Genomic DNA, 102,247 nt, shown 5'->3' with positions numbered 1-102,247 from the left:
ATCAATCCAGTTCTAAGCAATTGGCAACTGCGGAGGCCACGAATAGAAACTCCACGGAAGGTTCGACTTATCGCTCGATAAGGAGAAATTGTTTACCTCAAGTTCTGTGGCAACAGGTGAATGGGGCGATCAGCTGATGGATCGGGATATATCTGTATCTATACCTCGGCATCCGCCACGCAAACTTCGGTTTTGATAAGGTATATATCGTATGTGTATTTATTAATTCCGATTTAAACATTCCGACGTCATTTGCTTTGTACTTGTATACATTTTAACTATATATATACATATATGTGTATATATATATATTTATTCATATTCATATTCAATTTGCGTGGGCGTATATATATACACAGACGTATATATACACACGTATATATGTGGTATTTGTAATTGAGATAAAGTGGAGCCGAGGTGTCGTCCACCTCCTTTTTGGCCGCGGAAAGGTACATTTACAAAGAGTATAATTAGGGTATAAAGATAATCCACAACATTTATACTCGGTGTAGAGAGAGAGATCACACAGTGGGGGAAATAGTTATGCGTACGCGTTGACTGCGCCTTGTAAATATATTTATATAAAAATAAGATACAATTAAATGAAGCTGGAACTTGGTTTGGCTTGGCAGCGTATATAGATACATATAATAGACACACAAGATCCGACGATATGCCGCCATACCATATACATATATGGTACTTTAGGGGTACTTGACTTATTGTTGACTTGATTGTTACACACAATTGGATATTTTTCGCTGGTACTGAGTTTAGTTGTCTTTGCTTTAATCTAGTAGAAGGTTTGGTTTACTTGGGAACGAAACGTAATTTAATATTTGTCGCATGTGTTTTTTGGTTGATGTGCGATTGCTAATACAGTCCCTTTAATATTGTTAGGCTTTTTTTTTTTGCAAATTTCTGGTCATTGTCTTACTTGAAATACTTGAAAATTTGATAATGTACCTCAAGTTCTAGAGCGTTGAAGACGTTTAACCTCTCAGTCCAACGTTTTCTAATACTTGATATTGAAATTTTTAAATAATGAAGTAAAAGTTTTTTTTTTTTTAAATCAATTTAGAATTACTTGTTTTTTTTTTTATTAAATTTAGTATTACTTGTTTATCTGAAATATCAGCTAAACGCACTTGTTATGTGTATATTGATAATCTAATTCGCATTTTGATATAACGTGTTAATTACATTGCACTTTCCTGATTTTCTCTACATAATAACACATATATGTTTTCCGTGTATGTATACTACTGCACTGAAAACAAATTGTTCGAGTGCACAATGTAACTAACTGATGTCTAAACAGTTGTATAAGGTTTTAGATTTCATATAAGTTGTCATTCTTTTGATCAGAGTCTTATGCATTTGCTGCCCCTGTTTTCTGGTTTCCTTCATTTGGGGATATGCGTGAAGAGTTTGGGAAGAACTTACTAGACATAAGGTTAGGTTACCATTAGGATTACAGTTACAGGTTCAGTGGTTTCTGGTCGCAGGCGACCAGAAGAGGGATAGCGTGTTCGAAATTAGGTTTGATTGATAAAGCGACTATATGTTTACCATATGACGCACGAGAAACGGCATAAATTTACATTTACATATATAATATTATATATTTTTGTGTAGTTTGTATATGATTTAAGTTTGGGAAATAAAAGAACGCATAAAAGTACATGCAAACGCATATGCATATGATTAAGCAATTAGATAGTAGTTGTATAGTATTCCTCCAATTTTTTTGCTGTATATACGAGTTAATTTTTTTGATTTCATTCACAATTATGATTTACACCACCCCCGAAAAGGATATATAAACATTATATATCTTCTACGCATTTTGTTTTGTTACCCGATGGCAGAAAATAAATAATAAAAACGAGAAGGCAGGCGAAAAGTATATAGAAAGTACCCAAGCGCGTAACGTTGCTATATAAATATTATGATTAACTAAAAACAATTTTTTGTTAGAGATTAGGTAGTTATTTTTTAAAAATTGTATTTTCTATTATACATGTATACATCTATATATATTTTATTTGTATTATGATTTTTTTTCAACAACAAGTAAATGTGGATTTTCTATAATGCTGACAACACAATAAAAAAGAAACAACAAATATTAAGAATAAATTGTACAAGTATAAACCAGAAACAAGCTCTGTTTTTATTTTCGCTTTTGTTCCCAGTGTCAACACGGTTTATCAACTATGTATGTATATCTAATTCCCCAGCAATGATAATGGATAATGATCTATGTACAGAATGGCTTCGTGAACGTTGAAGCTTATAGCTTGGCCTGTGGACCCGTGCCAGAGATCTTGTAAACGAACTCGTGGGCCACATCGTAGTAAGGATTGCAGCTCTGGCGCACTCTCTTCAGCCACGCCCTGATTTTGGGGTACTTGATCCTGACATCGTAGTCGGCCATACCTGGATTGAATGAGTTAAATGTGATTTTAACAACTGGGAAATACTTGAACTATCCCAAAACTGAAAGTTAACTAACGTGTCTGTTCAATTTCACAGGCTGCAAAGATGTCTGCCACGGTGAGGTGGGATCCTGTGAGGAAGTCCTTGCCCTCCAGCCAGACCTCTTCCACCACGTCGAGGTTGCGCTCCATGTGCATGCGGAACGTCTCGATTTTGGCCTCGGTGGGAGTGCGTCCGGTCAGAAGCGGCTCCAGCCACACGGTGCGAAAGTACATGGCGCAGGTGAGCCGCAGGGACATGTGCTGCCACTCGAGGAACTCGTCCACGCGGCTCTGGTCAACGAAGTACTTTGGGTACAGGTGCTCCGGTATCTTGCCCTTGGCGCTCAGATAGCGCAGGATGGCCACACTCTCCGCCAGCTTGTAGCCATTGTCGTGGATGCAGGGCACGCGCTGGAAGCGGTTAATCTCCTTCTTGAAGTCTTCGGTCAAGTGCTCGCCTAGGGGGCAAAGACCGTGGTCAATTGATTAGATTGCAACAAATAATGGCGGTGGCGGTGGCGAGTGCGTCCATTGAATGTTAAAAAAGTTACGCACCTATTCAAATAGTATATAAAATTCAATTGATAATCCTTTCGCAAAGTACTACAATTTTGGAAAGTGAGCAAAACGATAATGTATTGATCTTTGTATTTTGTTTGAGATACTTGAGGTATTGGCATACCTCCTCACCATATGGACACACTTTGACCCGCACCCCGAATACCCTTACCATTGCGCAGGGCCACCACGCAGTCTTCGAAGGGCATGTTGCTTAGCCGGAAGATAATGAACAACGCCCTCGAGGGCTGTGACATCAGGTCATAGTAGTAGCGAATGGGAGCGGACATCCTCAGGTTCGTTGGCTGTCTGGAGGGAACTGCAAAGAGGAGGTGGTTACAGTTGGTTACAGCGGTTGGGGGCTTCATAAACAAATGGGCGCCGGTCCAAAGATCACCGAAGAATCTCCACTGGAAGCCGCGGAGCAGCACTCCATACCCCTGAACTCACCACAAACACGGTCTGTGGGCAACTGGATGCCGCTATGCCACTGAGCTCCGACTTGGATCGGAATCGGAATCGGAATCAGCTTGCTGGGCAACAAGTTGTACGTAGGGAAATGTGGGGAGAGCGAGCTTTACGTAGTGAATTTTATCAAAGAAAAGCTCTGCGCTCAGTAGTGATGCGCGTTTATGGGAAAATCACGTAACGACCGTATTTACAATTTAAAAAAAAATTTTCTAAATAAATAAAAAAATTAATAAATACATAATTCAATCCAATAATATGTGTTTAAATAAAAGTGTTCTAGATCACTTTTTGGGCACAGTTAGTACACTCGATACATTCATAATTTACATTTAATAATTTATTCTTCTAAAAATTTCATTTTCTTCCACCGAAACTAAACTTCTCCACAGATGGCATAGTAAATGAATAAATAACTTACTTTACAACTTCGTCTATAATTTGTAGTATAATATAAAACATTATTATATTTAAAAATAATAAATGAAATTAGAAACTTGAATCAGTACTTCTACTAAACTTGAGTCTTATATTTCTACTTTGAAAACATTTTTTTAAACTAACCTTTGCGATTTTGTACCTCATCAAAGGCCAACTGCAGCTGATCCTCGTCATTGCTGAGTCCCAGTAAACTGGCCAAAAACGACACCGACATGGCGGGATCCGAACTCCTCCGAATCGAGCCAGTGAATGAACTGGATGCAGCTGCTCTAACTTACTATATATACCTCGGTTGTGGATGATCTCCAATCTGAGAGAAAATGCGAATGCTACTGCGACTGCGAGTCAAATAAACAGAAATGAAAGAAAATAGGCGCAAGGTAATATTAACTCTTGAGATAAGGCGGATTTCCCTCTTTGCCACACTGGCTACACTGCAAATTTAAATGAATATTTGTGGGTAGTTTATTAACAAATATTCAGTAGGAGTTATCCTCTGAAAATGTTGCGAACGGTATATGAAAATATATGAAAAATGGACAAGTCAGTACATAAAGACGCATATGATTTCAGCGGAAAAGAGGGAACTCCATAATGCAATAATTAGCTTATCAAAATCCCGAGCTGGCAATGAGTTCCATTTGTTTTTCCAGTGCAGCTGCGTTTCATTCATCCCCCTGCCAATGTGCAAAGTAATAAATAATCAATCCAGTTCTAAGCAATTGGCAACTGCGGAGGCCACGAATAGAAACTCCACGGAAGGTTCGACTTATCGCTCGATAAGGAGAAATTGTTTACCTCAAGTTCTGTGGCAACAGGTGAATGGGGCGATCAGCTGATGGATCGGGATATATCTGTATCTATACCTCGGCATCCGCCACGCAAACTTCGGTTTTGATAAGGTATATATCGTATGTGTATTTATTAATTCCGATTTAAACATTCCGACGTCATTTGCTTTGTACTTGTATACATTTTAACTATATATATACATATATGTGTATATATATATATTTATTCATATTCATATTCAATTTGCGTGGGCGTATATATATACACAGACGTATATATACACACGTATATATGTGGTATTTGTAATTGAGATAAAGTGGAGCCGAGGTGTCGTCCACCTCCTTTTTGGCCGCGGAAAGGTACATTTACAAAGAGTATAATTAGGGTATAAAGATAATCCACAACATTTATACTCGGTGTAGAGAGAGAGATCACACAGTGGGGGAAATAGTTATGCGTACGCGTTGACTGCGCCTTGTAAATATATTTATATAAAAATAAGATACAATTAAATGAAGCTGGAACTTGGTTTGGCTTGGCAGCGTATATAGATACATATAATAGACACACAAGATCCGACGATATGCCGCCATACCATATACATATATGGTACTTTAGGGGTACTTGACTTATTGTTGACTTGATTGTTACACACAATTGGATATTTTTCGCTGGTACTGAGTTTAGTTGTCTTTGCTTTAATCTAGTAGAAGGTTTGGTTTACTTGGGAACGAAACGTAATTTAATATTTGTCGCATGTGTTTTTTGGTTGATGTGCGATTGCTAATACAGTCCCTTTAATATTGTTAGGCTTTTTTTTTTTGCAAATTTCTGGTCATTGTCTTACTTGAAATACTTGAAAATTTGATAATGTACCTCAAGTTCTAGAGCGTTGAAGACGTTTAACCTCTCAGTCCAACGTTTTCTAATACTTGATATTGAAATTTTTAAATAATGAAGTAAAAGTTTTTTTTTTTTTAAATCAATTTAGAATTACTTGTTTTTTTTTTTATTAAATTTAGTATTACTTGTTTATCTGAAATATCAGCTAAACGCACTTGTTATGTGTATATTGATAATCTAATTCGCATTTTGATATAACGTGTTAATTACATTGCACTTTCCTGATTTTCTCTACATAATAACACATATATGTTTTCCGTGTATGTATACTACTGCACTGAAAACAAATTGTTCGAGTGCACAATGTAACTAACTGATGTCTAAACAGTTGTATAAGGTTTTAGATTTCATATAAGTTGTCATTCTTTTGATCAGAGTCTTATGCATTTGCTGCCCCTGTTTTCTGGTTTCCTTCATTTGGGGATATGCGTGAAGAGTTTGGGAAGAACTTACTAGACATAAGGTTAGGTTACCATTAGGATTACAGTTACAGGTTCAGTGGTTTCTGGTCGCATACAAATCTAGCTTGAATACTTTATAGCGAAGACATCGATCGACACATTCTTATTGTTTGTTTGTTAATCCGCGTTTTCGCATTGTTATCTTAGTGGGTTTCAGTGTATATTGGCAAACGAAATTTGACTGAACTACGATCTATATTCTGGAATAACGCTCTATATAACTTTATAGCTGGATTCTGCCCATCCGTTCCTCTACTTGTTCTCGATGATCATCTGCAGCTGGAGAACCAAACTCCGGGCCAATTGGAGCACCGACTGGGCATTGTGGCGTTCGGCCATTTCTGAAACCAAAATAAGCATATAGATGTTGGTAGAATTTTACTTATTAGATGGTGTATGGTGTGCATCTCACCATTGAAAAACTTAATGACGTCGGTGAAGTCCATGCTGTTCGAGAGGATGATGTCGCGATAGGTCTCCAGCAGGGCCAAAGCCAGGAAGAGGACGAAGTGGCCGGAGGCGATGTGCTTGGCCGCCCAGATCACCTCCCAGGTGGCGAAGACGTCGTCGTAGACGAGCTCCCTCTTGAAGTCGAGCAGGAACCACCTGTAGCAGAAGTAGAAGTGCGTGTAGTCGCCGTTCGAGTCCATCAGGTCGTACATCTCCGAGTCGAGGATCTGGATGAGGGACCTATGAGAAGTGGGGGATTAGTCCGACTGACTGGACATCTGACTGACCCATCTGACAGCACCCATCTTGGCCATAAGCACTCACCTCATGTTGGCAAAGTGCATGTCCATGGCCCCGCCGCTGGGAAAGTTCTCGATCATGCGCTCCATGAGCTTGCAGAAGCAGCTGTAGCTGAGCGACTCGTCGTCGAAGATGACCAGGAGGGGAGCCACCAGGTCGCACATGCCCTGCATGTAGCCCACGTCCAGGTGCTCCCACACGTACGTGGAGATCACATTGCGCAGCTTGTCCAGGTTCTCGTTGGCGAAGTACCAGTAGTTCCTGTCGCACCGCTGCACGTCCTTCTCGATCCGATGCAGATTCAGCCCGAACTGCTCCAGGAGTTCGCTCTGCAGGATATACGAGCCAAAGGATTACCATGGGAAATAGAACAAAGTCTCAGATGTGAATAAATATGTATTAGGACCCTAATTTGATTCCAATTACGTCAATATAACGTTAAGACGATGTAAAGTATATTTTCATGGGTGCCAAAGAATCGTAAATGAGTATAAGCCAAGTTAACCAAGGTACTCACACTGTAGACACCTCCATTGGAGCTGGCTGGTGAAGCGCAAGCGGACTTGGGCTGCTGAAGGGCATCCATGTTGACGCCTGCTCCGCCGGATTCTGCAGCCTGCTCCTCAAGAGGTGACATCTGGTCGCCCTCTGCCGTCTTCGGACTGCGCTCCCAGTTGCTAATGTCCACGGAGGCCTTTGTGATGATGACAGCAGCGGCAGCCGGCTGTTGTGGCTTCACTGCCTCTTCATCGTCCGGCAGCTGGAGGTCGTCGGCACTCAAGTACTCAGGACTGAGGACACTGCGCGTGTCGCTGGTCGGGCGTTGATGCACATCGCCGGGTCCCACTGTCTCGTATGAGGAGGCTGTGGATGCGGAGCAGCTGGGCTCCGGATTGAGCTGATCCTCCAGCTTCCGGTACTCCACCTGGTCCTCAGACTCCGGATTCTTTGGATCCTGCTGCTGCTTGGCATTGTTGTCCTCCTCATCCGGTTCGTCCAGTTCATTGAAACTCTCGCCCTCGTCCACGTGCCCCGAATCCGTGCTGGTCTTCATGGCCCTCGGAATGGGCTTCACGCTCAGGTGATTGCCACTCACTGCACACTCCGCCTGCTGATGCTGATGCTGCTGCTGCTGCTGTTGCTCATCGAACTCCAGATCGCCGGGATCGGAAATGTCCGAGATGTCCTCGAACACCTCGTTCTCTAGTTCGCCACCGGCTTCGAGGTCGGCTGCCCGCACGGTCCTCTCGTTTCCAGAGTTGCTGCCGGAACTCAGCTTGGCCACCGCCCGCGCTGTCTTCTCCTTCTCTCTCTGCTGCACAATGGCGTCCACCGCCAGCCACTCGCTCATCGTGGTCTCATAGTAGTGCTTGCAGGTCTCGTCCTGCTTCTTGCGATCCTCCGTTGTGGAGCCGAAGGCGTAGTGGCCCAAGAGGTACGGCCACACCTCCTGCCGCAGCTCCGGCTGGACGCCACCGAAGTAGACCAGGCGAAAGAACTCGTTCGCATTCTCCAGCACGCCGTCCACATTCAGCAGCTGCCAGCGCTCCTTCGTCAAGCCCTCCTCATCGGCTTTCACTGAAAGAAAAGGGAGATTTACAATATGTGAAAAATCATTGAGTCTTGCAAACTCACTCTCCGGCGTAATCCTGCCGTGCACCAGACCGGACAAGTGGGTGCGGACCGTGGAGAGGTGGCGACAGTAGGCCAGCCAGCCGTAGAAGGCCCTGGAGATGATCTGCCGGCGCATCGTGGAGCACACCATCTCAATGCTGGTGCTCTGCGCCTGGAGCAGCTGTTGCTGCTGCTGCTGCTGGAGGAGCAGCGGCGACTCCAGCGGGAACTGGTCGATGGAGAGGCTCTTGTTGGAGCAGTCGCTGCTGCCGGTGGTGGAGCAGCTGCTCAGCTGCGCCCGCCGCGGAGTGCTGCGCACAAAGTCCAGGATGGAGTGGGTGGCAGCTGGAGAAGCAGAAACATGGGATTAATTCATTCACTTAAACTCAGAATGGGTTTAGTAATGAAGAACAACTACAGGTTCTGTATTCTTGGCTGTAGCACTCACCGAACTCCTCGTGGCGGCTCTTGCTGACGATGCGGAAGACGTAGTCGATGGGCGTCTCGTCCACGGACTCCATGACCGAAGGCAGAATGCGGCGTCGCATGCTCCTGGGCCAAAGGAACATCTTGCCGATGCCCCGCTGCGACCACAGTGGCGGATCCAGCTGGCCATGTGGCAGGAGACCCGTCTCCAGGCAGCTGAGAAACTGCTGCATGTGCCCGCCCTCGGGGAAGTGGATGGGTGGTCGTTGGACGCCGTCCTGGCCCACAAGGATGACGGTGCCGCCGCTGTCCTCGCCGCGACTCTGGTGACAGTGGACGTAGACGATCTCGTCCACGTTAATGTTCAGGGCGTAGGCCCAGAAGGTGTCCTTGTCGATGTCGTCCGCCTCCTCCGCCTCGGTGTAGCCGTTCATCAGCTGGTTGGGCGTCCACTTGATGGTCAGCGTCTGGATGTGCTGGTGCAGGCTGAGGTATCCCGGCATGGGCTCGGCCACATCCTTGGGCAGCACCTGCACATTGTTCTTGCCGTAGAGCAGCGTGGCCTTCGCGTTCTGATGCAGCGACTCCACATAGTCCTTGGCCACACTGGCCGAGGCAATCGACTTGAAGGATCCAGTGCCCGCCTCGTCGGAGCTCGTGTTCAGGCTCCGCTTGAAGTTGATGATCGCCGGACGGGAACACGTCGACGAGGAGCGGCGACACGAGCTGATCCGGTGACGTTGCACCTGTTTTTTAATGGAGGGAGACAATTGTTTACTTAATTAAATTTCAACTAAATTATTACTATTTATAAAATAGTATTAGTAAAACTATTTAGCTATAGCTCGGTGGTACTGGTGTCCAGCTATACACACCAGTTCATCTGCGTGCGGATCGGTCCAATAGTGATCGGCTGTTTTGGCCCGCGTGAATTCCAGGGCGCAAGGACCCACCAGCAAGGAGCTGAGGATGGATCCGTAGTCCGGATCGGACACCAGGGAGTCCCGGTCGTAGAAGCTGCTGGCATTGCTCACCAGATACTCAATGATCTTGGTCAGTCGCTTTTCGTAGAGAGCCAACCGAATCCACAGATACCTATGCGCATGGGAATGAATTTGCATTAGGTCGATTCCAATCTTGTATCATCCGTTAAAGGAACACTCACTTCATGCTGGCCAGGGACATGCTTGAGGTGCTGGCACTGACGCTAATGGAAGCGGAGGCGGAGGACGAGGTGGCCGCCGCATTGGTGCCGCTGGACATCGAGTTGCTGCTGCTCTTCTTGAGCATCGGCGGCCGCTGGAAGCTGTCGCTGCTGCTGGAGGACCGCTTGCTGGGATCGCTGGCCTCGATCTCCTGCACCAGCTTGCTGATATGCTCCGCCTCCGGGCAACTCTTGGCGATCTTGTGCAGCAGCGCCGTCGTCGACGAGGTCTTGAACAGACCCAGTGCCCTCCGCCGGAGGCCCTGACTGAGGCAGGCCTCCACGGCGCCGCACAACGAGGTCACCGAGCTGCTCTCCTCGTGGACGTACTTCTTGGTCACCGCCTCCTCCATCAGCTGCTTCACCTCCTTCTTCACGCTGGCTATCAGCCGCTCCTTATAGTCGGAGCCATCTGGAAATGGATACGGATACAAAACATGTACAAAATGCAATGGAATCATTTGGGTAAAGTTCGGGAAGTAAATTTTGAACAGGGTAAAGAGTACTTAAGTCGCTTAACTATATATGTATGTAGTTCCTTTTATTTAATATATTTTCAGTGTTTGTTATTAAAATAAATAGAATAGAGCATCTATGGCCGAATACAATAATTTAATAGGCTCCATTGTATTTTAAAAATGCATCCAAATGGGGCAGTATCTAAATAGGGCCATATTTTTGTCCTTCGTTATTTGCCAAATCAAATGTTTGGCAATAAATACGTGTCGCAAAAATGTTATCATTTCCACCATAAAAATGTAGATAGCGATAGTCGAACTGATCTGTGATACAATCTTATCTGTATTTATAAAGGTCACCGATGAGTGATAGTCAATCAGGGTAAAGTCATTAAACAGATAGCGGAATGTTATAGTTGTGTAATTAGTTTTGTGTGCACATTTTTTAGGAAACAAAACATAATTTATTCAATACAAATATTTACTGTGCATCAAATAAACTATATTCGGTGTGTAGAAGCCAATTTCCCTGTCGTGGAAATTCGATCGCTGCCCAAGATGAGTAATTTTAATGATTATAAATAATAGTGATGTTTGACAAAGCCCTGCCATTACATTTTGCGGAGTGAGTCCAAGGAAAAGTAAACCCCGTCGGGTCTTAAAATGAAATCACATCGCCAACGCCCAGTAAACATTTACCCCAAGCGCCACATCCTGTATATATGTATGTATATGTGTACATATCCCCCATGTCCTGTTCGTCCTGCATTCTCTGAAACCCAATATGTCCAGCATGTGTTGACTGCCGCCCCTCAAACACTTTTCCAACCAAAATGCTAATGGCATTTGCACTCAAAATGCACGATGGCCTGCGGCCACGTTTAATTTCATTTTCATTAATTGTTTTCCACTCTGAGCGACAGCTAGTAGTATGGTATCCTTGGGCTGGCTGGTAGTGCGAATGCAGATATACGAGTATCCGTATACACTCACAGATCCATTCGGGTGATGGATGATGAATAATGGTCAAAGGACCACTCGCCGCACAATGAGAATACATGCAGATCGGGGGCAAGTACGATGGACAGGCCATAAAACAAGCCAACCGAAAGCCATAAATTCTTAGAAATTATGATCCCCAGATGGAATCGGTGTAATTGGTGCGGTCGAGCCATAGGTATTCAACTCATCGGAATTCTGATCATGGTTTCTGCTAAATTTACTTATTATATGAAAGAAAATGGCACAACTAACAATCTTTCACAGGGAGTTATAAAATGAGGACTTAATTATGTTAATAGTGGCTCATATTACTGAGTAAGTAATTGGTGCTTTAATAGCGATCGATGGAGTAGGGACTTCTAATGTAAAAGTAAACAACGAAGCTTTGGAGAAATGTAATATACTTCTAAGATGCCAACTGGGCGTCGTAAAAAAGCCTCATCAATATTCCATCAAATTGACTTCGGATTGTATATTGGTTTTGGGGTTTCCCGGATGCACTTCCCACTGGCAAGCTGATGGCCGCCGCCCACTGAGCTTGCTTCATTATGCTGGGTGCGGATGACGACGTGGACGTGGATGTGGATGTGGACGTGAATGTGGACTTGTAGGTGGGGCAGTGGGTCTCTGGAGCTGTGAACTGTGTGGCACAGTGCGGCACTGCGGGTCTGTGGCGACAACAAAGTGCTTGCCGTCTGGAACGCCGACCGCGTTGTCGCCATGCCACGTCCTTGATGGGTGGAGATGGGTGGCAGTGGGTGGTAGTGGGTGATGGTGGGACGTTGTGGGGCCCCTTTTTAATTGCTGCTCCTTTGTTGCACCATTTTTATTTTGCATTTGACACTTGTTGTTAGTTTTCCATCTCCCTTCGACCAGCGCCATTGCATGTAATTAGCATTTAAATGTACGCAGCACGGGCCTTGGCAACAAGTTTTAATAACTGCACTTTCCATCAGACGGGAAATGCAAATATGCTGGCGAGAAAGTGGAGAAAGTTTTTCATCCCGCCATTTGCCATTTGCCATTTGCCATTTGCCATTCGCTATTTGCATTTGCCTTTTGCTGATTTCTTTATTTGTTTGCTTGCCTGTCCTCCGTGGACGGATACTCAGATAATTGTACCTTTATGTATATGTGCATGTACATACATTAAGACCCAGCGTCCTATGTAAATTACAAAAAATGTATTCACAACTCCTGAAATTGCTTTAAATTTTTTCCTGCCTCTGATTAAATAAATACTACTTTTAAAATCTTGGACATGATGAAGAATGTTGAAAAACGACATTTTAACAGCGCACAAGTAAGGAAATAAATCGGTTTTTAGGCATGAATTAAGATTTTTAAATATATCACTCATACGTACTGTTGTACATAGTAGAAAAAATGTTTGTTTTAATTTCCAAAATAATCCCTCTGAGTTTCCTCCAAACAAAAAGTGAAAGAAGTATTGGGATTTAAGACTTAGTTTGTAAACTGCCCTAAATTATTTGGCCAACTTGTAAATCACAATGTACCAAATTCGCGTTAGAGTTGGTTAAGAACAGCACTGAAAAGAGCATATGGGTACATTTTTCTCCCAGTGCAATGGTCTCCAGCTCTTTCGACATACCCTTTGGGATCGACCAGCCGGAGCAGCATCAGCCAGAGCAACTGGATGGAAAGGGGCGGGGCTGGTCCTTTGGGCGGCTCCCATGCACAGCGACCTTGACGAGCTTGATGGTCTTGGTCTTGGTCGTGGTCTTGACCAGCGATTATCCCGCCGGGAGAAGCTGTAGGTCAACACGCACACACAGTAATAGGTGCAGGCGAAGCCATAAAGGCAATCTTTAAAGCTCCCGGCGATAGTAAAACTTTTACCGCTTTCATTTCACTAAGCCGAGTTAAAGCCTTAACTGAACATCTCGAATATGTCGTCGATAATTTACATATGTCAGCCGAAATGGAACCTAAGAGAGGGCCACCATTATATTGAAATATTATCGATATATGTATTATATATATTTCAAATATATTATTATATTTGCAACTGGCAAAAGTAAAAAAGCTGGCCAAAAAGTAACCAAGACAAGTTAAAATTGTTAGAAATGAGTAATAACGCCGAAGCTTGAACAGATTACATTTCATAAAATAAAAACACGGCGTATGGGTAATAAATCAATCGGGCCAATGAAAATCAAAATCGACGTGAAAGACAAAACCAATGAAAACGTTTCAAAATTCCTCTTAAAAATTAAAAGGAAACTCTAGAGCAAAAGAATGCAGAAGAAACTTTATCAATTATCCGCAGAACAATCAGAAGCGAAATTTGCCGCACTGAAAATCAATTTCAGTTTCTGCCAGCTTCAGGAAAGATGGGAGATGGGAAAAACCAGGCTCTGGGCGTCCTGGAGGGTCCTTCGTCCTATGATGGTGTCCTCTGCCTGCAATCGTAAATTCATTTTGCCCACCAAATGGCAATTGATGGCTTAAACAGGCTCAATAACCATTTTGGGCCACACACACACACTCAAGGTCGAACCTTAATTAAGGGGAGCGGAAATGGGAGGGAAAATGGTGGAAAAATGGGGGGAAAATGGGGGGAAAATGGAGGAAAAACGGGGGATAATGGCCGCCCGTGTGGTTGGCTATTCCTAGCCAGCAGCGTTTTAAATAAAATGATTCTATTTCCATCGCCCGAAATGTTTCGCTGTTCGCTGGTCCGCATTTTGTTCGCTGGGCTCCTCGATATTTGTTTTGATGTGAACACGGCTATATGGTATTAAACGTATATATGTATATATGTAGGGATATATATGTAGGGATTCTGTTTAATTTCGTCCCTACGACCCTGAACCATTTTGTGTACTTACAAGGAGCTATGGATACTTTAATCGGTTTGAAGGGACAGAGATGTTCAATTTGTGGCTACAAGAGAAGACGAATTCTTTTTCTGTGAAAAATTTACACTTTTGGTCCAGCTTGCACCTTTCAAAATTATTTTGCAAATGAAACGCAGGCCTGAATTCCAATTAAATTGATTCCAACACAAAGTGGCTTTAATGTCTTACTTCTTTGCCCTTCCTGTGACCACTCTCACAACTATTAATTTCCGATTGAATACAAAGGCATTCTTCCGATACTTTATCTGAAATCAAAATCGGGCCGCATGGGTGCAGATATATATGTATGTACATATAATGGCTTGAAGTTTATCAAGCTGACAACTATTTCCATAGAATTAAGATAAAGACTTGAGTTATAAAAAGCAATGACAATGACACGAAGAGAACGTTTTGAATCTATAATAAAATAAAATCCAATCACACGCAGCGCCACAACAGATGTCAATACACTGGAGGAAATTAGTTAGTGTGTAACTCTTATTTCGTTATTATATTGCTGTCTCTGTTATTTAAATGTATTGCGATGCAAAAAATATTCTTATCTGCGAGACAAGCACAGTAATAGGATTTACTTTAAGTAAGAGCACGTTATAAATAGTAATATTTTCAAAAACTGCAAGTAATTGCAGCTGCGGTTTTCTCGCAGTGTACTGCTCATTATTCGACATTCGTTCGGATACACATCTATTGTATCTTTTTGTGCTGCGTGACATTTTTGCCTTCGATTCATTTGGCCTGTTTTTTTGGGGCTCGCCATACTGCAGAGAGCGTGGAAAGACCCGCATAAGCAGATAACTAAATAAATGTGTACACGTATCCGTGGACCTGGGCTTCTGAAGGGGGCAGAAACTACGACATTAATTACAGACTAATGTATCGTACATATTGTACATATTGTGTATGTTGGCCCCAACACGCAAACTGCATTAAGTGTTGCTGTTCGCCTTTGAGTGGGGAAAAACTTTCGCTCGCTTTCTCCCAGGGGTGTCGAATCGAAGTTCAAGGGGGCCCGATACCGTAAAGCCCCCCCCCCCCCCCCCCCCCCCCCAACATAGAACGGCATCGAGGGGAATTAATGCCTGAGTTACCCAAAAACACCTAAATAATAGAGTCCCAAACTTGCAGGAAAATGATTAGCTTCTCGATTAAGAACTCAAGCACCTGCTCAATTAAATGGTTGTATAAACAAAGTTGCTCGTGGAAAGCATCCATTTAAATGCAAGCGGTATTAATACCCCTTGCAGAAAGCTTAAATCATCATCTTTTGTCGCTATTGCCTTAAATGCACGTGTGTTTACTTTCCCGCAAGTCCATAAAAAGTTCATAACGCACGCGTTCGGAAATTCGCGTTTAATATTTATGTATATTCCAGATAATCTTCACGGAGTATTCTATAAAACATAATTCAGAGAATAAAGTTTTTGTTTAGTAAAATGCCATTTGCAAATTTCAATTAAGTGGCATTAAATTTAAACCAAGTTATGCATGTGCATGCACTTTGCATTAAAAGAATTTGATGCAAAAAGTTGAGTTTTAATTCTCTAGAAATTAAACGTTTTTCACATTTAAGCGGAAAGTTTCAACTTCAAACTTTTAATTAATGTTAAGGTGATGGTAAATATGTAAACACTGTAAGAGGGCGTATTCTATTAAAACTTTTATAATGTCATTAATATTTGTGATACATGAAGCTCACAAATTGGCATAAGCTGAAGGTTTGCAAATCTGTGAAAACGAAATATTGCACTTAAATACTCTGTTGAAAATGATATGCATTCTACGTTATCAGAACTAATTTTAACAATAGAAAAGCTAAACAACTGGAAGTTTGTGCCATACTTAAAAGCTTAGAATATGGATAATCCAGGATTAAAGTGAGATAAAATGCCATTTGCGCAATTCAGTTAAATGAAATTAAGCAAAGAAGCTTTTGCATGTTTAACAAACTGATAAAGAAGGCTAAAGCCTTAGTAAAACTCGCTTACATACAAAAGAATCTGTGAAAAATTAAACATTTCAGCCTATTTCCGTTAAGAACCTGAGAACACTTACACTTTTCCATATCAAAGGTGCTGGGAAAATTGCACGAAGGGAGGGAAAGCGAGAAGCCATGAAACCAAAAACTGGGAATCTCTGCAGCACTTTCCCTCCAGAAAATCACAGGCATGGAAAAGCGCACAGCTGAGCCGCGCGACTTTCCGAGGATCTGGAGCTGAAGCTCAAGCTGAAGCTGAAGCTGCTGCAGTTGCTCGCCCACGCCGCTGGCAAATGCAATTTGTTGGTGTTTGCAATTAAAATTATATGCGCTGGGCTTCTACGCTTTACCCTTCAGCCCGCCTACTTGCCACCGCGCAGTCGACCTCTGAACTTTGCGCTAATTCTCCATTTGTTTGCAGCGTTGGGAAAATGGGCGGGCGGGAAAACTTGCAGTTTTCCTTCGCCGTGGGCGTCACAGTCAAGTCCATGCAAAGCAAACATGGCACGGAGTATTTAAGCAGCTTACGCCGCACGAAAGAGCCGCAATCTCGGGGAGCTGGCAGTCACAGTTTGTGCGCCAACTGGCAGCAAAACTCTGGCAAACAAACACTGGCCGGAATACCTAATTAGGCTGAGCAAAGGCAGCTCAACAGTCTCTACTTTCCGTTTCCCATTTTGAATGCATCAAGTGCACGGCCAGCAAAGGTCAGAAGGTCAGGGGGTCAGAGGGCAGTGGTGCATGGTGCATGGTGAATGTTGGATGACATATGACGAATGCGCTGACCTTTAGCAATCCCACAACCCCCGAATATCGGCGCTTGATTGAGCTGATTGGGTGCCCGAATAAGTAGGCAACATTTCTTGGTATTCGAACTGATTTGATTTGTGGACTTCGCACATTAGCGTGCAACAGTTACATTAATGGAAGCAAATGAAAAATAGTAATATTGTAAGTAAAATTAGCCAATTTTGAAAGCCAATAAAATGGAAACGCAAAACCGGCCAGTACGGGTTTTCAAACCTGGGGGATGAATATCACGTAAAATGCAAAGAGCAAATTTTATATTCATTCAGAGCATTTCTTCACCTTTTAGGTCACATTTCTCGGAATCTTTGCTTCTTGGAATCATTTCTGACCAGATTCGTAACTTTGACCACATTTTTTGGGTCCCATCAAGGCAATTTAATAAAGGCTTCTTTTTGTATCTCAGTGATAGTTGGCTTGACAGGATGCTATCTTCGGCAAGCCGAAGCTTATATACCCTGTGCAAAGGTAAAACAAGTTTTGCTATCAATTTTACCCTTTCCTTCTTTCTGCTTTTGAATTACAAATATATGATTTTGTGTACCATTTTATTTGCAATTTATTATCGTGACTTAAGCATATAGGAACATAGCTTACTTAATCGAATCCTATGCTCTAAGTTCTTCTTCAGATTTCTGTTCTGTGTGCAATCCATTCCCATGGCATCTTTTAAACGAATTTTTTAGACGAATCCGCTCCCTTCCATCTGTCCATCCAACTATCGGGTCGAAAAAGAATTGACAAACAATGCGATTTCTTTCCCAAGCGCTTGATTGACATCTGGGAATGCGGCTCTTTGAAGAACTCGGGCTATTCGGTTCGCCCCCTGCTCCGAGAGTCCTTGGAAAAGGAACAACTTTTGGGTCGGCCCCGAAATGGAGCTATCGAAGGACGAGTGGAGCAGACGGGCTGACATGAAATTAATGATGACCAGACAGTGGATTTTTAATTTTGAAGGTGCCCAGCTCTGGCTTCAATAGTAATGGCACCGACAGGACGCAGGGCACAGGATGCAGGCACACGCATGTCAGGATAACGGATAACGACTGGGCCGTTGACAGTAAGCTCACACTTTGATGGCTGTGTCATGAAAGACAGAGGACGTGACGGCAGCAACCACGTCGAAGCTATGGCACCTGACGTACCCAGTACAGGTAATGTTCCAACATCTGTTCATATCTCTCCTCCAGTGAAGGTATATTCCTATATCCTAGACAAATATGTTGCTCAACTCGAGCCATTAACTCCTATATTTCCCCCAAGATTTGTGTCTTTAATTTAAATATTCTTTTACCAGCAGACAGTATGTCCTGTAGTGCCAGCATACCCCTGATACCGCAGAGAGGCATGCCATACTTTGTGGCTAGTACTTCGCACACACGTGTGCCTCACAGACGCATGAGCACTGCCACTCACACACTCACACTCACACACACTGAGGCACACAGGGCCTTCCATTTGACCTCTGTTACTTTTACTGTCAACGGAACGTTAAGTGCACGGCCGTATGTTTGCACTTTGGGGTGGACCTGCCCAATAAGTAGCCTTTTTGAGACCCATGAGTCACAATTATCAATTTGAAATTGTGTGGAGTACAATGAGGAGCTTCTTACTTTGCTAACCATACTAGACACAAGATATGACCACAAGATATTTTGGTACTTATGTACGTTGGTACTAAAAAAAAGTGCCATAGAAAAAATCGATGTCCCATCATTTCCCAACTTACCGATATAACTAAGAACACTGCTGTCCAATGTTTGGGTATATTGATGGCCCAATTATTCTGTAAATTTTCATTGGTAAAAAAGAAAGTTTTCAAATTAAACTATTTCGCAACCTGAACCGACCTGAAGCCTCGTTTATAAATTCTTTTCAAGTTGTTTACCCTTGGGTAAAGTGCTCAAAAATTTCTAACTTTGTTAAATCATTTTTAAGTACATAAATATTCTATTTTCAGAGAACGAGAACACTTTAAATATGTATTTCCGGCACAAAATGTGCAGTTTGTATTTTTCAAATGAAATTTTGCTTTTTTTCCGTTAAACTAACTCGATTTAACTCATGAACTCGACTTTCAGGGCGGCTCACTCTGATGAGCGGCTCAGAGTGACAATGAGCCACAACTCTGCCAAGTGAATCTCTTCGAGGCCGACTTGAGTCCACGGCTTACGGCTCTTGGCTTTTAGCTAATGCCATAATTGAGCAATTGATGACGGCCACATCATCATCAGCATTGCCAGGCGATGGCCACGTCATCGAGGATATGGCGGAGAACCGAGTGGAGTGGGTGGTGTGGGTGGTGCGGGTGGTGCGGGTGGTGCGGTCGGTGTGGGCGTTTGAGGGGCAAGGCCGAACTGCTAAAACATAAACAAACGCCCCCGCCTTGACTACGGCACTTCGCATTGCCGCATTTTGCTGCCACGCCACATCGATGCGGCCAATCGACGTTCATTCATAAAACTTTTACGCCCGTGCTCATCAGTCAGGGTCTCAGTGTGCGAAACCCCCACTGCACTCCATTCCCAAATCACCAGACCTCGTACTCCGGACATTGGACTACGGATTACGGACTACGGACTACGGACTACGGACTACGAACTACGGACGTTAGACATTGGACATTGACCGGAGTGCAGGAGGAGCCACGGGATGTCTGTCTGGCGCAGGACATGCCGATATGAATCGAGCCGAGCAGCAAACACACATGGCGCCCCACAGTGCGCATTAAAATAATACAAACCATCGGGGAATGAGTTAATAAATCGTTTACAATGTTTATCACTTAAAGTGCACCACATGAAAATCCTCAATAGTTTTTTTGAAAGTTAATTTCTTCGATCGAATTTTGAGCAGTCGAGTTTATTTTGTTTTATGAACTAGCAGCCATCAGCAGACCGTTATTGACTTTCTTCAGAACTACTGAATAGCTGCCAATAAAAATGCTGGATTTATTACAGTCATCCAGCCTCAGCAAAGGCCAAATGTCAGGGCCAAACGGCAGTTGAATACAGCTCATTAAATTATAGAATAAAATAAAATTGCAGAAGCAATTAGGAAAAGTGTACCTGTTGTCCTAATCAAATCAAGAGCACTCCGCTCACACGGCACACAGATAAGTGGTGCAAGCAAAGGCGGGCCCGAAACACACTTTTGTGGCCCTGACTGTGCGCCTCCCCAGCTACGGCAATTGCATTGATTGCCAGGGATTAGGATTACCGGAAAATGCAGCACTCGCACAAACACCACCCACCTGAGAAGAGCTGCACAAGTCGTGCACACCTGGATGAATAATACCTGGCTACCTATACATATTTCAATTTGCATGAGGCTTGCATCGCTTTTGCCGCTGCGAGCAGGCGGAGTCACGAAAATCTCGCATTTCTCGAATCCATGAAATATGAATAGCGATGCACGAATGCAGAATTTGCCCGAGTCTGCAGATGTGTGTACAGCACGTGTGCACAGGCACCACCAGGGTGTATCGCTCTATTTGAGGTTAACTACTATACCATTGGTATGGCGGAAAGGGTAGTCATCAATGGCAGAAGGATGGTTCTGGAGCTACTGGAAAACTCTAAGAATGAATGAATACGAACGAACATGAACGCTTTTCATTTACCGTAGTTCTGCACAATTGAAGTCAGAGTTTGCCTTATGAATTCTACGATTAATTGCTGCTTGTTTCGAATTGTAAGCATTTTAATTATATTGTTTATAATATTTTTGTAATGAAACATTCTTTTCCAATCGCGACAGATTTAAATTGCGTCTTGTGCTTGGGCAAAAGCAATGTCCGAAAAATATCTGTCATACGCCACGTTGGCGCTGTTTACAATATTTCGAGCTACCAGGAGCATTTCACTTGTATCTTACCACTTGATAATATTCATTCACAACATGTTGATGTACCCGCCCTTAAACTTGTGTGTTTCGTACAAAACATTTAGGGGACATGTGAGAGTAACACTTTTTGGCGCATTAAAATGCGACTGAAAAATGCTAGAAAATGTGTTATATGGGCTACCCAGGCTCTTGTGGATTTTGGGGATTTTATTTCATTTTTTTTTTTTTGCCGATTCATGTTATTACCTGCATTGACTTGCACCATTTCGCAGCGTAGCTTGTAGTATTGTATCGTATTGTGGGGTTTTGGGCTGCGCGTGGGCGTGTGTTTGGGCTTGCGGAGATTGCCCGAAGCTTTTCGCCGTAATTCCGTTCCTCTTCACGCGCGCGTAAAATGTATTTCGAAAAATTGTATTTGTATTTGTGCTTGTACTTGTTTCTGTATTTGTATTTGTATTTATTTTGCGTATTTTGCGTACGCCGACCGACGCCAGCAGAGCGCAAAGTGTCGCCTATGGCAGCGTGCGATTGCCTCGCTTTCTCCGCTTTCACCGCTTTTCTCGCTTTCCTCGCTTTTCCTCCTGTATTTTCCACGCTTGCGTCCCTTTTCCAACTTGCCCAACTAGTTGCTGTTGTCCTTTATATAAAATTTGGCTGCCGCCGCTGGGGGTGGGGCAAGGAGTTTCGCCTCCCGCTCGCCCATCGGACGACTCCTGGGTGCTCTGACGCACTGACTCACTGACCAACTAAACCCACTTTTGGTAGAAAACCAAAAAAAAAAGTGAAATTGGAACCAGACTCTCGGCAGCAGGTCGTGTGTTTTCCCAGGAAGTGCGCGTCGTGTGCACGCGACCAACTCCGTAGCGAAACTGAAGCGGGAACTGAAACTGAAATCGAAATGAAAGCCGAAAGGGAATGTGGCAACATCGACGGCAGCAGCATGAGGCTGAGCGCGCGCAACATCAGTCAGCAGGACCCTATAAAAAATCCCACATCAACCACACAACTACAAGGTATTAGTTTATTATTGACTGTTATCATTGTTTTTAATCAACTTGCAGTGCAAAATAGAAATAAAATCCAGGCTGGTATAAAATAATTAATACCCTTTTGCGTACCTTACACTAATGATAATAATAACAATCTTTTGATAATGCCAGTTTATTTTCAACTTTTATCTTAGAAGGATAAATAGATCTTATATGACCCATCAAAAATTGTTGACCAAAGTTGCCTCGCCCCCTTTTAACGCCCAAAAACCACCCAAAACTAACATTTGGAAAATGTTTTGATATTTTTCCAGTTTTGTATTGCTCTTGAAAATGTATATTTCCAACGGCTACAAACCGCACAAATCGGTCACGCCCACAGATAAAAAATGTTTTGTTTTTTCAATTTCAAATTTCTATCGGTATACCAAAAACAATTTAGCCACGCCCATTCTAATTTTTAAATTTTCCAATTTTTACTTACATATTTTATTATTTGTTTTTTTCCCCCAATTCCTATCGATATTCCAGAGAAATGTTGATATTTCTCGTTCGCACTTTCACTAGCTGAGTAACGGGTATCTGATAGTCAGGAAGCTCTCTTGTTTTTTTTTAATAAACTGTTGCATGGAAAAATTACAGTACCAACAGCAACACCAAAACCAACAACAGCGACAGCAACATTTACAGCTGCAACACGCACGCTGGCAACAAGTTTCACAGCAACATAAACAGTAACACATTGAAGCTTAAGTCTTCGCACCCCGCTCACAACTCATCCTCTCACAATCGAAATTTTCCCGTTACTTTTCTTTGCGAAGCTTTTTGCTACACACATACACAGACGGCCACGATGGAAGTCAAAATTGCAGTTACAGATAAATGTTTTCCAAGTTTCCCTTTTCTTTTTTGTTTATTTTTTGCTTGGTACTGGAAGAGTATTAATATTGTAATCAGTTTTTCCTCACAGTATTTCTATAACCGTTGCTGTGTAATCTTATTTAAATACATGTATGTATATATTTTATGTCCTGGCACTACAATAAACATACCAAAAAACAGAACTTACCTAACTTTCTACAGATAAGGAAATACATCCTGACCCCAAATATAAGGTTGCCTCAAGTCGCAATACTTAACCAATACTTAACTATTTTTACGACCGCTGCTGTGCGCCCGTGTGTGTATGTAACCTAGCAGTTTGCTGACGTCGAAGTCGCTGCCTGTGTGGCGCAAAATCCAGCCACAAGCAACAGGACAGCATGCCAGAATTCCCTGCTGAGCGCCGCACCACCAAACCGCCCCCTGCCCCAAAAATTCTGGAAACTCCGCCCCCTTCTACCACGTTCCTAAAAGAAAGCCCCATCCATGCACACAAGTCTGCCCCAAATTTGGATGAAAACATTTCGGTGTAACTCATGGCCCGCTGTTGCTTCGCATTGAGTTTGCGCCTTGGCCATGTAACCCGCAACCTTCCGCCCTGCGCCGCCCTGCACCACCCTGTGCCACCCTAAGCCAGCCTGCACCAGCACCACTAGAGTGCTTAACATAACCTACTCACTGCGGATTCGTGTGTACCGAAATTTACCTCAGCCACGGTCTCAGGTGCAGGCGAAAGCGAATTTCCGTGCTGTCCAAGCGGGAATTCTGACCAGCATTTTTTCGCCATCCAGCTGTGCAACAGAAATAGTTATGCTTCCATTACGGAAGGTAACAGGACAAAATCGAGCATTAGCTCACCAGGGGGCTTGGCAAATATGAAGGGGACTTTGCTTTTATAAACTTTTGAATTACCCTTTATGATACTGCTAACAAAAATTTAGTATAGCTATCTCAAAAATTAGAAGTCATGTTTTAGTTCGTCCGTTTGTCCGTATGTCTGTCCGTCTGTTTGTCCGTCCGTTTGTCCGTCCGTTTTATTATCCCTTTGTCAGAAAGTGGGCGGGTAGATTTCTTGTAAACATTTTACATAATTCCTTTTATTTGGTTTTCATCGACATGGTTTCGGTAAATTATACATTGATCAGTTATTTGTATTTTTTTGGGCATTTATATGGTTTCACTTGGAACATAAAATATTCGTAGTATTCATGCGTATGCTATATGTGGTTACAATCGTGGGTAACGTAATACTCTATATGCTCGGGTTCTCTAGCTGGCGTCTCTACACAGACGGGTATAAATATATATATATATACATATATTTTTGTATATATGTATATGTATGTGTAGCTTAGCTTGAATACGATACAATATAGCGAGAGTTCCTGCCTTGCTCTTCGGGGTTTAGTTAATCATACTTCGTCGTGGTGGATTTGCAGATCTTCTGTCGAATATGTGTATCAAAAGAGTGGCCGAAGTTCTGGTTGGACTTTACTGACTTTCAATACCCTGCCTGTTGCCCAGCCAAGTGTAAAATATATCTTATCTCTCTTTCTTGCTTCAGCTTCCCGTCTCTCTCTATCTCTCTCTCTGTTGCCCGCCATCTCGTTCTGTTTCGTAAGGTATATATATTTATATATACGTTTTAGCGCTTACAAAAATATCGATATTCAAAGAAGCAACAAGAAATCACATGAAGTATTTTTTTGGTTTTTCGTTTTCGACTTTTTTCCATACACAAAAAGCGTGCTACTCGCATTAACTTAGATTCCACACAAAGTGTATGCGCTCTAAATAGTTCTATATAATATTTGTAGGTTGTATATAAGCCCAGTGGAGGGATTTTTGGTGCGCCTGCACTTACCAAAAAACGACGAAAACAGTAACCGAAACCGAAACCGAATTTGAAAACCGGAAATTGGAAATTGGAAACTAGGTAGTTCGCCTGAGAATAGCAACGAATCGGGTTCGATTATAACAATACACGGCTAACACATTCCGCTCTATATAACTATGCTTCGGGTTAATGCTTGTATAAATATTATAATATTCGTTAAATATATATCTTAACACATATTGGGTCGCACACATCAGTTTCGCTAATACAAACAAACTCAACGCTTCGCAGCCATCAACAACAATTTCGTAACAGTTTCGTGTGGTAATTGTTCGATTTACCTATAGAGAGATATAGCCCCAGGATCCACCTGTCGGGCAACTCGAGTACAAAATTTTTTCTCAACGCTTGCAGCTACAAATGAAAAACAGAATAAAATATAACTAACAACAATTGCAGTTCGATTCGGGGGTGCCGTCAAATCTCCTAAAACGATGCCCTTCGACTTGGCTTTTCTTTCTGAAACTCTAGTTTCCTTATACATAGTTTCAAAATACATATGTGAAGAATTGTGGTTTCAAGGAGTTTCCCACAGCTTTAATGGCGCTCCCCCGGTTGTCGTTGAATACAGGTGTATACTCGTATATAATAATATATCTAATTATTAGCCAAAGCGATAACATAACATTAACAACAGTTGGCCGCAGTCGCAGCCGCACAGCATTGCCATATATAGACGATATCTAATACAATATCCATATATGTACGTGATCCACTCCTGGTTCTCTCGAATATACAAAACGTATAAATATGCCACTGCCTGTGTATAATATAATCGGTATATCCATGTATATTGTATAAGTATAAATAGTTTATCTTTTACGTTGTTCGATTTTCTTTCTTTCTTTGTGTTTTTCAGGTCACTACAATTTCTTTAATTGTGTTAAATTTCTTTAAGCGATTCCCAGCCGTTTCCAAAAAAAAAAACCATTGCGGATTACGGGAGGCCTCCCGAAAAACCACAGCGAGATCCTCAGCTAATTGCAATCTCTAGGGTGCAGGTATGTCATATATGTTATATGTTATGCGCTATTTGTTATGCGTTATATGTTATGTATATATGTTGTAGGGTATACGTTAGTGGGTATGTGGTATGCTTATGCTTTGTGGTTGGCTATATACCCCTAAGCGCTTTCATTCTAACTGCGATTCTACGATTCTAGTTTCTAGGTGCTAACAACATAGTACGTGGCATGCTCAATACTGATCGGCAACTGAGGTCTCCAGGAACTGACGATGACGATGGTTTACGGATGGCTCCCCGTCTACTTGTTCTCGATGATGGTCTGAAGCTGGAGGACCAGGCTCCTGGACAGCTGCAGGATCGACTGGGCGTTGTGGCGCTCCGCCATTTCTGCAAGGATCGTGAGAACACAGATTTATCGCAATTCGAGGAAAGAGGAAAATTACACAACGGGCACCCTTTTTCCGTACTTTTCGCGCAACTTTTCTGTTTTTACAATAAACGAATTTGTATTTGCAATTAAATTGCAAGCAGTTTCGTAAAATGTAAAGACGTTACTAGGACTTTCGGAATGAGGATGCTCCTTTTACAGGTTTAACTACTAGATTTATTATAATAAATATATTCCATAATTAACTGTTTAGCTTTTTAGTTTTTTTTAAGGCACTTAATCATATGAAATTATTGCATTTAGTAATACTATTTCCTTTTCCTGATTACTCTTAATTCTTAGGATTTGTAAACCATTACCATTGAAGAACTTGATGACGTCGGTGAAGTCCATGCTGTTCGAGAGGATGATGTCGCGATAGGTCTCCAGCAGGGCCAGGGCCAGGAAGAGGACGAAGTGGCCGGAGGCGATGTGCTTGGCCGCCCAGATCACCTCCCAGGTGGCGAAGACGTCGTCGTAGACGAGCTCCCTCTTGAAGTCGAGCAGGAACCACCTGTAGCAGAAGTAGAAGTGCGTGTAGTCGCCGTTCGAGTCCATCAGGTCGTACATCTCCGAGTCGAGGATCTGGATGAGGGACCTATGAGAAGTGGGGGATTAGTCCGACTGACTGGACATCTGACTGACCCATCTGACAGCACCCATCTTGGCCATAAGCACTCACCTCATGTTGGCAAAGTGCATGTCCATGGCCCCGCCGCTGGGAAAGTTCTCGATCATGCGCTCCATGAGCTTGCAGAAGCAGCTGTAGCTGAGCGACTCGTCGTCGAAGATGACCAGGAGGGGAGCCACCAGGTCGCACATGCCCTGCATGTAGCCCACGTCCAGGTGCTCCCACACGTACGTGGAGATCACGTTGCGCAGCTTGTCCAGGTTCTCGTTGGCGAAGTACCAGTAGTTCCTGTCGCACCGCTGCACGTCCTTCTCGATCCGATGCAGATTCAACCCGAACTGCTCCAGCAGCTCCACGCTGTAGACACCTCCGTTGGAGCTGGCTGGCGAGACGCAGGCGGACTTGGGCTCCTGCAAAGCATCCAGCGAGGCCACCACCGTGATATCCTCGTTGAGGGGCGACATCAGGCTGGTCTTTCTCGAGGTAAACTCCTCGGTGGGATCGTCGTCCAGGGCGTCCAGCGAAGCCGCCTCTGTTATAATGACCGCAGTGGCCGGCTGCGATGATTCCTCCTCATCCTGGTTGTCCAGCCTCACGTCGTCGGCGCTGTGGAACTTGCTTAGCTGCCCAGGGGTCTCCTCCTCCTCCAGCTTGGCCTCCGCCATGTCGACGAACTCGTTGCCCACCGTCTCATAGCTGCTCGTCGATGGGGAGCTCTTGATGCTCAGCATCAGGATATTGCCGCTGCCATCCAGACCCAGTCCCAGATCGTTTTCGGTCTCGGAATCGGCAAAGCAGTTCTCCTGCAGACGTAATGGTTCCATATTGTCTATGTTTTGGAACTCCAGAACAAGTTGCTCGCTGAGTCGAGGCATCTCGCTTTGCTCATCGTCCTCCTGGTCCTCCTGATCCTCCTGATTCTCCTGATCCTCCTCCTGTTTTTCAAAGAACTCCTCCTCGGTATTACGTTGCTCCTGCTCCTCGGCCTCCTGGCCCAATTCTGGCTCATCAAACAGATCCCCAGGATCGGAAATGTCCGAAAAGTCATTGTCATCGAACACATCATTCTCGCCCTCGTCCAGGACTAGCTGCTCCTGTTCATCCTCGCCGTTCCCATGATCAAGCTGCAAATGTTGGCTGCCGTTGGTGAGTTTCTGGTGGGGATTCGAGGAGCTAGCGGCATTGGCCGCTAGACGCGCCTGCTCAGCACTCAATTTGGCCACGGCCAGGGCCGTCTTCTCCTTTTCCCGCTGACGCACGATGGCCTCCACAGCCAGCCACTCGCTCATCGTCGTTTCGTAGTAGTGCTTGCAGGTCTCGTCCTGCTTTTTCCGCTCCTCCGGCGTGGAGCCGAAGGCGTAATGCCCCAAAAGGTAGGGCCACACCTCCTTGCGCAACTCCGGCTCCACGCCGCCGAAGTAAACGAGTCGATAGAGCTCCAAGTCGCCGGTAATTACCCCATCCTCATGCATCGCCTGCCACTTTTCACGGGTCAGACCCTCCTCGTCCGCGGCCACTGGAGACGGATAAAACAACATTTTAGTTTACAAGTGCCCATAACTTGTTTTGTATGCTACTTTCGTACTAATTTATATATTTTAAATGCTACTTTCGCTATAATCCCCTTCTGATCCATTCGAGTATCAACTTATTGCAAAAGAGAAAACATTACCCTTTGCACCTTAGCTATAAAAAGGAATACCTGACAGATACATAATCTTATCCAGACAAAATAGACTTATAGATTTTAAAAATCGAACAACTCACGATCAGGCATGATGCGGCCGTTGACCAGCCCGGATAAGTGGGTGCGGACCGTGGAGAGGTGGCGACAGTAGGCCAGCCAGCCGTAGAAGGCCCTGGAGATGATCTGCCGGCGCATCGTGGAGCACACCAGCTCGATGCTGGTGCTCTGGCTGGCCTGGATCAGCGGCGTTTCGCAGCTGCTCTGGTCAATCGAGAGGCTTTTGCTGGAGCAGTCGCTGCTGCCGGTGGTGGAGCAGCTGCCGAGGTGCTTCCGCCGCGGACTCGATCGTCCCAGCTCCAGGATGGGGTGGCTGGCCACTGAAAGGTACAGCACGGGCTTACATTAGGAGACCCAGTGCATTCGAATGGGTTAAACTACTACTTACGGAACTCCTCGTGCTGGCATTTGCTGACCACACGGAACACATAGTCGATGGGCGTCTCGTCGGCCAGGGAGCCGCCGGCCTCCATCACGGAGGGCAAGATGTGTCGCCTCACGCTCTTGGGCCAAGGGAACAGCTTGCCAATGCCGCGCTGCGACCAGAGCGGCGGATCTAGCTGACCATGTGGCAGGAGACCCGTTTCCAGGCAGCTGAGGAACGCCTGAAGGTGTCCGCCTTCAGGAAAGTGAATGGGCGGCCGCTGGACGCCGTCCTGGCCCACCAGGATGATGGTGCCGCCGGTGTCGCCGCCGCGATTCTGGTGACAGTGCACATAGACAATCTCGTCCACGTTGATATTGAGGGCGTAGCTCCAGTAAAAGCTCTTGTCGCCGCCATCGCCGTCGTTGTAGCCATTCATCAGCTGGTTGGGCGTCCACTTGATCGTCAGCGACTGGATGCTTTGGTGCAGACTGAGGTATCCCGGCATGGGCTCGGACACGTCCTTGGGCAGCACCAGTACGTTGTTCTTGCCATAGAGCAGCGTGGTCCGCGAGTTCTGGTGCAGCGATTCCACGTAGTCCTTGGCCACGCTCGCCGGCGAGCAGGCCTTGAAGGAGCCACTGCTCGTGTCCTCCGAACTGGTGTGCAGGCTGCGCTTGAAGTTGATGATCGGCCGGTGGGTGGTGGGTGGCGTCCGGTTGCCCGAGCTGATTCTGTGGCGCTGCACCTGCGATTCGGAGATCACAAGGAAATAAATATCGTTTTTCGGGTGGCTATTTTCACTATAATTTAAAAACTAACTTTAAAAATGCAACAATTCATCAAAAGACAATAAACACGTTATACAAATTAGGAGGAGCACACTCACCAGCTCATCGGCACAGGGATCGGACCAGTAGTGGTCTGCAGTCTTGGCCCGGGTGAACTCGAGGGCACAAGGACCCACCAGCAGGGAGCTCAGGATGGAGCCGTAGTCGGGATCGGCGACCAGCGCTTCACGATCGTAGTAGCTGTTGGCGTTGCTGACCAGGTGTTCGATGATCTTGGCCAGCCGTTTCTCGTGCAGGGCCAGTCGGATCCACAGGTACTTGACTAGCGGGGCATTGGCACCGACCCCGCCTCCAGGTCCTGTTCCCGCTCCATTGGAGACCGTGTTGATGGTGGTCACCGAATTGCTGCTCCCGCTGCCCTTGCTCAGGAGCTTGGGCTTGATGATGCTGTCGCTGCTGGAGGAAGATCGTTTGCCGCTCACCGCGTGCGACTCCTGCGCGAGTTCCAGCTCGAGGAGCCGGCGGCTCACGTAGTCCGCCTCCGGGCAAATCTTGGCTATCTTCTGGATCAGTGCCGTCGTCGACGAGGTCTTGAACAGCCCCAGAGCCCTTCTGCGCAGGCCGTGGCTCAGGCAGGCCTCCACGGCGCCGCACAACGAGGTCACCGAGCTGCTCTCCTCGTGGACGTACTTCTTGGTCACCGCCTCCTCCATCAGCTGCTTCACCTCCTTCTTCACGCTGGCTATCAGCCGCTCCTTCAGTTCGGTTTCCGCTGTATAATAGTTAGCAAGGAAAGACATATTCAATTTTCGACAATTTTGTTAAGATAGTGAAATCTGCCGATCTCAGACATTAAACAAAATCATTTTGTAACAATTGCTCACTTGTAAAGAGAATGCTTGGTTTTAAACTGCGAACTCTTAAGTAAAGTCGAAACGAAGGAAGTCGGGGGCAAAGGGTTGCCCAGCAGAGGGTCATTTTGTCCACCAAATGGGAAAATACATATTTACCTTCGTGCGGTTATTGTTAATCCCAGGACCTCTCCTAACGACCGACATGACACTTCCACTCCCACTTTTTACTTCCCCACAGAGCACTCGTAACGGAGGCCCATAAATGTGCTTTGATTGATTGTACATGCCGCAATGTTGCCCCATGGAACCCTCCCATTGCTTGCCATTATCCTACCCACTTCCCACCTTTCACATTCCCGTGTTCTGTGTTCTGTGTCCAATGTCCAATAACCTGCCCCCAACTCGTCTGGGATTGCGTTTGCTTTTGGAGTCCACCGACCGACGTCAATCATTTTCTCATCGCTGTCAATTTTTTGTTTCGTTAGCTTCAGTGCACATAATCGTCCCTATGCTTCACTGCCCCATGTACCAGCATTTATTAGTACATAAATGTACGGCCGAACACAGTGCGTATGCGTAATTTATCAACTTTTCGAAACAAAAAAGAAAAAAGGAAAGAAACAAATTTTTATTTTAAATATTAAAAATTCATATAAAATGTATAATGAGTTGAATTATTTATAAACTGTTATAATTATCGCTGTTGGTAAGTAAATGCTTGGCCAAACACAGTGCATATGTAAATGTAATGTAAAAACATTTCAATCAATTTAATACTATAATAGGAGAGGAATTATTGATTTTAAATAATATGAGGTAGTGTAAAGCCTGTTGATGGGCTGCAATATTTAATGACTCAAATGAATCATAGTGCTTTATAACGGGTGTTTTTTTTAGAGGTATAGAACTTTAAGTTGGCATTACTGTTCAAGATGGCGACCGATTTAACAGCTGTCAAGTGATTTATTCTCAGTTTGGTTTGGCAATTCGTCATGCGTGCTTACAAAATCCAACTCGTGCAAGAATTGAAACCAAACGATCATCAAGCAAGGCGTAGATTCGTCGAATGGGCCCAAAACGAGATTGCTGTTGTTCCCGATTTTTCATAAGCCTCCAAGATCTTGTGATTTAACACCGCTAGACTACTTTTTGTGGGGCTATGTAAAGTCATTGGTCTATGCGGATAAGCCACAAACGCTAAACCATTTGGAAGACAACATTCGCCGTGTTATTGCCGATATACGGCCAAATATTGGAAAAAGTCATTGCAAATTGGACGTCCAGATTGGACTACATCCGAGCCAGCCGTGGCGGTCATATGCCAGAAATCATATTTAAAATGTAATGCCACAAGATTATCTTTCATGTCAATAAAATTCATGTCAATCGAATAATCCATCGTTGTTTTATTGCAATTTAAAGTTCTATACCTCTAAAAAAAACACCCTATATATTACTGAACACACGGCGTATGCTTGGCGTGTGTCCTTTTAAGTGAAGAAAGATAGGAGCTTAGTATCTTGAATAAGATTGCATACTACTTTTAAAAAAAAATAAAAAGAAAAAAAACATATTTAATTAGTTCGTTTAGTCTAGAAGTCGGGCTAAATCATGCATGGTAACCTGTTGCGCCCTGAAACTAAAACAAAAGGAATTGAACAAAATCTGTAAACAACACTTCAAATTTCGTTTGTACTCCTTTAGAGCACTTTAATTCCTACACGCACTGTACACACATGTACGCGAATGTCCCGGCATCGCTCTATATACAAATATGCTAATAGGATGAAACGACCACGAAGTGGGGCAGGCCGAGAATGGAAAAGAGCCAGGGGAAGCAGGCCGGAGGCAGGGTGCGCTTCTAATTAGAATGGAAATAAAGGATTTACGCTGCTACGTGACATGGACCTACAATGTCTCGGATCAGAGCTCAGAGTCCAGGAATCGAGAGCCGGGACTACGTTCCCGGAGTCGAGGAGTGCCAAAATCGATAAGAGAACGTCCTAAAGACATTGCAACAGTTCTGTAGGCAGTTAAAACGTTTTAGCTTTAGAAAATAAACAAGGTCGAGCACAGAAACTTAAAGTTCTAAGTTTCACAACAAAATGTAAATAAAATCTACATAAATTTGAAAGAAAATTCAATTTTCATTGAACTTTTAAGATTATTATGCATTTAAGAATTTTAAGTTGAAAGCTGTTTCTATTGTGGGTGAAAGTAGCTAAATAGGTAGGTGAAAAAGATCGAATAAATATTCCAAATCATTAAAGATCTTGAATTTTTCCAACGCCCACCGATAACAAATCGTTTCAAATAAACGCTCCAATCTGAAACCGCGTTTTCATCAAAAAAAGTCACTTCATTTCGTACACCACATTTTCTTAACATTCAAAACTATGCAACATACCACACTTTGCCTGTAAAAACCACATTGGAATTGCGCGAGGAGGCGGCAGGAAAATACGAAGTGCATTCGGGCACATCGACACATGCACTAAGTTGTTTATTTTCGATTCCCTCAGCAATTTGAGTGAAACATTGCGATAAACCAGACTGCGTATGTGCGTGTGCGGAGTGCGGCTGTGTGCCTGTGTGTGTGTGTGCCTGTGTGTGTGTATGTGTAGTAACCTTGACTCCATGCTAAAAAACTTCCTTGAATTCCAACCTACAACAACAGAGCGAGACGGACGAAAGGGCGAGAGAGGGAGAGGGCAACACCTGCGACGCTACCAATACACACAAACAGGCGCACGCACACGCATGCACTTGACCCTGAACAACATAAAACAGCTGATGACAGGATGAAGGGAAAAAAGAGATAGCAAATGAGACGCTCGCTCTCGCACTGTCCCTACGCTCTCTTTTTCCAAAGAGGGATGGCGAATGTGAGTGTGTGTTTCTGTAAGTGTGTGTGCAGTCGCTCTTTAATTTGCCAGTAACACAATAACAAAAACGACGACAGGGGAGGGTCCCTCACACACACAAGCCGCACACAGGATTAAATCCCATGCCAGGGCAGCCATATTGCTCAAACATATGTTTGTTACCGTTACCCAACAAAAGACGCTACACACACGTTCGCCAACATCTGTGTGTGTGTGTGTGTGTGTGTGTGCACAGGGAGGAGCACAAACAAACAAACCGGGAATTTAATAATGGGATTGCAAGGACGATTTCTTAGGGACTTTTCAACAGCAATTGCTTTGTTCTTTTTTAAATTGTTAAATTGTTGTTGTATTAAAACTAATAACAATTCCAGTTAAATGTTAAATGTCTTAGAATTGTCTAACATTTTTTAATCCCTTTTTTACAACAATTTGTAATTGCAGTTGAGATAAAAACCTACTACCCATAAATGCACAATGTGCAGAGATATCTGAATTTTTAAGCGATCGAGCAAATGCAACAGTGCGTATACGTCATAAAATATTGCTCATACGCAGCCCTACTAAGTACGCTACGATTTTTGAACTTCTCAATGCCGTAAGTATGGGAACCAGAGAACTGCAGCAAGCCACCGGCACTCTAAGTGCACCCGCCAAACACAGGGTGTCTCAGCACCCGGGTGTTATTAGACACTCTATTTGCCACCCGGCTGTTTTTTGTTACTTGCGAGACGGGTGAAAGGTGAAGGGTGAAAGGGAACACCCAAGAAAAAGGTCGTGCACATGTTGTTGCGATTTGATGTTTCTAATGTCTTAACAAAAAACAATCTTATATATTATTAAATAATATTTATACTTAATTAACACTATTCTATTTCTATTTTTCTAGCTGGCATTCAAAGTAAAATTATAAGTAAAATATCTGAAAGTATTACGTTACATTAAAAGGAAATAATGAATAATACTAAATACTAAGTACTAAATACAAAATAATACCAAGTACTAAATAATACTAAGTATTTAATACTAAATACTTAATACTAAATAATATCAAAATATATGTGCCCTTCTCTGCGCTTCTTAAAAGTCCTACGTAAGCTTGCAAATTTTTCGATGTTTTTTTTTAAATACTAATTGATGATGATATCAATAATGTGAATTCGAACTACTGAAGGAAGTTCCTGAGCTAGCTATTTTCCAGGAGCTACAACCAGCTGTCAGCTCTAACGTGGAAAGAGCTTGAGGAAAGTGGTGAGTACCTGGGTGGAAATGGAAAGGGAAGCTTAACTTTCTTACTTTTTTGCTGCGGCTTCTGTGGCTGCTTGTTTTTTTTTTTTATCATTTTTAATATGAAAAATTATACATTTAATATGGCAAGCAATTATTAAAAATGTTAACAAAGCAAATAATATAATATATAAAAAAGAAATGCCTATTTCGTGTTGTTTAAATTTTTGTAAAAAGAATGCAGAATAAGGAGGCTATCTACAGATTTTGGGCATAATCTATTTCGTTTTTCAGTAATTATGTTACCACAGGCACTCGAGTGTTTACGAGTGGCGAGTGTGATCGGCACCCGCGACGTAGAGTGCCGATTACAGACACCCGAATATTTTGAGCGGGTGTTTTTAAGTACCCGCGATGACCGGTGTGAGTGGCACCCGACACTCAAATTTGTTGAGTGTGATTAAGGTGGCAAAAAATGCCACTCTTGCAGTTCTCTGATGGGAACGACTTGATAATTGGTAGACACAAAGAGAACTAAGGGAAAAATATATATATACTTTTAAATAACAAAATTTGTAAAAATAAATTAAATCTAAAGATATGCATGGACAATGGATAAACGGAGCGAAGTTTTGTTACAGTTAATATATTTAAACGATTCACTGTCTAAAGGTAAATGTGAGAAAAGAAAGCAAGACAGTCAGCGCGTTCCCTTGATTACATTAATTGCCGGCCAATTTGATTGCTTTCAAATGAGAGCCTGTGGGGGTCTGGGGGGCGTGGTCCGTGGTCCGTGGAGCTAACCGAGCGTAATCGCATCGAACGACGTAATGCAATTACCGGTTCCGTCCGGCACTAAGGGTCGCTATATGCGATACATACATATGTACGAACATATGTGCGATACGAGCACGCTATACATGGCCAATTAGCCAGGCGCAGAAAGGTAAGGACCGTATGAAAGGCGAAGACAAACAGCAGATTAACGCCAAATTGACCTATTGGCCGTGAACTTGCATTTCGCATGCTACCATGGTCAGCGGTGGCAAAAACGTCACTTAATCGATGCCAATTAGAGCGGCATTACCTGCGATCCAACTGATTGCCGTCAAATGCACAATTTTTCGTTTGACTTTTTAATTATTAAGCCGCTACGCGCTGTTGAGGCCAGAGATTGCCTTACTTTCCGGCAAATATAATTGCATAAGAGTCCAGAAAGTGATTACCGCTGAAATGCCAAACGCAGACTCTTCTCTCTTCTGATGGTGGCTAAAGAGGACATTAATTGGACTTCAGTTAATTAAAACCAGCTGTACTGTATTATACCTCTCCTAGCTAGTTAAAAACGATATCAATTACCATTATTTGCGTCCTCTCACTCAAAGTTTGCCCCATCAAAATCGCTCTTATTAAATAAAGCAAATCATTTCCATTTCAACTCACGGCTAACTTCTATGATGTATCGCCGCACTCAAGTTAACTCAATCGCAAAGTATTGTTCAGAAAGTTTGATTCTAAGGCGATGGCATACACATGTGTGTGTACACATCTATTTCGCTTCTTTCCCCGCACATCACCACCCTCTCGATTTTATTAAAGCAATTACGAAAAGTCTCGCTTGCCTAAGCTTTCAATATACAGCGATCTCTGCCCAAATTTATTCACTAAAATTAAGTTAAGCTGTGGAAACTTGTGTGAATATTAAGGCAAATGACTTAAAAAATGCTTTTTCCTAAAACTGGCTGGATATCAAAAGCTCTAAATATTATTTATTATTATTAATTTCTCAAAATCTATTACGCACATGTAAAGCGGTCCCACTGTACTACCATATATTAGTCTTCTTCCAGCTTTTCTTGCAGAAACGACGCCAAATCATTTCACTTTCGCACCTTCTACGCATCAAAGCCAAATACAACAAAAAAAGCACACATACATACACACTGACAAAAGTCCTGGCATTTGTAAATAAGTGTGTGTATGCATTATATGTAATTGGTATTTGCCACGTTTGTTGTTGCCAAAATATTAACACTGAGAAAAACCGCTTTTACTTTCCATAACATTGTGGTACGTAAATAATGTCAAGCAAAAGTTATTTTCAAGGTCCTTGCAATATTTAATTAAATGAATGGTCAGTTATTAGATAGTTCCTTGATACCTTAAAAGTTTTTGAATTTTTATGAACTATATCCATTTAGCCATCTCATTTTCAGTGGTGAGAAACTTTATACAAATTCAAGAGATCATTTAAACTCGAATTCAAAATATCCGAAGAACAAACAATGTAATCAAGACCATTTTTGTCCCCTTATAGGTCACCATTTTGTCGCTCAGTGTACGGGGAGAAAGTGGAAAGAGTAACTGTTTCTCACTCACCGTTGCTGACGTCGCCTGAGGCGTTGGCAGCGCTGCCGGCGCCGCCGCCGCTGAAACTGTGTAGCATGTTCATCTGTATTGGTGGTTGGTGGACGCGATTTCACTCGCTCTTTTTTGCTTGCTTGGGTCAAATTGTTCCTCTCTCTCTGCCAGCTGCTTGTTTCCTTTTGCTTTCCTTTGTGTTTTCTTCTTTTCCGCTTACTAACAAAAATTGCTGTATCAAAAATTTTCTTAGATTCGTTGTCTCATTTTTTTACTTGGCCTTTGTGAAGTTACAATTGTAGTTTTGCTACATTTTTACTACTACGCACGCACACACTCCCGCTCACGCACACACTTATATAACAACAACAAAGTGTGTGTGATGATGCTGCTGCTTTGCAAAGCTTTGTTGTGAAGTAGTTATTCACATTTTTGCTGCATACTTTTCGGCGGCTCCTTCCTCTTTCGCTTATCGCTTTTGCGTGTATGTGTGTTAACGCAGAGTTTAATTAGAGTTATTATTTTTAGTAGTATATTTATTGCTCCTGTCGTTCTTTGTTTATTTTTGATTTTGTTACTTATTGTGCCAGTTGTTGTTTTTCCGCCACTCAGCAGTTTTTCCGCTCTGCTCGCCAGTGCGATTGGTCTTTGAGTTGCCCGTCAATCGACGCAACAGCGCGACTTTCTGCCTATCGATGCGCAGGCATTACAAAACAGGGTTGTCAGTCCATGGGAAATTTTTATATTGTGCGTATATTGAAAAAAATTACTATATTTCAGACAATTCACCTTTAGAACAACTTATAAGAGTATAGAAGGGATACGCTAAATTATTAAATTACAATGAAACAATGTCATTTCTGGTGTTTAAATGTATTTTTTAATTTATGTGTCTTGTTAATGCGATGCCACAATCAATAGAAATGTATATTTCCGTTAAAAAATGTTAATGTTCCATTAATATATTCCAAATTATTGATGTTCAGCAACATGAGTTGAATTTGCTTTCCATGTTTCGTTGGCAGCCCTATTCGTCACTTCTTCAAATGATGAGCGTCCGATTCAAAGTACCATTTACTTCGCCCCCTGTTCAGGTTCAATTTCCCTTTCCAAGAACGGTAGTATATACAAATCGATTTGAAATTGATTATTTTGCAATTAAGGCCTTTTAAAGGCTTAAGACACTGGCAAGAGGTATCCGGTTACTTTGGACTAAAGCTATCGTGAATGTTTCTTTAAGAATGTTTACGTATTCATGTTACAGAAGTACTTTAAAACAAACTAAATGCAAAATGTGATGTAGAGTAACGGAGAATTACCAAATAAGGAGGGTTAAGCAATCCTTTGCTAAAACTATGTACTATAAAAAACATATATGTATGTTCAACGAACCACATTTTTGGTATGAAAAGTGTGAGTTGAGCTTATTCCACAAGGACAACATCGCCGCAGGTCATGTGCTCCTTGGCCTCAAGCTCTTTTGTGTCCTGGGGGATCCTAGTGATATAGATGCCGAATCGCATGCGACCTTTTTGCAGGCGGGATATGGTGGTTAAGGTTTCCGGCGACCGTTCGCCTGTCCTTTGGTTAATGCAAATCATGTCGCAGCGCTGGCAGGGACCGTCCACCTGGAATTGGATTCCCCCAATGGACAGGGCTTTGTAGGTAAGCTCCTCAAAAGCACTGCCCGTGTCGATGATGATATTGGCCCGAAAACGATCCACAGTCTCATCGAGAGGCTCCTCAAATTGAAGCGATCGCACCGAAGATTTGTTTAGCAGCAAAAACTGGGCCTGATTAACCAGACTCAACTTCTGCTGATCCTTGGAGGAGTTTCTCTGGCCCGATTGCCGGAGTAAACGGAGGCCATCTAAGCCCAGGTTTTCGCTTAACCACTGGGCCACACCATCGCCGCAATCCAATCCTTCAACGGGCTGCCGACACACCTTGCTTACGCATTTTGCTGAGTCGGCTGCCTGGTCCTCCAGCGAAAGGGGCACCGAGAAATGGGAATTGTCTCCGAACTGCAGCTCTAATTGGTCGACCTTTATCACAGGCCTAATCAGGCACAACTCCGTGCAGCGCTTCTGAGTCAACGCCATGCCATTCATGTCCACGATCATCCACTCACGGTCATATCTCAGACCTTGATCCGTCAACGGCCAGGAGCCTTCTAATTCGATTTTAAAAGCGGCACAGGATTTTACCGGATATATGGCCATCTGCAGCAGTTTCGGCCTCAAGAGCTGGACTCGCTCCTTAAGCAACGGCGGCAATTGCTCCGCCTGCTCCTCGATGAACTGAATTCGCTGCAGCGGCTTGGTTGCCAAATAACTGGAGCGTAGCATCTGGAGCATCTGCTCTACGTCCTGGATAGTTGTCATATAACCAAAAGATACCCGCACCGCTCCCGTCGGCTGTCCATCAACCAGATCAAAGTAGTCGCCGCAAATGCGACCTGCTCGCTTGTATATCGTATCCATAGCATCTTCATCGAGGTTTAAGTAATATTGACAGGCTCCGATGTTGCAGAAGCATCCAGTCCGCAGGAGTATGCCGTGCAGGGCAGCCACACAGGCGATCTCGCCGAATCCCACAAAGGATCCTGATTCAGTGCGCACATTAAAGGCAACGATGCCACCCTGGCGAGATTTGTCCTGGTAACCCACTTTATTGTACAACTCGACGAGGGGTTCACCATTGGGATGCTGCAGCTGGCGCAGCTGATCCTCCAGATACTTGGCCAGCCCAAAGACGTGTCTAAAAATAAAAATTTTGGGTAATAAGGCCGAAATCACCTGGCATATCACTATCTACCCACCTGGAAATCCTCTCCATGGTGCTGAACTCGTCCGTTTTGGGCACCAATCTCTCTAGCGTGCGAAATCCCTCGAGCAAGCCAACAATGGCGAGGAATGGCAGGGTGCCATCCTCGTAGCGCTGGTGGAAGGTCTCCCTCAGCTGATAATCCATGGCATGGGGATATGCGTAGTTGATGGTACCACCGCCAAAAAAGCGACGCTTCTGGAAGACCTCGGCTCCCCGTCGACTCACCAGCAGGGCTCCCACGCCTGTGGGATAGCCGAAGATCTTGTAGAAACTAAGGCACACGTAATCTGGGCGGTATTTTTTCAGATCCAACGGACTGGTGGCTACAAACGACGCCGCGTCCAGACAGATATAGTAATCGTTGTGCGTATTCTCCTTATTCTCTCCCAAAGAGCCCCAAAGCTGTTTTCCCGGCTTGGACAAGCCATCGATTTGGATTTTTTCAATGGTATCCAGTGGGATTTTGTATCCACTAAAGTTGCATTGGGCCGAAAAGGTCAGCAAGGAGTTCCCCGTTTTCCCGGACACCTTGTGTACTGTGCCGTTTTTCTTGAGCTCTCCGCCCGAGATTTCCTTTTCCTTCAACATATATATCCCGTTGGCCCGGACCCTTTCCCGCATTCCCAGCACTGAGGTGTGGTTTTCCTGGCAGAAGTGAAAGTCGCCCGTGGATCCAAAGTCAAAGTTTTCCGCCACCAAGGACAAGGCAGCGGTGGCATTCGCCGTAAATATCACATGGTAATCTTCGGCGGTGGTGTTAAAGAATTCCAGTATTCTAAAAACGTTTAAATGAAGAAATTTAACTTTAAACTACTTAAACGGAAACAATTGAAAATAAACAAAAATGAGAATTTTAATAGGATAAAATATTTGTAGTTTGAGGACTAGCTTCACTAATCACTAATTATTTAGTGAATCGTTAGACATATGCGGTTTGCTTGAGAGTTTGTATATTTAAAAATAGAACATAAAACTTGTTTTCGTACACATTTTTTTGTGTGCTGTCTGTTAAACAATATTGTTTCTCACTTTCAAGAGATTTATATGTATGTACTCATGTATAGCAAAGAAAGAAGAGTAATTCTGTTTCGGCAAGGGAAATTACAATTTAAGTCATATTTGCCAAGATTAGCTTCCTGGCTCACCTAATATGCATAAGTGCAGAGTTCTATAGCAGGTTAGTTGAAACAAAAAGTTTACACAAGGTTGGCGTATATGTGTTGCTTTTATAGGGATTTACGGAGGACTTGATCCCTTCTCGATTATAAGGATATTTTACGAGATTGATATATGCACATATGTATGTGCATGAGGGCTCTGCAAGGGCAACCCAATGACAGTGGGAGTATTACTAACATGGATGGTGAACTCACTTGAATCGCACCTGGTCGACGAAGTCGCCGGTGAGGCGACAGGTGTGCGGATTGCAGATGACATTGCGCTGCAGTTGCTCCGCGGCGGCCGTCACTTGGTTCTCGGCATAGAGAGTGGTGCCCGCATGATCCAGGTAAACACTCTTGTTCCCTGTTCGTTAGACGGGTAGTTAGTTACATAGATTCGTTATCTGTTTGCGGTGGGTATTTCACCATGGCTCTCCACTTACTGGCCAATCTAGAGAATTCCGCGTCGATTCGTGACTGTTCCGCTGCGGAGAACTCCGGGCGATATGGTGTCATGTTGGGAACTAACTATTCGTGTTAGCTGCAAATCGGGCTTTATTTATTTGCGACCGGCCAGCATTTGTTGCGCCATACTCTTTCCTGGAATAAGCGTCCGCAGTATACATTAGCTATTAGCTTAGCATTAGTAATGATTTTCCGTGTAATTTACTTACCTCTATTATATGATGCTCAATCTATTCAAATACCACAGATATTATAATAGTAGCACTTTACTTAATCTTTTAAATTGTTTTCCCATGAATTGCATAGAATTTGGCAAAGCCCTAATAAGAATACTCAACCCATGGGAACTGTAGGGTATTAACTAGTCATTATGCGATTGTTCCTCTTTTTAAGCATGTGTTATGAATAGTGTTGGCCAACAATTGTCGTTAGAAAATTGTTGCTATAAGCTAATTGGGCAGTTTTTTAAAAATAATTTTTAGGAACAAAGACCTTTTTATCCAAAACATTATCTAAAGTAGTTAAAAAGTCCCATTTGTGTTTACTTCCAGACATTAACCAGCACTTACAGCTGATTCCTCGATTGACATCGATATCGGAGGCCGATAACAGCCTGCGTTGAGTTTTTAAAGTTTTACATTGTTATTTCACAATTGTAATCAATTTGCCCGCTTTTTGACTGCAAAATGGAGAAGTTCGTGCGGGACACGTTGTCCAAATGTCTGGACTGTGTGGTCACGGATCAGATGATGTCGTAGGTGCAGGATGCATACAGATAGATGCGTTTCTCAATGGGCCAATGGCTTCTTAATCTCTTCCAGCGCCATCCTAAGCATCAAAGACGACTATGAATTCGACAGCTATTTCGGCAATTTACTGAGCGAGGACATCGAGGAGCACCGCATGTTCCTGCTAAACTGTCGCCGGATGCTACTGAGTGGCAAACAGCCGCGGAACAATGGCAAAAATCGCTCGCCCCACAAACAACTTGCATCCACATCACCGCCCAAGGATCCCAAGCAAAATATCAGCCAGGGGGCCAAGGGTAAGTCCGGGAAGTACGTGAATCTGTATGCCAGCGATGGTCGTGTCCAGGGCGACACCATTCTGCTAAAGGGCCGACGGCATTGCGACTGCCAGGCGGCCCAGCACAAGCTGATCAACAATTGCCTGGGCTGCGGCCGGATCGTATGCGAACAGGAGGGAAGCGGCCCGTGCTTGTGCTGCGGCGCTCCCGTCCACACGCCCGAGGAGGAGCAGCAGCTGGCCAAGGCGGCCAGGGAAAAGGGCGGCTCGAAGAGTGCCCCCAAGCACGGCAAAAAGTCCGGAAAGGAGAATGCCAAGGAACCCTCCAAGGAGGCGCTGGACAAGGCGCTGGCCCAAAGGGACCGTTTGCTGGAGTACGACAAGAACAGCGAGAAGAGAACCACAGTTATCGACGATGAGCTGGACTACTTCCAGGTGGGTTTATTTTATTAGGAATCGTAATTCACGCAACTGGATAGAGAAAAATCCATATTTAAATACTTTTCGATCAATTTCTAAACTAAACTATGCGCGATTTTCCATTTGATGTATTCCAAATTTCGTATTGTTCGTTAAAAGGCTTTGAATGCTATTTACAAGAAGATAAGCTTAAGTTAATTACATTTAATGAAGCGTCAACGATTTTAACTAATATAATTTTTAGGAGAACTCCGTGTGGCTGAGCGACGCTGAGCGGGAGAAGTTCGAGAAACTGCACCGAGAGATGGAGGAGATAAAGCACGGCAGTCGCATGAAGCGTAAGATCCGGGTTGACTTTGCTGGCCGGGAGTTGCCGGAGGAACCGACCATCTCCAAGGAGTACGAGCAGCAGGTGATCAGCGAACTAGCGGCCGTTTCTAAGGCCTCGGGTGTCGGATCCAACTGGAGTGCATCCGCGGTCACTGGGCACTCCGCTTTGACACTCGCACCCAATTTGGACATGGCCAAGCCGCCAGTCTACAAGCCCAGCAAGGAATCCAAGAGTTGGCCAGCTCCCGCAGCAGCCAGCGATGGGCTGGAGAGGATCTACAATCGGGTGCAGGACAAGGAACTCCTGGAAATGCAGGACATGCGCCAGTGTCTGTCGATGCATCAGCCCTGGGCGTCGCTCCTAGTGGCGGGCATTAAAAAGTGGGTTTCAATGAAGGCATACTTCCAGATTTCCTATATCTAACCCTATTTTTTCAACAGACACGAGGGACGAGTGTGGTACAGTGAACACCGTGGTAGACTGTGGATAGCCTCCACCTCCAAAGAGCCGCACGCCGAGGACATTGCCCAAATGGAGGGCTTTTACAAGGTTCTATACGGCGGTAAGTCTTGACTTTCAATGTGAACTCTCAGGAATTACATATAATTGTAATCGCAGATCCCGATATCAAGTTCCCAAGTCATTATCCCACTAGCAGCCTGCTAGGTTGCGTCAACGTGGACAGTTGCCTGCCACAAGAGGAGTACCGAGAGTTATATCCCAACGGAGAGTCGGAGAGTCCCTATGTCTTTGTCTGCACCAAGCCAGAACAGCTGAATATTCTACTGCCTGTTCACGGCGATCACAAGATATGTGAGCTGTTTAAAGTGTCATTTCTTGAAAATCATGTCCTAATATTCTATAATTGCAGACGACCTGCCGCTGAAAACTCACACGGCCGCCTGCAAAACGCTACTAAGGGCCAGGGCCAACAAGGGTTAAGGTTTTGGTTCAGTTTCAAACACATTTTTATTAGTTTAATGCAAGCAGTCCTATGTTGAGGGTTTGATAATTTACAAAATTTATAGCTCAAGGAGTTTCTCAGAAATTAAAGTGAAATGGAATATTAAAAACTTGTTTTGTCTGTTTTCTTGGTCTATCTTTAACTTAATTGGAATCCTTAGTTCAGTCCAAAGCCAAAACTGCGATTGAAAATATTTTGGAAGATAATTATTATTAGCCACTAGAAGACATCAAATGAAAGATTTCTTATAAAACAGGCAGTTTTACTCCGAATCAAATTTTGCATTTTATAAAATATAAGAAACGTTTAAAACTATATATAATATAAGCCAGAGAAATTAATGTACTTAAATACTAGCTTCTTTTAGAAGTTATAAACTTCCAAATTTAGAGTAAATTATTTTATCTTTTTATGAATTTTCAAATGGAATCAACTAAAATAGTTCAAAAAAACAACTAGTAAATATTATTGAGCGTTAGGAAAATTAGTTTGCATCAAAACAACGAGAAAAATAATATACTTCTAAATTCTAAATTGTCAATGGGTTAAAAACATTTTATGTCGCAAGATCGTAATTCGAAATATAATTTCTATTTAAATAAATGAACGTAATTGTTTGTGCAACATTTGCTTACGATTTCGCTTTTAAATAAAATTCAAAAAATAACATTTTTTAACGATAACGATATTTAGAACGATAACGACAGCGATAACTCGGCACCAGCTGATGCTGAAGCGCTGATTTGATGTGTGTTTTGATTTCGAATACTTTTATGTAATGGTGAAAGTGGAGGTGGAATACTGGTAAGGGGAATCACTAGCCACTGCCAGCAATGAGCAGAATAATGGTAATCAATCCTCCTGCAGTGGCATCTGTAACTTCCGCGGACAGTGCCACCTGCTGCGCGAGTTCCTGCTGGCCTCCTCGCCCGACTTGGACATGTCCTGCCACCAGGGACGGCGGGGATCCTTTGAGGTGGCCATCGACGGACAGCTGGTGCACTCAAAGCTCTCCTGTCTGGCATTTCCCCAGCACGCGAGTGTGCTGGCCCAAGTGCAGAAGGCTGAGCGCGGGGAGCCCGTGGAGAAAGCCATGGAACAGCCCATCAAGGACTGCATTGTTATGTGATCTTTTCATGATTTCAGTTGAAGTAACCTACTTTCATGGATAGACTGCTAAAATATGATAGAACAAAATCATACGGTGCTAGAACATTTGTGGCACCCTTTCCAAAACCTGTGATACATGGCGCTTTGTTTATAAATATGATAATGCACTCCCTACTCCTTTAATGGATAGCTTGCTGAATTTAATGCAATGGAAACCGGTTAAACTACAGATCCAGTCTTTAGTGAAATCAGCTAAACAGTCGCATTAAATGATACCACTTTGCCAGTCGTTCTGGGCTTACACTTTATTTGAAAATAACATATGACTTCACAAAAGGATGGTTTAGGCGATTCAGGCCAGATGACAATCCTTCACCGCCTGTAGCGATATCGCTTGAAGTGGAACCACAGCTGGAAGATGTTGTTGTGGAACTGACAGCGGAAGCCCCGTTTGTAGCTGAACTCCCACTCCCGGTTGACGATCTTGAAGGCGATGTCCTCGTACGGCGGTCCTGTGTGGAATCGCAGCACCGCGAAGTCTCCGTTGTCCGCGCACGGAGTGAGGAAGTACTGCGGCGTCTGGGATTTGTCCATAAGGTCCGGATAGAATATGTTGAACTTGTAGCCCTGCACGATCTTGGGCGGCGGATTGTCCATGTCGTAATGCGTCTGGTTGTACTTGTTCCACTCAAAGCCGGTGTGCACGCGATTGAAGTAGCGCGGCTTTCGTGGTCGGTATTTATCGGTGGCCAGCTGAGGCACTGCATCCAGGGTGGTCTCCACACTAAACTCGGCCTCGTCACCCTGCATTCCCTGCCTCGCCTCGTTGCGCATTCGCAGCTCCTGCGGTGTCAGTTGATTGGTGTCCACTCGTTCCGGATGAAGGATTAGCAGACGCTGTCTCTGTGTTCGCCGCTCATCATCCTCCTCCTCGAAGAGGACTCCTTCTGTCTCCGGCTCGTCGTCGTCTTCGTTTTGCACTCTTCTGCCGGTGAAGTCCTCTTCGCGTATGTAGCGCGGACTGTAGTTTCCCGCCTGGTAGAGACGCACTGCTTCACGCAGTTCCTTTAGGGGATCCTCTTCGTCTTCGGGTGCGCCCTCAGCAGCCTCCGGGTCCTCTGCGTCCTGGGTTTCCATCTCCTCTTCCTTGATTTGTGGAGGCACCTCCTCCTGCAACGTCTCATCATCGTTTTCACGTTTGAGGAGCAGCAGCTTCTCACGCAATAAGGCCTGATGGCGATCTCGCAGTCGAGCTCTGGCCATGTGCGCCTTGAGTTGCGAAAGCAGACTTTCCCAGTAGCTAATATCTACGCCATCCGCTCGACCACTGATCTTGGCCTCGATGCGCTGCCGCATTTCCTCTAGCTGCTGGGCATTCTTGCCCCTGAAGATATCCGCCACATCCTTCACCACCGCCTGGTGGATGCCATCACGACGTTGATTGAGCGAAGTATTCTCCGCTTGCAGTTTCTGTTGGCGTTGCAATTCGTCTTGCACAATGGTGATCATATCGTTCCAGAAATCTATGTGCTTGCCCTGCTCCAGCTCTTCGTATACCTTTATATCCACCAGCAGGTCCTCCAGTTCCTCCATAGGCAGGCCGTTTAGCAAAACATAGGGCTCGTGCATCTGCATCTCGAGGGACTCTTCGAGCGGAGCATTCCCGGCGGCCACATATTGGGCGAGGAGATCGATGGGCTTGGCACGGCCATCGCGGATCCGAATTTCGCTACGTAAGCGTGCCTGCTCTAGGTGAAACTGATCCTCCTGGCGCTGCCACTCGCGGAACTGCACCGCCTCTTTGGCGCGCTGCTGCATCATGAGATCATCCTCGCGCACCTGCCGCTCCAGTTCCCTCTCCTGCCGCCGTTTCTTAACCTTCTCCAGCTCTCTGCGGTTTTCCAACTGCTTTTGCAGGGAAAGTACCTCTACGGTTTTGGTGGAGAGATTTGATAGTCCCTCCACCTCCAGCTTTTTGCCCCAGTGGAAGGTGGAGGTGAGATTGGAGTCACCGAACGGGTTGTCCTCGTTGGAGTACGTCTGGTACTCGTTGTCCCAGCCCATTCGTTCGCGACGCCGCTGTTCCTTGGCCTGTTTCTCGCGCAGGCGACGGGCGCGCTTTTCCTCTGGCGTTTCATTAGCCTTCAGCTCCTCCTTCTTACGCTGGCGGTCCTTTTGCTCGACGAGACGACGCGCTTCCAGCGTCTGAAGCAGTTTCATCGAACTCTTTGTCAGCGGCGAGCGAGGTCCACCGGTCGCCGTGCTAGACGTCGAACTGGACGAGGATGAGCTGGAGGAAGATCGACGCCTCCGGCTCTTGTGCTCCCGCTTCTTGTCCCTGTTTTTGTCCTTCTCCTTTTCCCTGCGCTGATCGCGTTCCTTGTCTCTGTAGTCTCTGTGGTCACGCTCCTTTTCCCTCTCGCGCTCACGATCCCGATCCCTGTTCCTGTTGCTCCTGGGATCTGGACTGCGATGATCCCGCCTCTCGCGACTGCGGCTGCGATGACGGTGCTTGGATTTCTCCTTGGGCATTTTAGAGAGGTTTTGCGGTATAAAAGGTGGGGAACTTGTGAAATAAAATATAAACAATGTTAGTGTTGCCAGATCGTGATAACAGCTTGGGACCAAACCAACCCAGGTTGCCGATCACTAGTGGCAAAAGTTATAACACAAACATTTTTCCTTCACTTATGTCGATTTTTTGACATGCGTAGTTAAAAAAAAAAAAAAGGGAAATCGTGCGAAAGGCGCATAAATAATTTTTCTTCGAGTAATCGGGGTAAATTAAATATCGAAAGTTGTGTAAAAGGCTTAGCCTATCGCCCACTATCGAAACGGAGAACTAGATGGGCCGTCGCAAGTGTCATTGCTCGATATATCGATACAATCGCAAGTGGCCAACCCAGCTCTACACAGAAACCCGGTTGCCAAAAAATTTGATGTGCATTTTTTGTATTGAAACCCGAGCACGAGAGCCGAGCTACCAGCAAAAGGATTGTCGAGATAGCCCGCCACTGCGCTGAGTAAGTAGTGTTTGTGGAAAAATCGTCGGGAAAAGCAGGAAAAGCACGGCAGACGGTGGAAATTGCGCGCGGCAAAAACGCCAGCGACAAGCCATACACACGCGCGGGTACGCACACAAACACACGCATCCGCACAAAGCCGACGCACACAGACGCATGCACGGCGCATGCAAAAACCGAAACACAAACAAAAGGAAGGCTATACTCGACTATATGATACCTTAGTTCCAGTTTCGCGGCAACTGTGACAAATCTGTGGGTTTCAAGCGGAGCACTTTCTGTAAAGAACCAAGCTATGGTCCAGAAATTCTAATTTACAGAAGCAAAACTGATCGACTGTAAAATGCACTATTCGCATTTGAAAGAAACGTGAATGTGTTCACTAATAGTATAGCCACCTAAGACAGCTAAATTAAGTTATGTAGAGAATATAGCCTCTCATCTTGTTGGTATATTAAATTATGTCTCATTGCGAAACTGCCCATGGACCATTTCAACAAGTGGCATAGCTGGGAACACGAATGTGTGTGTTTATATTGTTTGTCCACTCTGCAACTATAGTTAAATCGTCTTGATTCTTAGCTGTGGGGTGCAGCTACACCGATGCATTTCATAGGCTCTAAAATGCTTGGCTTGCGTTGCACGACTAGATTAGTACCCAATCACTTAAGCTACCAGAAACTCATTGTCTTTCTCTTTACAACCTTATTTCTCCCTAATAATCACCGACTGCAGTCCGGTGAACGACAAACGACGCTGTCCCCGCCCAGTCAACGCCTGCAGTCCGATTCACCGTTTCCCCGTCGCCTCGGCTGCCGCCATCCTCCGGGTGAAGATGTCCGACTACAGCGACCTGGACCGACAGATCGAGCAGCTAAAGCGCTGCGAGATCATCAAGGAGAACGAGGTGAAGGCCCTGTGTGCCAAGGCCCGCGAGATCCTGGTGGAGGAGGGCAACGTGCAGCGGGTGGACTCGCCAGTGACCGTGTGCGGCGACATCCACGGCCAGTTCTACGATCTGAAGGAGCTGTTCAAGGTTGGCGGCGATGTGCCCGAGAAGAACTACCTTTTCATGGGCGACTTCGTGGACCGCGGCTACTATAGCGTGGAGACGTTTCTGCTGCTGCTGGCGCTGAAGGTTCGCTATCCGGACCGCATCACGCTGATCCGGGGCAACCACGAGTCGCGTCAGATCACACAGGTGTACGGCTTCTACGACGAGTGCCTGCGCAAGTACGGATCGACGGCCGTGTGGCGGTACTGCACGGAGATTTTCGACTACCTCAGCCTCTCGGCGATCATCGACGGCAAGATATTCTGCGTGCACGGTGGCCTATCGCCGTCCATCCAGTACCTGGACCAGATCCGCAGCATCGACCGCAAACAGGAGGTGCCGCACGACGGGCCCATGTGTGACCTGCTCTGGAGTGATCCGGAGGACCAGACCGGCTGGGGCGTGTCGCCGCGTGGTGCTGGCTATCTCTTCGGCTCGGACGTGGTCTCTCAGTTCAATCGCACCAACGAGATCGACATGATTTGCCGTGCACACCAGTTGGTGATGGAGGGCTTTAAGTGGCACTTCAATGAAACCGTCCTGACCGTCTGGTCGGCACCCAATTACTGCTATCGGTGAGTCATCCTCCTGTGCAATTTCGAAATTGTGTTGTTAACTCTTCACACGCAGCTGTGGCAATGTGGCTGCCATCCTGGAGCTGAACGAGTACCTGCACCGCGATTTCGTCATCTTTGAGGCGGCTCCGCAGGAGAGTCGCGGCATTCCCTCGAAGAAGCCTCAAGCGGACTACTTCCTCTAAGACGCTGCCGCTCCTGACTCTCTGGTAGTCCGCTCAAATGGACGCGGAACGGGAGGCGGGTGCCCACTGGTGGCTTACACAAATCATCTAGGGAATAGGAAACTGCCAGCCTGCATAAGCAAAGCAAACGCGAACAGCAACTGATGGTGTAAAACAAAAAAGATGTAACATAAACGTAAGCTAGGATAAAGCAGCCGGACCCAGGTCCACGTTCAGTTACAATTATTCCCTTTTTTGGTTCCACTTAGATATTACATTTTTTTACCATCTGTTTACCTCTATCTGTGTTTAATCAGGCCATTTGCGCGATCTTTTGATGGCCGTTTGTTGCTGGAAATGGTAATCATCTAGAGATCAACATCGTAGATCGCGTGCGAGCCTGTGCACCGCATCTAGCTACTAACTAATAGGATTAATAACCATTGCCCGAGATTCCTGCAAATTCGCCTGGCGTAGACGGTCCGCAATCGAAGCCGCCGTCTCCTCGATGCGAATTTCCTGAGCCCGGGCAACACACTATACTTGTAGCGTAGGTTAAGCAAAAACATATTTTTTAAGAAAGATTGTGTACAGTCGGCAGAGATGACGACGGATTTAGGGCAGCCGGGTGCAAACGAGCGGAGTCGTCGATGTGTTAATTGATTAAAATGCGACTTTGCATGCCTGGTCGGGACTTTCTCCGCAAGAAAACAGCTGGAGAAAACCAGATACGAGGAACAACGTGTAGTAATTTATAGCATGTAAGAATCTTTTAAATATGCCCCAGATTGGGATATTATATACAAATAATTATACTTGTATTTAAAATAAAGATTGTAAGATAATCGACGAACGTGAGCAGGTATTTTCTGTACATTGGGAGGCCCGAGGAGTTTTGGATGATACCAATACGATCCCTTTCACAACCCAATCAATAAACAACCAAGTGTGCAGTTTCTCAGTATATCAAGTACTTAAGGACTAGTCATAGTATACACATAAAAAAAATAGATGCTTTTATTCCAGAAGGGCGCTTGTGATGCAGCAACAGGGGGTCTCATCTTGGGTCTCAAATCTGCTTTCAGTGATCCTCCAGCTCGAGTCCGTGCTCCTTCATTTGCTCGTAAATGCATCCTTCGAAGGCAAAAGCGGCGTCGCAACTGGAAATGACAGCAGAATTATAGTCCGGAACTGGACGTACAGCCTTCGGCGAGCACTACTCACTTATCCTCGGGTGTCTCGATGGCCTCGCACTTGGCCACCACCTCGGCGGGAGCGTCCTCCTTCTCCGCATCGTTCTTGCTCATGACCTTGACCATCTCGATGGCGTGCTCCTTGTTCAGCTTGCCGGACTCATCCATCTGCAATGGGACAGAAAGAAGGCGGTAAGCGGAGCGCACTTCCTGTTCCTGCCGGAGCAGCACTCACGATCTGCAGCTTCTTCATCACACAGGCGCGCAGGCACTTCGCCTCTTGCCTTTCGGGCATCTCGTGGCTCATCATCTGCTCCACATCCTCTGTAAGTGATAGATCATGTTAAATAAACCTTTCCTCCTGCGTGCTGTCTATTGATTCTAACTCATCCATCGCAGATAGGAGTGATATGCTGGCAACTATATCCCTATTGGATCTTCCCCACTGCTGACCATCTGACCAACCACTCACCATCGGTGGCTCCAGTCTCGGCCTTGCACTCCTTGGCCAGCTCGACGGCATGGTCCCTGTTGATCTCCTCGTGCGGCTTGGCGGTGGTGGCTCCCAGGCAGAGGAGTCCCACGACGAGCAGGACGGACAGGGGAACCAGATGCGACATTTCGATTTGCGATTGGACTGCGCGAAGTGCGAACTCTGACTTGGATGCAAATCGCTGGCGACGTCGGCGTTTTATAGAAGCTATTGCACAAGCCGAGTCCCGTGATTGACTGGGCAGATCGGATCCATCGCCGATCTCCAGCCGCTTCTCAAGCAGCTCCGGCAATTACGCGCAATTATGAACTACATGGGCAGCACATGGCGCTCCACTCCACTCCGCCGTTCTGGAGGGGATGTGACGGGATCCGGCGGAGATGCCCTCGACTGGGCAACGTGTGAACGAGTGACACCTCACTGGAACTGCCACTGCCACTGCCAAATGAGATGGCCCACCGGTCTCCACTTACCCGCTTAATTGGTGACTGGCATGAAATCGCTTCAAATGGGGGGGATATCAAATTGGGAATGGCTATGGAAATGAAAATGCAAAATGCAAAATGCGAAATCCCGCTTGTAATTAAATCGATCAACAGCTCTGGGTGAGATGAGTGATTGTGACTGGCGGGGCCATGAAGCGATTATATAATTATATGCAACTGGGCGAACTGGGATGGGAAATTGTCCGTTTAGGCCATAATATACCCTTCATATGTCCGCCTATTTCCCATTTCGCCCGTCAGCTTGCCGACTTTCTGATAATTCGAGTGCCAATGATCGCAATCTGAGTTCCAGTCAGTCTGTTTGTCCATCCATCCAAGTGGATATTTCAGCACGCAATCTATATTATGGACTCCAATAGATGGAATTGGATTGTAGCCAGTAACACTATCGTGTGGGCATGTTGCATGCTAATTCTTTATTTCAATTGGTTTGAGTGGAGCTCACTAGATTATTAAGATCTTTAACAGGTCGGAAGTCTGTGTGATTGAGTATTAAGTATATAGTAAATCATCCGCAAATAATAATACTTCTAGAAAATGGTTTAACATTAGTTTAAATATTCAAATAGGTTCCCTCAAAAATAGATATACCCCTCAACACCTTGGTAGAACTATCAGCTTTCCAGATTACAGATCTAAATTGATCCGATTGTCATTGTCTCGAGTGAACTGACACATCGCTCGTCTTTGGAGCGTGACTTGTGGGGGTGACGCCGAGAATAATGAACTTGACACTGGAGAAATGCTTGCAATCAGCAAAAATCAAGCGACTAAGCCATGTGCAGACGACTTTGGTGAGGTCATGGGTCACTTTATAAGCCAAGAGTCCGAGCAAGAGAAGAGCCAAAGAGAAAGCAGTCGCCAAGATGAAGCCATCCACTTCAGCACCAGCCCCAGTCGCAGCCATTCTGACGCTCGTGGTCGCTGCCCTGCTGCAGATGCACTGCGTCCGTGGCCAGAACCAGGCCTTCGATCTCACCAAGCTGCTGCCCAAGACCGGTGCGGAGCCCATCTGGGCGGTGATCGATCGCAACTTGCCGCAGGTGCAGGAGCTGATCACCACGGCCAGGATGGAGTGCATCCAGAAGCTGCAGCTGCCCAGGGATCAGCGCCCGCTGGTGAAGGTGACCAATCCCAGTGAGAAGGAGAAATGCCTGGTGGAGTGCGTGCTCAAGAAGATCAAGTTGGTGAGTAGCCGAACGTGGGGCACAGTTTCAGGACTAAAGAGTACTAATACTTGTTTTTCGCGCCCAGATGGACAGCGACAACAAGCTCAACGTTGGCCAGGTGGAGAAGCTGACCAGCCTGGTGACCCAGGACAACAAGATGGCGATCGCCGTCAGCTCCAGCATGGCGCAGGCCTGCAGCCGCGGCATCTCCTCCAAGAACAACTGTGAGGTGGCCCACCTCTTCAACCAGTGCATCAGTCGCCAGCTGGAGCGCAACAACGTGAAGCTGGTGTGGTAGGGCCATGGGCATCACTAGCTACCACTAGAGATCTTAACTAAAACGTGCCTCACTTATTTTGGCCATACTCTTGACTACCATGGCTTCCCAGATAATTTAAACCGACATTATCTATTATCTATTAGATATTATAACTACATATAACATATTATACATTAGTTATTGTAACCCAACTTTTTCTAGTACTAAATCAAGTTATAGTAGCTCACTTGTAATTCATTTTCATAAACATATACATATATATTGTATAGTAATTCATTTCCAATTTTTAAATTTCGTATTTCGCATAGATTGACGTCCAATTAAGGGATTACGTGTGTTGTTTCCACCCGATAAATATTCAGTAATTCGTAGTTCGTTTGGTTGGGCGCTTTATTAGTTTAGGAAACCACTCCAGGTTCTCGAGCTTTCATATTTAAATCAAACTGAATCACTAACAAAAAAAAAAAAGAGGAGAACATGCAATGGTGGGCCAGTGGCAGCTCCATGACCTCATTCCTTGACCTCGGGAATCTTGAAGCCCGAGGAGCGCATCTCGCGGAGCATGCACATGCCGATCCCGTGGGCGGCCTCGCACCTGAAATGATGTGTAAAGTTCATATTTGTATTTATATCATCTTAGGCGGTTATATATTAAGTTTTCCAGCCAGAAATAGGAATTTTTTAAAAATATTTCAAAGGTTTTTGGGAGCCCAACAGATTTGGTAGCTTTTACGAACAAAATGAACAAAAAGTATTCCAAAATATTGGAAACTATCTTCTGGAGATCATTAGCTGTGCACCGACAAACACTAAAAGTTTGAACCTCAAAATGAGCGGCCTCTGGAATTAAACGTTTTTAAGTTTTTTTTTTTCGAGTTTCAAAATTTTTCGTATTTCAGACCAAGACTGGAATAATCCTTTTTGAGACGCTTGAACTTTTTGCTTTGGGGTTAATTTACTCCGATTTTGGATTACTCCTCGGTTGGCTTACAGTTTCCGATGACCAATTTCGCGATTTCTCGGTACCCGAGATAAGGAATTTTGCAACCTGGACACTAGCTCCTCTTTTGCCCCACACCACCACACTCACTTGTCCTGCTCCGCCTTCATCTTCTCGTTGCAGGACCTGACGATGCGCCGGCCGTCTTCCTCGCGATCCGGGAACATCATGTTGACCATCTCGAGGGTCTTGTCCTCGTTGTACTGCAGCTGACCCTCGGGCATCAGCTCGAACTGCTCCAGCAAGCAGTGGCGGAAGCACTTGGTCTCGTGCTTGGCGTCCTCCTTGTTCAGCACCATCTCGACGATGTTTTCTGCGGATATCGAGTGTTATGGAATGGCAGGATGGGTGTGGTGTTAGGTATAAGGAGTGACCCATCGTTGCACTTACCCCGCAACGGCTTAGGGGTGCAGCCTTCGCCAAAGGGCTCTATCAGCTCCACCACCTCGTCCACGGTCATGGATACCTCCTCCTCCTCCGCCAGCGACGAGCCCATCAGCACGGCGGCGCAGGCCAGTGCTAGCAGCAGGTTGGACATCTTCAACGTCGTCGTCATCCGGTTGCTCTGCATCATTATTGCTCCTCTTGTGAATAGTGGACGGGCAGCAATCGGCCCGGTAAATTTATACTCGCCGCAATCGTGTCCAGCACATCCGGTACAAGCCAATCGCCTCGGATGTAGATCACCCCGAGATAGCCATGACATTGCTGGGGCGGATCATGCAAGCCCCGCCACAACCACCCATCTATCCATCCATCGCAGCCCAATCAAAACGCACCACAGTTGGTGGGGCCCTCCGGCTAGCTTTTATTGATCATCTGGTCAGTGCAGTGGATTGGGTTTGGGATTTCGGGCAAGATATATACATATGTTACATATATACTTTATTAGTTGCGGAGTCACCTGTTCCAGATGCCAATGTGTGACGCATCCGATATCGCAATGGCATCCAAGGCCTAGGGAAACACGAACACCTTGATGTTGCTCTTCAGGCAGCTGAGCAGGGCGTAGGCGGGATCGCAGTTGGGGGCGTTCTTCAGGCCCACGGTGGAGTCCTTACACAGGTGGATGCCCTTGCGGTAATCCTCCTTGTAGCTGTCCGGCAGCATAATGTCCATCTGCTTGAGGGTCGACTCCACTTGGAACTTTCCCTTCTTGATCTGAGCGCGAGCAGAGCGGATGGGTTATTATGCTGGGCGAATCGAGGGTGCTGATACACCCAATAGAATCTGTGAAATACATACCGCCTGCATCATCTCCAGGATGCAATTGATGTAGCAGTTGGAGTCCTTGCTATTGGGTATAGCCCCGTTGTGGATGTTGTCGGCCACCTCCACGCTGACCTTGGGATACTTGGGCAGGCAAACGTCGCGAATCAGCTTTCCGGCGGCCCACATCTGCTCCTCCGTCACCTGCAAGTGATGGACAGTATCCATGAGGCAGCCTTTGGGTACAGAGAGCTTAAGGACCTACCCCTGCCTCCGACTGGGGCAGCGGTCCCAGGGATATGGCGACGCAGACCAGCAGCAGATGAAACTTCATTTCCGAGCCGATGTGGCGGATTCCAGACTCCAGACCCATCGTCGTCTCCTTTTATACGCCGTACCCGCCGACATGCAAATGACTTCATATTGGTTCGATTGAAACCCTAAGAGGGTGCTGGAATTATGGGTTATCGCCAATCCTGCCCCCAAACCGCCCATTTCCATATCAAAATAGGAGGTGGCTGGCGGGCGGTTGGTTGGGCTATAATCTCGTCACATTAATTGACAGTGTGGTGTTGGATGACCGTGCGAGGTGACATGCGAGGCGCGATTCTGGCCGAGATGCGTCTACAATCCCATTGCTGGGCCGCAGCATTTCCCCACTGTTTTCGATCATGCAAATGCAAATAAGACTTCAATCAGAGATCTGCTGGGGCGGTTCCAAAATCGGTTCCAAAGTTAGAGCCGTATAGTTTTGAGTTTCTGGTTTTCTGCTTTGAGGCCACGCTAAAATAGTTTGCCCTGCTATCAGTATACAGATGATCGGTAATCATATTATTTACCAATTTCAAAATTATTATACATATATTGCAAAACAACTTTCGCATATTTATTTTATTTAAGCCCTAAAAATCGAATTAAACAGCTGATTACTTTTCTTCCTTGAAGCTGTAGAGTTGAAGATTTGAAGATATAATATCAGAAGTAAAGTAGTTTCCCCATTTCTGGGATGAGTGCTTTTTTTGTTGGAGTCTCATATAATAGGGATTCATTTTTTAAACATATTTTTAAATATAGTTACAAAGCATACATTAAAAATATAACCCTGCCAGCCCTTAAGTAAGTCCATTACACTCACTTAACCACCTATTACCTTGTAAGCAAACGAGTAGTTCTGTTTGATTAGCATTCAAACCAGTTGCAAGTTGGCATTTATTTGGCGAAATATATTTCATTTGTGCATTTAGTACGACTGATGACGTTGAAATAAGTAGTGTTGCGTGTGGCATGAGCACAAATCGCTGATAAAGCTAACTGTAATAAATAATACATGCAAATTATAAAATCACAAAGAGCTTATATTTTCATTAGTATAACTGAAGCTTATTGCTAATCAGGCCAGATTGTTTACACTGCAGCTAAGAGATAAAATTTAAATAAACCCTCAGACCACCATTTGTTGTATACGTAATGTTCGAATAACTTTACTTTCCGTTTATACGGACGGGCAGACGAACGGACGGACAGACGAACGGACGGACATGGCCAGAATCCTGGTTGGAAAGGTAGGAATTTCTGCCTGTTTCATACTTTTCAACGAATATAGTGTACCCTTTTACTCTACGAGTAATTGTTATACAAATAGTTTATTTAAAAATATTCCAATATATATAGTTAATGGTATTTTATGTAGCTGGCCATAAATGAAATCGGACATTTTGAAAGTCAGTTAAAGGTATATTAAAATCGAAAGCATTCGTTGTGCCTTTTGCATATCTCAATTTTCGTTGTATTGCTCAAGCTTATTAGTGGGTGTCCAGTAGTCGATACTAGACTATAGACTATAGCGTTCTCCACAGTTGGGATACCCGAGACGGCTTTGACGACTGTAAGTGACATACCCTTCATTCCGAACGCCTAAAAGTCACAATCCGAGTCCCGGGCCAAAATACAGGTCGAATATCGAATCCAAATTTGAATCTTTTGTTCGCAGCTGCGCCGATCCGGTCCACAACGATCCAAAGATGTCCGAACAGTTCAACTTCAACGACGCCTTCAACAGCCAGACCATGCGTGGTCGCGCCAATGTAAGTGATTCAGTGCACGCCAGTCTACGAGATGCGCCCAAATCCGCCTCCGAAACCCACAGGTTGCCAAGGCCACCTGGGCCTCGGTGGGCCTCGTCTACGTCCTGGTCAAGATGCATCGCCGCAACTCGAAGCGGCGCGAGGCCATGCTCTACTGCAAGGGCTGCCAGCAGGCCATGCTCCATGGCTAGGGCGCCGATGCTGCCAAATCCTTGAAGTGCAGTCCCATGTCCCCACTCCTTCGGCTATGGATTACTCAGTAATCCATATCTAGTTATAATCATCACCCCGTTTGCGGTCCCTGCCACAGTTACTGTACTCCTGTACTCCCGTTGAGTCAATAAAAATCGAATCTTGCCACCGAACACAGATTTTGTACTCTAGTAGGCCGAGCTATAGACTTCGCTCCTGTCATTAGGTTCTCGCTCGGAGCTACAGGCAGAACACACACACCTCTCACCCGGACCCAAAACCAAACCCAAACCGAAACCCAGATCTCCAGATCCAGATCCAGATCCATTCCTAACGATGGCCGACGGCTTTAAGAAGTACTTCAATGGGACAACCATCAATGGACGCGCTAACGTAAGCACCAAGTTAAATGCACCATCGCTTTGGAGCTGGTAATGTACACAAATGAATGCTCCACATATTTTTTTGAAAACTGATTTATCATCAGTATAAATTCCTGCTCTATAAATAACTAATTACATTTAAAATGAAGTACTTCGCTGATACTAAGACTCATTTCGCAGGTGGCCAAGGCCACATACGCCACGTTGGCCCTGTTGTTCATCGTGTACAAGCTGCGTCGCGGATCCGGCAAGTCCGGCGACTTGGCCAGCGGCAAGTGCAGCTGTGAGTCGGACCACGACTCGTCGCTCAATGGCGACATTGGCGTCTACGGCGTGGATCCCGACTGCTCAGTTTGCCGGGAGCGATCGGAGCGGGCCATGTCCGAGTTCGATCGCGAGCAGCAACGCCGGGCGGCGGGCGAGAATGACAATGGCTGTCGCGACGATCCGCCGCCGCCACCACCACCCGCATCGGGGGCATCCTCCGGCTCAGCTCCGCGCCGCAAGTGTCCTTGCGAGGAGCCGCAGCGGCGGACTGAGGCAGCCGTGAAGCATAGCAGCCACATGAGCAAGACACGTGGTCAGCAGATCCAGCCGCCATATCAGTACGAACAGTACACGCAGCCCGAGGCAGAGCAAGTGCGTCCGGCTAGCCAAGTGTTGGGTCACGTGCACGACGCCTTCTACAGGGTGCTGCGTGGAGTCGTGGGCGCCGTTTTGGGCAATGCGGCGGTCAACACCAGCGGCAACGCTATTGATGCCACTGCTCAGGCAGCCGCAGTGGAAGTCTCGCGGGCTGAGCTGGACGAGGATGAGCGTGACGACGGCCAGGATGATGAGACGCCGTTAAAGCGCCGCACGGCACCGCGCTCATGCGTGCCCACCAGTAGCCAAGAGAGCGCCTCGGGACAGCCGGAGGAACTGGGACGGGAACAGGCTGGCGCCCAGCCGCAGGCGGAGGAACAGGCGGAGTACAGCGCCTTCAGCGATGGCTTCGCTTCCGGCCTGTACTTCACCAGCGATGAGAAGTAGTTGGCGAGTTGGCGAGCTGACGAGTTGACGAGGTCAGGGCGTAGGCTTCTTTCGATCTGCTAAATTTTAAGTCTAAATAATTAAAAGGAGCTTATTTTATCATAAGCATTATGCTTAGATAATCCATTACTTGGCGGATTCAAAAGAGGGCGTTAGTGCTTTATAAAGTATTTTATTTAGCTTCCGTTTAGTTCAGATAGAGTTTTCTTTGCGGCATCTAACTTTTAAATAGATCATCATTGGAAACGTATTCAGCCCCTTTCTGTTCTCGGGGTTATCAATACCAATTACATAGCTTATTAACTGTTTTGTGGGCGGGGCAACTTGAGATGGATGGGAATGGGAATGGATTGGATTCGATTGGATTAGATTGGTTTGGGTTGCGTCTAACGTTTAAGCCTTTTGTATAATTATGAGTGGACTTCAACTAACATTTATATTTTAATTTATATGTATATATAATATAATATGGAAATAACTTTAACGTTTTGCTTTTTGGTTTCATTATGCGATCGACCGATTCTTTCGCTCTCTCGCCGTCTCTCTCTCTCTCTCTCTCTCTCTCTCTTTCTCTCTCTCCCCCTCGCTTGCCGTCTCGTTTGCTCGATTCGTCGTCGTCTTGCTCAGATTCAAGTGCTAATTTAAAATATATGTTTATACGTGTATATATGTGTACGTGTCGCGTGAGTGGGTGTAACTTGAAGGCTTCGTGTGTCCTAGTGGGTGAGGATCGTAAACTGCTGGGAGATTCGCCAGACTTCCAAGGTCTGAGATGGACCCTTGATCGATTTGTTCTTCGGTACTGTAATTGTTCAGGTCGGGCAGGATGGGTCAGTTGGACAGTGGGCCGGCCGGATGGACAGTGGGTTCGGTTCAACCCTCGTGGCTAGCCACCGACTCCAGGTCGCTGTTGTCCTCGCTTCCGGTGGCCTCGGTGGGTTCGCCCATGGCCACGCGTGCGTACTCGTCCGTGTCAATGCTCTTGCAGAAGTGTATGGCATACTTGAGCTTCTCAAGGAGCACGGCCTGGAAACAAACGGTTTTGCCATTAGTCAGATTCCCTGTCGGAGGCAATCGGTTGCCATTGTCTTTACCTTGCACGAGTAGCGGGGCATCTTGAGCAGAAAGAAGCACGTGTAGCTCTCAGGCAGGAAGTGGTCAGGCGGATTCTTCTCGAGCACTTGCAGCACAAAGTCACGGCCACGGAAGTCAGCAATGGTACGCGGCAATCGGGTGCGACCCCAAACGAACCGCAGGAATAGAGAGCGCTCCTGAAAAAGTTAAGTCTGTAGTTAAAATACTGCTCACGAGGACGTATAGTACGGCCATATGGGACCTGGGACCCACCTGATTCGTGAACTCCTCCATCACCTCCCAGAACCAGGTGACCAGCGCAGAGCTCGGATCGAAGCCCTTGTAGGTGGCCACCGACTTGAGCAGACCCAGCGGAATGTCCGGCGAGCCGCAGACCATCGCCTGCAGCTCCGCGGCGGAGAAGAGCGAGAGCAAAGGCACTGGAATCACCTTGGACATGCCGTCCCGTACCGCCTTCACCTGCTCGTCGAACTCGTGCAAACGGAATCCGAGCGCCAGGCGGACATACTCCGCCCGATTCCTGGGCGAGATGTGCGTGTAGCGCGTGGACAGCGGCACCTCGTGGCCACGGGCCGAGGACGTCGAGAAGGGCAGCTCTAGAGCGGTGAACAGCTTCGGGTCGTCGTCCATGTTGCGGATGCAGAGCAGTCCGGCCACGTAGTCGCGGTCCACCTCGGTGAGATCCGTGGGCCGTAGAATCTCGCCCGTCAATTGACGCCATACAGGCTCCGCCAAACTGAAAAGTCAAAACAAGGGCTTTAGTGACCTTAATCCCTTAAATCCCTTAACTCGACACTTACTTGATGCTCAGCGGCGATCCAGTGCGCACGGCGATGCCCATGAGGACGCCAAGGAAGCGGAACATGTTCATCTGGAGCACCGAGGACAAGGTGGGGTCCAGCAGGAAGCAGTCGCGATTGGCGCCCGCCTCGCCGCGTCCATTGGGAGTGTTGATCAGAAGCGGCACGCTGCCATTCTGCAGCTCGTCGCACATCTCAGCGATGGACTCGCTGTAGCCACCGCCGCAGTCGTCCACACTCTCGCCCACGAACTTTACCTTCCACACGCGGTGGGGCAGAGCCAGCGCCTCCTGGGTGAGCAACGGCAGCTTCTGCACCATCTGGCCAAAGACGCTCTTCATTCCATCGACGCCGGCCAATCCGTTGCAGCGACTGCGCGACCGCTTCACCTGGATGCGATTTAGCTCGATGACGGGCCCGTGCTGCTTGTCGCGCACCATTGTCGTTTGGATGACCTTGCGGAAGGCAGCCTCCTTGATGTTGTACACGAGGACATCCTTCAGTGCGCCCAGACTCAAGTCGCCGGAGATGGGCAGCATGGCCAGGCACGGGCACACCAGCTCCGAGAAGTGGTGCAGCAGGATAAGGCGAGCGTGCAGGGCCTCCGGCGCCAGATCGCGCACCAGGTCGTACTCCAGCGGTGGATTAGGCAGCGGGCGCAGGCGCTCGCTCAGCTGCGATGTTGAGAGAGCTAGCGTGTGGGCGGATCCGCAGGTGACCTTCACAATGTGCTTGCCCTGGAGAGCGGCTACCAGGCGCGGCCGCTGAATGGCTGTAACCGTGCCGTCGCCCAGTTGCCCCTCATCGTTGTCGCCCCAGGTGTACACCTCGCCGGAGTCGCTGCAGGCGACGCAGTGCAGCGAGCCGGTGGCGATGGAAATAATCTTTTTTCCCTGCAGAGCGGCCACCTTCTTGGGCCGGCGGACATGGTCAACGGATCCGTGGCCCAGGCGATGGAAGTCTCCCTTGCCCCAGGTGTACACCGCTCCGGATTTGGTCAGTGCCACCGAGAATTGCGAGCCGCACTCCACCTTGACCACTCCCAGTCCGGCCAGACTCTCGATCTTGTACGGCAGCTTGCAGCCGTCGCTGCCGCCGCGTCCCAGTTTGCCGTAGTCGCCATCGCCCCAGCTCCACACATTGTCGTCGTCGGTGATGCACAGCGTCTGGGCATCTCCGGAGCCGCAGGCAATGTCGATGGCCCGATAGCCGAGCAGCGCCTCCACCAACTTGGGTCGCAGCTGGTCCTCGGAGTCGCCGTGTCCCAGTCGCCCGTAGCGACCCTTGCCCCAAGTGAGCACATGGCCACTGGCCGTGATCGCCGCTGAGTGAGCACTGCCGCAGGCAATGTCCGCCACGCTCATCCCGTTGAGATGCTCCACCAGCTTGGGACGGTCGTAGCTCATCCGGTTACCGTGGCCCAGCTTTCCGTCCTCGCCCTCACCCCAGGCGTACACTTCGCCCTCAGTGGTCAGTGCCAAGCAGTGTTTTCCGCCGGAGTTCACAGCAACCTTCTTGACGAACACGTGCTGCAGCGAGCCCAGCAATGTGGGAATGGCCCAGCTGTCGCTGCCACCGACGCCCAGTCTTCCGCCGGATCCGTATCCCGTGGCAAATAGTTTGCCATCGGGCGTCACCGCGAATAGGGATTGCTCTCCGCCAGCCAACTGAACTGGCCGGAGAAGACTGAGCGCCTCGCACGGCGTTGGCGTCTTGATACGGCTGCCTTCCAGTCCGCCAAGCTGCCCGCGGTGGTTGTGGCCCCATCCGTAGATGGTGCTGGCTCCACCCCAGCTGAGCGCCCAGTCGTCTGGTCTCCGGTTGAGCCACTGCAGCAGTTGGGCGTCGTGCGGAGCTTGAAACAGCGTGTGATCCTCGTGGAGCAGCGTGCTAGTGGACTCCAACTGATGGGCATGGCAGTGTAGATCCGGCTGCTCGCTGCTGATGCCTGGCGGTGGAGACACATTGCTGACCGTGCTGGACGACAGTGAAGTTGTGGAGTTCAGCATGGACGCTCCGGGCGATTGGCAGCCAGGATTGGCATTGGAGTTCGAGCTCGAACTGGGCAGCATTTCGGCGAATTTCTTGCGCACCTCCAGACAAAACGCTCGCGGCAGCTCCGTGCGCCGGATCAGAGATTGGGCCACTCTAACGGCGATGCAGTAACGCTTAAACCAGGCCCACTTGTGCACGTCGCCAGTCGAGGAGGTGGCACCCGCAGCTGCAGCCGACGACGACGACGATGATGAAGTGGCGGGCAGTGTAGCGTCAAGCTGCATATCGCAGGCCAGTGCGGCCAGGGTCTTGAAGTAGTCCGAGTGCATGAGATGGATGCCACCGCGCACCTGCGGCTCCTCGTACTCGTACTGGCGCAACAGCTCCGGTATTAAGGGCTGCAGCAGCGTGGACAGCGATGGATCCTGTGGTCGCGGAGCTTGTTCCAGCAGCAGTACAGCGTGCAGTTTGCGCAGCGACCAAATCCTCTGGGCGGTGGTAAGGGCGCCCAGTTGTGAGCAAGCCGCCAGTGCGGAGGCCAACCGGAGCAGCACACTCGGTTGTCGAGGCGCGAGGCGGGAGTCCAGCAGCGACATGACCAGTGCCATCGAGGGTTGTGACAGCACAGCTCGATCCGATCCACTCTCGCCCAGCGTGGCCGCCGGCATGATGGCGTGCACCCAGAAGCGCCAGCCCCATCCGTTCACCGAACTGTCCGAGGAGAATTTCCAGCGCAACTCGTCGCCCGGCACACGGATCTCCGGAGCCCAGTGGGCAAACTCCCGGCCCGAACGCATGGCCAGCACCCGACCAGTGCCGTCCATGATCACCAGGGGATCGTTACGCTTCTCGGTGCTGCACTGGCTGTCGAACTCCAGGCGCAACATCTCCGCACCGGGTATGCGCACCACTCCGGTCACGTTTACGTTGTCCACGTACGGGTGGCTGCTCTCCTGCATCACTGGCTTGGGCAACTTACCGAGGCAGTGGCGCGAAGTGCACAGGTCCTCCAGTTCCGTGATGCACGTCTCAAGGAGCATTGCGCCCACCGGCGCTGACCCAGCTCCCAAGGAGATTAGAGTGTCGGCAATGGTCTGCGCTGTGCTTGGTGGTCCACATCGTCCGCAAACTGCCAGCTTTAGCAGCTCCACCAGACTCTTGGCCTCCGGCTCACCCAGCAAGCCGCCGAAGTCGTCTAGGCCATGGCAGTGGCTAATATGGGATAGCATCTCCTCCTGCTGCGTCATGGTGGCAGCCATCACGGACATTGCGCTGGCCGACATCCGAGAGTGCTTGTGCTGGGGCAAGGCACTGCTGGAGAGCGATCCCGACATGGACAGCGATCCAGTTAGGCTCTGGAAGGCGCTCAGTGGGCCGGCGGTGAGCGGTGGCAGAGTGTTAGCACCGCCGGCCGACATTCCTCCGGTCATCGCATCAACAGCTGCCTCGGGACTGTGCTCCTGCAGACCGGCATCCGTGGCATCGGCGGGCGCCTCTCCTCCACCCTGAGCAATCGTTTCCGCCAGCTGCAGCGGTGCCCCCATTATGGGTCCTCCAATGAGTTGATCCTCCTCCCCTCCGGCTGCACCACGCTCCTTGAAGTTCACCTTGCTGTGGCTGGTAAGTGCGGCGACGATGAGCTGGCGGGCCTGCAGGATGCTCATGGCACGCAGAACGTGACCCAGAGCCGCCTGCCGGGCGGCTGGTGTCTCCAGGGCCAGGCTCTCGCTAAGGCTACTCTGGTTCAAGGGCTTGGCCTCCTGTTTAAGGGTTTGCACTGTCTCCGCTTCGTATATGCCCAGGCTACTCCCACCCAGGGGATCTCGAGTGCTGCCGAAGGGCACGGGTCCTCGCTTCTCCTCATCCGTGGATGCGTTGGGCAGTCCCCAAGCGATGGAGTGAGAGCTGCCGCACGCAACGCGATTCACAAACACCGCATCCAATCCGATGACCAAAGCCGGTTTCTTGTTCACGAACGTGTTGCCACTGCCCTGCTGTCCGTGGTCGTTGTCGCCCCAGGCGTACACCTGGCCAGCATCCGTGACGGCCAGGCAGTGTAGGGCGCCAACGGCCACGTGGATGACCCGTCGCCCTCGAAGTCCTCCAATGGGCTGCGGCTTCCGCACGTGCTGATCTCCACCGTGGCCCAGACGATAGTAGTCGCCCTTGCCCCAGGTCCACACTTCTCCGGCTCGCGTGAGAGCCAAGCTGAACTGGGCACCACATTCGATCTGCACCACTCCTATGCCCGAGAGCCGTTCGATCTCGTGTGGGGTGTCGGATCCCTCGCTGCCGCCGCGTCCAAGCTTGCCGAAATCACCGTCGCCCCACGAGAACACGGCTCCGTCCTCCGTGAGGGCAAGTGTTTGTGCATCCCGACTTCCGCAGGCCACTTGAACGACCCTTCTGCCCGCCAACGCCGCCACCAACTTGGGCTTCAGCTGTGTGGCGTTGTCGCCGTGTCCCAAACGCCCGTACTCACCCAGTCCCCACGTGTAGAGCTCACCCTGGCTGCTGATGGCCGCCGAGTGCGAGGAGCCGCAGGCCACATCGCGTATCTTCTTGGCTCGCAGCGCCTCCACCAGTCGTGGCTTGTCCAACGTTGTCCGATTGCCGTGACCGAGCTTGCCATCTTCGCCCTCGCCCCAGGAGAACACCTTCCCGTCCAGCGTCAGGGCGAGCGCGTGCTTGCCACCGGAGTGCACGGCCACCTTCTTCACCACATACTGATGCAGCACGGGCAGCTGGTGCGGTAGTGGCACATTGTGGGTCACCCCGAGGCCGAGGCGACCGTTCGTTCCCTCGCCGCAGGCGTACACCTTCCCGTCCTGGCTCACGATGAACAGGCTCTTGGATCCGCCTGCTATGTGAATGGGACGCAGGCGACTGATGGTCTGCGAGAAGGTGGGCACCTTCACTTTCGAGCCTTTAAGCCCGCCCAGCTGCTCCTTGTCGTTGAGGCCCCACACCATTACGGTGCACGGTAGATCCTGCTCGGGGGCCGCTCCAGCTTCTTCGTGGGCTGTGCTTACTGCTCCGGCTCCTGCTGTTGATCCAGGTCCCACTCCGGCGCTGTACTCGCTGGCCAGGAACTGTGCGTTAGCCAAGATGTGCTGGAGATCCGGTTGCTGGCGGCGACCAACGAACTTGATACCGTGAATCTTGCACTGGATGCCGTTGTTCTGGCACTGCTTTACCACCACCTCCACCCAGGGGTAATATGTGGGCACCTGCTGCATGAGCAGCACGCGGCTAGCACCCGCTGGCACGGGTATCCATGTGTACTCCTTCAGGCTGTCGACGCACTCGCCCACGCGTATCTCCAGCAGCGATGGCATGTGCGAGTGATCTTCGGGACTAACCTTCAGGGTCAGACTGTGGACAAGGATGCGGTCGTGCAGCTCGAGGCGGATCCAATGGCGGCAGGGTCCGCTGGAACAGCTCTGCCACGGCTGGTTGCTGCCGTTAAGCAGATGTTTGGCAGCTGCCTCATTGGAGCTTACGGTCAACGAACGAATGCATCTGGACCAATCCTCGATGAGATCGCTGGGCACCACCTGGCTGCAGGAGTCCCCCAGAGGAGGCAGCGTGACGGCGGTGGGCAGCGTTGCCACCAGTTCCACTTCGTTTATGTGACCCTGCCAGGCGGGCAGGTCCGGAAAGTCCACAGTGAGTTGTTTGCTGCGCACCGAGCTCACCACTCCAATGGCCGCCGATCCTTGGCTTCGACCCAGGCGCAACTGGCACAGCATTCCGTAGCGGAGCGAGGATGTGCGCAGCCTTACCCGTGCACCCACTGCGATGGGCGGAGGACGTGGCTGGTGCTGAGTCTGAGCCGCCTCCACCAGCTCTATGTGCACGAAACATACCCAATAGGTGGTGCCGTGATTGCGCCAGTCGACTTGAACGTTGAGATCGTGCAGGCCTTCGGTATCCACGATGAGCACGGTGCCCATATCGCCTTGTTTGATCTCCTCAAAGTCCCGACAGCAGCGCACCGTCATTCCCGGGCGAACTAGTCCGCGTACATACAAGGCGTAGAGATCAGCAGTCTGAAAGTCCTTCCGAGACTCAAACTTCACCGGTGGGGTGCCTCCACTGGCGGACACCGGCTGGCCCTCCACGGTGTCCGACGAGGAAGAGGACGAGGTTGTCGAATTCGAACTGGGACACTCGTTGTCCGAATCCGCCTCTGGGTCGTGAGCCGAGGCTGAAGACGCCAGTGGCAGCGTATCCTCTTCGATGGTGTTAGCACACACATCCGGGTGCTCCAGGATCCACTGCACTATCTGTTCGGGGGTAGGCATTATCTCCGCTTGCAGCGACAGTTGCTTGAGGGCCAGTTCCACCGTGCGACGAGTGAATCCCATCTCCATAATCTGTCCAATTAGCTGGGCATCGGTGGCCGCCGCTGGCCACTTGGATTTCTGTTCTACTTGCTCCGTAGGCTTCTGCTCCTTTCTTGCCACATTGTAGACAGGCACTCCGTGCACCATTGTCGGCTGCGGTGGCGAAGAAGGTGCTTGACCATTGGAAGGGACACCACCACCTTCGCTTAGCTCCTGGTGAGCCTGGGTGGCCAAAGATTGGATGCAGTTGAGGGCGGCTGTGGCCAGATCCATGTAACTGTAGCAGGCCTTTACTGGGGATGCCTGGGTCGCTCGCAAAAGGATGCACTGTATCAAGAGCTGAGACTCCTGGCCACTTCCTGTGGACAACTGCTGGTCCTGCTCCACAGCCTGCTGCGACTCCGCATCGCTTCGGTCCGGCTCATCGGCACTCGCGTATATGCTACCTGGTGCACGTTGCTTGAGGATGCGACGCAAAGCGACTTGGTGGCGATACAACACGCCGTTTGTGTGCAGTACGGCCATCTGAAGTTGCTGCGCCCTGAGCAGGGCCAAGTCCAGTCGACCATCGGCGCTGCTGGGCAGCTCCCGGAGTTCCGGTGCTGGTCCGTACAGTAGCACTGTCCAAGCATTAAGCAGCATCTCGTTCATAGGCAGACGGCTCAAGCTAAATACGGTGTGATCCAAGTGGGGCATCACTGTCGGCAGTTGCACCTTAACGAATCCCACGCCAGATCCCACGCCTCCAGGCGCCAGAAGACAGCGGCCCTTGGGCGTAAAGCTGGCGATCACCATGTGGCTGCCTTCGTGAAAACAATGGAGACCGACGCGTGGACGCAGATCGTGCCCACCCATGGCTCCGAGTACACCTAGCACAAAGACCTGTTCACTGTCCAGGGTCGTGGAGTGCGGCGATTGCTCAGCCAGCAGCTCTGCGGCTACGCAAAGCTTCTGCGCCAGAAAGGAATTGATGACCGGGTTCCAGGAGGGCAGCGTGTGCAGCCGGCGAAGCAGAGCGACGAGCTCCTCGGCCACGCTGCCCGAATGCGATGCGGTGAGCAGGACGCGCGCCTTGCCCTCGGCCGTGGGCAGCAGACTGGCATCGCCTGGACAATGTAGCGCGATGCGTCCCAGGGTGGCAAACAACTGGTGGACCAGGGCGGGCATCCGGGGCTCCTCCTCAGCGCCCCACTGCGCCAGAATAAACTGCAGCAGGCGCAGGCAGTGGAGCTGCCTATACACGCCCGCCTCGTTTCCCGCCGGCTGCTCCAGCAGCGACAGGTAGTGACTCAACCATCCCGGCGTGCTGAGCTCCAAGCAAAGCCGTGGGCAATCACCTAAAAGACATACATTATGTTTTCCACTTAATAGATGCTCGTTTTGTCATCACAAATAACACCTACCAGATATGGCTCGAATGAAGCCCAGGTTGAGCCATCCTAAGGAATAGGAGATGTTTGACATCGTTGGTTTGGGGTAGATGATAGTTCGGAACATGCTGGTCATGCCACGCAGGGCGTGCTTATCCAGCTGAGCCCCGTGTAGTCCAGTTCCCACCGCCAGAATCTGAAGGAGCTTGGCGGCGCAGTGGCGAAGCAACTTAGATGGGTGCGAATCGCTGGTGGGCGAAGCTTCGCTCCCAGACACATCCTCTCGCTCTGGTTCCGTGGGTGAGGCAACGTTGAGAGCGCTGTCGGCCAGCTGGAGATCGTACTGACCCTCCTTACCCATGCGATACGAGTTGGTGGCTCCGGTGTACCACTCCACGCGCACCCAACTGGTCAGGAAGGTCAATTAGTTGCGATATCACTAAATAAAATCAGTGCCACAACTTACCCGTCCTCGCCCACCTCACTAATGATGCGACCCTCGCCCGGCGGATTGCCATCCTGGTCACCCCACTTCCAGTCCGCTCCCCTCACAATTCTGGTGCCGATCTTCATCAGCTTTGCCAGATCGGGACCGCTGAGCTGCGCCTTGCTGGACTTTTGCTTCAGCACGCTGTCTTCGTAAAGGATACTCAGTTCTCCGTGCACCTGGCCGCCGGTTGCGCCCTCGCCGCCCGTCTGCGCCAGCAGTCCAAGCACGGTGCCCAGGAGGCCGGAGTTAATGAGGAGGCCTAGCTCGTTGGGGCCCAGCTCCTTGGCCAGCAGCCCGAACACGCTCAGGAGAAAGCGGGCGCGCGGCAGGCGCTTCAGCAGCACATAGGTGCCCAGATTGGTGCTGTCCTTTCCGCGAGCGTGGCCCTGTTGCTCTTGGTTAACCAGACGACGGAGCTCTCGCACCGCCCAGTCAAGGACACGAGATTGTGCCAGCAGTAGCCTGGCTTTCTGGTAGGCACTTATCATGTTCAGCTGACCGAGAACGTGCAAGGAGCTTCCGGATCCTGCAGATCCTCCTCCGGAGGATGTGGATTTCAAGTGCAGCCCGAGAAAACCGTTCAGGAGACTGTACTGTGCCGCATCCAGCAAGCCGTGCAGCTCGAGCAGTTGCTGGACAATCTGGAGCCCGGCCAGCCTCAGTTGGTATCGCTGCATCTGGCAGTACATGGCCCGTCGTGCCGTCTCCACGTCGCAGCTGTCCTGCAGGGCAAAGTCCACAATGTCCTGCATGAGTGCCGGGTCCAGCTCTCCCTCGCCATGGATCTGGCGTTCATTCAGTCGTCTTAACAGTGTTTCCTCCTCTTCCTGCTCCTCAAGCTCCTGCTTGGGCATGGCCTGGGGTTTTTTCTCCTGCTCCTGTTGAATTGAGGCGTTGAGCAAATCTTCCGGTTTGGCCGGCTGCCGCGAGGAGCGCAGCTCTTGAAGCAGACGGCGCACAAGCATCCGGAAGCGCGGCGGGCGCTGCAGAATGGGCAGACGGCGTAATCCACGCTGCTGCGGACTAATCGCTGGTCGCACCTCGTAGAGCAAGAAGCGCAGGCGCTCCAGAACGGGGGCACACACCTCTTTGTAGCTTCGGTTCAGTTGCTGTCGTGTGCGAACCACTGACCACTTGGCCTGGTGCACAAGCCTAATGATTTCTCCGAGCTGTCGTGGCGGCGGCGACTCTGTCTCCAATGCGTTCAGCACCAGGCCGCCGAGGTACTGGTGCCGGATGAGCACGGCGCTTAACAGGCGCTCTAGCTCCTGGACGGGATGTTCCGTGGCGAACTCCTGGTGCCACATCAAGTTGTGCGCCTTACAGTATCGCTCGGTGAGCGCCAGCCAAGCAGCCACAGGCGGTTCTGAAATGCGCGCCTCTGCTAGGCCGCTGATGAAAGCATCTGCTCGCTGCTGCAACTGGGATTTGCCTCGACCCGGAGCCAGCTGCTGCTGCATTGGCAATGGAGGCGGCAGTTCCGTGGGCGTGTTACCCGCCGTACTGTGACAACTGTGGCTGCTGCGCGCCTCGCCCTTCTCCTCGTCGAAGGGATTGCTCGGCTGGAGGAGCTGTAGTCCACCGCTTAGCAGGTTCGACTTGTCCAACTGACGGCACTGCAGTTCCGCCGGCTGCAGTGCCGGTCCGCTGCACATCAGATTGGCCACCAGGCCGAGCAGCTGTGCCAAAGCGCATTCCGAGCTAAAGTGTGTCAGCCGACTGGGTCCAGGTGCCGATGACTGAATCGGATGAAAACATTCGGTTGGTTGAGGAATATCAAACATAGATTCAAATCTCACCTTATCTTCGGTGCTAGCCTGAACCATGTACTTGCCCAGCTTGTGGTGCTCAAGGATGTGCTCCATGGCGCTCCTGTGCACCTGACTGCTCATCTCGGCCGTAAGATCCTTGCCCAATCCCGAGTCCAAAATGCTTCGTAGTGTTTCCGACTCGCAGCTATAAGGGGTTATTGGCCAAAAACGATGCATGAGCTTGGAATTAGGCTGAAGATAGCTATGCAAGTTGACTTACTTGTATCCGCTTAGATCGCAGACGTAACCGGCCACAATGATGCAACGAGTTCCATCGAGCAGTAGATTTTCCATGTCCGCACGGCGCACATAGTGCGTCTCGGGATCAGCCGGCGGAGGACCGCCCTTGGGTCCCCCTCGACAAATGATGCCCGGCCAGCCCATGTCGTCGCCGTCCCGCAATTCTCCCTCGCCAAGCGCTCGATTGAGTCTGTCTAGGACGCGGAGCAGGGGCAGGAAGAGGCGGGCCCAACGCAGGCCACCGAGGCACTGGGGACGATCACGCTTGAGGAGCACCAGACCCACCAGCAACTCGTTCAGCAAAGCGTCCGAAATATCCGCCTGGAGGACGCGGCCCAGATGACCAACCATCTGACCAAAGGAATGTTCACCCGGCTCCCGACATTGCAACGCCAATTCGTGTGCCTTTTGTAATGTGGCAACGCAGGCGGGGATTAGCGCATGCATGTATTGCAATAGCAGCGCCTCGGCGCCAGTTGTTTCCTCCTCGGGCTGCGCCTGGTGGATGTGGGACAGCAGCAAGCGCTGGAAGCGGTGGAGCAGGCTCAAGCTGGGACTGGTGCTCGGCTCCTGGTGCTGCTGCTCGCGCTCATCCTCATCTTTTTCCTGCTGCTTGCCCAGCGTGGGAGACAGTCGGGTTTGGGAGAGCGCGGCGTTGTTGCTCAGCAGTCGCGTGATCAGCTGCAGCAATGGCAAGTGGACTCCGTCGCCGCAGTCCGCGGAGCAGGAGCTGCTCTCCAGACGGATTGCGTGCTGCAGCGCCGACTCTAAACCGCCCTCGGCCATCAATGAGCTGACTAGGAGGTCCGTCATGAAGCGGTGACCAGCGGAGGACGCCTGTCCGGGCTCTGAGGGCAGCAGCGAAGTGAGTGTCTGGGCACGCTCCGCTGCTGTGGGCAGCAGAACACTCCATCCGTCCTATTTGAAAATATCAATGAAAGGTATTAGTACGAAGCACATAAGATGTGCCCCACATATATACCTGCAGTGCCTGTTGTGCGGCCACTTGGATTGTGCGTAGCACTTGGCTGCCGCCGGCCAAACCGAGGATTCGTGTCTTGAGGCTACAGAGAAGGCGACTGCCACTGGCCAGGCCCACCTGGCGCGGCTCTACCCCGTTGGCGATTAGAGCGAGTAGCTGCAGGCGGAACAGATTTAGGCAGGCCACTGCGATGCACTCACTCTCCTGGTTCGGAGTCTGACGGTTGTCCTGGCTGCTGCACATGCTCAGCAGTTGGTCTAGCAGACGGAACGTCGGTTCGCCCAAGTCAACGACGAAGGGGGCGCGCCGCGGCACACCCTGGTGGGAACTCTGGGTCCACACAAGACTCTGGGCACTGGTGCAGGCGATTCCGCTGGCCGGAAACGTCGGTAATGACACGAGAATGGGAGTTCGCAACAAAGGCTCGCTGGACACGGAGGCTGGACAGATTTGTTGGCTGTCGTTGCGGCCCCATCCGAATACCTCCCCGCTGCTAGAGAGCGCCAGACAATGTGCCACGCTCACGGCCACGTCCACAATGCGTTTGTGCTGTGGAAGAAAAACCAGAAGTTAGGATACGATGGCAGGATAACTGGATAAGTGGCTATAGCTCACCTGCAAGCTGCTAACCAGACGCGGAACACTGCACCCCTGGACACTGCGCTCCACCAACTGGTGGCCCAAACAGGTGGCCTTGCCCCACGTATACAGCTGACCCTCGCTGCTCAGGGCCACCGAGAACTGGGAGCCCGCAAAGACACGCTGCACCCGGGGAAGCGTTTCCACAAGAATCGGCTGCAGGCTGCCGTTGCAGTTGCCATTGCCCAGCTTGCCGTAGTCACCGTCGCCCCAGGCAAACACCAGTCCCTCGGATGTGAGCGCCAGCGAGTGGGCGTCGCCGCTGCCCAGAGCCACGTCTACCACCATGTGGTCGGAGAGGGCCACCACAAGGGTGGGCAGACTGCGATCGTCGCTGTTCCCGTGGCCCAGTCGAGCATACGTGCCGCGTCCCCAGGTCAGCAGGTTTCCGCCGCAGGTGATGGCTGCGCTGTAGGAGCAGCCGCAGTAGACCGACTGTACACAGTGCTGCTCCAGGGCTGCGATCTTGGTGGGAACGGCTCGGGCGTGGGTGTCCCCATGGCCCAGGCGGTGATCTTCGCCGGTGCCCCAGGAGTAGGCGTTGTCTGCAACGAATTTGAAGAACGGCATTAGGTTTATAACTATTATAATAATTCAGTTAATTCAGTGTTAGAAACACACATGAAACCTTTACCTACGCAGAAAAGCGTGCTACACTTTTCACTATAAAAAAAACGATTGAAATTCTCTTACGGTTGCTGTCAATGGCCAGAAAGTGGCGACCTTCACAGTGGCCGGCGATGCTGATGAACACCTCGTGGGCGACCTCCTCCATTGGCAGCGGTTCCGCTTCCGGTTTGCCCAAGCGCCAGGTGTACAGCTTACCCTCCTGGCTAAGGATAAGCATCTGCGTCTCGCAGCAGGCCACCTGCTTGATCTGGAAGCGACAGCTTAGCGTGGGCACGGCCGTGTATTCTCCACTCCAGCTGAGCGTCGGCTCAGCGCTGAATCCCTGCTGATCCTTGGAGAGCGATGGCCAGCCCAACGCGTAGATCCGCTGCTGAGGTGACGAACTGGATGATGCGGCGGTCGCTTGTCCACCGCGGAGCAGGCAGCGCGGCATCAGCGGCTGCACCATGCGGTCCAGGTGAGAAATGATGACGACGGCGGCGCGACGAAGGTCCACAATGGCCGCACTGCTCTTGGGCAGCGAGAGAAAACGAAGAAAAGTCTCCGTGGCGCTAGCCACTGGAGCAGGCTCTCCTCCGACGATTCCACCTCCCTTGGCCGTGGCTCCAATTTTCTGGTAGCGCAGCAGGATTCGCTGCAGCGGTGCGCCCGTCTTGCGTGGCATGTCTCGATTGTCGTTGCCCGCACGGTCCTTCTCCCAGAGCAACAGCAGCAGGACGACGCACTCAAGCGTGGCGGCCAGGGTGCCCTTCTGCACGCCCAGCTCCAGCAGGAGGCACAGCGCCGTGTGTCGGTCGTTTAGTGGCGCCGTACAGCGACCACCCATCGGATCACCAAGCGCCACCAGACGCAGGAACTTGATGGAGCGCTCCATGACCTCCAGCCAGAGCGAAGAGACGACGGCTGCTTCGAAGAGCGTGGCCTCAGGCAGTTCCTGCAGAGAAGCGAGCGCCTCGCTTAACAGCTCGCTGCACATTTCCGTGTCCTCACCTGAGCGCCAGGCTCGTCGCAGGAAGGCGAAGCTAAAGTTTAGGGCGGCGCGGGTGGCTACGCGTGCCAAGCCCAGTGCTCCATGCTCCGGCTGCTCAGCCTGCTGGGACTCCACTGCAGCATTGGTAGTGGTGACAGCAATGGTGGTGTTGGCGGTGGTGACACTGACCACCGCCTGTGCGCTTGTCGTGGGCTGGCGCTCCCGTTCCCTCTCCCTTTTCAGGGCCACAAAGTAGCGCTCGTAGACGAAGAGTTGCTGGCGAAGATGCTGTGCAGAGAGGCAGTTGCCGGCTGCGCGCAAAGCCAACTCTTGCAACTCTGAGATCATGGAACGCTGGCAATCCAAGCGCGCTTGCTGCGACGGGGGCTGGCTCCAAAGCCAGCCGCTAAGGACCATGTCGGTGGCCTGACTGAGATGGGCTGCTTGCTGGGCGGCGGCTTGGGTGGTGAGCTTTTTGATGGCCGTGTCCGAGTCCAGAGGCCGGCAGCCGTCGCAGTTGCAGGCGGAGAGCGGGCCGCAGTACTCCGGCTGGCAGCAGGAGCACTTGAGCTGCTGAGCGCCGCAGTAGTGCTTACCATCGTCGCCCAGGTAGGACAGCTGGCCGCGGGCATTGAGGAGCGGCGCGGTGGGCGAGGAGACCAGCTCGCAGTCCTGGATCAGATGGTTCCACAGTACGGCGCCGTCGGCGGCGTTGCGCAGGGAGGCGATGAGATCGGCGCGCAGCCACTTGGCGTCCAGAAAGGGTAGCGGGCGCAGGTAGAGATCGGGCGAATGGCTGGGCGGTGCTGCTGATCCGGAACCTGATCCAGATCCAGATCCTGCTGCGGAGCCTGCTCCTGGCGCTGCAACACTGGCACCTCCTCCTCCTCCTCCTCCTACTCCCGAGGAGACTTGTTGTGTAGCAGCGGGTTGGCTAGGGCCAGCACCCTGGCCACTGGATCCGGCTCCTCCGCTCGCCTGGCGGTTGAACATGTTATTGTCTCGGCGTTGTCTTCTCTAGTGCTCCACCGCCGAACTCAGCCTAGAAACCAACACGAACCACAACCACAACAACGGCAATGGCATGGCACATTTTCCCCTGCAAGGGGGGTGAGGTGGTGGGTTGGGCGCGGGTGGGGGCGGGTCAATGTCGTCACTGGCACACACACTACACACACGCACACGCGCGCACGCACACACACAACTGCACTTGGGAGTCCAGGATCAGGATAATCCGTTGTTATCCTTGTCCGCACTGCTCATTTCGTTGCTCCGCTCGGAGTTATGACTTTCGGACTTTTCCACCCGCACTCGCACTCTCCGATATCCGCACTTGCTGCTTTTGAATGGCTATTGGACGTGCCAGTTCCCAGTACAATGGGAATTAAAATCAAGGAATTATTTTAAAATGAAATAAAATTGTTTGATGGCAATCGATATCAGGGGGAGGTGCAAACTGTCATAGCCATCAAGTAATCGATATAAGGCTCTATCTATCGATATGATTTGCCTGGCGATAGTTTTCAGTTTTTCAGTCACGGATTGAGACTTAGTACAGTGGATACTAGCTGTTAGAAACCGCCAAACATAACTATCTTTTAGTTCCCGGAAATCCTGTTAAGTCATTTTTCTTGTGCGCTTAAAAATTATGAGTTAGTTTTAAATTTAAAGCTAGTAATATATCACGCGAACTAGTTGAAATTCATTTTTTTTGCAGAGTATTTTTTAATTTTTGATGTTATGAACTGGTATATTCATTTATTTTATAATGGATGGATGGATGGACATGGATAAATTGGATCGGCTGTTAATGCTAATGAAGATACATATATATATATATTTATTTATATATATATATATATATATATATAGATTCTATAAGATAGATTTACTTCGTGCTGAACTGCTGGATAAAATTCAAAAATAAATTATTTAAGACAATATAAAAGTGTAAAACGAGAAAATGTAACGGTGCCATCACCCCAGTGTGACCAGTGCTTCGTACAAACTATCGGCAGTAGTCTCCGTATTCTAGGCGAAAAAAGCAGCGGGCACACTGCACAACGAAATTGGGAAAAATCTGATTGGGATTTCAGCTGACTTGGATCAATCCTCTGAATCCCCAAGAAATCGGGAGCAGACGGCCAGGATGACGTCGCGCAACCTGACGGAGGTGTTCGTCATCATGCGCAACAATGCGTCCAAAAACCGGAGTCACTACGACGATCGGGTGAGTGTGCATCTGGCGTCTCCGCTTTGTCCAGTGTCTCACCTAGCATATGTTATGTTTTCTCCGTCTTCCAGAGGGGCAGCGATGCGGAGCGCTTGCTTAAGCACTCGGTGCGGGAGGCGGAGGAGGGACTGGAGCTGCAGGACGACTACGGCACGCCGCCCGCCTGGCTGGACAAGTTTGAGGAGGCACAGTACACCATGTCCAAGTGGGTAACCAGTAGTTCGTGCGCATGGTTCAACTTCACTCTCATTACTTCCTTTTGCAGGATCAAGCCAAAGCTGGATGAACTGGGCTCCCTGCACGCCCGCCACCTCCTGCGACCTGCCTTCGATGATCAGCGGGACGACGAGTGCGACATCGAAGTGCTCAGCCAAATCGTCTCCAAGCTGATCACCTCCACGCACCGGCACATTCAGTGCGTGCGCAGCAGCATCGGCGTGGGCAGCAAGATGGAGCAGTGCCTGACCGCCAACGCGGTGCACTGCGCCCTGCTCCAGCTGCAGGAGCTGACGGTGAAGTTCCGGGCCAGCCAGAACGCCTACCTGCTCCAGCTGAACTCTCGTGAAGAGCGCTCGCAGAAGTACTTCGACGACGGCGGCGCCGGAGACGTCTTCACCAACGTGGAGCTGGGCGAGCAGAGCGTCGAGAACTTTGTCGACTCCTTCGACAACTTCCTGCAGCCGCCGTCGGAGGGCAAGGCGAGCAACGGCTATCTGTTTGAGGACGACGAGCAGGCCATCGACGATCACTTCCAGAGGCCGCCGGCCAGCCGAATGACCCAACAGCAGCTGCTGCTCTTCGAGGAGGAGAACACGCGTGTGGCACAGCACCGCGAGCAGGAGGTGACCAAGATAGTCAAGTCCATCTACGACCTAAACGACATCTTCAAGGACCTGGGCCACATGGTCCAGGAGCAGGGCACCGTGCTCGACCGCATCGACTACAACGTGGAGCAGACGCAGACGCGCGTCTCGGAGGGATTGCGCCAGCTGCACAAGGCGGAAATGTATCAGCGCAAGAACCGCAAGATGTGCGTCATCCTCGTCCTGGCGGCGGTCACCTTCTTCATGCTGCTGCTGCTCATCCTGACCAAGCTCTAGTTACCCACCCGCTTCCAGTTGGGCGACCTCATTCCCGTGTCTATGTGTGTATATTGTAAATGTATGAATACATGTTAATATATTTATTATTTATTGCTAATGCTAAAAAAAAACCGCAACTACTCCCTCTCAAACTGAACTCCACTCCGCTCCAGTCCAATTCAGTCCAATCTCCCAATCACATGCGCTCCGAGAGGCGCGAGGCGACTGCCCTCAGGTTGCCGTACACCTTGCTGGGCGGCGAGCCGAGAATCAGGTTGCAGACGGCCCGACGCGCCAGCTGGATGTTCTGGTAGCTGCCCAGGATGTGGATCTTGCTGTCGGCTAGCACGATGCGGGTCTTGGTCACGTTCTCGATGGTGAACTTGGTGCGTCCGCCCTTGCCGGCGAGACGGCCAATGGCGCGCGATTGGTGGTCGCCGCGCAGAGTCTTCACGTCCTTGATCTCGAACGACTCGACAAACAGGTCCTCCAGCCGCAGCAGGGCCAGGGCATCGTCCACCTCGAAGCCGCAGAGGAAGGCGCGCACGAAGTCAGCGCCGCGCTGCAGGTTGGCAATGTCCGGCGTCTCCGGGCCCACACGCAGCTCCACCTGGCGCGCCTTCATGTTGAAGCGGATCTGCAGCTTCATGTGCTCCACCACGGGCGTGAAGATCTTCATCCAGTGCTCCTTCAGCGAGGAGTACCTGTGCGGCGGCACAGACACCTTGCGCAGCTCGCTCTTGGCCCTCTTCGCCTTGGGCGGCGCCGATGCTCGCGAAGATCCCAGCACCTGGCCTTCAATGCCGGTCGCCTCGTCCACCTGCATCTCCACGTCCTGCTGGCCGCCCCCGGTGGCTCCGCGCTTGGTCGCTCTCTTCGCCGGCTCGAATGCGTCCGCCTTGATGTTCGCTGCCTCCATGGTGCAATCTGTTGTGCTTCTACTGCGTTGTTTCCAATAATTTCTCAATCCAGCTGCTTCGTCTTCTCCACGTGCTCAGTGTGACCGCGTTCGAATCTGAGATTTCAAATACAGCTGAATGTATGTGGCTGGTGTGGTAGCACTGGAACTCGACCAAAATACCAATGCGTATGTAAAATTCTACGCTGCGCTGGTTGAAAGGAATGTAGAATGTGGGAATAATATGCGCAGGAATTCTTGATTGGCATCATTAGCTTTTTAGTGAGAATATATATTTTTCGCCTTATCGTATTTTATAAATCAAGCACAGCTTTAAGGTATAAGGTGTCATGAGATAAACACGCCTTGTGCACGCAATGTAAATTTGCAATAGATGGCGCTATATGCAAAAGGTATGAACCGAATGCGAGAAAAGTTCGGTTGGCTTTTAATTAATAATTTATATAATTAATAATTTATATAATTAACAATATAGTTATGTATATAAAGAGTATATGTTTCAATAATGTACTGTATGGGCTGAGATCTAGCTGACTTTGAATTCATAGACTGCTGGGTTTTTATACCCGTGTATAGGGTATACTAGAGTATACTAGGTTCGTTGAAAAGTATGTAACAGGCAGAAGGAAGCGTTTCCGACCATATAAAGTATATATATTCTTGATCAGGATCAATAGCCGAGTCGATCTGGCCATGTCCGTCTGTCCGTCCGTCTGTCCGTCTGTCTGTCCGTATGAACGTCGAGATCTCAGGAACTACAAAAGCTAGAAAGTTGAGATTAAGCATACAGACTCCCAAGACATAGAAGCAGCGCAAGTTGGCCGATTCATGTTGCCACGCTCACTCTAACGCCCACAAACCGCCAAAAACTGTCGGTGCTGAAAACTCTATCGCGCACTTCCACTAGCTGAGTAACGGGTATCAGATAGTCGGGGAACTCGACTATAGCGTTCTCTCTTGTTTTGTTTGGGTTTTTGACTATTGCTGATTTATGGATGAACGACTGGAACGACTAAACCACCAGGATAAAGTTCAGTACAAGATTGTGCCATACACGGAGTCACAATAAATGGTAAATCTAAATTAAATCTATCTACCATCTATCTTTAGAAATATAGATCTGATGGTAGCAGCCCTGCTTTGCTGGCTATCACCTGGAAACACTCGGGTGACGAATGACACCCTTTATTCGCCTGCGCAGAGATAAAGCAATGGTCGAGTATCGACTATCAGATACTTCTTAATCAAAGGCGATCCATTAAACAGTTCAAACATTTTGAATTGAAGGAGAAGATTGACGGCTTTCGAAGTAAACGGGTAAATTGCTGTATTGTATTTCTATACATTTCTCCTACTAATTATTTATATTTATTTACATATATTAAATTCTTTTTCACATTTTTATTATTTCTTTTTCAAGTGTGTACCCAATTAATCTGGCAAAGTAGGCCACATTAAAAGCATTTCATTTTTGATCAAGTTGGCCATGCCGATTTTTGACATTTGGTAGTAAGGAAAATTGCGAGGAAATTCAGTTCACATCTAGAATCCGAACTGAATAGTCATACCACAAGTTATCTTCGATATGCCGAACCAGTCTAAAGCAAGCCCACCTGGAATCAAGGAAACCCCTTCCTCTTCCCACCACGAGTTCCTCATGCAGGAGCAGCCTCAGCAGCCGCGTGGCTCCAAAGTGGCGTCTACCCAGACGCAGGATTGGCCATTTGATATGGTGGATCAGTTAACAGGAGCACAGGACTCGCCATCGAATATGGTGGATCAGTCTACCCAGACGGATCTCTCCGAACTCTTCAAGTCCGGCCAGGACGATACTAAATTGCAGCTCGGGTGAGTTCAAATGATTAGTGGTGAGAGTCCTGCATTAAAGTTGATGGTTTAATCAGGATGCTGGGCTTGAGGAAGAGAGCCCTTCCCGAGGAGGATCTAACTGGGAATCCGCTTGCTAAGCGACAGAAGGTAGAGGAGGGTACCCAGTACAGGTGAACAAATCTCCCGAGGAATGGCGTTTATTCTACATACATATATTGATTCATACATATCTTTTCAGGCGCAATGGCCCTTCTTCCCAGGAATGGTCCTCCACCCAAACTACTGATTCATCCTCGCGGATCTCGCTGGCCAATCTCTTTGAGAATGGATCGGTGAGCAATGTACAGGACCAAGAATCACAGGCCACTGGTGGGGAAGACGTAGGAAATGGCTGAAACTGAGTTCAACTGGCTCATCATCCACATCCATCGGCGGAGTGGATGGAATTCCTTGTTATCAAGCTGAATTTAAGAGAATATAGAAAAAAATTTAAAATCTGAAAGTTTTAAAGAAGCCATGTGCGTCCTGCGTGGCATAGCAGCTAGCTTTGTGGCAAGTGCTCGCCAATCGTTATCGAAAGATGACAATCGAGTATGCGGGTAGATTGAAATTTAGGGTTTAATGGTTTCCAGATTAATTGTGGTCAGCGTGGGCGGCGCTCCTCTGGCGGCCATTAAAAGTTTCTTGTGCCACAGTGGGAATTATTTGTGCATCAGCCGCAGCGATAAGAGGGCCATTGCAATGCCTACTATAGCATAGCCCTGCACTTGGAGCAAAGTTAAGTAAGCCAAAGTGGAGTTAAGGAAAGTTAAGTACGAGTAATGCGGCCACCGCAGGCGGGCGATAATCTCAAGCTTGCAATTGCACTGGCAATTTGTTTGTTATCTCCTCCGTTTCCGGTTTCCGGTTTCCCACTCCTCCTCATCCTTTTCCGGCCTCTTGGGAAACTTTTCCCAGAGCGTGAGCTATTTGACTAAGCACACTGCACAAAATTGGTGTGAATGTGTATAATACATATGTATGTATTAAGCATCCCATAACTATCCATCAACTGCAGATTCTATGAAAATGCAGCTTGTTTTATTTGTCTGTTTTCTTTGCTTTGGGCGAGTTCAATGGCTTATGACTTAGAATTCCGAAATGTAATACGTTGATGTTTATGGTAAAAGTTTAAACAAAAAACCAAGCGCTGAAACCCAGTTCTTTTCAATACAAATATACAAATGGATGGTTTTCAAATCAATTTACGATGCACGTTTTTCAAAAGGAACTGTGCATAGAATGCGTATTTACCTAACCATTTTATTTCGATGGGTGCAAAAAATGTTTTCTCATTTATCTGGACTAAATCATTCGAAACTGGGACCGCCTCCATCCACCAGAAAGCTGAATTCGTTCCGTTTTTTTTTGCGGTGCAAAGAATTCGTGGGCGATATGAGTGCAAATTGCGTTGGCTTCCATTTGGCATGCACTCATTTGGGTTATCTGCTCGCCCACTTAATAAACTTAATGACTCTCGAAGCCTTTGGCTGCACATGATTTTGCCAGGGAAATCGCCTAAAAGCGCTCGCCTCTCGAGCTGATGGGCCACGCCCACCCCAGCCACCTCGGCCACTCCGCCCACCGGCGAGGTCCTGCCACAGCGGCGTTGTCCTTGGCAGCTCCGAAACTGACGACGAGCGCGACATGAAAGCGCGAGTACACGCGCAAGGGCTTCAAAGGTTCCGAACGAACTGCACCAAAGTTATAATTAGTTGAGCTTAGATTCCGGCCAGGACCTCAAAGGCGAGCATATATCCTGCGTCAGCCACACAGCCACACAGCCATACGGCACGTAAAACAACATTCAGCTGCGCCCAAACTGAAGTTCATATTTCGCAATTAGGCCGCCATCCTGGGCTGGATAGCTGAACTCCTGTTTGGACTCCTGGACATTTGTTTGATCAAACGTGGATGTGTTAATCAATTGCTGCGATTGCAGCGTGTGGCTTTTTGTTTGAAGTAACCATTTTGAGTGTCTCACAGCGAAAACAGGCAGCAATAGGCATATGCCTTATAATATCTGCATCAAATTATTGGCTCCTGTTTCCGTGCCTTATTCGCAGTCTTGTGCCGCAAGGATGAGCCATTAGGATGAGCACGGGGTCCACAGGAGGTCCTGGCCCACAAGCTGCTGCTCCGAGGATCCGATCCAAATACTGCGGCCAGAAGGAATGTCCACAGTGGCCACTAAACTGGCATCATGAACCAAAAGCTCTCAAGTCCCAAGTAGTTGATGAATAAGCACATGTTTCCACCTTCCCTTGAGAAAGGATATAGTATGTTAGTAACACTTGTGCTTCGACAGTTCGTTGTGGCTTACCAGACTGAAATAAAGAAACCATGCTTTGAATCGTATCATAATGAGTATGGGAACTGCACAGTCCAAACCTGTTTCCTCCCAGTTACAATACCTGAATGTAGCCACCTCCATGGCGTCTAAATACGTTGCTAGTTCCTTGAGGATGTAGGTTAAGCCTGGGCGCTGCAAAGTCTGCAATTCGACGTGATTCCTCCCAAACATCTCGACTTCCCAGCCAATATAAGACAAATTCGTGGAGGGGCATCGCGAGCTTCCATTGAGGACGTGCTCCTCCATCCGCCGCGTCCAGCTCATTTGGTGCTCGGCTAATCGCGAAAAACACACATCGATTACGGGGCAGACATCCCGAAAGGGGGCGGGGCCAAGAACAGAAGGCAGGAAAACGGCAGCAGAAACAGAAACAGAAATAGAAACAGAAATAGAAACAATTAGCACGGAGCAGGACGTAATTGGCGTGCAGTTACGGAGGCTGATTAAAGAAGCAATCATAAAATTAAGACCCATAATCCTGTGCAATTTGGACAAACACACACACACACATGGAATGGAATGGAATGGTGTGGCAGAGTATCGCATGGAATCGAGGGGAGAAGGAGCCAGTTGGGGGGGGAATCCCAAGAACACGAAGTCCAGTGGAAGCTAATAATAACCGAAGGAAAGCATGAGGCACACGGCAGCAGGAGCAGCACAGGAAAAACAACAACAACACCGGCACAAAAATCACTTTACACGCTCCAAATACGAAACGAATGTGTGTGTGTGTGTGTGTGTGTGAGCGTGTGTGTGTGTGTGTGAGCGTGGGTCAGGGGCGGACACGAAGGGGGCAAGGTCCGAGTTCGATAGCCAGTACGCAGTAGCGGAGTATCTTACCTCTAAATATGTATATCCAAGTCATCTGCAATTGATACTTCATTTGGTACTTGTTCTCTCTCAATACTAGGGCACATATATTTTGTTAGGAGATGAGCCATTCGATGCCCATTAAACTCAGCCACACAAATGGAAATAAGCTCGTTTCCTAGAGCATTTTATTGCAAGGAAAGAGCAGACTGAAGGAGCTCTTTTGAGGGGCAACCAGTGCTGCAGCTTTGAGTTAATAGCCCATTAATGGACCCCCAAAAAATACAAGCTGCCGCTGCCCCTGTCCGTGTCCGTGTAAGTGTGCCGGAGTCCGTTGTCCGTAGCCCGTTGTCCGGAGTCTGAACTGCAGTCCCGTTAAAGGACGAGACGGAGAAGTTGCTGCTACGTGCGGCGATTTGTGCGCCTTATAATTCTGTGCCACAACAGCCACATCAGATCCAAGAGCAATATGAAACCTTCATTAGCGAGCTGACTGCGGGAGGAGTGGGGGGAGTGGGAGTTGCTCATGAGGAGTGGATGGAGTTGGAGGCGCCGATGCTGAAGCCCGCACCACCGCAACGGATTGAAAACGCTTCCGGCCATACAAATTGTACGTGAAACGTGAGAAATTAATTTCCAAGGTGGCCACGCAACAGGAACACCAGGACTCCAGAACGATTTGACCCTGGCTTCGAGTCCTGCAATGGAATTCCGAAAGGACTTGTCCTTGGCTATCTCCACATATCTACACACATGTACATATTTTGAATCTACGTATACGTTGTTTTAATTTAAATCAAAACCAATAAATCACTTACTCATTCATTAGTACAAGCCAGCGCCATTTGTCATTTAGTTCAATTTAGTTTTCAATTAAAAAACAAGACTTTCAGATCCTCCTTACTCACCACATCAATTTTTATTGCAAAGTTCGGATGCTGGTGACAGGTACCATGTGAAATTCTATGAGGCATCTATGTTCATTGACCCTTTTTATGTACATATATGAACGCTGTATAGGATGACACAAACTCAGTTCATTATTCTGATTATCTTGATCGCCATATAAGTAATCGATTTCCAAGAAAAAACTAAATTAAATCTGTTTAGAATATTTATTTCCTGCGTTATTAAAAGAAAAGCTGCGTTCAAAAAAAATTTTTTTTTTATAGTTTTAGTTTCTTCTTTCCATTTCGGCAGGATATACTATCCTGTATCGCCACGAAGTGGCCAATACGACTTCCAAGCCAGCAGCTTGGACTCAGGCGTCGGGATTGGGTTCATCATCTTCGCCGGCAGAAGTGGAAGATGACACATCTTCGCCGGCAGAAGTGGAAGATGACACGTCCTCGCTACCCTCTTCCCTCTTACGCTTGCTAGGCGGTTCCCCACATGGAGTTGGCTCTGGCTGCTGCTCTGGTTCCGCAGTTAGATCCCCAGTTGGATTCTCCTGGGGAGGGCCTCTCATCCTCGAGCACAGCATGCTGATTAAACCATCAACTTTAATGCAGGACTCTCACAACAAATCATTCGAACTCACCCGAGCCGCAAACTAATATCGTACTGGTCCGACGTGATGAGTCCCAAATGGCTTGGATCAAGGCGTTCGCTCTCATCGAGCTCTTCGCGCAAAATATTCCTGGTAGCCCGCATCACCATTTTGGCCATGACCGAGTTCATTGCTCTCAGCAGTTCGATCACGCGACCATGGAACTGGCCATCACTACTCAAGGCAGGTGCCAGGATACCCGTCGTCTGGGTATACTGATCCACCATGTCCGGTGGCGAGTCCTGTGCTCCTGTAACCTGATCCACCATATCCGATGGCGAGTCCTGTGCTCCTGTTAACTGATCCACCATATCCAATACAAAATCCGGCGTCTGGGTAGACGCCGCTTTGGAGCCACGCGGCTGCTGAGGCTGCTCCTGCATGAGGAACACGTGGTGGGAAGAGGAACGGGTTTCCTTGATTCCAGGTGGACTTACCTTAGATTGGTTCGGCATATCGAAGTTCAGTTGGTATCACTGGTATGACTATGGTTTTTTTTTTTCAGTTTTTCAGTTGGGGTTCTAGATGTGAACTAAAGTTCCAGCAATTTCCTTAAAACCAAACGTCAAAAGAAAGGTATGGCCAACTTGATAAAAAATGAAAAGTGTGCTTTTAATGTGACCTTATTTACAAGATTATTTGGGTACACACTTGGAAAGTAATAAGGTGACACTTAAAATATTGTAATCGAATTTGATATAAATAAATATTTTTATATAAATATTAAATAGTGGAAGAAAGGTATAAATTCAAATTAAAAAGTCTTGTTCGAAAGTCTTCAATCTTCTCCTTCAACTCAAAATATTGATCGGTTAAAATAACTGCCGCTTATTCCATATTCCATGTCTACATTCCACTCGCCCTTAGCTGATTAACAAGAAAGAAATAAAAATCAGATTATAAAAGTTTGCATGAATTTCCAACTGTCGCTTATACGGACGGACAGAGAAACGGACAGGCAGAAGAACATGAATCGATCAATCCTGCGATTCATACATCTATGCCATACTATTTAATGCATCTAATATGCCCTTTTCAGCTTAGGGTATCTTAGTATTGTATTAGAAAACAAGAGAGAAGAGGAAGCAATAAAGACGCAAGCATTTTGCAAAGAGTAATTTCTTTTCTTTATTTTACAGGAATCTATTGATCGGGGGGTCTTGGACAATATAATATTGAAGCGGCTTGTTGCCATAATTCCGACTGCCATTTGCTTGTGAGCCCTTTATTGTTGCGGCACTTTTGGTTTTGCCACCAAAAGTTTCCCACCCCGCACCCCGCACTGCACCGCAGGTGGGATTTTCGGTGGCCGCCTATTTCGATATGCATGCAAAGAAATGTCAAAATTCAATTTAATGCTGCCGTAACGAAAATCTGTCAGCTTGCAGCACAAGTAATGTCAAAGCCACGCATGGAGACAGATAGGGAGTGAAAGGAGTTGAAGGCAGCCACAAAGTGACGCTCACACACAGACACACACACACACATGACACACACACACACACACAGATGACATACACAAAAGCCAAAGCAGGATGCTTGCGTCTGTCAGCGGCAATTGTGGCTGATTTGCGCTTTTTCTTCGCCGCAAACGCGAAGGGATGGCCCGAAAGTGGGCGGGGGAGTAGAAGGAGGGGCAGGGATAAACTGGGGGCGTGTGGAACACACAGCGTTCCAAGGCATTTGATAAACGTTGACGCATCGCAGTATACGTACCTCCACTTTGACCTCTCCCTAGAAATTCCATTCCAGCTCGCTCTGCACGGAAAACAAGTACTTGAAACTTATGAAAACACCAATTCATTTGCCACCATCACAGTTGTTTTATTTCCCGGGAAATTCGCAATCTATGACCTTAAAATATATGTACATATATTATATACATATACATACATATATATTGTAGATTCATTACTATCTTGAACTACTACATTACAGACGTTTTTATTTCGAGAGGGCTTGTAAAAAAACAGAGGAAGTCAAGTTAACTGTCCCTTACGATGTTCAGTGTATTTGGAGGGCACCTAGTTATCCTTTCGATTTGTACTGAGTTGCGTTTTGATTTCTTGAAAGGTGCATCCGCAAAAGCGGAAAAACAGAAAAAGATTTGGCATGCAAAATGCGCTGAGGAGATAAAAGAGTAAGTCAGGGTTTCACTCTATTGCATCGTATGTATATGTAACTATTTGTTTTCATAATTTTAGTTCATAAAAACACAATGATAAAAGTAATCGTCGAAATAATCAAGAAGATTTAATTGTACATGTCGATGCTTCTTTATTTCTCTTTGTATTCGTTTCCAATTAAATGGACATACGGACGGACATACAAACGGAAATACGGACTGACATACGGACAGACATACGGACAGACGGATGGATAGAGGTGCAACAGCCGTAGATGCTGATCAAAAATCAAGATTATATATATATAAACTCAGAAAACTGAAGAACGAATAATTTGAGAACGAACGTTCTTAAAAATTTACTTTGTCGTACTTAAAATTTTTAAGTCAACCGTTCTTGGAATAAGTACTAGTTGTACTCGAAATACACATTTCAAACGCGATATTATTGATACTCATGGAAAACAAAGCTCTATCTTTTTTCATTTATGTATATTCCTTGATCATTTTATGCGACCAATTTTAAAAGAATATACACAAAAAATATAAGAACTTTAAACTAAAATTTATGCGATCGAAAAATCTCCAGCCATTCGACTTCTTACACTTGTTAATATTGATAACATTTCTGTGTTGTTGAACAAACATACATACATATGTATATGTTTTTTCGATAATCGATTGCAACACGACGCTCATGTGAAGTGTCAAAAAGTTCCTGGAGTAACAAGTACAAAGTGAATTAAGTGAAATAATTGAAGAATAAAGTGAAAATGTACACACACCAGATAGTGAGCTTACAACGGCATTAGAGGAATTGGGCAGGGTGTGTGTGTTCCCTTTTCTGCAGGGTAAGTACAAATCTTTAAATAAAGTATGTATATACATACTATGTACATAAAAAGTCGATGGCCTACGTGTTTGCATGCACACATATGTATGTATATGCGTATGCATGTATGTATGTATGTGTATAAATCTTTTGTGTTGCCAAATGTTACTTAATTTTCTTAATGAAGTAAACCTATGAATTAATGTGTAATATTTACAGCTAAAAATCGACTTCTGGGAAATACGCACAGAGAAAGAGCATGCATTGGTTTTTAAATATGACGACCTGATACGATACGATCCTTTTTACGATAGGAAGATTAAAAACCATCTCAGCAGGCAACAGCTTACCAAAGCAAAGTCGGCAATAAATGAAGGTAATATAACTAATAACAAAATTTCTATTTACTTATTAATATATTTGTCTTTCTTCGTTTTTTATAGATGCCCAGGACTTTTTATTTGTTATTTTGCTTGACAGCGCGTTTCTTTAAATATGTTTAGCTGTAAGAACTTTCAGAAAAAAGCAACAATTTAATTTTTAAGAAAAAAGTTATAGAAGTTTTCATGTATACATATATATATATATGTACTATATATACAAAATAATAACGAAATGATTAAGTTCGTGTAAATAAACAATAAATATGATTCGTTCTTAAAACAAAAGTGTTTGCTGTGAAAATAAATATATTTATACTTCAGTTTTAAATTTGTACAACTTAAACCGTGAATTTTTAATGCGTGTAAATAAACAATAAATATGATTCGTTCCTAAAACAAAAGTGTTTGCTCTGAAAATAAATATTTTTATACTTCAGTTTGAAATTTGTACAACTTAAACCGTGAATTTGTAATGCACATATAAGGTTGTCAAATATCTCCCTTCCGCTTTTTTGCTCTTTATTCAATGCTTTATAAAAAGTGTTACAGTGATCGGATTTAGTTCAAATATGCGCCGTTTTGGTTGATAATCTGTTTCCATCTAGACGGCAACTTCATAATACCTCCCTCGTAGAAGCCCCCCTCCTTATTTGCGAAGAACTCGGACAGCCACTTTTCACAAGCCTCTTTTGAGTTCAACTTTACACCACCAAGGGCATTCGCAATGGACAGGAACAGGTGGTAATCACTTGGCGCTATGTCCGGGCTATATGGTGGATGCGATAACACCTCCCATCCGAGCTCCCGTAGCTTCTGACGAGTCATCAACGAAGTGTGTGGTCTGGCGTTGTCCTGGTGGAACACTACATCCTTCCTGTTGGCCAATTCTGGACGCTTCTGGTCGATCGCCTGCTTCAAGCTATCCAGTTTTTCGCAGTAGATGGTAGAATTAAGCGTCTGGCCATATGGGAGCAGCTCATAGTGGATGATTCCCTTCCAATCCCACCAAACACACAGCAAAACCTTCCTGGCCGTCAATCCCGGCTTGGCCACTGTTTGGGACGATTCACCGGCCTTCGACCACGACCGTTTTCGCTTGATATTGTCGTATGTGATTCATTTTTCGTCGCCAGTCACCATCCGCTTCAAGAATGGGTCGAGTTCGTTCCGTTTCAGCAGCATATCGCAGGCGTTGATTCGGTCCAGAAGGTTTTTTTGCGTCAAATCATGCGGCACCCAAACTTCAAGGTATTTTTTGTATCCAGCCTTCTGCAGATGGTTTAAAATGGTTTGGTGACTAACTCCCATCTCCTGGGCGATGTCACGAGATGCCACATGCCGGTCTAACTCGATGTATTCCATGATTTGATCGGTATTTGTCGTCACAGGTCTTCCGCCGGCTGGCTTATCCATGGTGTCGTTTTCACCGGCTCTGAATCGTCGAAACCATTCCTCCGCGGTTCGAAGTGATAGAGTACCATCCCCCAAAACACCATTAATCTTACGGAACGTTTCTCTAGCGGATTTGCCTTTAACGAAGGAAAACTTTAAAATAGTGCGAATTTCGGCGTTAGTGAACTCCATGTTTACACGTCTATAACTGTTAAACGCAATATCCAAACTAATCATGCATAGCGTCGTTTTGTAGGTTATGTCAAGACCTTTCATATTATGTATAGTATTGCCAGATACGAGCTCTGTAGCGCTTTGTACATAGCCGCGAAATTCAAAAAAACCAAAAAGGCGGAAGGGAGATATTTGACAACCTTATATTAAAATTTGACGAGTTTGGGTCAAGTATTTGTAATATTTATTTAAAGTATTTCCCATACTTAAAGCAGTACATTTATCGTACTTGGATCCATAGCGTTCGTTCTCAAATTCATAATTTCGGTCTCAAATTATTCGTTCTTGAATTTAAATTTTTATCCTTGAATCAAAAAAATTCGAGTTTACCGTACTTTCGATGCGGTTCGTTCTTGATTTGATATCGAAAAGCGTTAATTTTTCCCTGAGTGTATACATATATATTTTATTAGTATTTCGGCTGGGATTGACCCTTTTATTGTTTACTCCTTCGCGTTGGAAGCTTTTGACTGCATAGTAATACCCCTCCCAGAAGCTTAGTAATAGAATAGATAACATTTGAGAACGACTTTCTCTCACTAAGTGCCTCCTTTTGGAGCCTGTGAGCACGCTCGTTAAGAAGGATTTTAAATCAAAGTGAATTTTTGTGAGTTTAAGGAGCTTTTTATGTTCTTGCCGCTTTTAATTGAGCTGCAAAGAGGAGAAAAAGGAACAGCGCGTAACAACGCTGAATTTGTGAATTTCTGGCGGCATGCCGACAATACGAATCCGAGTGTTTTGACTTTGTCGAATTAGCCATTGTGATAACATTTATGAGCCCGCGTTCAGGGGTTGTGTGTGTGTGTTTTGCTGTGTGTGCTGTGTGTGTTGTGTGTGCTGTGTTGTTCTTGTGTTCAGCCGGTGCTCCATCGCACTTAATTGGGCAAGCGATTGCCTGACTTGCTTACAAATGTGCGTTTGAGTCGTCGGGCCAAAGATCACCCATCTTCCATCTTCCATCCCACATCACCCATACGCCCCGTGTGCGGGGCCAGAAGCGAAAGGCGGGAAATGTGGAGTTGTGGAGCGGATGGGGGTGTCACGCGCTTGAGGAGTCGCGCACGTATTGAGCATGTGTGTGAATATTGCACGCGATAAATTATTTTAAAGCGCGCCTTCCAGTTTCCATTTCCCACTTCCCATTTCCCGTTTTCCATTTTCCCGACCCTCTGGGGGGCCCTGCAGACATCTATTTAATATAGCGCGACGCATCAGTTTTAATATTGTTACGATTTTATTTACGCACATGAACATTTATAAACGTTTATGACATGTCATCCATACAGGCCATCCTCCTTTAATTCCGATGGCTGGCTGCCTTCGGTTTGTGGGCCGACACTACTGAAATAATATTTATTGTATCTGATTTTTCTTTAGTCATTATTATTACGCATATTTATTATGCATTTATTAATTTGTTTTGCTGTGGTTTTTGCCCACTTTCCGCCCCCTTTTTCGCCAAACGGACAAGCGGGCAAACAAACGAACGGACACATACGGACACGGATACGGACAGGGACAGGGACACGGGAATAAGGATACATCAATGGGCAGGTTAAACATTTTCGTTTGATTTGTTATCATTGAGGGCTGGGCTTTTGCTGTTTTTGTTGCTTTCGCTGCTGCGGCTGTCGTGGCTCGTTGATGGCGTTTGTAATTTCGTTTTCGGCACTATGTAATTTATTAACTTTTCATTGAAAGTTATGTGCAAACGCACGTTGACGACATCTTTAATTAATTACATTTTAACATGATAATTAATAGTGCCGCGTGCGTCGACAGGCCGACAAAGCCCGCCATAGCCAAGTGCCAAACGCCGAACACCCCGAATGCTAAATCAATCGATGGGTGCTGCTGCTGGTGCTGGTTCCTTCCCCCACCCAGGAAGCCACCTGAATCCGCCCCAACCCATCCGGAATCCTTAAAGCCGCCCGATCTTGGGTTAGGTTATGGCTACGTGCCCGCTTTAAAGCCACGCCCATTCGTCGGAGCATCGATAGCCATAATAATAACAGCGGGCACAATCAAACACACTCAGTACAAAGTCGTGGGCACTGATGATGACCATAATGATACACAAACAATTGCCAAGGAATTTCAATTCAATTCCCTTTCATACCCATCAATCGTGGCCTTTTCGGGCATGTTCCATTACTACCTCTTAGAATATCCCCCATTTACATGTAATGTGTAAGCTCATTTCCACTCATATTTGAACTTCCACAGCATTATTTATTTGTTTGCCATCAGGACACCTTCAATAGGGGGTATTAATCAGTCGGGAAACCATTCCCACTACTGCGTTTGTACTTTCTGTTTTTCCGCATCTTGGGTGTGTGCTTGTGTTTTTTTATCATTCCGCCTTGTTCACAGGACCCTTCCTCCCTTGTCCTTTGTCCTTCGTCCTGCTGCCCAGAAAGTGGCCAAGAAAGTTGTTCGCACAGTAGCCAAGATTGAGTTCTTATTCAATTTGTACGGATTTGTTGTTCGCCGGTCCTCTTGCAGTCCGCTCTTAAAGCCTAACCCCAAACACCCCCCTTCCACCCAGCTGCCCCAGTTGCTCCAGTTGCTCCAGGTCCTGTCCGGCCACTCATCCCTGCCAATTCCAATCCCCAATTGGCCCCGGCTCGAGCCCACTCAACTTCTCATTCCTCTTCGGCTGCTCTATTGGAATTTATTTCATATTATTTTCGTTGGTCATGCCACAGTTGGCCCCCGTCAATATTTCTCCCCTTTCCCTCCCCTTTCCCTTCCCCTTTTCCTAATCCCAACCCTAGAATCCCCAATCCTCAACCCCGAAGCTCCAACTCTTGCCACCGACAATACAAGTTGGCACTGGCGGCATTGTTTTTGGGGTGCGATGGCAAAAGTTCCTCGTGTTGTGGACCCAGCTGCAGTCAATTTGAGTTGACCACCCAAGGAGCAGCCAGGACCATCCAGGACCATCCACGACCATCCAGGATCATTCAGGACTATCCTGCACTTTGGCTGGATGCCTGCAGATGGATCAAGTTAGCTGCTAGTTGACTCCTGCTGCCAGTGCAACGAATGCCCGGGGCCAATCAATGCGCCGGCAAAAGTATGCTACGAAAAAGTTGCCATCGAAACGGAACTGTAAAACCATGAAAATGTCCTTGCCAGCTAAATGCCACTCTCACACACACACACATACACGGCGAATGCAGTGCGGCAAATTTCTTGGTATAAACTTAATAATGCATCGGGGCAAATAAAGGAGAAAGAGCGAAAGAAACAACGGCAAGTCGGTAAGCCAACATAAGTTTTTGGGGGGCTAACTTGTTATTTTTGTAATTGGCACTTTGCAGTTTTATTGAAGCGCTGGAGCCCCGAAAAGGGCGCCCGGGATTTTGGACAACCACTCGCGTCCTTTGTATGGATCAAAATCCAGCTTGGTTATTTATACACTGCGTTCAGGTGTTGTGATCGATGTCCCTGACCACTCAAGCGGGACCTCAATCCGCATCTGAGGTGGCCCACGTTAACCACTTAACCGCATTCCATAAGCTGGTGATTGTGTGCCTGTGGACATACTCTGCACTGGCGTGGCCATTTGGTTCGGGAACTCGGTACAACAAGTACGCTTATATGGAGTAAACTGAGTTGGCCTGGACTCGATTTTCAAAGCCCTGCCACTGGGAGCCACTAGGATTCAGTCTTTCCAGAGCCCAGTCTCAAACTAGCAACGTTCCAAATTGTCAGTTTTCAGTTTTTGGTGTTCGGCACAAATTAAGTGAACTCGCATATCGTGATACCGCAGTGATAGAATCGATAGACAAGATGCATGTGGTGGGGGCTCTGGTCAATCTGCTGCTGATCTCGGCCTGCGTCTACACGATGTACTCGCTGACCCCGGCGGACCATCCATACGCCTACCTGGCGGCATCGTTCAGCCTGGTCCACGGACTGCTGGGCCTGCTGCGCTTCTACACCGAGGAGCCGGACGAGTGCGGACGCACCTTCATGATCTCGGCCAGCATACTGGAGGTCATCCCACTGCCACTGGCCAACATCGAGTTCTATCTGGTATCCGATCAGTCGGGAGTGGCGCTGGTGCACGGCCTGTCGCTGATCCCACTCTTCTACGACATGATCGGCAAGTTGGGCGAGGACTGGGACAGTTCGACGGAGACGCTCAAGGATCTCGCCTTGCTGGGCAACATCGTCTCCACACTGTATCTGGCCATCAAGGACGGCAGGAATCTCTACTACGCCGTCGCCGCAACCGCCTTCCTCGCCAGATACGGCAGCTCTCTGGTCGATCGCTGCAACGAGGGTCTAGGCCATGTGGTGGGCACTCTGGGAAACGCTGGCATCATGGCCCTAATGACCTACACACTCACCGAGGGCTAGTTGCTTAGACTCCGAATTGATAGTTTCGCGAAATAAAGCCAGGATTCAACTGCAATGACCTTCAGCTGAATCAGAATCTTACAATTGTGGTGCCAATCATTGTAGCATCTAGCACGAACATTTGAATGGACATTTATAGGGTATTTTGGGGTAAAGTCTTCAGATGAGGGAGGCACAAGCATTATTAATCAAGGATATTACTGTTGTCTAAACGCCGTGTCAAGGGTATGCAAACTTCGGTGTCCTGCAGCTGCATAAGTGGCCTCTCACTCGCGCGACTTCAAATTGCGAACCTCGTTGTTATTTGTTCGCTGTCTGGCTGAAGGGGCAGCGCGGAAAAGACGCGGTTCAAGGGCCGAAGGACGACAGACGACGGACGAAGGACTCAGCACGAAGGATCCAGAACTCAGGAGGGCATAGAAGAAGGGCAAAGGGGGAAAGAAGGGGCAATATTCGTGGACGCAGCACTCTGATGGCTCTCACGTCACCACTTCAGCAAATTGCGGCAATAATGCAACAAAGGTTTCTTGGGAAACACATACCAAATTGCATAAGCAAGGCAAGGCAAGGCCACGGAAACCGGGTGGTCTGTCCCGATTCTTTGGGGCGGTGCTGGTGGGATGTATGCTCGCTCCTTGGCGACTGGCGGATTGCAGGACTGGATGACTGGATGACTGGATGACTGGAGGTCTGAAAGACTGAGAGACGACGTCAGTCGCTTGGCCGCCAAAGCTCTTGAACCTCCTCCCCCTCGCATTTCATTTTCAATTTGATTTTTTCCTGCGCCTTTTTTTGGATCTTTGTTTTTCCGCCCCAGAAGGAAGAAATTCCCCCCAAGAACCCTGCGCCCTTGTTTACATTTTGGCTGGCTGTTGTGGTTTCCGCTTTTGGGTCCCGCGTGCGTTTCCGTTTTCGTTTTCGTTGCAACATTTTTGTTTGTAATTTACTTTGGAATGCTGGCGCCACAGTCGCCACAGTCGCCGTCGTCGCCTTCTGCGGTTTTCTTAGAAAAATCTCCAGTCGCCGTAATTGCAGTGCCTGCAATGCCGCCCGTAGTGCTCCGTACTCAAAACCTGCCACTGCCGACAGGCAAATCAACTGTCACCCAGTTGCTCAGATGCGGGACCACGGGCGGTATGAGCAATTTCGCATTCCTCATACGCCGCGTGGGTCGCCAACAGAATGGGGGCACTGCAAGGGAGGAAATGCGGGTGCCACTTTAAGTTTGCGTTCGCAAAACACCTAAACATCTTCACCGCTTTACATTCCCAAGAAATAGTATTTTGCACCACTTTTCTATGCATAATGCAAGATATTGTCGATAGCCAACGACAAATTGGCGACTTTAGGCATGATATTCCCACAAAAAACATAAAAAAGTTGCACTTTGGCATGAATGTGTAAACGATGGTTTTGCTTCTGCTATTACAATGGTAATTTAACGAGTAAAATACCACATTTCACTGCAGGCGATCAGCGGTGAAAAAATCATCTTGTAAATATTAAATTGGAGCCGCCAAAAATTCGCACAAGTTACGAAAAAATGACTCAGACTCTCCGAGTGATTATTTCAACTGACATATAAACGATCGATTTTCAACAATAAAAATTATTAAGTATGTTAAGAATATTCATTTCAGGCTTTGGGTTCAAAACAAATATTTTGTAATAGTTTTAGTTGTAGTGCGTATTCCTATTAATTTCGACGTAATAATCTATGTACATGTAGTCCACAGCATCACCACAAAGTGCCCAAAGTGCAAAATCTGTCACGCCAACCCTTTTTTATTTAACAATTTTCCCTGCAAAGTTTCGATTGCTTGGCCTGATAGCAGTTTGCGGCTTTTTATAGTATGATAATAATAAGGAGTACGTTTCTCGAATTATCATAATGCAGGGAAATTTGTTGTTATGTGCATGTTGGTTAAGTTTTTCTGCCTTAAATCTCAATCCTTTCCTCCGATCCTATGATTATGATTTCGATTCTAAGAGTCCTCTCCACGATACGGAAAATCTGTCCAGTCCGTCAGTCTGCGGAGTGCGAAGCCATCGTCATGAGTTTAATACTTCATAGAGGAGTATAAAACTTTAAAAAATAAATAACCTAACATAAAACACCTATGCAGATAAGCACTGTTGGTCGAAAAATTGAGGAAATCCTTGTGTCGACTTCCAATTAGCCTCAATTAAAGGATCATTAAGGATTAGGCTTCAGTACCTTTTGCACCGGAAAGCACACAACCCGTATCCTTCAGATTCCCATTCAGCAGCCGAACTTCGAGTTGAACATCCCCCTGGAAACATCCAACAGGCAAAAGCGATAACTAACTAAATAAATAACATAAATTAACTAAATTTGTAGACAATTTAGTCTGCTAAGTGTAAAAGTTTTTTGTTTTCCCTGTCGCTGTTTTTATTTCAGTTTCTACTCTTTTTGCCATTGTCATTGCTGCCGTTTTTGTATTTGTTTTTTGGGTGCTGTTGCTGTTTTTGTTTTTGTTACTGCCACTTTTACTGGCCAAAAAGTAGGGGGGGGGGGGGGGGGGGGGGGGGGTGGGGGGATTTTCTGCAAAAGTGAAAGGGGTCTTTTTGAAGGGGAGAGGAAGGGAAGGGAGAGGCAAGTGGTAACGGTTTTGTGCATTTTTGGTGCTTTTGGCGCAAAAAAGGATACGCTTGATTCGGACCCGTTTGGGGTGCCTTCTATGTCACCGTTCAAGGATGCGCCCATCCAGGACATCCAGGACACCTAGGACACCCAGGCCATCCGGGCCACCAAGGACACACACTGGCACACTTGGCAAAGAGAGAGGCGGAAGGGGCATGCAATGTTGTGACATCAAATGTTCATGTTAACAACTTTTCCAAAACTCAATGAGCTGTTGTTTGTGTTGTTTGGCGCCCAAGTGTGTGAGCCAGGATACACAGGGACATGCCAGGGATATAGAACGAGACGGGGCTACAGATATAGCGATAGAGATAGCGATACAGATGGACGAGGAGAAAGCGGGGAAAGCAGGCAGCCAGGCAGCCAGGCAGCCAGGCGCAAACACGAATCGAGTGTTTTGTAGCAAATAATTTTGCACAAAGTTCTCGCCTTAACGATTTGAACACATGTTAACATGAGGAGTAACAACAGTTGCGCAACTCCTGTCCCTGTCCCTGTCCTTGTCTCTGCTCCTCCTGCTCCTCCTGCTCTCCATGCCACTGAAACCTGTCCCCGCTGCTCCTCCCCCTCTCGTCCAGGCACTGGGCCAAAGGGCACGAAGGATAACACTTGGACAAGATAATGAATATGCTTGAGCACCGACGATGATCCAAATGAAGGCGACTCCAGCAACGACAGCTCCTTCAACTCACCAGGAATCTGTGATCCCCGTGTGGTGAGGTGCCACATGAATAGTTGCATTTTGTTGCAATCTATTTATGTTTTGCGGCTGCAATTATGTTGCAGTGCTTTCTATTCGATACCCTTTTCTATCAAGCGGTTACTGAAAAGTAAAGCAAACTAAATTGCATGTTAGCTTTAAAAACTAACTCGTTTAACATTTAACTATTTGCATTTAGAAGTGGTCTATAAACGCCATAAGCTTGTTATATGCATACGAGTATATTTGAGAAATAATTTTCATTTAACTTACATGGCCATTGTGCGACACCAGTATTATTGTAACCACAAAAGTGGTTTCGGATTGGGTTGAGTGGTTTTGGCGGATGTGAGCCGACAGTGGTATAACAGGTTTATATGATGTCTAATAAAATGGAGCGCGAGAAATGTAAAATTCGTATTCCGAGGAGCTACTTCGCCACCACTACAGATACTCCGACATGGCAAATTCGCATACGGAATTCACGCCAGCTCTCATCGGGTGGGAGGAAATTGCGTATTTGAAACACGTTTAAGCAGCTGCAGGAGCATAAAAAGGATGAGCGACTGCCAAAGGATACGGTGCTGGAGCAAAAGAATCCTGCACATGCACTCCTTTCCTGACACTAACCCACACCCACACCCACACCCACATCCACACCCACATCCACACCCATTTTTGCCATCCCAGGCCAACCGCGATGCATAAAACTTTCAACGAAGACAAATCGTGACACAAAATATGGCAAATTGTAAGCGAAATTATTTGGCACGATGGACCAAGTGGTGATTTCGAGAGCTGCGGAGCCGGATTGAATTACGCCCGCGGCGCAGTTGTCCAAACCATCGGCTCAATCACTGATTGCCACTGTCTTGATTGATCGGCATGGCAATCAAAGACCCGGGCCAGCAGCTGCACTGCATCCCCAGGAGCAGAGGCGCCCCCAAAAGGGGCGAACATTGCTGTTATATACAACTCTAAATCACCAGATCCAAACCTGGTAACTCAAAGCCAACCAGGATATAGTATGCATATCTATCGCGAAGTCAGAAATCAATGTAGGAGTATGACTAAAGTGTCGAAAGCCATGAAGATATGAAAACTGCGCCTGCAATTAGTCTTGAAACAAGGCAGCAGAAATTGCACTTGACAAGTGAATAAATTCATTCCACGCCCATGATGCACTTGCTCTCTGCCCTCCCAACTCCACTCGATTTTGCCCTTTGCTCGGATCTTCTGAGTGGATGGGATGGGATGGCTTAGGCGGCACTTGCCGCTGCCAAGGAGAAACGATGGTAAATAGGTGGTAACACATCCTTAAATATTTACGCGGAGGACTCGGCGAGTTGGGGAGCTGGGGATGTCCTGACCGGGTAAGCCGCTAAGCTAACCTTGTTACACACGCCACATTCTCGACGGATGCTGATGGCGTCGGCGGTCGGGAGAACCATGAACCGATTTGCCATGTGTCAGGTGGATGAAGCGCAGCAGCTACGGAGCAACGTTAACAAGTTGCCCACCTGGGCACATGTGAAGAGATTTACAACGGGGCGGCAGCTCCGGGTTGGTGCTCCGGGGTGTTCCTGGGTGTTTCTGGGTGTTCCTGGGTAGTCCCAGCTGTCTGGCTTCCCAGTGGATGCCAGCTGTCTGTCCCGATCCAATCCCATCGGCTCCGCTCGCCTGCATCCATTGTCTTTGCAATCGAGCAGGGCTGCGGCAGTGGAATGGGGATCCGGATACGGGGGAATGGGGATTGGGGAATGGGAAGAGCGGACAAGTGACAGCCAGTTCCGCGGTGCTGTTTCCCTCTTCCCGGAGCCGCCCGCTTGGCACTTTACCGTGCGCTTTTATTATTATAAAATACGCATGAGTTAGTGTGCATATTTCATGGATTTTGTGTATAAAAGGGATAAAAATGCAATCAGTCGCAAAAACCAGCAAAGTGAAACGGACATAGGATGGAGATGGAGATGGAGATGGAGCTCTGCTGCACATTGCTACCTGCCAGCTCACACTTTTCGGGAGTCCAATCCTCGCCAGCTGTCACCCGCGAAATCTCCGCGAAATCCCAGCTAAAAACTTCCCTACAATGCGATTTGTCCACACAGAAAGTCCTTGATCCGGGCTAATTTCATAATGGAAATCTATGAGCGAGTGTGAAGTGACTGGGAATAAAGTGGAATCCGAGGACAGGAGCCACATACAATCATATCTTATCGTATTGCCGCACATCTGAGACTCCGAAAATTACGCATACGCCGCGTGCGCCAGCTGCCATTGCGCCAGCTATACGAATCTAAAATAAAGTAACCATTAATTGAATAGCTTTCATGGAAAATTCAAAATGAAACTCAAATCATTTTCAAGCGACTTGCAGTTGATTGAAAGATGACGAATGCATAATTTAAGAACGGTTCCACACTGCACAAAATAGTTGGAATCCGATCTTGTGGCGAAAGGAACCACGTCGCACCAGACGGGAAAACCACTTTTCAGGGTCAGGAGCCAATCCATTGGATTGGCCTTGTGCACAACAGGGCCGGGGCCAATTACTCAATGTGATGGATGACCCACCGAATGCTTAAATGAGTTGCCCGACCCGACCAAAAACTTCCTTCACAGCGTAGGAAGTGGTGTGGTGACCCCACACGCACACGTAAGCGCACACAAGCACACACAGAAACACACACACGCACACACACGTGCCGCACCGTAACAGGTGACCTCAACCAGAGCAAATGAGCAAATGTCGGATTAAACAGAACTTGGCTCGTGGAAAGGTGAAATAGAATCGCTTGAAGATGGTCTAGTTCAGGAGCACACACTCGCAGAAATCGGGTGTGAAGTTGCGATGAATGTGGTTAACTAATACCCTTTGCTGCTTATATAGGGTGTTTTTTTTAGAGGTATAGAACTTTAAATTGCAATAAAACAACGATGGATTATTCGATTGACATGAATTTTATTGACATGAAAGATAATCTTGTGGCATTACATTTTAAATATGATTTCTGGCATATGACCGCCACGGCTGGCTCGGATGTAGTCCAATCTGGACGTCCAATTTGCAATGACTTTTTCCAACATATTTGGCCGTATATCGGCAATAACACGGCGAATGTTGTCTTCCAAATGGTTTAGCGTTTGTGGCTTATCCGCATAGACCAATGACTTTACATAGCCCCACAAAAAGTAGTCTAGCGGTGTTAAATCACAAGATCTTGGAGGCTTATGAAAAATCGGGAACAACAGCAATCTCGTTTTGGGCCCATTCGACGAATCTACGCCTTGCTTGATGATCGTTTGGTTTCAATTCTTGCACGAGTTGGATTTTGTAAGCACGCATGACGAATTGCCAAACCAAACTGAGAATAAATCACTTGACAGCTGTTAAATCGGTCGCCATCTTGAACAGTAATGCCAACTTAAAGTTCTATACCTCTAAAAAAAACACCCGTTATATACATATATAACATAACATATGCAGAGAGACTAGATCCCTCCTTTTTTAAAATATATAACACATGAAATATGATACTTATTTACAATAAAGATAATACAATATAATATACAATACAATAAAAGATAAATAATATGTTACTAAC

General features: G+C 47.5%; 20 protein-coding genes and 1 long non-coding RNA gene across 24 annotated transcripts; 10 read left to right on the top strand and 11 right to left on the bottom strand.

The window, feature by feature from the left end:
- Positions 1 to 2,138: 2,138 nt before the first annotated feature.
- LOC120456345 (glutathione S-transferase theta-1) lies at positions 2,139 to 4,230 on the bottom strand. Of its 2 annotated transcripts, none has more exons than XM_039643128.2 (4): positions 4,074 to 4,230; positions 3,214 to 3,360; positions 2,519 to 2,941; positions 2,139 to 2,442 (listed from the first exon to the last, which is right to left on the bottom strand). In XM_039643128.2, the coding sequence occupies exons 1-4, from the start codon at positions 4,162 to 4,164 to the stop codon at positions 2,297 to 2,299; spliced, it is 807 nt and encodes a 268-aa protein (XP_039499062.1). In that variant the 5' UTR covers positions 4,165 to 4,230; the 3' UTR covers positions 2,139 to 2,296. The 2 variants fall into 2 exon arrangements, with proteins under 2 accessions (XP_039499062.1, XP_039499063.1); XM_039643129.2 differs by lacking the exon at positions 4,074 to 4,230 and adding an exon at positions 3,492 to 3,626.
- A 655-nt stretch (positions 4,231 to 4,885) lies between these two features.
- LOC120456343 (small G protein signaling modulator 1) lies at positions 4,886 to 21,913 on the bottom strand. Its single transcript, XM_039643125.2, has 9 exons — positions 21,320 to 21,913; positions 10,062 to 10,512; positions 9,772 to 9,991; positions 8,919 to 9,642; positions 8,492 to 8,815; positions 7,374 to 8,434; positions 6,881 to 7,185; positions 6,519 to 6,796; positions 4,886 to 6,447 (listed from the first exon to the last, which is right to left on the bottom strand). The coding sequence occupies exons 1-9, from the start codon at positions 21,336 to 21,338 to the stop codon at positions 6,359 to 6,361; spliced, it is 3,471 nt and encodes a 1,156-aa protein (XP_039499059.1). The 5' UTR covers positions 21,339 to 21,913; the 3' UTR covers positions 4,886 to 6,358.
- A 2,131-nt stretch (positions 21,914 to 24,044) lies between these two features.
- On the bottom strand, positions 24,045 to 37,726 carry LOC120456342 (small G protein signaling modulator 2). Of its 3 annotated transcripts, XM_039643122.1 has the most exons (8): positions 37,368 to 37,726; positions 37,111 to 37,311; positions 29,864 to 30,537; positions 28,999 to 29,722; positions 28,634 to 28,930; positions 26,918 to 28,382; positions 26,556 to 26,833; positions 24,045 to 26,195 (listed from the first exon to the last, which is right to left on the bottom strand). In XM_039643122.1, the coding sequence occupies exons 2-8, from the start codon at positions 37,181 to 37,183 to the stop codon at positions 26,107 to 26,109; spliced, it is 3,600 nt and encodes a 1,199-aa protein (XP_039499056.1). In that variant the 5' UTR covers positions 37,184 to 37,311; positions 37,368 to 37,726; the 3' UTR covers positions 24,045 to 26,106. The 3 variants fall into 3 exon arrangements, with proteins under 3 accessions (XP_039499056.1, XP_039499055.1, XP_039499058.1); XM_039643121.1 differs by having other exon boundaries at positions 37,111 to 37,726; XM_039643124.1 differs by lacking the exons at positions 37,111 to 37,311; positions 37,368 to 37,726 and adding an exon at positions 33,027 to 33,066.
- Positions 37,727 to 37,949: 223 nt separating this feature from the next.
- Positions 37,950 to 41,681, bottom strand: LOC120455810 (molybdenum cofactor sulfurase). The gene is made up of 4 exons (XM_039642271.1): positions 41,525 to 41,681; positions 41,295 to 41,445; positions 39,914 to 40,696; positions 37,950 to 39,852 (listed from the first exon to the last, which is right to left on the bottom strand). Exons 1-4 carry the CDS (start codon positions 41,595 to 41,597, stop codon positions 38,517 to 38,519), a joined length of 2,343 nt encoding a protein of 780 aa, XP_039498205.1. The 5' UTR covers positions 41,598 to 41,681; the 3' UTR covers positions 37,950 to 38,516.
- Positions 41,682 to 42,130: 449 nt separating this feature from the next.
- LOC120455812 (activating signal cointegrator 1) lies at positions 42,131 to 44,396 on the top strand. Its single transcript, XM_039642272.2, has 6 exons — positions 42,131 to 42,300; positions 42,368 to 43,007; positions 43,237 to 43,703; positions 43,764 to 43,885; positions 43,942 to 44,136; positions 44,195 to 44,396. The coding sequence occupies exons 1-6, from the start codon at positions 42,233 to 42,235 to the stop codon at positions 44,263 to 44,265; spliced, it is 1,563 nt and encodes a 520-aa protein (XP_039498206.1). The 5' UTR covers positions 42,131 to 42,232; the 3' UTR covers positions 44,266 to 44,396.
- Positions 44,397 to 44,993: 597 nt separating this feature from the next.
- Positions 44,994 to 45,705, top strand: LOC120455385 (migration and invasion enhancer 1). Its single transcript, XM_039641512.2, has 2 exons — positions 44,994 to 45,091; positions 45,155 to 45,705. Exons 1-2 carry the CDS (start codon positions 45,066 to 45,068, stop codon positions 45,414 to 45,416), a joined length of 288 nt encoding a protein of 95 aa, XP_039497446.1. The 5' UTR covers positions 44,994 to 45,065; the 3' UTR covers positions 45,417 to 45,705.
- On the bottom strand, positions 45,663 to 48,101 carry LOC120455382 (cactin). Its single transcript, XM_039641508.1, has one exon. It carries the CDS (start codon positions 47,927 to 47,929, stop codon positions 45,770 to 45,772), a length of 2,160 nt encoding a protein of 719 aa, XP_039497442.1. The 5' UTR covers positions 47,930 to 48,101; the 3' UTR covers positions 45,663 to 45,769.
- A 162-nt stretch (positions 48,102 to 48,263) lies between these two features.
- On the top strand, positions 48,264 to 51,066 carry LOC120455383 (serine/threonine-protein phosphatase 4 catalytic subunit). Its single transcript, XM_039641509.2, has 3 exons — positions 48,264 to 48,420; positions 49,156 to 50,049; positions 50,105 to 51,066. Exons 2-3 carry the CDS (start codon positions 49,256 to 49,258, stop codon positions 50,232 to 50,234), a joined length of 924 nt encoding a protein of 307 aa, XP_039497443.1. The 5' UTR covers positions 48,264 to 48,420; positions 49,156 to 49,255; the 3' UTR covers positions 50,235 to 51,066.
- Positions 51,067 to 51,162: 96 nt separating this feature from the next.
- LOC120455384 (general odorant-binding protein 19d) lies at positions 51,163 to 52,081 on the bottom strand. The gene is made up of 4 exons (XM_039641510.1): positions 51,879 to 52,081; positions 51,642 to 51,730; positions 51,438 to 51,574; positions 51,163 to 51,373 (listed from the first exon to the last, which is right to left on the bottom strand). The coding sequence occupies exons 1-4, from the start codon at positions 52,024 to 52,026 to the stop codon at positions 51,295 to 51,297; spliced, it is 453 nt and encodes a 150-aa protein (XP_039497444.1). The 5' UTR covers positions 52,027 to 52,081; the 3' UTR covers positions 51,163 to 51,294.
- A 1,153-nt stretch (positions 52,082 to 53,234) lies between these two features.
- Positions 53,235 to 54,080, top strand: LOC120456914. Its single transcript, XM_039644044.1, has 2 exons — positions 53,235 to 53,592; positions 53,660 to 54,080. The coding sequence occupies exons 1-2, from the start codon at positions 53,272 to 53,274 to the stop codon at positions 53,870 to 53,872; spliced, it is 534 nt and encodes a 177-aa protein (XP_039499978.1). The 5' UTR covers positions 53,235 to 53,271; the 3' UTR covers positions 53,873 to 54,080.
- Positions 54,081 to 54,226: 146 nt separating this feature from the next.
- On the bottom strand, positions 54,227 to 55,435 carry LOC120456915. The gene is made up of 3 exons (XM_039644045.1): positions 55,245 to 55,435; positions 54,945 to 55,167; positions 54,227 to 54,449 (listed from the first exon to the last, which is right to left on the bottom strand). The coding sequence occupies exons 1-3, from the start codon at positions 55,426 to 55,428 to the stop codon at positions 54,365 to 54,367; spliced, it is 492 nt and encodes a 163-aa protein (XP_039499979.1). The 5' UTR covers positions 55,429 to 55,435; the 3' UTR covers positions 54,227 to 54,364.
- A 211-nt stretch (positions 55,436 to 55,646) lies between these two features.
- LOC120456693 (general odorant-binding protein 19a) lies at positions 55,647 to 56,436 on the bottom strand. The gene is made up of 3 exons (XM_039643659.1): positions 56,329 to 56,436; positions 56,100 to 56,267; positions 55,647 to 56,015 (listed from the first exon to the last, which is right to left on the bottom strand). Exons 1-3 carry the CDS (start codon positions 56,434 to 56,436, stop codon positions 55,812 to 55,814), a joined length of 480 nt encoding a protein of 159 aa, XP_039499593.1. The 3' UTR covers positions 55,647 to 55,811.
- A 1,517-nt stretch (positions 56,437 to 57,953) lies between these two features.
- On the top strand, positions 57,954 to 58,502 carry LOC120456694 (putative 60S ribosomal protein L33). The gene is made up of 2 exons (XM_039643660.2): positions 57,954 to 58,147; positions 58,210 to 58,502. The coding sequence occupies exons 1-2, from the start codon at positions 58,085 to 58,087 to the stop codon at positions 58,336 to 58,338; spliced, it is 192 nt and encodes a 63-aa protein (XP_039499594.1). The 5' UTR covers positions 57,954 to 58,084; the 3' UTR covers positions 58,339 to 58,502.
- A 40-nt stretch (positions 58,503 to 58,542) lies between these two features.
- On the top strand, positions 58,543 to 59,859 carry LOC120456692. The gene is made up of 2 exons (XM_039643658.2): positions 58,543 to 58,732; positions 58,903 to 59,859. The coding sequence occupies exons 1-2, from the start codon at positions 58,676 to 58,678 to the stop codon at positions 59,752 to 59,754; spliced, it is 909 nt and encodes a 302-aa protein (XP_039499592.1). The 5' UTR covers positions 58,543 to 58,675; the 3' UTR covers positions 59,755 to 59,859.
- A 46-nt stretch (positions 59,860 to 59,905) lies between these two features.
- LOC120456691 (probable E3 ubiquitin-protein ligase HERC2) lies at positions 59,906 to 76,572 on the bottom strand. Its single transcript, XM_039643657.2, has 11 exons — positions 74,219 to 76,572; positions 73,502 to 74,070; positions 72,887 to 73,435; positions 71,885 to 72,822; positions 71,653 to 71,809; positions 69,830 to 71,592; positions 69,397 to 69,770; positions 61,650 to 69,330; positions 61,102 to 61,585; positions 60,849 to 61,025; positions 59,906 to 60,780 (listed from the first exon to the last, which is right to left on the bottom strand). The coding sequence occupies exons 1-11, from the start codon at positions 76,116 to 76,118 to the stop codon at positions 60,628 to 60,630; spliced, it is 14,745 nt and encodes a 4,914-aa protein (XP_039499591.1). The 5' UTR covers positions 76,119 to 76,572; the 3' UTR covers positions 59,906 to 60,627.
- Positions 76,573 to 77,153: 581 nt separating this feature from the next.
- Positions 77,154 to 78,557, top strand: LOC120456493 (syntaxin-16). The gene is made up of 3 exons (XM_039643360.2): positions 77,154 to 77,355; positions 77,430 to 77,563; positions 77,624 to 78,557. The coding sequence occupies exons 1-3, from the start codon at positions 77,275 to 77,277 to the stop codon at positions 78,456 to 78,458; spliced, it is 1,050 nt and encodes a 349-aa protein (XP_039499294.1). The 5' UTR covers positions 77,154 to 77,274; the 3' UTR covers positions 78,459 to 78,557.
- Positions 78,527 to 79,790, bottom strand: LOC120456494 (RNA-binding protein pno1). Its single transcript, XM_039643361.2, has one exon. The coding sequence runs from the start codon at positions 79,357 to 79,359 to the stop codon at positions 78,637 to 78,639; it is 723 nt and encodes a 240-aa protein (XP_039499295.1). The 5' UTR covers positions 79,360 to 79,790; the 3' UTR covers positions 78,527 to 78,636.
- Positions 79,791 to 80,871: 1,081 nt separating this feature from the next.
- On the top strand, positions 80,872 to 81,684 carry LOC120456002. The gene is made up of 3 exons (XM_039642560.2): positions 80,872 to 81,207; positions 81,264 to 81,359; positions 81,428 to 81,684. The coding sequence occupies exons 1-3, from the start codon at positions 80,945 to 80,947 to the stop codon at positions 81,582 to 81,584; spliced, it is 516 nt and encodes a 171-aa protein (XP_039498494.1). The 5' UTR covers positions 80,872 to 80,944; the 3' UTR covers positions 81,585 to 81,684.
- Positions 81,685 to 85,492: 3,808 nt separating this feature from the next.
- Positions 85,493 to 86,532, bottom strand: LOC120456033. Its single transcript, XM_039642603.1, has 3 exons — positions 86,378 to 86,532; positions 85,932 to 86,317; positions 85,493 to 85,875 (listed from the first exon to the last, which is right to left on the bottom strand). Exons 1-3 carry the CDS (start codon positions 86,393 to 86,395, stop codon positions 85,653 to 85,655), a joined length of 627 nt encoding a protein of 208 aa, XP_039498537.1. The 5' UTR covers positions 86,396 to 86,532; the 3' UTR covers positions 85,493 to 85,652.
- A 2,318-nt stretch (positions 86,533 to 88,850) lies between these two features.
- On the top strand, positions 88,851 to 89,358 carry LOC120456942. Its single transcript, XR_005616889.1, has 3 exons — positions 88,851 to 88,916; positions 89,117 to 89,273; positions 89,341 to 89,358. It is a non-coding gene; the product is annotated as an uncharacterized LOC120456942 (long non-coding RNA).
- A 5,203-nt stretch (positions 89,359 to 94,561) lies between these two features.
- Positions 94,562 to 95,361, top strand: LOC120455794. The gene has a single exon (XM_039642251.2). It carries the CDS (start codon positions 94,705 to 94,707, stop codon positions 95,275 to 95,277), a length of 573 nt encoding a protein of 190 aa, XP_039498185.1. The 5' UTR covers positions 94,562 to 94,704; the 3' UTR covers positions 95,278 to 95,361.
- Positions 95,362 to 102,247: the final 6,886 nt, after the last annotated feature.

Source organism: Drosophila santomea, chromosome X (genome assembly GCF_016746245.2).
Source record: "Drosophila santomea strain STO CAGO 1482 chromosome X, Prin_Dsan_1.1, whole genome shotgun sequence".
NCBI lineage: Eukaryota > Metazoa > Arthropoda > Insecta > Diptera > Drosophilidae > Drosophila > Drosophila santomea.
Note: the sequence above shows the minus strand (reverse complement) of the source record. Positions and strands in the feature narration are given on the sequence as shown.

Excerpts from the sequence above, each read along its gene's own strand:
- LOC120456345 (XM_039643128.2), bottom strand. The coding sequence starts at position 4,164 with ATGTCGGTGTCGTTTTTGGCCAGTTTACTGGGACTCAGCAATGACGAG. Across the intron at positions 2,942-3,213 it reads CGTGGTGGCCCTGCGCAATG|GCGAGCACTTGACCGAAGAC; the intron begins GTAAGGGTATTC and ends TTTGCCCCCTAG. Across the intron at positions 2,443-2,518 it reads CTGTGAAATTGAACAGACAC|GTATGGCCGACTACGATGTC; the intron begins GTTAGTTAACTT and ends CATTCAATCCAG.
- LOC120456343 (XM_039643125.2), bottom strand. Across the intron at positions 8,435-8,491 it reads CGGCAGGATTACGCCGGAGA|TGAAAGCCGATGAGGAGGGC; the intron begins GTGAGTTTGCAA and ends CTTTTCTTTCAG. Across the intron at positions 7,186-7,373 it reads CCAATGGAGGTGTCTACAGT|AGCGAACTCCTGGAGCAGTT; the intron begins GTGAGTACCTTG and ends TATATCCTGCAG.
- LOC120456342 (XM_039643121.1), bottom strand. The coding sequence starts at position 37,183 with ATGAACATGCTACACAGTTTCAGCGGCGGCGGCGCCGGCAGCGCTGCC. Across the intron at positions 29,723-29,863 it reads ATCCCTGTGCCGATGAGCTG|GTGCAGCGCCACAGAATCAG; the intron begins GTGAGTGTGCTC and ends TCCGAATCGCAG. Across the intron at positions 28,383-28,633 it reads CGGCCGCATCATGCCTGATC|TGGCCGCGGACGAGGAGGGT; the intron begins GTGAGTTGTTCG and ends ATCCGTCTCCAG.
- LOC120455810 (XM_039642271.1), bottom strand. The coding sequence starts at position 41,597 with ATGACACCATATCGCCCGGAGTTCTCCGCAGCGGAACAGTCACGAATC. Across the intron at positions 41,446-41,524 it reads GGAATTCTCTAGATTGGCCA|GGAACAAGAGTGTTTACCTG; the intron begins GTAAGTGGAGAG and ends TCTAACGAACAG. Across the intron at positions 39,853-39,913 it reads ACCATGGAGAGGATTTCCAG|ACACGTCTTTGGGCTGGCCA; the intron begins GTGGGTAGATAG and ends TTTTATTTTTAG.
- LOC120455812 (XM_039642272.2), top strand. The coding sequence starts at position 42,233 with ATGGAGAAGTTCGTGCGGGACACGTTGTCCAAATGTCTGGACTGTGTG. Across the intron at positions 42,301-42,367 it reads GTCACGGATCAGATGATGTC|CGCCATCCTAAGCATCAAAG; the intron begins GTAGGTGCAGGA and ends AATCTCTTCCAG. Across the intron at positions 43,704-43,763 it reads CTAGTGGCGGGCATTAAAAA|ACACGAGGGACGAGTGTGGT; the intron begins GTGGGTTTCAAT and ends TTTTTTCAACAG.
- LOC120455385 (XM_039641512.2), top strand. The coding sequence starts at position 45,066 with ATGGTGAAAGTGGAGGTGGAATACTG. Across the intron at positions 45,092-45,154 it reads AAAGTGGAGGTGGAATACTG|TGGCATCTGTAACTTCCGCG; the intron begins GTAAGGGGAATC and ends ATCCTCCTGCAG.
- LOC120455382 (XM_039641508.1), bottom strand. The coding sequence starts at position 47,929 with ATGCCCAAGGAGAAATCCAAGCACCGTCATCGCAGCCGCAGTCGCGAG.
- LOC120455383 (XM_039641509.2), top strand. The coding sequence starts at position 49,256 with ATGTCCGACTACAGCGACCTGGACCGACAGATCGAGCAGCTAAAGCGC. Across the intron at positions 50,050-50,104 it reads GCACCCAATTACTGCTATCG|CTGTGGCAATGTGGCTGCCA; the intron begins GTGAGTCATCCT and ends CTTCACACGCAG.
- LOC120455384 (XM_039641510.1), bottom strand. The coding sequence starts at position 52,026 with ATGTCGCATCTGGTTCCCCTGTCCGTCCTGCTCGTCGTGGGACTCCTC. Across the intron at positions 51,731-51,878 it reads CGAGACTGGAGCCACCGATG|AGGATGTGGAGCAGATGATG; the intron begins GTGAGTGGTTGG and ends TATCACTTACAG. Across the intron at positions 51,374-51,437 it reads ATCGAGACACCCGAGGATAA|TTGCGACGCCGCTTTTGCCT; the intron begins GTGAGTAGTGCT and ends TGTCATTTCCAG.
- LOC120456914 (XM_039644044.1), top strand. The coding sequence starts at position 53,272 with ATGAAGCCATCCACTTCAGCACCAGCCCCAGTCGCAGCCATTCTGACG. Across the intron at positions 53,593-53,659 it reads TGCTCAAGAAGATCAAGTTG|ATGGACAGCGACAACAAGCT; the intron begins GTGAGTAGCCGA and ends TTTCGCGCCCAG.
- LOC120456915 (XM_039644045.1), bottom strand. The coding sequence starts at position 55,428 with ATGATGCAGAGCAACCGGATGACGACGACGTTGAAGATGTCCAACCTG. Across the intron at positions 55,168-55,244 it reads CACCCCTAAGCCGTTGCGGG|AAAACATCGTCGAGATGGTG; the intron begins GTAAGTGCAACG and ends CGATATCCGCAG. Across the intron at positions 54,450-54,944 it reads ATGAAGGCGGAGCAGGACAA|GTGCGAGGCCGCCCACGGGA; the intron begins GTGAGTGTGGTG and ends ACATCATTTCAG.
- LOC120456693 (XM_039643659.1), bottom strand. The coding sequence starts at position 56,436 with ATGGGTCTGGAGTCTGGAATCCGCCACATCGGCTCGGAAATGAAGTTT. Across the intron at positions 56,268-56,328 it reads TGCCCCAGTCGGAGGCAGGG|GTGACGGAGGAGCAGATGTG; the intron begins GTAGGTCCTTAA and ends CATCACTTGCAG. Across the intron at positions 56,016-56,099 it reads TCCTGGAGATGATGCAGGCG|ATCAAGAAGGGAAAGTTCCA; the intron begins GTATGTATTTCA and ends GCTCGCGCTCAG.
- LOC120456694 (XM_039643660.2), top strand. The coding sequence starts at position 58,085 with ATGTCCGAACAGTTCAACTTCAACGACGCCTTCAACAGCCAGACCATG. Across the intron at positions 58,148-58,209 it reads CCATGCGTGGTCGCGCCAAT|GTTGCCAAGGCCACCTGGGC; the intron begins GTAAGTGATTCA and ends CGAAACCCACAG.
- LOC120456692 (XM_039643658.2), top strand. The coding sequence starts at position 58,676 with ATGGCCGACGGCTTTAAGAAGTACTTCAATGGGACAACCATCAATGGA. Across the intron at positions 58,733-58,902 it reads CCATCAATGGACGCGCTAAC|GTGGCCAAGGCCACATACGC; the intron begins GTAAGCACCAAG and ends CTCATTTCGCAG.
- LOC120456691 (XM_039643657.2), bottom strand. The coding sequence starts at position 76,118 with ATGTTCAACCGCCAGGCGAGCGGAGGAGCCGGATCCAGTGGCCAGGGT. Across the intron at positions 71,593-71,652 it reads AGGCTAGCACCGAAGATAAG|TCATCGGCACCTGGACCCAG; the intron begins GTGAGATTTGAA and ends CATCCGATTCAG. Across the intron at positions 61,586-61,649 it reads GGATCGCCGCTGAGCATCAA|TTTGGCGGAGCCTGTATGGC; the intron begins GTAAGTGTCGAG and ends TTGACTTTTCAG.
- LOC120456493 (XM_039643360.2), top strand. The coding sequence starts at position 77,275 with ATGACGTCGCGCAACCTGACGGAGGTGTTCGTCATCATGCGCAACAAT. Across the intron at positions 77,356-77,429 it reads GGAGTCACTACGACGATCGG|AGGGGCAGCGATGCGGAGCG; the intron begins GTGAGTGTGCAT and ends TCCGTCTTCCAG. Across the intron at positions 77,564-77,623 it reads GCACAGTACACCATGTCCAA|GATCAAGCCAAAGCTGGATG; the intron begins GTGGGTAACCAG and ends TTCCTTTTGCAG.
- LOC120456494 (XM_039643361.2), bottom strand. The coding sequence starts at position 79,359 with ATGGAGGCAGCGAACATCAAGGCGGACGCATTCGAGCCGGCGAAGAGA.
- LOC120456002 (XM_039642560.2), top strand. The coding sequence starts at position 80,945 with ATGCCGAACCAGTCTAAAGCAAGCCCACCTGGAATCAAGGAAACCCCT. Across the intron at positions 81,208-81,263 it reads GATACTAAATTGCAGCTCGG|GATGCTGGGCTTGAGGAAGA; the intron begins GTGAGTTCAAAT and ends TGGTTTAATCAG. Across the intron at positions 81,360-81,427 it reads GAGGAGGGTACCCAGTACAG|GCGCAATGGCCCTTCTTCCC; the intron begins GTGAACAAATCT and ends ATATCTTTTCAG.
- LOC120456033 (XM_039642603.1), bottom strand. Across the intron at positions 85,876-85,931 it reads GATATTAGTTTGCGGCTCGG|CATGCTGTGCTCGAGGATGA; the intron begins GTGAGTTCGAAT and ends TGGTTTAATCAG.
- LOC120455794 (XM_039642251.2), top strand. The coding sequence starts at position 94,705 with ATGCATGTGGTGGGGGCTCTGGTCAATCTGCTGCTGATCTCGGCCTGC.